Raw genomic sequence first — 144,179 nt, 5'->3', positions numbered from 1 at the left:
CCCAACTTTATGAGGATGTATATTTGCTAGGAGATATAAAATAAAACTGTGTCCTATATGCCATTGCGAGAACTAGTATCCCAAAAACTAGGACCTCAAGGATCTTTATGTCACAATCACAAAAAACAGTCAGATGGACTTGATGGCTCATTTGACTATTCAGGCTTTTTAATCCCATTCTGCTATTCACGAAATAGAACAGTTTCCTGTACACATAGCTGGTACTTAATAAAATTTATTTAATTGAATTTAAGTAGGCAAAATGAGAAGTTGTTAAAACAATTGTACCAAATTTGAGTAATTGGATATGATTAAAATGTGATAAAAGATATCTTAAAACACTTTGATTTCTACGTTTTAAATTAAAATAGTGGATTTTAAAGTTTTATTGTGAAAAGATTAAACCTATTTTTCTATGAACCCCCAAAAGATGTTCAGTCTTGGTTTACACAGGCAGAGTTTGTAGAGTGGAAACAACAGTGACTGGGGATTTAAAAATAAAAGTTCTATGTCCAGCTTGGACTCTAGTTGGCTGCATGACTTTGGGCAAATCCTTGATACTCATTTTTCTCATCTGTAAATATTCTCCCTGATGAGGTCCAAAGGACTTTATATGTATGAAGGCAAGTCAAAAACTATCAGCTATAAATCATGTAAGCCCAACCTCCTTCACGTCTTCTCCTTTGTGTCTTTACACAAATTCCTCATCTGCCTAAAATACAGCCCTTTGCCAACCCCCTTCCTGCTTTGTCTCCTTAGCACTTCTCAACTTGGTGCAGGATACATATCCTACTTATGTTTTGTGTATGGACTTGGCTGCTTGCTAGAATTTTAGCTAGAATGAAAGTAGTCTATTGACTGTTTTTCCCCCAGCTGTATTCACAGACCAAAGTAGTAGGTATTTATAAATATTTTAAGTGAATGAATGTAAAAATGAATAAATAATTCATTATCAATTTTTTTCTACATGGCTTTTCAAAATGATGGAAACAAAAACAGAGTCATTACATCAAGGCCTCCGATGAAATCTATTGAAGTCAACAGACTCCATTGAAAGAGTTGGGACACCCACAAAGTAGATGGTCCTAGGCACACCTCTCAACCATTTCTTCTCTGTTACATGTATAAGCCACCTGGTAACATCAGCTCCAGCCCTCTGTTAGGATTTTTATCAGCATAAAATATGATTATATGAGCAAAGTGCTTTAAAAGTTAGAAGTACCAATAAAGTATTACAATCTGTACTATTATTAAATAGTGGGGTTTGGGGTGCCTTAATATTTTGTCAGGGACACTGAGCACAGTGGAAAGAAAACTGACAGTTGCAATGTAAACATTTTCCTAGGAGTGAAGAGAGGGAAGTTGCAGTTGGTCTGGGCCTCTCTGCTATGAATGAGTTTGGACCATCCGTCCTGGGTTGCAGAGTGGAATAGAGAAGGCGGGACTACAAGGAGTAGGGCAGCCCACAGTGTTCTGAATAAAACTCGAAAGACCTGAGTTATGTTGTAGTAAGCCAAAGTGTGTAGATTAATGTCCATTGTTCCGTACAGCATACAAGGCACAATTAAAAACATTTTAAATTAATCATACATCTGAAAATAATAAATCACTGCTTCCCTCCAAATGCCATGACAGATTCCATTGTTCTTTGGTAACTATTTTCTTGAAATGAGACCTTTCAGTACCCCTGCATATGATTGACTTTCAAATAACACAAAGTTCTTAGGAATTAAAATTCAAACTACTTTTTCGTGCTTATTTCTCTCTCTCATACTTGGGATTCTTTTGGATCTCCGATGGAAAAAGGAGTTAGAGACAGAAGTTGAAGAAGCAATAACTGGTGGGGTTGGGGCAGGGGATAGTATAGAACAACGGTACAAGCAATGCAACTTCAGGTCCAGATGGAAAGGTGCGGCGCTGAAATGGAGATAAAGCCATCCTCTGCCCTGAATCCCTCTTATAGCACCCCACTCTGCCACTGACCTCAATTCAGACTCAATTCAGGCAGCTGGCAACCCAGAGGGGCTCTGCTTGGCAGAAAAGCTTGGAGAGAGCATTCCCAGGAGAGGCGATGCTGATCACATCAAAGTGGGAATCAGAGCAAAAGAACAAAAGTGGCTTCGCTCTGGAGCCCACATGGGATACTCCTGGGGAGAGACTGGAAGGGTGGCTATCACATGAGGAAAGCTAAGTGCCATTGCAATTTGAGTGTTAGCAGGACCTCATCTGTACCCTCAGACAGGTGAGACTTGGGTCAATTCTGCTTGCAAGAAGGGTAGTTACAAAGATCCATTGAAAGGATTAAGTTAGATAACAGTGAGGTGTATGGAGCAGTAGTTTGACACAGAGAAGGAACTAGGTAAATTTATCAGTCTTGGAGTATTTCCCAAGTACCTGAATGCAAAAGGGTAGAAGGACTACTCACATCCCCCAGTATCCTTCTCCATTCCCCACCCCTTACTTAAGCATCTTTACTAAAACTATAATGGCTCCAGGGTCTGGGTAGCAGTCCAAAATGGTGTGCAGTAGCTTCCTCTACCTGCACAAATAACAGTCTGGGCTTCTATTGCCCATTCCATGTCAGAGGACACACAATCACATTACATTAAAATATTTTGTATGCTTTTGTCCTCAACCTCACTGGCATCTCTTAAGCGTCTTCTAAGTTAACAATATTCTTTGAAAGAGAGAAGACTTAAAATAGTGACAATATGTGAATATTCACAGTAGCAAATGTGAGTGAAGTTAGTCGTAAGCATACCCTGTTTACCGGAAAATAAGACCTAGCTGGACAATCAGTTCTAGTGCATGTTTTGGAGCAAAAATTAATATCATTAATTATATTATATAAGACCCGGTCTTATTTTACTATAAGTAATTTACTTATTTACTATAAGTAAAATAAGACCGGGTCTGATATTAATTTTTGCTGCAAAAGATGCATTAGAGCTGATTGTCTAGCTAGGTCTTATTTTCGGGGAAACATGGCATCATTTCGCTCAGAGAACACTTTTATAGCCAAACCACCATTCCAGAGTGGTGTCTTATCGGTTTCTATTGGTTCAACATGCTATTTTTAAAGCCCCTGTAATGTTGCCCTCGCAGAGGGAGTGTAGCAAAAGTAATCAAAAAGAAAAGCCTAACCTAATAAAAATCAAAATGAGGCTACATAGCAAATATGACACAATAAAACATTTATCTCTCCCAGGGGTCTGCCACAGCCGGTTCTTCCAACTTCTCTACTGCTGAGAAGTTTTATGTCATCTTGATTACATCCAAAGCAAAATTGCCCCGAATTATTTAGTCATTGTGTGTACCAGGAATGCACTACATCTGACAAAAATAAAGTGAAAGCAACTGCCTCCGTTTTTTCCCCAGATCTTAATATGCAATTACGTAGACATTTCAAGTAATGCAAATTTATAAAATGGCTATAAATCAAAATATGAAAAATTCAAGTTGTTTCAGTCAGATGAATGATTCAAAGAACAAGAATGTGAAATTTCATAGCTGTGTACTCGGTCATAGTAAATTCTCATCAGGCCTGAGGAAATGTGCTCTAATGTACATAGTAGTACCTATGTACTGGGTTATAAAACATCTTCAGGTTGAGAGCCACAATTTCTTTCCTAGGAGAACGTTCCACTCTCCCCAACCTTACTCCCTAACCCATTTATATTACAATGGAAAATTATAACTACTTGTATATTTATATTAAATATAGAATTATAGCTATATGGGAACTTACATGGTAACCAGTCCAATTACTCATTTTAAAGATGAGAAATAAACAAAATTCAGTAAAAATAGTCTTTTTGTTTTATAACTTTTTGAAAAAACAGTTTAAAATCCTAATCCAAGAGAATGTATGCAAAAGCTCTCTTTGCTAGGGCGTCTAAAGGAACGCCAACGAACAGGAAATGTGATGCAAAAAGATAGCATTTCTTTCTCCCCCAAGAGACTATGAATTCTTCAAACAAGAGTACCATTTCTATTATCTTTACATCTTTAACAGTACACATAACAGACATTAAATAAGCATGAAAATAATAAACAATCCCACATGTGAGATATATCAAATATTCCTCATCATCATATTTCAAGAAAAATTTATCTGATCTTTCATATAATTTCTCCATTATGGACTGTGTCAGCAACAGATACCAAATACTACATGTAAATTAAATGCTATAGAAGTATTTTTAGCAACACAAACCACTACACATAGTCAGTGGTCTTAACTAGCTACTGACTTAATTTCTGCCTGTGTGTGTGTAAAGAGAACATATGGAAGACAGCAAAGAGTTGAAAATATCCACAGCTGTGTACAAATGCCCAGCTTTGGGTAGTGCACATAAAATCATTCTCTTTAAAAAGTACATTCTGTAAATGTATGAAATTCTTGGAATATTGTTGTAGTTATATTGATAAAATCATTATATCATGATAATCATTCTATCATGATAAAATCATTATTTCAGTCCTTGCTGCACTAATTATGGAAAACCACCCAATGTTGTAGGCATTGTCTATAAATGCTTGCCTATAAATCACACTGTGTCTTGCTAAACTTATTTTGTTCGGCAAATTGTTGGCAGCTTATTGCCATTCAGACAAATAATGGCTTCTACCACCTCATTTCAAATGCCCATCCTGAAATGCGACTGCTTTTCTGCTAAAAGTTTTTAAAAAAGTTACCCAACTGAGTGACAGATATATATACCATGTTTCCCCTAAAATAAGACCTAGCTGGACAATCAACTTTAATGTGTTTTTTGGAGCAAAAATTCATATAAGAACTGGTCTTATTTTACAATAATATAAGACCAGGTATAATATAATATAATACAATATAACAATATAATAATACTGGGTCTTATTTTACTATAATATAAGACAGGGTCTTATATAATATAATAATATAATATAATATAATATTAATACTGGGTCTTATATTAATTTTTGCCCCAAAAGAAGCATTAGAGCTGATTGTCTGGCTAGGTCTTATTTTCAGGAAAACACGGTATGTACATATATATCATATGATTTATAGAAGTTAGAAATATGCTTATGTCAACAACTAGTTTTCAACTGCTTTCTGAAACTGCCAAAGAATTATTATAAAGGTCATTATTTTAATTTAGTTCTTAATAGGTCAAGAATTCTCTGTAAAAATATCCAAATAGCTTTACAGAGAATAATTTCACTAATCTCTGCAGTATGCCTCTCTGAAAGTTTCTTAAAGGAGTGATATGCTAGCAGATGGCACTGAGGCCGGTGACAACTCTGAGAGATAAAGACATGACTCTGCCCATTCTGTGCACACTGTGGACCTCTTATAGTGTCTTTACAGCTGTCCCAATATGTGAAGGCATACTTCATGTGCAGACAGTATCAGCAAAAAGTAGCCACTGAGGAGACTTTGAAGTGTCAATCTTAATTTAGTTCAAGTTCCACCAAGTGAAAATCTAAATATTTTAAAACTTATACAGATACCATTGCCCCACTCTCTCCCATATCTCTTCAGACCCCACCCCTGAATTCCAGTGGTTCTCAAGGACAATTTCCGGACACAATGACAACTTCCCACCTCAAACGCCCTTGCCTATCTGTTTCTCCACCAGCAGGCGCTCTCTGCCCTATGAGAGACTGCTTAGGTCACTTTATTGCACAGATGTCCACACAAAAATCTTAACATTATTCTGCTTCGAATATGCTTTGTATTTCCACACTTTGCTATTATGGTGCAAGGCTCTTTTTATCCAGACTTGTGGGCATTCTGGAAGTGCTAGGGATTCAACACAAGGAGCAAACCTCAACAATGAGAAAAGGAAACGTATACTCCAATTTCCTTGTCCTCAGGGAGTAACTAAGTTCCTGAGAGTATCTCCACCCAGCCGACTGAACCCCACTGCCTACAGAGGCAACTCACCTCATGTAATGCACCCTCAAGTGGCCTCTCTTTCTTCCCTCTCTAACCTTCTCAACTCCTTCATTCGTGCCTCCTGGGATCCACCCGATAAACTACCTACACCCAAGTCTTTTCCTATAGAGTCAGCTTTTAAGGGATCACAGCAAAGACAAAGTCTTCTTTCAAACAGAGTTAGTGGTAATGAACAAATCTGGGGTTAGTTGGTGGGCAGGAAAGGAAGGAGGGAAGAAATATCACCTTTTACTTAATAGCTGGAAATGTGTTTCAGTCATAACATTCACTGATGTACCATTATGCTAAGAAAATCTCATAAGGGGCATAGTCTTTATTTTTAAACAATGGATGGTTTCAGGCACAGTTTCTGGAGCTGTATCTCCACCAACATTATTTTCCACATGATACTTGGTTTTCAGTCACTAGGTTAGCCTATGGACTTTACCTTTTGTAGTATCTGGTGAAGCTTACAGATTTGCTAGTTATATTTCCATACTATCAGTCTAGCTTATAGTAACTGTTAAATAGATGAGTGAATAATGAAGGAAAGGAAGGAGGGAGGAACGGAGAGAGGACGCGTGGGAAGGAGGAAGGGGAAAAGGGAGGGAGGGAGGAGAGAGATGGAGGATACAACAGTCTGAACACAGTTGGTGTTAAGTCATGCAATTCATAAGGTCAGGAAGCTTAATCTGGCAGCTGGGGAACAGGGACAGCAGTACTTCTACGTTCCTCAAAATGAAATCAAAAAGGAAAACAACCTTGAAATGCTTGTGATTTTTTTATTTTCTCTATATCACTTTCACCAAATCATGTTTTTACAAAGGGCCTGGATATGCCAAAAATTTTTTATGAAAATATTCTCTGTAGATTCTATTCCAACCACCTTGCAATGTCTGTGATCATTTCCTTCCTTGCTCAGGAATTAATTTTTCTTGGTTTTCTTTCTAAGACAAGCCCGCTTTAGTTCAGAAGAGGAAATACAATAAGTAATTCAGGCTGTAATTTCAAACTGTTGAGCTTCTGGCAACTTGCCCCCACCCCCCAATCACTTCTTTAGATCTTCCTCCCCTCCTTCCTTTCTCCTCCTCACTCCCACACACCCACAGCCCCCCAGGGTACGCCATGGAAGCAACACGGTTGCAAATTGGGATTTGGGGAAGGCTTTGAAGTCACTCAGGCATAATAATTTGCTTTCTATTTTTAAAAACAAATCTACTGGTAAAATAAGTCAGTGTCAGGCAAAGTAGTATAATCAAATGTGTTTTGTGCCTCTTTCTGAGGAACTAATACATTTTTCCCTCCGTGGGGATGAGAAATGATTTAGAGATTTGGAATAAAGTTCACCTCTGTCACCAAATTTTTTATCTTGAAATATTGACGGTGTTGATGAGAAATGCAGACGGTCCCCAGCAGGCCAGACTCAGAGAAAGTGCCAGGAGTCTTGCTGTGGCTGCTCAGGGGACAGGGATGGCAGCACTTCTAGGTTCCCTTTCAACGTTCAGGTCAACAACTAGACCCCTCACTCTCTGCATTATATTCACAAGTCACAATATATTAGTCGCCCTTTGCTTCTTCTTTGCCTGATTGGAATGGAGGCATAGGAACTGAAGTGATAAATATCAAAGTACATATCTTTTAAAATCCAAGCTAGCTGCAGAAAACGAAATGCTGTTTTATTATATATATTTATAAATGTAGACTTAAAGCTTCTTATCCCCTATTCCTGTTTGTCTTAGAGATGAGGCCGCACTAATCCTCTTGTAGTCACTTTTCAGAAAGGTGAATGCTGAAGTCAAGCTCTATGCAGCATGACTTAGGGGCATTGAATGCCATTCGCAAAGTTATTTAAGCAAAATTCCATGATCTCAGGTATGTCAATGATGAAGACTCTCACCACTCCTAGTAACAGAGAGTAGAACGGTGGTTACCAGATGCTGGAGGGTGAGGGAAAAGGGAAGATACTGAACAAAGGGAACAAACTTTCAGACATAAGAACTTGCCCAAGTTCTGGAGACCTAATGTACAGCGTGGTAGCTATAGTTAATAATAATGTATTGTAAACTTGAAATATGCTGAGACAGTCGGTCTCAAGTATTCTCACCACACACACACACACACACACACACACACACACACACACACCAGTAACTATGGAGGAGATGGATGTGTTAATTAGCTTTATTGCAGTAACCATTTCACAATGTATACATATTCCAAAGCATCATGTTGTACACTTTAAATATATACAATTTTTACTTGTCAAAATAAATTAAATTTTTTTAAGTAGTAATTTTTACAATTAGAATGGTAATTTTATATATATATACATATATGTGTGTGTGTGTGTATATATATATATATGGCTTTCATTTGTAAACTTAATAAAGTATTTGAATTTATAAATTATCTCTACTTCTTCCTATAACAAATGTGGTTTTATTCAGTTCTTCCACATATTCTTCAGTTTTTAGCTCTATTTGTCACATCATAGTCATTCAAATATTTGTGGAACAAATGAATTAACAGTCAGACCTTCTCTACCTTTTATATATGGGCCTCTATTTCCTCCCAAGTACAGTAGCTAGTTTTGATTTCTATTGAGCTTACTTAGCACTCATTATTCATAAAATTTTTTAAGATTATTTTTTAAAATTACTTTCATCTTCCCAGGGATTTAGCTGCTTCTCAATTTCCCATCTCCAGTCCACCTTCCACCTCTCCTCTGCTCCTAAACTGGAAAGCAAACATTTGTTGGCATATTCTGTTTGTGTGCTTATTTTTAATCATTCATTTATAAATCATATTACAAGAAGTGGATACCGTCTTAAATTCAAGGGATAATTCTGTGAAACTATTTGAAGAATTATTTCGTCAACTTGAAGAATAAATTACTGTGCTCAATCATATCATAAGTTTTATTATTCTACATTTTTTTTAAAAAATCCCCAATTAACCAGAGGGGAGAAAAGATTGATTTAGTTGTGAAAATAAACAAATACATTCCCATAATAAAACACAAAATGTGTTAGATCAACTCAGATTTTCTACAGTGAGAGTCAAAATGTTCTTTGTTCACAGCCTATCGGTAGCCCTGCTTCTTAAATTCAGACTGATCTCTGGCTTCTAATGAGTCCCCAACCAAACTGATAATAAAACGTTGCTTATACTTCTCTCCAGAAGGTCTGGCTATCTTTCTTCAGGAAGGAAGATTTCATACATGGAGTTTTGTTGTCATTGTTTTTATTTATTCTTGCTAATTACTCTCCCTAAATTATCTAAGACTAGAAGGAAAAATAAGCTAACATTTATTAAGTACCTAGGATGTATGAGCTACTTGACATACAGTATCTCATTTAATTCTTAAAACCTATTATTAACCATTTTTAAAGTTGAGGATACTGAAACTTAGAAAATGTAATAACCAAGATCTCATAGATAGTAGGTGTTAAATCCGAACTCAGGTCTATCTAACTCCAAAGTTTATGCTTCTACACCAAAAGTCATCCTCATGAAGTTTTCAATGTTGCTCTCAATCAGAACATTATTACATGGATCTTCCCATAAGTGTTTCTTTTTGAATTTCATATTTCACATTGATCAAATTACACAATGATCATCTTAAATGCAATGAGATTCATCCTTACTTAAAATGTGAATTAGAACGCTAATTACTTCTTTTTTAAAGTGGACTTTGTTTTTGCCTATAGAAATTCTCTGCCCATTGGAAAAAGAGGCAGTAAGAAGTGACTGATGTTCTGTTTTAATTATGTTTATTTGTCTCTGAGATTTTTCTTAGCATTTTAAAATGAGCTACTAGTGCAAACCAATTAACCAAACAAATGAGATTACAGTCAATGAGTGCAAAGCCAAACACCATTCTTGGTAAATACAAATATTAATAATTAGGATTTTAATTTGAATAAACTTTAAACCAAGGAGGTATGAAGATAAACATACCAACCACAAGTCAACATCGCAACAAGCAACTATTTTAGCAGAAAATATGTAAGTGCACAAGTAAGCTCTGTAAAGTCTTATTACCCTCCCCTCAATCTTAGACCCTCCTTTTAAACACCTTTGTTTCCAGTTTTTGAAAACAAATATATCAAAGTTTTTGAACTGAGCCAGACCGGGTTCACACAGTACATTTGTAAGCAACCATCACAATCCCTCCAGGTCTTTGCCAACAACCATAATCAAGAGGAAAGAAAAAATAATAAAGGCAAGTGTCTGAAAGTGTTTTCTTCATGCAGAAACATCTTGAGTTTTGTCTGGCAAGACCTGGAGCTCCTTGCCCTATTTCAGGGAATAACAACTATAACCTTGGAACACTTGGAGGATGCATTCAGGCCCTGAAATATTCAAAAGGTAGAAAGATTGACTTATGAGCAATGTAAAACAAATCAGATATTCTCATAAATAGTGTTGATACTTAGAGAATCGTGGGCATAAACCAGTGATGGAGCCCTGTTGTATAAAGTGCAATCACTGAGAAATTAAGGGAGACAAAATATTCTACCGAAGAAGAAGCCTAATAATACTGCAGTAGGAAAGCCACGTTAGCTCTCTTGTCCTTGGTGCTATAATTGACAGGTTTTAAAAATGTATGGGATCAATAGGGCACTGGGGAAGGAAAGTCCATACACTGTAAAACTATGACGCTTTTGAAAACCAATGAGGGAGATTTTTATGGCAGATATAGAAAGATCTCAAAATAATATTAAAAGAAAACATTAGGATACAATACAATGTGTAAAATATGTAATCATTTTTGTTAAGAGAGAGAGAGAGAGAGAGAGAGAAAAGGGAAATACCAAGAATATATTTGGATTGTATTTACATAAAATATCTCTGAAAAGATAACATTGGATACCTGAGAGGAGAACTGATTGGCTAGGGGGAGGGGTAGGACAGAGACTTTTTGGTGTATATTTGTTCACTTTAATAAGCATGTACTTTGACCCAGGAACTCCCTAGCTAGAAATTTTCCCAGACATTCCAAAATACAAATGCAGAACAATATTCACCATAGCGATGTTATTAATAGGAAAAAAAAACTTGAGAAACCCTAAAAGTGTATCAGTGATTGATTATTATGTAAATTGTGGTAGATTACCAATCTACTGAGTATATTAACAAGTGGATGAGAATCCATGTAAACTCTGAATAAACTGCCCCTCTGGCATCCCAGATGCTGAGTTCCCTGTTTGCTACATTCAGGTGAATCCTATGGAGCCTATTTGGTACATAACCAGATGGTCATTTGGGGTTGGAAAGAAAGAAATCCAAGAGAAATATGACATCAGTATGTCAAGAACTGCAAAGGGTCTGACATTTTACCCTACTTGCAAGCTGATAAGCTAGTCTGCCACAGTTTCAAGGATGCTTGCAGACACAGGACTCCAGAAGTACAGGACTTAATTATTCACAGTAAAACTAGCCAGAGTCTCAGCACTTTTTTATGCTGGTCCCTGTGCTTCAACTCCAATAGGATGACACAAGACAGCCAGGTGACTCCTGTACACATGGTGGATTGTATCACAGTAGAGGAACTTAGAGCTCAGGGAAACTGAATCTCTTAAAATGGACAGTTAGCTTGCCTGCCCTTTCCTCCAGAGGGAGGCTCTTTTCCAAGACTGTAAACAAGTCTGACCTTTGTTCTTGAAGGAGACATTATCTCTGTCTTACAAGACTATTCACCACACTAACATCCTTGAACAGGTAGTAAAGAGAAAAGGTAATCAGTGTCTCTGTTCACAAGTGCAGAAATACAAGAGACCCAAGGAGAGCTGTCTCCCAAAAATATCTACCTCTCATTGCCACACCATCTTGGCTTCTAGTGAAGTTTCCAATTTTACGCTGCCATGTCAGCCACTCTGATTAATCTAACAAACTGAGGCTAGGATCTAATTTACTCAATTTTTCTCATTCAGTAATAAATACTCTTAATTAAAGACTATCACCAAGACTCCAAGCACCAGAATAAGGCAACCTGAAGGACTGACCCTAACTACACCCTGCTGCATACAGGAAATAACCACCTAAACAAATCCCATAAACCATCACGGTCTACATTAGAAATCCAGGTGGCCTTCACCTTAAGCTTCTGTATTGACCTTTCCACTTGGCTGGAGACATTAATTCAGGTACAGCAAAATATATTAGTAGTTGCTCGTTCTGTGCCTCAGCGCCCCCCCAAAAGAAGTCTTCGGCAGTTCTCTTACTCATAACAATGTTTGTCAGAGAGTTGAGACTAATCTGAGTGCATTTTTACATGGAGCTGGTACAACTGATCACCTCAGTGAAAGTCCAAGAAATATTCCATATTTATCTAGTTGAATGACCACTTTATCTGATTGAAGGACCCTCCCATGGTGGGAATAGCTATGTACAAAGTGAACATAAATGACAAGTCAGTTATCCTTCAGGGAAGCTGCTCAAAGAAAGCAAGGGTACCTTCAATTTGGAGGGATTGCTATAGTCTTCTGAGGGCTATTGAATCAAATTCCCAGGTCAGTTCAAATAATTGAATCTGGTTTTTGGTTTTGGAAGGACTACCCAAGGGAAGTCAACCCAACCTGTCCTGTTTGTCTAGGCCACCAATCAGGAGGGCCCCTGTTCCTGAACCTCACGGAAATCACCTGTCAATCTCTGGATGTCTGCCCCACCCCCACTGCCATAGCTGTTACTCAGTCATTTCATGGAGTGGACAAATGCCATCTGGTTGGCATGTTAAAGAATTTGGACCTCTTTGGTTCTACAGAAAAGCATGGGGAGAAAGAATAATAAACTCTAAGAGCACAGAATATAGAGCTAGGATGTTTGGGTGTAGATCCTGACTCTGCCACACTTTTGTTAATATTACCATTGATCTGATCAGAAAATAAAATCTTTAAGTATTGGGAAGCTGTCAAGGTCACAGGACAATGTACAAATTTCTAAAAATTTGTAAAGTCTGAAAGTTCAAATTTTATCATTGACAACAAATACTGTCAGTTAAGTTCCTTGAAAAAACAGGCTCACTTTGTTTATTTTTGAGAAAATGTCTGTCAAATAACCAAACCCGAATAATCATATAGTTTGCCCATCATTTTCTCATGTAGAAGTGTTCCATGAAAAAGCAGTTAGTTCATCTCACAAATCAATCATACAAGGACTTGCTCTCAAGACAGCCATCATACTGCAGTCCACAACAGAAGGGCTATATGAAAACTTCCTATTTCATCGCACAGAATATCAAAAAGATGTGTACTCAAAGGTTGAGATTTAGTCATATTAATAATTTATAAACAAAACCCTAATACATGGAAATTAATTTTCTAATTATTCTTATCTTCCACAACATTGCCTTGATCCAAAAGTCTATTTTCACAATGACCTATTTTTCTCCAAAAAAATTGTATTTAATTATGAATCAGAAAGCAGAGAGATTCCCTTTTCAACAAAAAATAATTTGCTATGTTTTTATTTTATCTTCAAAGACTCCATCTGTGTCTGATCATTAGTGATAACCAAATATCACCAAATAGCCTGACATTTTTAATATCTTTTCCACTCCATGTAACATTAATCTTTGGAAGCTTGAAGTTGTTTCATCATACTTTATGATGGTTAACCTAGCCAAAGAATTCCTCTGTTTTACAAAAAATATATTGCATATCTACTGGAAAGATCATTAACCTAACCACAGCTGAAATACAGTATTTTATGTATAGTATTGTGTGTAGCTTTAAAGTGATGATTTGTTAAATACATGATTTACTGTAAGTTACAAAACTCAAGAAGGTAATTAAATAACTACAAACACAAAATATATACTCAGTACTTACAAAATTTTGGTTATGTCCCATTATTTAACAGAAATAGGCCATAAATAGAAATTGCCTGCCACTCTCCTCTTCCTCACTAATCTCTAACCGCAATGGCCATCCTTTTTGCCATCCTTCAAACATGCCAAGCTTGTTCCTGTCCAAAAGATTTTGTACTTATTTCCTTTTGTACTAGTTACATATTTCTGCATAACAAAATACCCCAAAACTTCAGTACTTAGAACAATAAGCATTTATTATCCTACGGTTTCTAGGGGTCAGAATTTCAAAAGAGGCTTAGCTAGGACCTCTCGCTCAAGGTCTCTCATGAGTTTGCAGTAAGATACCATCATCTGAAGCTTGAGTGGGGGCTGCAGTGTCCACTTCCAAGTGGACATGTGGCTGACAACATGGTAGTGGCTGTTGGCAGGAGAACTTAGTCCTTCATCGTGTGGCCCCTGTCCCTAGAGTTGCTTGAGCATTCATTCTCATGATATGGCAGCTGGCTTTCCCCAGAAAATGTTGCAGGAGATCAAGGTGGAGATGGCAATGTCTTTTATGTGCTAACCTCAGAATTTGCACACCATCATTTCCACTGTATTCTACTGGTCACATAGACCAATCCTGATACAGTGTGAGCGGGGACAACACAAGGGCATAAATACCAGGAAGCAAGGATCTTTGGGAGTCATCTTGGAAACTGGCTACCACATTCTTTCAGATCTTTTTACTTTTTCTTAGCTCATGTATCTCAGGTCTCTGCTGAATGTGATCGCAAAAAGATCTTTCTACCTGTCTAAAATAATTTCCCCTTTGTCCTATGGCCTTCTGTTTCCTTATTGTGACATTACGATGACCATACATTGCTTTTATGAGTGTAGCACTTACCAATGCCTGAAATTACATTATTTATTCACTTACATGTTTAATTTCTTTTATCATCTATCCCCCAAGCTTCATGATGGGAGAAACTTTATCTTGTTCACAATGTAGGCCAATCACCAGCATAGCGCCTGGCACACAGTAGCTATTCAGTAAATATTTTTTGAGTGAATGAATGGTTTTTGAAGCAGTGGTAATGAATTTACACTCAGCTCTTCATTCTCTTTCACACAGTTTTGCAACCCCACACAGTGAGAAATATTAACCCAGGGGATGACAAATCATGAGACTAGAGCTGCATAATATTACCTTTAAGTGAATTACAATGTTTGTTAGTAATTAGGTTTTTATTATTTAAAACGAATGGTTTTCACCTTTCTAAGGAAAATGTCCAGGATTTATGAAATATTTTATTGTATGTTTTCTAAGAAAAAGTAAATGGTTTTAAATACTCAAGTATCATAAGAAAGAAAGCTATCAGGAGACAGTACTTGGAAATAAATGTAGATGAATGAGGATGTTAATTTTGGATGGAGTTTAATCTCATTAAATACCATTACTTAAGTATTTAATACTTCTGGTTCTTGTAGCTTTTTATTATTCAGCACTTGATGTACATGTATATCATTTATCACTTTGTCACTGAACTGGGTGAAGAAAGAAGTATGCTTGTTTAAATAGACAAAAGATGGTTCTCTCTACTGACCTTGCTTTCCTACCCACAATTCTCTAGGATGTAAAACTGCAACTTGCCCCTCCCCTGGTAATAAGAATATAATCAAAGTTAAAACCTAATACTTAAATTTCATCTAAGATGCTATAGTCTATATTCTGCACACAAAAAAAAGAAGAAGAAAGGATGATCAGAAATGTTCTGTTAAATACTCATTTCTGCAAAGTCATTTGCACCTATGCAATTAGATTATGATGTAGATAATCTGCTCTGACTAATAGCTCTCATTGCAAATGTAATTAATTCAGCTTTAATCCATCTTAATTGAGTAGGAGAGCAGAAATAGGTAGGTCAGTCAGTAAATGAACCTCTAACTCTAAGATCAAAGTAAGCAAAGGATGTTCACTCTAAAGTGGATTGCTAAATAATTTTTTGGCACAGGGTAATAGAATTATTAAAATGGATAAAATATTGGAAATTATCTAATTGATCCTCCTAGCCAAAGTAAAGGTTCCTTCACGACACCCAACCTCTATTTGAACTATAACTGTGATGGAGGTCTCCTCCTCTCAAGATATTTTCAGAAAACAAGAGTTCAAGTGTGCTTTTTATGTTGAGCCAAAGTATGTCTCTGTGAAGCTTGCAATATTCAGAGCCTGGGTCTATTCTATGAAATATGACAAAATAAGGCTCTTTCTACTACTTGTCCTGTACATTTGTGGTTCTCACATTTGGGTGCTCATTGAGTTGTCTGGGGAGCTTGATTACTGACGGCTAAATCTCACGAAAAAAATTTTGATTCATCTTGTCTGGGTGTGACTTGGGCATCTGAAGTTTTAAAAGCCCCCATGTAATTCTAACATGCAGGCAGGGTTGAGAACCACTGTGTTTGAAAAGAGCTACCTTGTTCCCAAAACTAATTCTTGTTTTAATCTTCTATTCCCAAAACTAATTCTTCCTTTTTCCTTCTACTGTCCTTCAGATGACATCATTTCCAGATTCCCTCATCATCTTAGTCCCTTGCTAATGCTCTACTTAATTAAAGTCGATCTTTAAATGCACAATCTAGCAGTTCTCCAGTGGTCTGACCAGTGCAGAATACACTTGTCATTGTGATTTCTTATTTTTTGCAGATAGAATTGCATTGGTGCCTGAATAACTAACTGTATGACACTGATAGCACATGGTGATGAGCCAACAGTCAACCAAAGCTCTTTATTCCTTTTCACATAAACTGATGCTAAACCATGAATCCCCAATCCTGAATATAAAAAGTTGATTTTGTGAATTTCCTGATTAACTTTTATCCCAAATGGATTTCATCTTGCTAGTTTACTTTAATTTGTTCTGTTTTATTTATTTTTAAATGTAGCATTATTCAGTTATTTAACAGTTTATTTTTCAGATTCCACATATAAATGGTACGATGCAGTATTTGTCATAGATACACACACACTCTCACACACACACACACACACACTCACAGTGCCAAAAAACTGTGTACACATTTTAAGAAAGGAAAACTGTATTAAATTGTAATACTCAATATATACCAATGAATACAAGTCAGGTTTGACTTCTGCAATTACAAGAGGTGCTCAAAGTGGTTACCATCAGCGTCAGACATTTCTGATTATGGCAAACTGCTGCTGGAGCATAGATAACATCTTTTAAAATGTGTATACATTTTTTTTGGCATCGCCGTTATATACGCATATATGTGTGTGTGTGTGTGTGTATCTCACATTTTCTTTATCCATTCATCTATTAATGGACACTTAAATTATTTCCATACCTTGGCTACTATGAATAATACTGCAGTGAACATGGAAGTACAAATACCTCTTCAAAATAGCATAATATTTTATGCAATATTTTTAAAAACAAAAACCTATGCGGAAAAAAATCCATGATATACAAAATATCAAAATTTTAAGTAAAGATGGAATATTTTTGTTTTACCTTGCATTATTATGCAATGGAACAGTCACTTCCAAGCATCCTACAGTTCCCAAGCCGGGGTGGCCCATCCCACCACATCCCTCCTCTGGTGAGTTTATGAGGGCTGATGATGACATGTGAACAGACTAGCCAAGTTCAAGCTTTCTATATACAGTTGTGTTCTTGACTATAGAGTTATTATTACCTTTTCCATTTGGTTCACAATATGGGAGGATATGTTGACAAGTGTATAGGGCATACATGTTTCTTTTCATCTCAGGCTCCAACAAAGTGTTCCACCGCATGCCATAACCATTTGTCCCCATCCCCAGATTTATGTTATCTATAAATTTGATAAACCTGCTTTTTGAACCTGTGTCTAAGGCACTGATAACCATTTTGATCAGGGGAAATTCAAGTATAAATGTTAGTTCTCTAAGTGAGCTTGTTCCAACTTGAAAATTGTTCAAGCAACTAAAAATTCACTTACCTGTAGTCATTTGTTTCATATTTCTCCACTTTCGTATTTTTATACCTAAGAGACACTCATTATTTACTAAATTGAATTATACTCTTATTAACTTTAATATCTAATAAACTAGAATATCTCATTTCTCATAAAGGCAAAATATCAGAAAACTTACAGTATTTTATTGAAAACATGTCATTTTTATTGCCTTTATACTTTTCATCTACCCAGAAAAAAAATCACTAATTCTTTTATTTTATTTACTTGGAACAATTACCTCTACAAATGATTCTTTTCCTTCAGAGAGCCACAAAGAATAAAGAGATGGAAATTATAAAGCATCACATTTTAATGAAGTATAGGAAAGACTTTTCTAACAACTGGAGATATTCAAACTTAAATGTGAGCTAGTGATTTCCTTGTCATGAGAAGTGTTTAAGCAAAAGAGGTACACCACTTTCTGTGAATGTGATAGCAGGGATTCAAATGTGTAAGAGGAGCTTTTGTTTAATTATTCTGGAGATCTTTTTCAACACTAGAACACTATGATAAGATCCCCATAAGATTATCAAGTTGCATCTAAGTAAAATTAGTGGTTCTTTCAGCTTAGTATTACATGTGCCTATGAATCAGAAAGACATTTAGAAAAGAAAAATGTAATTATTTTCATGATTTCAAACCTCAGGGCTAAACAGGCATTCTGAATAGCCCCAATCTCCTTCTAAAGAATCTATCACACATCATTTTTTCTACACCCTGTGGAACCTATTCTATTTTCTGCCTGCATTGCCATTCTGAACAGCACATTTTGTGGATTTACTACTTACTTGTAAAGTAAAACATCATGTTATTCTATTTGTGCTAAAATTGCCCCGTTTTTACCTCTGAGGGAAAATTAAAAGTCATTTTTATTGTCTCCATACTTCTTTGAACAAACTGAATTTAAAGGTACTAATAAAATCTTGATGATATATCTTACAAAAGTATGTTTACAATGGCCCAAGGAAAGAATAAACTTCTTTTTCCATTAGAGATGAAATATATATATATATATATATTTGGCTTCTCTACAAGAGTGGTCCTCAACCTGGCTATTCATTAGAATCACCTAGAAAGTCTTTAACATGCTGATGGCCAGGCCCCACCTCAGGCCAATTAAATTAGAATCTCCTAAGGGAAAAGAAGCCAGGGTAAGAGTATTTGTTACAGTTTTCAATTGTTTCCGAAGTGCACCAAGATTTGAGAACTGCTATTTGTGTATTGTACTCTCTTTCTCTCGCACAGGTGGTACTTAAAAACAAAAACCGTCAGGGGTTCTCTGCATGTGACTGAGTCCACAGCAGTGACTGAGACACAGATACAGTCAGAACATTTTAAGTGTCCAAAGAGGACAGAGTGGTAATCGCTGACTTCCAAAAGGAGTTTTCTCCCTCCATATGGAAAAGTGGAAGATAACGAAATATAACTTCTTAAAAAAGTAGATGGAAACCATCCTAATTCACAATTTGGACTTTGTTTTGTTTTGTTTTGCTTTTACTATAAAACAGTTGAGCAATAAGTAAACTATAATTTGGGCCACTCCTAGTGCGTCACAGTGCACTGCCTGACTGATAGTAGGTCATATCATAGCACCAATACTGATTAGTAATAAAAAAAATATTAATAATAATACTTTTTACATCTCACATGATTTTAATTTTAAGAACTCAGTTATTGTTCAGTCATTCAGATCATTTATTTAAAAGTAAGCATTTGGTCTAATCTATAGAAGAAACAATCTAAATGCCTGACAGTAGGGGATTGGTTCAACACATCATGAATAAAAGAAATAGAGATATATTACAGTAGACCAATAATGTGTGTGGAAAAAAATCAGGTTTAAAAGTAGTATGAATACTATAATTCCATTTTTATCAGTACAGAAGGTGCCAAAAATATATATATATACACATTTTAAGAAAGGAAAAAACTATTAAAATTGTAATACTCAATACATACCAACAAAAGATGAATACAAGTCATGTGTATACATTTTTTGGCACCCCCAGTATACATACTTACAGACTAACTATATTATTTTTCATGTATATAGAATCCATATGTCAAAAATTACATGTATAATTTTTCCATTTGTGTGCTATTTATCTCTAGGCTTAGAATTACTAGTGATTTTTAAATTTCTGTTTCAATTTTTCTTTTATTTTCATTTTATACTTTTGCATAATCAACAGTGAATTAATTGTGTTATAAAGAAATAATAAAAGATTTTATGAATTCATATGACTTAAAATACCACCCATTTTTTTTTATGCTGTCGTTAAGATACATAAACCTATTATAATAGATTTCCTTTAAAGAGACAGAAAATCAAACCTGTCTTAAATCAAATGTCCAAGTTTCTCTCCTACCCTAACTATCTTTTCTGCCTTTTCCTCATTCTTTTTAGGAATGAGAGTATATGCCATTTTTTAAACAAAGCAAATATTTTGTTGGCTTATAAGACATGAGAGTGGCAATATGGAAATGTCTGGATTGTATTTAGGCATACTCTGTAATTCTATGCATCATATCTCAAGTCATCATGGAGATAATTGAGAAAATGGATGTTGGGGGAGAGGAGAGAAAAGTTCTCAGTTCGTAGTCCAACTCAACCTGTCAATATTTTAGTCTATCCTTCGAAACTAGCCCAAATCTCATATACTCTTGAAGCCATCCAAGTAGTCCATTCATCACTCCCTCCTCTGAATTTTTACAGACTTCTGTCTGTCTATACAACACATTGAGGTCAATTCAATATCAAGTTATATTGTTAGTTCACCTTTCATTTGTATAAGGCTGCCCTTTCCAATGAGAACATAAGCAAACTAAGGATAAGACTGTCCTACATGAGCCCAACACAATCATATGCACACAACTCTTCAGTACCTACTTTTCACATTCATGAGGGGATGGTGTTTCCACAATGGAGCTTGTACGGTTGCACTCAAATTGTGAGAAATCCAGGTTTCTGAGATCTCTTAGCACTTCCTGCTAAATCAGTAAATTCTTTCAATTATCTGTCATAAATTATTCCATAGCATGCTTGACAATTCCAATTTGTATATTCCACTGCTGTTTACAATACCTGTCTACATCTGATCATAAGCACATTTCCTAACTAAGCAGAAAACAAATGCTTTTTTATCTGTTGTAGTCTATAGGGTAGTCAAAACTTTTTACACAGGATGAATTTAGGGCAGATCTTCCCAATGGTTGCTTTGGGGAACATGAATGAGTTTATTAACATACTCTTTATTTTAAAAAAAAAGAATTTTATGGTGAAATAAGAATGAAAAATGCTGCATTTGGGTACTTTATCCAACTCTTGGTAATTCACCCTGTGCATTAATATACTGAGGGTCCTATGAATTCTTGCAGTGATTAAACCCCCTTAATTTGATTTAATCCAGCATTTCTCAGTGAAATCATTTGTTGCATAACATTCAGTAACATCCTGCAGAACATACTCTGGGAAATGCTGATTTTGAGATTCAGAATTCCATTTCCTCTTTCTTAAAGAGGAAATATCACACTTTATCATCGAGTTATCACCATAAAGATTGTTAGGATTAATTAAGAGGAATCTTAACATTGTGAACCTTTGTTGTGTCCAAACTTCTCCTTAAAAAAATTGTCATGCAGAAGATCATCTTTCAGTGTCTGGAGATCCAAATAAACAATCCATATATTTTAAGGTTCTTAGAAACAAGGACAATTATTTCATTTACCTGTTAATCTCCCCAGTGCACAGGAAGGCTATCAACTTTCTATTCACTCATATGTTTTCCCAGAGATTCATTCTTTTTCTCTGGTTCAACTGTTAGATCACAAAGATAACACTTCAAAATATTTTATCTAGTAATGAATCTATTAACACCAATGGAAGCTTTGGATTAGGCACAGTGAAACTGCTTGACAAAAATGAACAATGGAAGAGAACATCCACCCTAATAAAGAACAAAACCTCCTAGCTATGCTTAAAATATTAAAATCTGGATTGCAGCAGCTTCTGTTCCTCTGTGAAAACAGAAAGATGGTGAAAGCATAGAGCTGGAATAGGGTTCTGGATGCCATAGTAACGGCATCTTCAGTGATGACATTATGTACCACCCGGTGCTCTCCTGACTAAATTGCAATATTATGTCTCAGTATTCACCAAGGTGGGACAAAGTCCAGACATAAAACAGAACAATCACATTAAAGCAACAGTTTACCTACAGGTTGGAGTAGGAAGTATCAATCTTTTTTATTTTCCTAATAATGTCCTTTGTGCTACCAGTGTTAGCACCCTAGCAAGACTGATGAGCAGAGAAAAAATTCAAAGTACTCTAAAAGTAAGACAGAGAACTATAAATTTGTAAATCACAAACCTGCATAGAAGACCCTACTGAAATCGGATTATTTCAGTAAGGAACTCTTGGCAAACTTTTAGTCTATTTAATCCACAGAAGTGCTAAGGCAAAGACTGAATAACCACTTCAGGCAACATGGAAGAGGGCTGGATAAGACCCTGGACTAGATGATATACCATGTTTCCCTGAAAATAAGACCTAGATGGAAAATCAGCTCTACTGCATCTTTTGGAGCAGAACTTAACATAAGACCTGGTCTTATTTTACTATAACATAAGACCCAGTCTTATACAGTATAATATTAGACCATGACTTATATTAATTTTTGCTCCAAAAGATGCATTAGATCTTACGGTCTAGCTAGGTTTTATTTTCGGGGAAACAGTACTAGGACCTTCCCCACATTCAAATGCAATGCTTCTGTGATACAGGCACAATGTTTCACCACATTAGAATGGAACAACCGACTTGAGTTGAGAAAACTCCGAGTTTTCCACCTGAGTAGGGAAAAACCCAGTTCTCCTCCAATGTGTCTCCTCAACTCTCACACTACTACCAGACTCACAGCACCTCTGACACCCATGGGCGGGGAGCTCCTCCACCAAGCAATTCTCTGTGACACCATCTGAGTATCCTATAATTTAACTCAATTCTGATACCATCCACCTGGAGATAACATCAGATCCCACAGGTTAAGGGCTCAGTCCCACAAGACTGTCCCCATCCAACTTCACATGCCAATCACAATTCCAGGTTGTCACCTGTGCTTCTGACTGACTGGCTATACATCAGAGGTTCCCAATAGCCCCTTCTCAGGTTTGATTAATTTGCTAGAGCAGCTCACAGAACTCAGAAAAACATACTTATGTTCATCGTTTATTAAAGGATATGATAAAGGATACAAATGAACAGCCAGATGAAGAGATACACAGGGCAAAGTTTGGGAGAGTCCCAAGTCTAATTATGGCTTGTTCTTTCTGGTGACCAGCAGCCCTCGTCCAGGAGCTACCAGGATCCCACCCAGAGTCACCTCATTAGAACAAAAGACATTTCTATCACTCAGGAAATTACAAGGGTTACAGAATTCCTGTGTCAGAAACCAGGGTCAAAGACCAAAGAAAAGGAGTTCCAAATCCTCTCATCACTTAGGAAATTATAAGGATTTTAAGAACTCTGTGGCAGCAATCACAGGCAGAGACCAATATAGTTTTCTATTATCTCACACTACTAAATAAAGGTAATCAGAATTTGCCATCTTCCCATGAAAAAGACTTCCTTTATGGTTTTGCAAACCTATTCCAATAGGAAAGCTTTTATCTAACCATAAGCTCTAATTCATTCCTAGACATGTCAATATTCATTCAACAAGCATCTATTAATTGAGAATTTGTTCCATGAGTAGCATTACAAGGGCTGTGAAGGATATACTATCGTTATTCTTCATCAAATATTTCTGGCTTTCTGTTTTCAGAAATACATGGTGATTGTTCTTCCTGCCCTTCTATAAAGGTAAGAATGGACATGTAACTTGTTTTGGCCAATGGCATGCAAGTAGAAGGAAAGTTTTACTTCCAAGCAGAAGTTTTAAGAACCAACGCATTGGCCATGTTCTCCCCCCACTGCTTCCACACTCCTAGAAGCACGTTTCCAATGAGTCTCCATAACCCTGGGTTAAGTCACTCCCGTGGGCAGAGCCTTCCTGCTGACCCAGGTTGGATATGAAATCCAAGATGAAGATAAACATCTATGTTATGTGACTGAGATTCTTTGTTACCACAGTATAATCTAACCTTTCCTATCTAGGAAGAAAAAAGATATTCGCTTTTTAGAGCACTCATTATGTACACAGCACATTACATACATCACATTTAGTCCTCACCACAATTACATGATAAAAGAATCTTTACTTCCTTTTAACAGAGAAGAAAATTATGTATCAGAGGGATTAATTAATTGCCCAAGATCAAACCGCTGGAAAATGGTAGAGAGACACAAATTAAACCAGGTTCTGAATCCATCCTCTTTCTACCACCCATGCAGCCTGCTCTTGCGAAAGTTAAATTCCAATCAGATTAAAATTTTTAAAAGATGAAACACAATAATTCTGAGACGAAATAAGAATGTAGTGTACAAACAGATAATGTAAAAAAAAAAGTTTGCAGAAATCAAATTTAAAAAGATCTATTAAGACCATATTTTATTAGTAATAGTTAGATAGATGAGCCTTGAGCCAAATCTGTAAGATTTAGCAGAATTTTGATGAATAGAAAGAATGGGGATAGCAATAGAGGCTAAGGGCACTGTACAGGCAAACGTGGACAGGAAGGAAACATTAGAAGACATGTGTAGTAGAGGATTCTTACAGAAAAGAGTGAAAAAGAGGCAATAAGTGGACCAGGAATGGTCTTTTTATGTTTTTTTCCCCTATGGAACTAATTTTAAAATATAGTGGTAAACCATATAATTTCATCAGCTCTAGAGGAACACATTGAGAAATACATTTAAGATGATTGTAAACTTATTTGAAAATATTACAATGTATTCCAGAACCATCATGTTTTACCTTACAGTTGGAATTTACCGTTCTGTCACATCTTAAATTTGATTAACTTTATTCAGTAAACACCACATTATCAAGGGACGTGATCATAGACCAACAAGATAGGGAAAGGTTACTATTCAGACAGCAAGATCCAAGGAATAACCCCGTCCTCCAGTGGGAGCAGGCGGTCACGTTCAGAGCACCCTCTCAGTCAACACTAATGCCAAAGTTGAAATTTCACAATGTCTATTCAGGGTAAGTAGTATAACACTGAATTATTTGAAACGGAAGAAAAATGAGTTAGAACATTTGAAGGAAAGAATTAAGTTTATAAGTATGCCTTAATGGATGGTAGGTATTAAATAAATCGACTTTGAGTTATGAGAAACTCCAAAGGCAGGGAGGCAGCAATGTAGAGAGCATGTTTAATTTGCAACAAAGATTACGGGAGGTAGGGGTAGAAGAAAAAGTAGAAAAGTGCCTGGCAAATATGTGTTTGTGAAAAAAATCAGCCGAATACCCAATCAATAAATTGATGTTCAGAATTAGAATCTGATCACAAATGGTCTTAGAAGCGGAAGACGTCCCCCGGCTATATGGAGGCACCAGAGGAGTAATATAATTTAATTCATTCATTTTCATTTATTACATTTGCATAGTGATTTGTTTCTTTTTATATTCCCTAAAGTGCTAAAAATTGTTGAAAGTACTGAGAAACAATTGTTTGGGCATCTTTCATTTTTCAATTTAATGAATACTTTAGACAATGCCAAAATATTTTGAATGGAAATAGTTTATTATACATGTACTACAGCATTTCCTATTTTAAACTTAGAAAACATAATTTTTAAAAAGGTCCTATTCATAATAGTAAATAATAATAATAATAATAATAATCATGGCTACAAAATAATTCTGATTAAACCTAACAAAAGATATATAAAATTGAGACAGGTAGGTGAATTTTATCCCAAGGAAGCTTTCTAAAATTAAGTTTATTGGGGTAACATTGGTTAATAACGTTATATAAATTTCAGATGTACAACTTTATAGCACGACATTTGTGTACTCTGATGTGTGTTCACCACCTGAAGTCCAGTCTCCTTCTATCACCATGAGTGTAAACCACTTTACTCTCTTCATCTTCCCCCAGCCCCCTTCCCCTCTGATAACCACCATACTGTTGTCTGTTTTTTAATTTGTGTGTATGTTTATTTTTCTTGTTCATTTGTTGCTTTTTGTTTTATCTCACATATGAGTATAATCATATGGTTCCTGTCCTTTTCAGTCTGACTTATTTCACTTAGCATAATACTCTTAATATCCATCCATGTTGTCCCAATGGGCAATATTGTAACTTTATTATGGTTGTGTAGTATTCCATGTATATAGGTACCACATCTTCTTTACCTAATCATCTGTTGAAGGATGCTTGGGTGTTTCCATGTCTTGGCTATTGTAAATAAGGCTGCAATGAACATAGGGGTAACACATATCTTTACAAATAAGTATTTTCCAATTTTTCAGGTAAATACTCAGAAGAGGGATTGCTGGGTCATATGGTAACTCTATTAATTTTTTGAAGAACAGCCATACTGTTTTCCATAGTGGCTGCGCCAATTTATGTTTCCACCAGCAGCGTGAGACGGTTCCCTTTTCTCCACATCCTCTCCAACATTTATTTCTCATTTTATTGGTAATAGTCATTCTAACAGGTATAACAGGTAAGATGTGGTATTTTATTGTGGTTTTGATTTACATTTCCCTTATAGCTAGTGATATTAAGCATCTTTTCATATATCTGTTGGCTTTCTCTATGTCTTCCTTGGAAAATTGTCTATTCGGGTCCTCTCCCTATTTTTGAATCAGATTGTTTGGTTTTGTTGTTGTTGAGTTGAATGAGTTCTTCATATATTTCAGCTATTAGCCCCTTATTGGAGGTATCACTTGCAGATATCTCCTACCCCAAGATACAGAGATGTAGAAATAATTAATATAGCATTTTGATATGTGTCCTTAAAAATGCTTTTAAATAAAATGGAATTATGCATACTATTATGAAATATGCTTTTTTGGTTTGACAGGATTTTAAGACTATTTTTCCAGGTCAATGAGCATTTAAAAATCATATTAATGGTTAAATGGTATTTCTTTATATGGATATACCATAATTTATAGAACCTATTTCTTAGCTTAATTATAACATTTTCAAGTTTTTCTATGTCAAAAGCAATGATGTAAGAATATTGTCAGATTATTTCTATTGGATACAATACTAGAAGAAAAATTATGGATCAAAAAATATATGTACGTGTTTTAATGTATATGCTACTAAAAAAGCTATTTAAATTCTGATGATTTCCCATGTTACACACCTTTATCTAAATTGAAAATCATCATTTTATATTTTTGCCAAGTGAAAATTGGTATATCTTACGTGTCATGGTTATCTTAAATTGCATATCCTTAATTTCTAATGCATTTCAACAATTTTATACACGTACTCACAATATGAATGTTTTAAATTGCTTATTCACGCCCTTTACCCATTTTGCTATTGATATGTTTGAGTACTTTTGAAAAATAAATCTAGTTGGGATATGCTAAATAGATTGAGGCATGTGTGTTGCCTGAATGCAACTGAAGGGTGAGATTTCAAAACCATAAATCTTCATTTCATTTGTATTGCTATAAAGCTGTGACTTATTTTGTTTGAGCCCAGAGCAATATTGTGGTCAAAAGAACAAGGTAGCCAAAGTAATTTCAATTTTTAATCCAATGTAGTTGATAATTATGATCCAAGTAGCCAAAAGCAATTTCAATTTTTAACCAAAGTCCTTTATTTCTATTTCTTGAACACTGTGAAGGAATATGGATAATAGTGCTTAATATTTGTTGAAAATTTTCTTATTCCTCTCCCATCCACGCTCCCACTTTAGTGTTTTCTGAGCCTATTTCTCTCTTTGAAGCCATCTGAAAACTTGTCCTAGTCCAGGCAATTTTTGTTCCTGTTCCCTCCCTTTGTCTCACAGCTATTTATCATGTGTTGGGAAATAAAATTAAAAACAAAATTTCCTGTCAACTCAGATAACCTCTCCACAAAGGTAGAAGAGAAAGAAAACAGTTTTATCATCAAATAAGCATGAAACCAGAAAGTGACGGATATTACAGGCAATCCACTAAGAAATTGCAGACAGATATCTCAGCCTTTTATATAGCCAAGCAGATTCAACCCATTGCATAATGTCCTCAAAATAGATGGTATTGAGTCCTCAAGTAAGGGGATTTGAGAACATCATTTGTCACACCTAGTCCATCCTATATTCAATTGGTAATTGGGGCTGCCTTCTGTGTTCAATCATTAGCTTTCAGAGGAGAAACAAACTTTTCATATCTTTATGGCAGGATGTAATTTTGGAGTGCGGCACCCATGGAAGCTAAGCTCCTACTGTCCCACAGAAACTGAGAGATAGGGACACTATTTTCTTTAATGATTACATTTCAAAGAGATGGCTCCTAAGTTCTTAAGAAAGACATCTGTGTTGTAATGCTGGCAAAGAGGCTTATTTAGGTTTTTAAAAGGTTTATATACCTTCCAAGGGGACGATTTCAAGTTTGCTAAAGGAAATGCTCTTTAAGAAAAGACGTATGGGGGGGATAAGGAGGAGAGTTTTCTGTTTCTTTTTGGACCAGGGAAAATAAAATATGTAATGTGTTTTTTCTTTTTTGTTGTGTATCTACACTTACGTATGCAAATAGGCTTAACTTCACTCAGCCTGACAACACCAAACACTTATACTGAGGGCAGGAAAGACTAGGCCACAGTCCTCTCTAATGAGAGGGCAGAGCCTGGGGAATGAATGCTTCACTGTCCCTGAGGAAATGTCCCTGAGGTGACTGAAACGTGTAGTCAATACTCTCAAGTTCCAGTCCTACTTCTACACTTAATTTGCTGAGTGTTCTGGAAGCTAAGTAATTTAACTTTTGCAAATCTCAGTTTCCTCATCAAAAAACGGAGAGGATTGTTATTTACGTAGCTCCTTCCAACTATGAAATTTTGGTTTTCGCAAGCTGCCCGTATACAGAAAATAAATGGTAATGGACTACTCAAACAGATGCCCTAGTAAAAGCTGAACTCACAAATTTCCAGAAAATTGAAACATAATTTCAAATAATGCAGAAAAGCTGATGAGAAGGTAGAGAAGCAGAAGCACCAGGAGTCCTCATCAAGAACATTATGTAGTAATTCACACAGAACAGGCCTGAAGCAAAGGGCGCAGGCATTCCTGTGAAATTATTACCAAATCTCTGTACACTGAGTTGTGCTAAATTACATCCCTGACCTTCAGCCATATCCTGAAAAATCATCAATTCAATCACCTTGCATATGACAATAATGACATCTAAATTATAAAATTATTTTCAATGTCAAATTATACAGATTAAGGGCTCTTCTGCTCTTTATTTCCTAATTTGTCGATAAATCTAAACAATGTATATGTTGAATAAATGTAAGTAGGTGTCTCATTTATCTATTGCACAATAATGCTGCATAGCAAACAACCACAAAACCTCAGTTACAACAACAGATATTTATTTAGCTCTCAAGTCTGTGGATTTCAGCTGATCTGGCTGAGTTTATTCATGGGTACCTATGCCACTAAGGATCAGATGATATAGGACTCCTCCGCTGAGACAACTGGGAGGACACAGCTTTGCTCCAGGAGTCTCTCACCATCCAGAAGCTAAGCTGGGCATCTTCCTCAAGATGAGGCAAGAGCAACAAGTGAAGGTTCCTTTCCAGCCTCTGCTTGGTCACTTTGCCAAGTCTTTGGGTGACCAACTTGTCCTGGTTTGCCTGGTCTGTCCCACATCCAGGACACCACTCAGTTCCAGGCAAACCAGGGCAATTGGTCACCCTACAACATCCCGTTGAATAAAGCAAGTAACATGGCCCAGCCCAGAGTCAGAGTGGGATGGCCCTACAAAGTTACATGGCAAAGCAGGTGGATAAAGGAAGTCATTGATACAATCAGTCTAACACACAAGGTTTCAATGTCTTACGACCTCAGTTTCCTATTCTTGGGTTTCCAACAAAACAATCCACAGGGATGGTTTAATGTCCCAGGTCTGTGATTCCACTTCAGTTCCTAGAAAATGTCCTTGACAAACAGCAACTCAGTCTTGACCTCTTAAATGACTAACGTGTGGCCCTTGAATTGCAAAGTCAAGGAAGTACAAAACTCTTGACTTGATACTATAACTGTTTGACCCAGTAAAGTGGTTTCTAACCTACAGGCCTCAAACCTACAGAGATAGAACCTTTGACAGTTCCTCCTACACACACAGATCAAATGTGTCCTAGGTTAACCTATTAATAATTTTCTCATTAACAAGAGAAGTGTTAGAGCTCTGCAGTACACCTCCAAATTAAAGAACTTCACATTTCATTGGTACAGCCTTTATGAAAAACAGTATGGAGGTTCCTCAAAAAATTAAGAATAGAATTACCATATGATCCAGCAATCCCTCTCCTGGGTATCTACCCAAAAAAATCTGAAAACATCCATAAATATATGTGTACTCCGATGTTCATTGCAGCTCTATTTACGATGGCCAAGACCTGGAAACAACCAAAGCTTCCTTCAATAGATGACTGGATAAAGAACATGTGGTATATATGCACAATGGAATACTACTCTGCCATAAGAAAAGATGAAATATTGCCACTTGTGACAATGTAGATGGCTCTTGAGATTATTATGCTAAGTGAAATGACTCAGACAGAAAAAGTTGAGAACCATATGACTTCACTCACATGTGGGATATAAAACTTAAGGCAACAAAGGAACATGACAAATAAAGAAACAAAAACTCATAGACACAGACAACAGTTTAGTGGTTACCAGAGGGTAAGGGGGGGATGGGGACAGTAGAAGAAGGTAAAAGGGATCAAATATATGGTGATGGAAGAACTGACTGGGTGGTGAACGCATAATGCAATATATAGATGATATATTATATAATTGTACACTTGAAACCTATCTTGTTTTTTTGGCCATAGTCACCCCAATAAATTTTAATTTAAAAAAATTGAGAATTTACATTTGACCTAACCTACAGAACTAACAAAGGTGTATAAGACCCTCCCTCCTCCAAAAGATAAGGTCCTCTACCCTTACCATCAAAGCATATGAATTTTCATGCGCAGTGTGTAGCCTTAGGCAAATATTACTTGTTAGTATTGCAGAGAAAAAAGAACATTCTGTATTTCAAAAAATTTAATACTCATTTTTGATCCATCTAGTTGTTATTTCATCAAATGGAAAGAAGACTAATCAGCTCTGTATTTGAGCAATTTTTTTTATTTTTCATATTTTTTGCTAAAGCCTCTATTGCCCACAAGGATCTCATAGAACTTCTTTTAGAGAACATAATATCATTAGTCATCTAATTTGGGCTGGGTAACATTTTGTTATTTAATCTTCATAATAACCTCATATAATTTACTATTATCTATCTTTTATTTTTCTATTTCAGAAAGTTGGGAATGAGAAAATTGTGATCTTGCTCCTCAGGGTTATTCTGATCCTGCCTTCAAATGTCCTTAAGTATTTAGTGATTTCTCTAGGAAAGAAGATAATGTGTTCTATGGAATAATTCTCAATGACTGTGTTTCTCAAACATAAGCAAGATCTACCTGAGATATCTGTAAGAGTAGATGAGGAAAATGTGCAAACCTCTACTCAGCTCAGGGATTTTGTCACCTCATATGCCTTGGTTATCTCCCATAATCCTCAAGCTTTTATAGCAATAAAATCTAGCTCCTCTGAATATGAATACATCTGACAATTCATATATTATTGGGACTGAGTATATTGTTCACTTAGTTAACCATCTCCATATTCAATATTGACAATATTTATTAAATATGCTATTCATTTGTTCCAAAGAAAAAAGTAATATATTCTATCCTTTCCACAATAAAAAGTCAGAAATATGTACTTTACATATTTTTATTATGTAAAGTATATAAAAATTACATATTTTTACCATTATCTATATAATTATGCATTGTATTATTATTATTTTATTATACAAAGGGTGCCAAAAAATGTATACACATTTTAAGGAAAAAAAACTGTATTAAAATTGTAATACTTAATATATACCACTAACAAAAGATGAATATAAGTCATATTTGACTTCTGCAGTTACAAGAGGTGCTCCAAATGGTGACCATCAGCATAATTTTAATACAGTTTTTTCCTTTCTTAAAATGTGTATATATTTTTTGGCACCCTCTGTATATATAATTATATATAAAACTTATGACAAGTATGACACCTCAAATCAGTGGGGAAAGGATAGATAAGTCAGTAAGGGGTATTAGAAAACTAAACTTAGGCAAAAAAATTCTACAATGATTAAAGATTTAAATGTCAATATGAAAAATAAGCAGTATGAGGTAAAAAGAGAGGAAAATTTCTGCAAATATCAGTGTGGGGAAGGATTTAATCATATAAAATCATAACACAGAACCCATATGAGATAGGCAAAATAAAAGCAGCAATGTTGTTTCTAAAATGTTACTGTTAAAAATAGATGTTACCAAAAATGAAGGAGGACGCTGAAGTTTTTAATCACATTATCCCCCTTGCCTCCAGTACTGGCATAGCTGTCTGACTGCACTGGTGATGAAAGGATGTGTCAGCATAGAAGCATCCATACATAGGAAATGACTGATGATGTGCTAGGAACCATGCCAGGTCCTGGGGATGCTGAGATGTTTCCATTCTACAATGAAAGAACTTAAGAGTCTTGTGACTCAGATAGATTTCTGCTGATAATACGGGGAGCATGGTAGCAACGAGTTCTGGATGAGCAGGCAGACTCAGAAGGTTACCAGTCCTAAAATTGTGTTTACTTCAGGGAGAAAGACATATATCAGTGGTCCTGGAAATAACAAGAGGCAGAATAATGACCCAAAGATAGATCTGCTTAGATTTTACTCTGCTCTTGTGTGTGCTAGAGATATTCCTGTGATCCTGACAAATGACTTGTTTTTCCTTAACCTCAGCTGCCTCACTTATAAAAAAAAACAAGGTCTCAAATGAGATAATCCATAAGGTCACTTTTTGTTGCAACATTATACCAGCCTGGCAAGCAGCTTCCAAATCAGATGTCCAGGCTATAGATCACACTATGTATGAATCATATGGGCCAGAACTGCTTCAGTTCTGCTCTGAAAGTTTTTCCTGAGCTGAACTGTTTCTAGAATCAACTATATGTATGTCTCACCTTTTGGAGGTCTAGGAACTCATGAAAAATTCTCATAAGGTTTCATGGGTCTTTTGTGCTGTCAGTTTTGCATTCTCATAAAGAGATTTGCGTTCTTGTGTAAGTCCTTAGACATGTTTCTTTCACAAATTTGTAAGTATACAGCTTCTTGAAGAATCTTGATAAAGAAGATGAGGCAGTTGCTTTCTTAAGTTCACATGCTGTGTAAAATGGAAAGAGCAACGGCCTAAGAGTGAAAAGGGCTTCATCTTTGTTTCAGCAAAGTCACTAGACGGTATAGCTTTAGTATCTTACGCAAAGCAAACACTCAGTAAATGCCTATAGAATGGAATCAGAGCTGCTAGACCGTTATTGGAAGGATTTTGATGCTGTAATACTACCATCTAGTGGGAAGTCTGATCAGAAAAAAAATTCAAAGTATTCCTAAAAGCATTCTTTTGAACACCTCTGAATGAAATATGAGGGTCCATTTTCAAACAGCAGCCAAATGCTAAGGCAAAATTCCTTGTCGTACAATCATTGGAGTCACAATATATGCTATGAGTAGGTGATACATAAAAAAAGACATTTGTGGTCAAATAATTTTGGATAACCCAGAGAAAAACAAAAATAAAAAGCTTTTTTTAATATGCGGCTTCTCAAGGCATTTATTAATAATATGCTAATTTGTATTTTGACTCTCCAAGAAAAAGAATTTTCAATATATTCTCAATTCTATGGTGCACTTTTATTCACCTTGTAATGTTTTTGGAGTTGAGGATTTGACTTATAATTGATGTGTCTATTTAATGTAGCTATAGACTTTTCTCCAAAAGTTATTAAATCAATGGCAAGACTTACAATTACACCTATACTTTTATTGAGGATGTATATAGTAATATGCAGATTTCACATTGGAATGGTTATCATGAGAAATTGGTCTTACCTTAGCACACTTACTATGCAATCACCTTCACCTTTGTGATCTTTTTAGTGGCTTGAAGCTTAGCAATTAGAGCAGCTAGAAAAAGTAAATCTGGCTAAAAATACTAAATTTAGTAGGACCATAGAAATGTGTCCTATAGAAGAATGATGAAGCTACAGGGACTCAATATATTTTTTTTTAATCTCAGATAGTGCACCAAGGCACCCCAGGGCACTGCAGGAAACTTACAGGGCTACTGCAAGATATTTTAAATTATCAAGCGAAGTGTATCTTGACACCTGTCCGTTACTGCATTAACTGGTAGCCCAAAGTAGTTCAGTTTCACCATTAGTTCACACTGTATTCCTTTCATTAATGACATCTTTGTGAAGCTGAGTTTTCTATGGTAACTGCCAAAAAAACAAGTACTGTTTGTAAATTAATGGAACAAGTTTTGTGTGTGTGTGTGTGTGTTGTTGTTTTTTGCCTGTTGTGCTATGAAAAATTTTTGAGACAAAGAGGAATGACCTGAGAAAGTTTATGAATCTCTGAAGTAATCCGTTTACCAGTTAACAAATATTTGAGAATTTACTAGATACAAGACATTGTTCTGTGTACTGGCCATAACAGCAATAAAACAAAATAAAGTCCCTACTCTTCTGGAACTTACATTTAAGAGAAGAAAGACATACAAAAACAAACAAATATGCATATCAATATGATATGAAGAGCAATTTAATGCAGTCCAATTCTGCTTTGATTTCGTTAATCCCATCTAAAAACCTTTGATGGATTCCCACCACCTAGCAATTTAAAATTCTTAGTCTGGACTTCAAGTCCCTCCACTCTGTATCATCTTCCTATTAGTATATAAACTACTTAAAGGAAGGAACTGAATCTCATTCAATTTTATATTCCTTTCAGGACCAACATAGTTCCTTGTCTATGGAAACCACTCAGTAAATAATTGTTGAATAAATGAAAGTCACTAGATAATAGCATTGTACAACAAACAAGACCTCGATTCCCAACCTCACTTCAGGCAGCAGAAATGAACCCATGGTTTTCCGCAGTCTTGTGTGAAAACAATGTGTAGGTCAGGTCCTCAACTCTCCTCTCTTGCCCTTGTGGCCATGTCCTGTGTCACACTGCTCAATACTGACTCACCTTGCGTGGCTCATCTCCACATCCCCATACCCAGAGAAGTGCCTTTGAAATATCTGTTCCTGCTTAAACATTTTATACCAAAGTTAGCATTAGTTATAAATAGTCACTGTAAATAAATTAGAAAATAGACGAAGTGTGAGGCTAGACATAATAGTGAAATAACTATCAGAACTGGAAAAAAAAAAAACCTTCAGAGTACTTTAAAATAATACCTTAGTAGAGGTATCTCTATCTACTTCAGAGAGGAAGTAGAGCTTGGATTAGGGACATCTCCCCTGAAAGATGAACAAGCAACGGTTTGTAAGGACAAGTTAAAAGAAACAACTTTCTGTGAAATAGTCTAATCGACGCAGAATTTAAATAATTACTGGAAACATTCAAGTGACCAACTGTTTGGTTTGCCTGAGATTAAGGCTTTTCCCAAGATGTGGGACTTGCAGTACTAACACCAGAACTGTCCGGGGAAAACAGGATGGTTGGTCACCTACAAACAATCCGTAAAGCAGCTTGAGGAGGTAACGTGAGAAATGTCGTTAAGTAAATATTCTACATGAGAAAGATATTTACCCTCTCTGGACCTCACTTCACTTGTCTGTAAAATAGGCTTCATAATAGTTCCTACCTCCTATGGTGGTTGCGAAGATTCAACAAATTGATACACACAAGTGCTTAGCACCTGGCAAATCACTCAATAAATTCCAGTTCTTGTCATTATTATTTTTGCTGTGATTTTATGAGGCACTCATGAATGTATGCCTCAGAAAATGTAATGAGACAACTGTAACAAACTCTATGATTTTTGTCCATATATATACATACAACATAATTTTAACTATTCAACACTTAGCTTTCCATCACTTTCCACTGGACGTGGACATTCTTTTAAGAAAATCTCCCAATTGTGATTATTAAAGATAAAATAAAAATCTAACAATTGAAATCTTAATTGAAAGATTAAGTACCCTGGTGTCTGTCTACTCTCATTTAATATAGGCCCTTACTGGTCTCCGCTGCCAGGCTAAAAAATTAAAGAATTAAAAGCCCCAATGATAGTTCATCTTAAGATTAAAATGAATGGAAAATTAATTGTTCCCAGAAAGAGATTTTGAGCTAGAGAAAAATCACTTGCCTAATAACACATTGGAAACCATCATAAATAAGTCCAGCATTCTGCCTTTGTCTAAAAAAATGGCATTCCTTTTGGTGATTCCTACACAAGGATTCTGTGCATAGAAATCATGACAGATCATGTTTATGTACTGATTGATTATCAGTACACTACCACTAGTACATTATCAACACTACCACTAGTATATAAGATGTAAGTTAGGGGCCTTGTCTGACTTACTCTCTATCGTATTGTAGTGCCTATAATGACGCCTAACCCATAATCACTACTCAGGTAAAGAAGATACCAATGTAAACTTGGATTAACACCAGATTTGTTTTTTTCCAATGCTGAAATACACATCAGAAAGAACATAGCCAGAAGTAAGACATTAAACAAACTTTTATAACATTTCTACCACAGGAAGCGTCTGCCAGTTCTTGCCATGAATTTGTCCTTTTAATAAGCCATTTTAAAAATTAGTGCTTAAATTCTCTAAAGACAATTTAAAAATAAGTAATTTTAAATAATTTTAAAAATTACTTTTCAAAGTAATTTTAAGTTCAGAAGTACATGTTTGACTTTATTCAACAGATAAGATCTTCTTCCGTAATATTTATTACCCCTCCACGCTTATTTATTACCCCTCCATGCTTTTCCAGTGTTTAGATATAAGCACTAGCAGGAATCTGGATTTGCATATTATTGGAATTATCCAATACTATTGCTGTGTAATTTTTTCTTTACTCTTATAATGACATGTATTATGAACACCCTTCGGTGCATGTTGCTCTGTCTTATTTATGACCAAGCATCTTCTGAATAAGGGGAATGACAGATCATAGACAGATCATGACATCGTTGACTAAAATTTGAGAACTCTGTTCTCAACTACCCTCTTTCTCATGCCCAACGCCCCCCCCCAAAAGGAAAAGGTATTAACTCTCCAGAAATGATAAAGATCAGTTTTCCTAGACTCTCCCATTCTTTCTCAAAGCAGCCACTTAAGACCTTGTATTAGTTCGGTAGGGCTACCGTAGTAAGTACCACAAATCGTCTGGCATAAACAATAGAAATTTATTTCCACACAGTTCTGAATGCTGGAAGTTCAGGATCAAGGTGTGGACAGGGTTATTTCTTCTGTCATCTCTCTCCTTGGCTTGCAGGTGTCCGTCTTCTCCCCGTGTCTTCACATCATCTTCCCTCTGTGTATGTCTATATCCTTATCTCATCTTCTTATGAAGAAACCAGTCATATTGGATTAGGGTCCACCCTAATGACCTCATTTTACTGCTTTAAAAGTCATATCTTCAAATACAGTCACATTCTGACAAAACTGGGGGGAGGATTTCAACATATGAATTTTGGGTGCGTTCAGCTCATAGTAGACCTATATTTAAGAGTATATTCATGTTTCCATACGATACACATTTATACATTAATTTTAGGATAGGAACTATAGTACTTTATCCAATTTCTTCAGTAAGTAGTACATGCAAGGTAACTACAACTTTGACTAGAGGTTCCAATTATTAGCAGGGATAGAGATGGTTTTGCTAATTAATTGATTGCTTTTTCCATTTGGATTTGCTGCTTATCATGCTTTTATTTATCAGAATGGATACTTACTTGGAAATACACTAATCTTCCCTGTGAAATCATTATCGGAAAATAATGGCCACCAATAGCAATTGAGGAGACAGGAACATCTGGCTTACTGCACTTGGTAAAAATGAAGTATTTAAAAGGCTTAATATAGTCACTTATCATTTTGTCATCTAGGCATTTCCATTTCCCAGTGAGATCCGACCCTCAATTGCATCTTAAATTTATGCAGTATCTATTACCTATGCCATTTGATGTGGCGCAACCTTTTCACAAAGTACCTGCTGGGGATTAATTTCTTCTTGCATAATTTCCACATTGATTTCCAAGACACCAATGGCCTGAATAAAAAATCAGAGTGCATATTAATCTCCTGCTCCCTTGAATTCTCTTCTTCAGGAATTATTTCCATGTGTTAACCTTGGTGTGAACAATGTTCAACACCTAACCTACCAAAGGCAATCATGGAGACAGAGCTCACAGGCAGATGTAAGCTGGCAGGAACCTCACTCACTTAATTGTCCCAATGGAGTCAATGAGCCACTTGTTTCAGCCTTTTATTGGGAAGTTTATCAGTGAGATTCAACAATCTAGTGTATGGTTGTGGTTTTTAATTTCCAATCTAGTCTATGGTTGTGGTGTGAATGTGTGATAAACATACCTTAGGCTTAGAGTATGGAATCTAGTCGGAGAAAAAAATCCAAGAAAATTTCTTTTCAATATCAGAAGCTGTCGACTGCACAAAGAACGTAACTAAAACCCTTATGTTGGTGTTTTGTACTCTAACTTCTGTGATAATCAGTGGTCCCAGGATCACAAAAATTGGAGGCCCAGTTAACATGAAGGAGACAATTATAAACTGTCAGGTGACTTCAGTACTTCAGGTATATTAGCAGGAAGAAAAAGGTTATTTTTAATGTCTCCATTCTGTTTAAATAACCAGAAAGTAACTACTGGGGAATAAAAGGTCATGAGCTAAAGACCATGATCTGAACTTTGCCACTATAAATAGCTGGTGCATATAAAAAGTTCTCCAGAACACACTCCACTCTGCAGCTATAGATGTTTTCCAAGTACAAAGAGCACAATGGAATGCAACATCATATATATTTCAAGGATTAGTTTATTCATAAGCAAAGCATTTACATGCAGAAAAATACAATCTGTCGTTGTGGGTAGGAAGAGGAGGGAAGAGATAGAATTGTATTTATTTTTTCAAAATTGTATAAACCCCAAAACTTGTATCAAAACCTGAAAAAATGTAAACTTAGATTACTGAGAAATGGCCTCTATTCAACACACACACACACACACACACACACACACACACACACACACACACAGTTTTTGTGTTTACAGATCTTTGCCTTGACATTCCTGAAGCTTGTAGGGAGAGTCGAATCTCAGGCTCTATTTATTACATGATGACAGACTACCACCAACACTCCTCTCTTCCACACCTAGACAGACAAAGAAGCAGCTGTTAGGTGTGAAGTCCTCCTACTTCTCTCTCCCTCTAAACTAGGAGGGCCAGGCTTATGTCTTTTAGCCCAGCCATGGATCACAGCAGATCATGTTTTACCTTTCTCTCTCTCTCCCTCTCTCTCTCTCTCTCTCTCTCTCTCTCTCTCTCTCTCTCTCTCTCTCTCTCTCTCTCTCTCTCCTCTTTCTCTCTCTTTGCCTTTGTAAGTGAGCACCCTCAACACTTTGCCTGGAAATCCCCTGAACTGTATCTTGTGTTTCTTACATTACCTCAGATGACAGTGTTGCTAAACATTCTGCCATTACACAAGGATCTCCTACATCCAGTTTCCAAAAACATTTTTATCAATTCCCTTGAAGCCCTCACTTCTGAAAGGTCGTCAGGCTTCTACTAATAGTCTCTTCAGGACACATTAGACTCTCACTTACACTCTCCTCAATCTTTCCAGCTGCTGCCCACTGCCACGTCCCAAAACCTCTCCCACATTTTTAAGTTTTGCTATGACAGCACTCTACTCCTAGGTACCAAAATATTTAATAGTTACCTAATGCTGCATAAGAAATGATTCCAAAACTTAAAACAACAATCAACATTTATTATCTTACACAATTTCCATGGGTCAGAACACTGGACTTGGATCAGCTAGGTGGTCCTGGCTCAGAGTCCAGATAGCAAACGGAGCTACAATCATCTGAAAGCTTGATGGGACTGGAGGATCTACTTCAAAGTGGACTCAATTACATTGCTGACAATTTGGGGATAGTTGTTGGCAAGTGGCCTCAGCCCTGCATCATGTTGGCCTTTTGATACATCTACTTGAGTGTCCTCATCTAGTCCAGAGACTAGATTTACTCTCCTGTCTGAAACAACTGCAAAACAAGATAAAATATATGAAACAACAGTTTTTAGACACTGGGCATCAAACAATGCAACACAGTTATCCCTGAGAGGAGGAAAGCAAACAAAGTAAACACTATAATTGCCCAGCTTCCTCTCTGAAGAGTTTCCAGGGATAACTCAGGGAAAAGGAATCCAGGAGAAGTCTGGGGATCTCCTAGAGTTGAAGAAACAGAGCTGGGAGCCCAGGGAGGCCAAAGCTCCTAGAATTAATGGAGAGAGGGCCAGAAAAGAGGGGCCAAGCAAACAAAGTAAACACTATAATTGCCCAGCTTCCTCTCTGAAGAGTTTCCAGGGATAACTCAGGGAAAAGGAATCCAGGAGAAGTCTGGGGATCTCCTAGAGTTGAAGAAACAGAGCTGGGAGCCCAGGGAGGCCAAAGCTCCTAGAATTAATGGAGAGAGGGCCAGAAAAGAGGGGCCAGTGGGGTTCAAAATATGCTACCCCAAAATATAACACCTCGGCATATTGGATATTTTAAGCTGAAAGAGTTGGAGAAAACAGCAAAACCAAAAGGTCACTCTGACCTTTCCCCTCTCGTTCTCTCCTGAAATAAGCCATAAAACCCTTATGTGGGAGGTGCCTTTCTAGACAGGGAGGAAAGAAGCATCTTTATCTCTGAAGACAAAGGGACATAGAAAAGAATCCTAACGAACAAGCCTTGCTAAGTTTCCCCCAGTTTACTACAATTACCTCATACTCCTTAACCTATCTTATTCCTCTACGACTGTTCACTCTTCATCAAACCTAGCAAAAAAGTACATAGTTGTGTTGCTTTGGGTCTTCATTTCCTGATGAAGTCTCCTATGTCATGTAAAACTTATATTAAATAAATGTGTGTACTTTTCACCTGTTAATCTGTTTTTGTCAGTTTAGTTTCAGACCCAGCCAGCTACCCTAAGAGAGTCAAGGAAACTTTTTCCTCCCCTACTACAGCCACATAGAGATAGAACTCCAGAGATCTTAAGAAGGACTTCCTCAAGTCTTCAGCTGAGTTCTGTTCAGCACATGCATATGAGAAAACTACTTGAGGTCAGAAAGATCAGAGGGAATAATCTTCAGAGCTCACACAGGACTGGAAAATGCTTATGTTTCCACCCAGCAGAGTGCTCAAAAGGCCTCAGTGTGAGGCAAATGAGCTCTAGACTAAGGGGTACTCTCATCCTGCCCAACAAAGGCTGAAAATGAGCCTCAAAATTAAACTGTTCCAAGTAACTATATCCAAGAATAATGTTCAGGAATATTAATAGAAAATACAAAGTACCCAGTACTCAACAGTAAAATTCACAGTCTCTGGCATCCAATAAAAATTGCAAAGAAGAAGGAAAATAGCACCAATAATACCAATAATAAGGAAATCAATCGGTAGACTCAGAAAGATACAGGTGATAAAATTAGTAGACAAGGACATCAAAATATATATTTTCTATAATATATTCCTTATGTTAAAGGACATAGAGAAAATATTGAGCACATTAAGTAGAGAAATAAAAGATATAAAAAAATTTTTTAAGAGATGAAATATAATGTCTTAAGTAAAAACTATATTGGTTAGGATTTATAGCTGATTAGACACTGTCAAAGAAATCATTAGTAAACTTGAGGCATATCAATAGAAACTATCCAAAATGAATCACTGAGAAAAAAAGACTGAAAAACAAAACTGGAACAGCATATCAATGAGCTGCAGGACAACTTCAAACAACCTAATTTACATGTAATTAAAGTTTCTAAAGAAGGGGGGGGAGACAAAAAAAATATTTAAATAATGGTAAGAGTTTTCCAAATATGGTGAAATCTTAAGCTTATACATCCAAGAAGCTCAACAAATCCCAAGAACAAGAAACATGAAGAAAATTATACCAAGGCACTACATAATGCTTAAAATAAATAAAAAAGCAATCCTAGGACACAGCTCTTATCACTACTTAACACCACATTTCACTTATTTATACAATTAATGGTTTACTATCTCTTTCACCCCCTTGAAGATGAGCTTTATGACAAAAAGAAATGTATCTTGTTTTTATGTATATATTTCAATATATGCAACATCTAGAACCATGCCTAACATAGAGTAGACACTCAATAAATATGTTTATGTACATGTGAGTTTAATTTTTCTTTTATCATGCCTAAGGAAACAAAGTTTAGACTGCTTCATCAGCTGTACTATTATGCTGTTACTCAGGAGTATATGCATGATACTGGCCACTGGGCTAGCTTTACAGGTATTCTACACCAATTCTGTGAAGCCCAGCTACATGACTCAACAGAATTTAAGCATTAACACTAAGCATTTTTAAAAGGACAAGAGACAACAACAACAACAAAATTAAAAATGGGCAAAGGACTTGAATAGACACTTCTCTAAAGCAGATGTACAAATGGTCAACAAACACATGAAAAGATGTTCAACATCACTAATCATTAGAGAAATGCTTTCAAAACCACAATGAAAGTCCACCTCACACCAATTAGGATGACTACAGTAAAAAAATAAAGCAGAAAATGAAAAGTGTTGACAAGAATGTAAAAAAATTGGAACTCTTGTGCATTGTTTGTGGGAATATAAAATGGCGCAGCCACTATATAAAACAGCATGTCTGTTCTTCAAAAAATTAAAAATAGAATAACTATTTTCCAGCAATTTTACTTCTGGGTATAAATACAAAAGAATTGAAAGCAGGGTCTTAAAGAGATATTTGTACATCCATGTTCGTAGCAGCATTATTCACAATCGCCAAAAGGTGAAAGCAAGCCTAGTGTCCATCATTAGGTGAATGGATAAGCAAAATTTGGAATATATACACAACGGAATGTTATTCAGTCTTAAAAAGGAAGGAAATTCTGACACATGCTACAACATGGATGAACCTTGAGGACATTATGCTAAGGGAACTAAGCCAATCACAAAAAAGACAAATATTTTTGTAAGATTCCACTTATATGAAGTACCTAGAGTAGTCAAAGACAGAAAGTAAAATGGTGACTGCCAAGGGCTGAGGGCGTGGGGGGTAATGGGAAGTTGTCATTTAATGGGTATAGAGTTTTGGTTTTGCAAGATGAAAAGTGTTCTGGAGATTGGTTATACAATAATGTGAATAGACTTAATGCCATTGAACAGTTCACTTAAAAAAGGTTAAGATGGTAAATTTTATGTTTTTTGTATTTTACCACAATTAAAAAATAAAAAATGAAATTAAAATAACCTAAACATTTGAAAAAATAAAATTAGATTATTCTGAGTGAATGCACAAAAAGGAAAGGAGAGAAATGGCACCCTATCACCAATCTGCCATATTCTTCACCCCTGGCTCCATGGCTTTGCTCCTCTTGTCACTTTGCCTGACCCTACCGCTACCTTTGCATGTCAAATCCTGTCTTTCAAAATCTATCTCAAATATCATTACCTCGTGATTTACTGATTTGCCCAAATAAAAATCCTTCCCACTTCTGAATTTCTACAGTCATTTATCTGTACTTTATTGATCTTCTACAGTGCATTATCCTTATACTCATGTTTTATCTACCCCCAAAATTTAGAAATTCTTTAAGTGTATAGGGATTCTGTTTTCCCCCATTTTTAATTACATTTATTAGGGTAACATTGCTTAATAACAGTATATAAGTTTCAGGTGTACAACTTTATAATACAACATTTGTATATTCTATTGTGTGCTCACCACCCAAAGTCTAGTCTTCTTCTGTCACTTATATTTGACCTTCTTTACCCTTTTTATCCTCCCTTTACCTCCCTCCACCTCTAATGACCACCATTATGGTGTCTGTATCTATGAATTTGTTAGTTTTATTGTTCATGTGTTGCTTGTTGTTTTATATCCTATATATGAAAGGAATCGTATGGTTCTTGTCCTTTTCCATCTGACTTATTTCACTTAGCATGAAACTCTCAAGATCTATCCATGTTGCCACAAATGGCAATATTTCATCCTTTTTATGTATGAGTAATATTCCATTGTATATATGTACAACATCTGTATCCAATCATCTGTCAAAGGACATTTGGGTTGTTTCCACACCTTGGCTATTGTGAATAATGCTGCAATGAACACAGGGGTACATATATCTTCACAAATAAGTGTTTTCAAATTTTTCAGATGGATACCCAGAAGAGGGATTTCTGGATCATATGGTAGGTCTAGTCTTAATTTTTTAAGGAATCTCCACATTGTTTCCCACAGAGGCCGTACCAACTTACATTCCCACCAGCAGTGTAAAAGGGTTCTCTTTTTCCCACATCCTCTCCAACACTTGTTATTTCTTGTCTTATTGACAATAGTAATTCTAACCAGTGTGAGGTTTGATTTGCTATTTCCTTCTTTGCAACTACTTTGAAATTTTACTTATCTTAGGAAGTTTTTCCTAAAATAATTGTCATATCATATGCTACTGTATATTCCATGCATGACTTCTAATTCATTATGATTTTGATTTGCATCTCCATTACAGCTAGGGAAGTTGAGCATCGTTTCACATATCTGTTAGCCATTTGTATGTCTTTTTGGGAGAAGTGTCCGCTCAGGTCCTCCACCCATTTTTCTAATTGTATTGTTTGTTTTTTATTGTTGATTTGTATGAGTTCTTTACATATTTTGTATATCAGTCCCTTATGAGAGGTATCATTTGCAACTATCTTCTCCCATTCCTGACCTATTTCTTAAAACGCATTTTATCTTACTCTTTATCCTCCTGGCCTCTGACTTCCCTTATTCTTATCACATATGCTAAATTTGACAGTCAGAATTGTCCTTTATCCAACATTTAATAAGTGTTTATTGTAATCTTGGATGGCAGACATTTGCTAGACTTTGGGGACCTTCTCCATGTCTCTTTACTCTTAGCCCCCAATAATTATTCTTCCTCCAGCTGCACTATTTCAAATATTCCTTAATAAACAACTCCCCTGAATTAACTCTGCTTTGGATCTCACCTTTCTCCTACCTAGCAACCCTGCCCTCATAGACAGGCCTTCTATCAGGGATTCTGTTAGGATGCTTTCAGAGGCAAGTAATCAAAAAAGGAAGGAAAAACTGACTAATGGAGACTTAAACCACAAAGATATGACTTATAGTTGACAAAAATCTAGAGGCAAGTAGTTCCGGGCAGTTTAGAAGCTCAAAGTGCCAGGGTTCCAGGTTAGAGTATCTAGGATACTCTCGGCCTTTACAGCAAGGACACAAGATGGCTCTCGTAGTTCCAGACAGTACTTCCTCCCAACGGTGTACTTAGCAAAGAAGTCAAAGGACTTTCAGAAAGTAGCTTCCCACCAAGTGTTCTCTCTATGATCAATGTTTGTCACATAGTCTCCGGCAATGTCCCTTATATTCCATTGCCACAATAAGTACCAAGATAACCCTCTCCCCACTGGCAAAGAAGAATGAGATTAATGTGACCGGCTCAGTTAGTTATGGTTTTCCTCTTGCACAAGGAGGGGGGTGGTTAACTGAGCCCATTGCTGCTGCCTGTCCAAAATCTCAACAAAGGAAGTTTCAGTTAGCATGGAGGAAGACAGGCTATGACTGTTGGGTAAATAAATAGCTGTAAGGGCTACAAAGCCACCCAGTCCTCCAGGAGCAGAAAACAGCAGCATGGCAACCAGAGTTATATCTGCCTCACTTTTTATCCATAACTTCATCACACAGGGTGCTCAGGAATATTTCAAGATAGAATAAAAGGCTTAAAGATGACTTGAAGAGGATGGCAAAAATAAGAACAATATTTTAGTGTGTGTGTGTGTGTGTGTGTGTGTGTATGTGTTTGTGTGTGTGTGTGTGTGTGTGTGTGTAGAAATATTAGGGTTGGATATAGGAAATCTGATCCCTGAAATACTGAATTTTAAAAAACTAACAAAAGCACATAACACATAAAAGGTATATAATAATTACTACATATAACTCTAAAAGTCGTGCACAGAGTATACAGTAGCATATGATGTGATAATTATTTTGGGAAAGACTTCCTAAGGAAAGTTAATTTTCAAAGTACTCTGAAAGAAGGAACTAACAAATAAGGAAGTGGGTTAGAAGAGCACCCAGGGATGGGACTGAATCAGAATTGGAAATATCCAATGAAGACTGTATTTTTACCTCTTCCTATTTCTTTTCCTTAATGTCATTATCTTCCTCTCCTAGCCACTTCTCATCATTCTCTGCCAAACTTATCTCATAAACAGTCACCTCACACTTCCTCCATCTCATTGCTTAGTAATTGCTCAACCATGGGCAATTTAGCTTTTCCCCTCATCATTCTGCTAGACAAGTGTAGAAAAGGAAATGCTTTTGGATGTTACCTAGTCTAAAACCCATCTCTTCTTCTCCTCATCTACCCCAAAACATGGAGCCTTATTCCAGCCATGAGATGCACAGAAAAGCCTTCCTCTGGAAGAAAGAAGATACTGGAAGAAATTCTGAGTTATTCCTCTAAAAAATATAGATGGCCCTTGGTACATCCCATGCTGTCAGTAATGTTCTTCTCCTTCATTCTCCAGTATTAATTTTGCTTATCAGGTTTTACCCCATTAGGCTTTCACATTCCCTAAGTTAAAGTGATTAGTAAAGTATATTAGCTCAGAAGATCTTTATGGAAAACAATAATAAAGATAGAAGAATATGAGACACAAGCCCGAGACCAAAAGAAATGTAGATCGTGCTCCTAGAGACTGGGCAAATCCCTTAAATTCTTGTGTCTCACTTTTTCCACATTTAAAAATGGAAGGAAAAGGGGGAAGTTAAAAGATATCTCAAGAATTTTTGAGCCAAAAGATTTATAATTTTATGAAATTTTTTTCTCAAAAATATCTCCAATGACCCTTTTAATTGTTACACATAGTATTTGTTTGTCTTTTCTCATTTTCCTTTGCCTCTGCAGCATTTGGCACTCTTGACCACGTATTCTTCTTTCCCTTGATTTATATGAAAGGTTGTGATTTCCTTGAAAGCAACACTTAAAACAACTGCATATGGTTGTGTAGGATGAGCATTGCCCAAACCACCACATCCAAAGGGCACTATTTCAATCAAACAAATCATAACTATGTACTTATTATAAAACTTTTCTACTGATGACAGTAAACTATCTTGTCCAAAAAATATCACTATGAGTTTTTTTTTGTTTTGTTTTGTTTTATTTTTTAAGATAACCGTTTGTGATTCACAGAAAGGATCTCCAAGGCTGGCAGTAGCACTGTAGTCAATGCCAGTGTAGATAGGAACAGAACGGGTTCAGTCTTAACCCAGCTACTAGGACTTGAAATTTTACTGTCATCTTTGACTATTTCCTTTCCTCAACAAATGACTAGATGTATTCAACTGGCTTTATTTTTTGAGCATTCAATCTTTTTAAATTAAGAGACAGAGAGAGAGAGAAAGAGAGAGAGTAAGAGGGAGAGAAGGAGCCACAGTAGTTCACACAAGCCAACCCCATTAATTCTACCCTCCTTTTCTCCAGCCACAGTAGCCAGTCTCCCTACCTCCACCAATGTGTCTTACAGACCACTACCAATTACATGATATGATCATCTCTTTTGTTTTCTTGACAGCATTTTCTTTATTGCTGAAGAAAATGTAAGAGTCATCATGTTCTGGCCCCAGTCTACTCTTCTGGCTTCATCACCTACTTTCTCAGTGTTACATACCCCTGTATTGGAGGGAAATATAGAAAGATTTGCCTGCAATATAAATGTTTATGCTATTTATGTGTCCAATTTTGTTCAATCCATTTTTAACATCTGATTGGGTAAAATAAAAGTGAAAACTCTATCTTCTTATTTGGGGCCTTTAGATAATTTCATAGGGATTTATAAAGTTCCCAATATTTCAATCCAGGCACACTCTGAGTTTAAGGCAAAGCAAAGTATTCTTTCTCATCTTAGAATGATTTATTACTCAGAAGCTAAAGAAAAATACTAATTAATCCCTCCCTATTATTCGCATAAGAATGTGACATGCAGAGGGATGCCTCATCACTTAGTCATTCACAAATTTTAGGACATTTAGCTCAAAAATAGATGATAACTCAGACAAGTCCTCTCCCTCTTTTAGTGTTTCTGGTCATTAAATTGTCTACAGCAGCAAGTCCGTGACCCACCATATCAGCTTCCTGCTGTTTTTAGTTTTTACATAAATTATCCTTCTGCCTAATTTCTAAATGTATCAGCCTTCTACTTGTGACTTAAAATGAGTGAGCTTCAAGGAGTTGAAACTAAGGACCCATTCTTTTCCCCACTTTGAAGACGGCTAAATCTAGAATTTTTAAATGAAACATATTTCCATTTATTTTCCGATGTTAGAAGCGTAGGATAGACATAATGAATAAAAGAAAAAATCAGAAAGATGACATTTAAAAAAGACAAGAAGGAAAATAAAGAGCTCTTCCTGTGAACTGGTGACTTCATTTTCCAGTTCTCGCATTAGCATAGGTAGGCTGGGATTAGTGGCTAATCTAGCTTCATTGGCATGGCTTTAACCAACTCTTTGGTTCCACATACAAACTCATGATCCCTGGCACCAAGAGTAATCCCGTTTCGTCTGTGTGTTTTTCTTTATATTGAGTGTTCTTCCACTGCCAGTGTTTTGAAGCACCACAGTCCAGAACAACTAAATGTCTGCATGCCAATTAATTGCCTAACTTCCTCTTCTTTCTTTTGTTTGTTATTTGGGTGTGTCTCTGTTTAGCAATTGTATTTTTAAACGGTGTATATCAAATTTTTATAAACTTAGTCATAATATAAATACTGTGAGGTGACTGTTTAAAGGAAATCTATGGTGAATGCTATTAGAAGGTAAAAATCCTGACAGCCACCTGTCAATTTCTAACCTATAAAATTCTAGTTTCCACTTACTAAGTTGCATAAAGTGGGATGCATCAATAATCATTTTTGGTCTTTGAAGTAAAAAGTGCTCCAAATCTACTTCTACTTTGTTGTTGTTGTTGTGTTGTTTAATCAAGACATTTTGAGTGTTGTTATTCTTTGGATACCTAAGTCTTAGTTCACTATGGATGGTTATGAAAGGAGCTTTGACCTTCATCATAGACTCATTGAGTTTTCTTGGTGTCAGCCTGAAGGATTCTCACTTCAGTCTAGTTCTCAGTGCTCTCTCATTTATGAGTCAATTGTTTTAAAACCGCTGACAGTTTCATCAATTGTATCATTGTTTTTGCATGTAGAGTTTAGTTTAGGCTTTCTTTCACTTCACTAAAACCACCTGGCTCTATAAACTAAACAAAGATGTTTATATTGGATAGCACTCAACGGATGGATCACATGTCAGGGTCAAATTTTGTTGTTTTGTCATTCTCTTAGCATTTCTGGTGAGTGAGGTATGCAGGAACTAAAGAATACATTCTCAAACTGAGGTGTGGGCAGGGAGGTGGGGAACAACACCCTGTTTAAGTTAATTCATTTAAATATCGAAGTCAAAGTCCCAAATGAAAAAGAAAATACCCTATAACAACCACTTGATGTCACTGCAGTAGCTCATCCCCAGCTTTGGAGAAGAATAGAAATTGGCTCCTTAAGTCACCAGAAAAGAAAAATAAGACAAATATAGTTTTAATATTTCTTCATGGACATTTTTCAAAAGGTAATGATTGTTCCTGTTTTAAATTGAGTTATTCCACAATGTTGTTTGTTTTTTTTTTCTTGCTCTTACAAAGAGAAGGGAATTACAGGAAGGGGCTAGGCAAATACTACTGTACTGGACAAAGGTAAATATTCCATTCCCATGTCTGCAGTTCTCAAATGTAGCTGTGTATCAAAATTTATCTGGGGATCTTTTTAAAACACAGATCACTGGATTCTACCCAAGAACTACAGAATCAGAACCCTGGGGTGGGGCATAGACATTTATGTTTTTATAAGTTTCTCAAAGTGATTCTGAATATCAGTAAGGTTTGGAAATTTCTGTTCCACTTTGTCTTACCTCTTGTGATTTATAATATTAGAGAATGTAAGCTGACCTGATATTCTATGTAACTGAATAATTTTACATTTTCACAACCTCAAATGCCACTCAAAATGAACTTTTTGGATGCACTTTATCTCTCGCTCAACCCTTCTTTCTTTCATCTCCTTTCCTTTGTAGCGCTTCTGTATTTTTCTCTTCTTTAAATATTATACAGTATACATTCCCTTAATAGCAATGATTATATACTTTGCTTTATTTATATATCTATTTTCAACTGAAGGAAAGCTGAGCTTATTCCATCTCCTTTCGCTTAGTCTTCCCTTTTATGAAAAGCACTATCTTAGTTTCAGAATTATGCCTAATAATAAAAACAAACTGCCTTACTAAATTTACACATTATATGTAAAACATATATATTTTTTAAATAACTCCCTTTACTGGCCAATTACTCTCCTAATCTGATATAAGATAGTTCATATACATATGTACATTCTCTCCCCAAATCCTATGTAAATAGTACCATTAATGTGTCTTTACAATGAAAAAAGTGAAGCCAAAATATTGCCTCCTCCACCCCCACACCCTCATCTTCAAGTCAGAAATCCTAACACAGATACCTTTTCAGGTGTTTGCTCTTTCCTTTAGATGCTGACTTATCAGAAATATGATCACCTTGCTACTGACCAATTTATTAAGTGTCCAGTGTGTGGACTTCAAGGAAAATTAGACTAGAAGTTAAATATAAAAAGCCCCACATAATGATATAATATGCAGTCTTCTTGATGAGTCATTATCATTTCTGGTTACCAGGGAAGAGAGAACAATGGTAAACCCTGGAACTGAGAGCCAACTGCTCTGTCACAATCCTACACACTTAGAATATTTCCCAAAATTCTGCTGAATGAGGCACAGAAGAATCTATACCCTGGAAAAAGAACCCAATGAGTGGAGCCACCTTTGGCTGATACATTCAAAATGATAATGTTTTCTTGTGTTCTTTCAATAACACTCAGTGCATTTCAGCTCTTCTGTAGGAAATGTCAATAATCTCAAGTTTCTTGCTTGCTTTTAGACTTCAAAGGAAATTTGTGATCAAACCCAGTCTCATCCAACCAATCATTTATGTAAGACATACTGATTTAATTTTAGTATACTGCCTAATTCTGCCTTCTTCCTGACACAACAACTGGGAAGAATATCAAAGCAAAAATTGCATAGCTAAGTCTGATAACAGCCAAAATAATGATTATACTAGCACCAGATACTTAAAACACTGCCAACAGAAAGAAAACAGATACCACTCATTTTGCTTTCTTGGGTAAAATTGAAAAAGAAATTCTGAATCCACGTTGAGTGCCAGGTCCTGTGTCTAGTGATCATCCAGCTCTGATTTTTTTAATTAAGGTGAAGTTCACATAACATAAAAGTAATCAATTTAAAGTGGACAATTCAGTGATATATATCATATATTATGTCAGTGTTATATAACCACCACCTCTATCTGCTTTCAAAACATTTCTATCACCCCAAAAGGAAACCCGGTACCCACAAAGCAGTTGCTCCCCATTCCCCTTTCCCCCAACCCCTGGTAACCACCAATCTGCTTTCTGTTTCTGTGAATTTATTTATTCCAGATATTTCATATAAAAGTAATCATACAATATGTGACCTTTTGTGTCTGGCTTATTTCTCTTAAAGTAATGTTTTCAAGGTTCATCCATGTTGTAGTATGTATCAGTACTTCATTCCTCTTTATGACTAATATTTCTTCACTTCATATCATGATTTGTTTAATCTCTTCATTTGTTGGTGGACATTTGGTTTATTTTTCTCATTTGAATAGTGTTGCTATGAGCATGTGTATATATATATATATATATATATATATATATATATATATATATATGTATCCGTTTGAGTACCAGTTTTTAATTCTTTCTGGTATATACCTAGGAGTGGAATAGCTAAGTAATACAGTAATTTTATGTTGAACTTTTTGAGAAACAGCTGTGATACTTTATGTAGCACATCTCTTGTCATCAGCCTCCAATGAGATTAGAAAAAAAAATTATAGGAGTCGGTAGAACAACTTCAATTAAACCAGCAGTTCTCAAACTTTTTGGTCTCTGTAATTCTTTACACTCTCAAACATTTTTAAAGAATCCAAAGAGTTTGGATTGTGTAGGCCATGTCTATCAATATTTATTGAACTAGAAATTAAAATCGAATTTTTAAAAACAATGGAGCCATTATATATTAATGTAAATATTTCTTGGAAAGGTAACTGTATTTTCCAAAATTAAAATATTGAATAACAATTAGGGTGGAATTTTTATATATTTGCAACTAACATAAGACAGCTGGATTCTCATTCCTACTTCTGCATTCAAACTGTTGTGATAAGTTGTTTTACTGAAGTACAGGAAGAAACGCCAGCCTCACACAAATATGTAGTTGGGAAAGGGTGGAGTGATTCAATAGCCTTTTCAGATATTTATGTGCGTTTTCTTTGATGCTACACGAAAACTTAAGGAACGGTAGAATCTTAAAGGTTAGTCGTGATGTGGAATCTGAATTTATATTAATGAATTTGTCTTCCTTGGTTACATTAAAAACCATCTGTTTATTAAGCACTTTGAATAGCTCTTTCATCCAGGCATGGTTGTAGCATTATAAATGTTGGCTCACCGAGTTCCGTAGCTCCTCCAAATGTTGATACACATCTCATTGTACAATAGCAAAAATGATCATGTTTATTAATATCACCATCAAGCTCATCAGAAAAGCATGAGAAGCTTTCAAGTGCAGGATGGTGACAGACACATGTCTTCCAAAATTCTAATTTTTATTTAGCTTTTTGAATCTTGTCATTTGCAACAAATACCATGTTTCCCAAAAAAAAAGACCGTGTCTTATATTAATTTTTGCTCCAAAAGACGCATTAGGGCTTATGTTCAGGGGATGTCATCCTGAAAAATCATGCTAGGGCTTCTTTTCCGGTTAGGTCTTATTTGGAGGGAAACACAGTACTTGTAGTTTGTGTCCTTGAACTGACAGGCTTAGTTCGCTCATTTTAAAAACAAACAAACAAACAAAAACTTGCCAATTACCCAAGTCTGAATAATAATATTTTGTCAGTCCTTACAAGTGAAAAATATCTCATGAAAAAAGGGACTAGTTTCACTCACAATTCAAACAGCTGCGCAAATTCTTTCCCTCAAAACAACTCTGATTCTTCCGTATGCAGCAGAAGTTCTTTATGTGTGTTTCCAAATGAGTCATACAGAAATTTTGAAAGACACATACTCAAAGATCAAGCTTTAATAAAATTAATAATTGTAACTGCTCCATCAAGGACATTCCTAAGTGAAAGTGGATTTTCTTTGTTATGCAAGTGTGTGGCAGTAAAGATACAAAGACTGCTAGTGCAATGCAGGACCACGGCCTGGCCAACAGTTTCACCTACCACTGGTTTCCACCATCAGTGTAAATGTCAACACAGTGGAAAAGGCAGGGAAAGTTTCAATAGTATTATTATGAAAACAGTTTCACTTTGCAGAACTCTCCGAAAGGGTCTCCGGGAACCCTACGGGCCTGCAGTGTATGCTTTAAAAAACACTGCTGTAAATTAAGAAGCTGACCAGAGAAAATTTATACAGGAATAGCTTTTTAATTAAGGACAGGAATATAAATTTGGGCTTCCCAAACAAATCAGTTAAAAAGTGTCCCAAGGGTTGCTTGTGTTAAGAGCCAAAGGCGACAGAGAAAAGAAAAGCAGCAGTCTTAACCTCCTAAGCAACCAGACTCCTTAGGGGTCTTTTTTAACCTCCTAGATAGCAAATGCTTCTGCTACCACTTCTTCCCCTGCCTGAGAAAACACTTGCTCTAGAGCCCCGAATTTGGCTATGATCCCTAGTACTCCTGAACCACCAATGTGGGATCTTAGTTTATCACCTCATCTCCCTTTTCCCTTCCATTCCAGAGACTGTAAGTAAGTAGATCAGTATCTGAGATGCATACCTCAGGGCACTGTCACTCCCCCAAAACCTTCTGTGACTCTCCACTGACTAACTGCAGTTTTCTCATAGGGTCCCCAGAGACATTTTTGCCTTTAAAAATTATCCATATGTGACTAAAATTTGATACGTGCTGTTGTATAAAGTACAAAATCGACCGTTAACATTCAAAGCCTTAGAATTTGGCTGGTCCTCAACTGAATGTCTTGCACTATGGCCCATTGATCCTTTTCCCTATGGTTCTCAAACCTGGCTGTTCATCAGAATCACAGTGAAAGCATTTTTCAAGCTACAGATTCCAGACAGGATCCATGAGATCCTGATTTAATTGCTCTGCAATGGAGCCCAAGAATCTGTACAATTTTTAAAGTTTCCTCTTTCATTCTGATATTCAACTGGGTCTGTAGACAGGAGCCAGAATTATTCTAATCTGATTAGTTTCTTATTAGCCTTCCAAATATCACACTTTTCTTCTACCTCCACATTTCTGCTGCCTACTTCCTTATACCCTCTACCCACTTTCCATCTAATCAAATCCTACCCATCCTAAAGATTGAACTCCATTAATACCCAACTGCCGTCTCTACAAATACCCTCCCTGACTGCACCACTAGGAAAGTGATCTCTTATTCCTGGGACTTCGGGAATACTGTTCATCTTTCCAATTAATTTGGCACATCATCCCATACCACCTACATTACTCTTGCTTTGAATAATTTTTGACATGCTATTGTCATTTAACTTTGACATATTTTTGTTCTATCCCCCTGTCTACATTCTGCAATGGAAAGGCCTTCGGAGCAAAAATGTGCCTTAATCTTTTGGATACCAAACTCCTAGCTACTGTCTTGCATATTGCTGGCTTTAAAACAATATGATACTTTGATGATACATATCTAAAACATGAAAGATAGTATTTAACAGTCACATAGCACTTCATGATTTATGTATGAAGAATTTTCATATCTGTTATTTTACTTGTCGTATGAATCCTATTAAATGTGGTATTATTTGTTATGCCCATCTTAAGGCAGAACTAAGGCTTAGGGAAGTCTGACAACCTGACCGAGGTCAAGGTTGAATAACTATTCAGTGACAGAATCGGGAAAATCATTCAGGTTCATCTAATTCTAGAGGCTGACCTCTTAATCATTATGCTATATTTCTTTACATATCATGCATTTAGTATTCATTTTTTTATATCCTAATTTTTAAGTACCTTATATATGCAAGCAAACAAAAAACAGGCATCTACATTCAGGATACTCGGCTAAGCTCCTAAAAAATGTCATCTCATTTAATTATCACAAGCCAAAGCAAATGATTCTAAGGAGTCTGAGGGGTGGGACAAGGAGAAAACCATGAGGACAGATGAAGTCAACCTTGCAAAGGAGAGGAAGTATGAATTGGACCTTAAAAGATGGGTAGAAATAAAGTAGGCAGCCACTGAAAATAAAAGGAAGTAAGCACCAACAATTTAGGGGCTGATAAAAATTTTAGCCTGGCTACTTCTAAATGTTTGTGCTGGAGAGTTCCATACGGTGAGAAAAGTCAGCTTGGTAGGGTAAGGCTGATGGGGAAGATGTTAGAAGCCAGGATAATTAATGCTGTCTTGATCCCTTAGATACTGATTGTTACCAAGGTCATTTCCTCACTTAAGTACTTTCCTGAATAGCATATTTGAAATCTAATTTATTGAGTCAGTAATTGCCTTGTTATTCATGGCCTGAAAGCTAAATATTTCTGCTCAAATCTAGAACATCTAAATATTGGCAGGGTCAATGAAAATACCCCGCAAATTATTCTGAACCATTTCCTTAGAAGCTGTTGCCACAGTCACAACTTCAGAGGGACTTCTTTCTTACCTCCTCTACTTTATCAAAGAGCCATCCCTAGGATTCCTATTTGACTTTGGTTCTATGGCCAGAATAGTTCTTCAAAAGGTTTCCTGCTATTTGAGTTATAAGACTTTAAGCTCAAAAAGGGCAAACCTGAACATGTTCTAAATTTGAAATTGTTTAGTGCAATGCAATAGTGATATTCAGGAATTTCAGTTACTGCAAGAAAACTCGGGCTGTAAAGATAAGACAGGTGGGCTCAGGGATGCAGACGTATGTGTCCTGTCTAGACCTGTCCCTGAAACTATGAAAATCTAGGGTTTACCAAATGGCCTTTGCTGATTGGAGGATTTAGAGGGTGGCTCTGGGATATTTGCCAGAACTCAGCAGTAAGCTCTGGGTTTGAGGTTCCAGGATCTACAACAAATTTTGAAAACAGGCAATTGTTTAACCTTATCTTCAATTAGCATATTGTTACTCAGAGCATTAAGTTTAAAAATAATAATAATGAAACAAAATAAGTAAATCAGCCTCAGAATCCCATCTTTTATTATAAACCACGTACTCGTAAATAAACACTAAAGATTTGTCCCCACATTTAAACTCTATTAAAAAAGAGAGAACTAAAATTAAAATATATTTTTATCACACATTTATTTAACAAGCTCTGTGAGCTTACTATATGTATAGATTCTAAAAACTACAGATGAATTGGTGAACAAGTTTCTGCTTGCATGTATCTTGTATTCTAGCAGAGAAGTAACACATATGAACATATATACCTCTATAAATAAGAAAACTATCAGGTCACAGTAAGTACTTTGCAGAAAGTGACAGGTTTGCTACTTCAGACTGGTAAGCCAGGGACATTCTTTCTGATGAAGAGATATTTAAACAAGTCTCAGGGGCAGCCGGTTAGCTCAGTTGTTTAGAGTGCGGTGCTCTTAACAACATTTCTGGTTCGATCCCCACACGGGCCGGTGTGAGCTGCGCCCTCCACACCTAGATTGAAACAACTACTTGACTTGGAGCTGGTGGGTCCTGGAAAAACACACTTAAACAAATCTGAATGACAGGAAAATGCCAGTCTCATGAAGGTGTGGGGAAACCATCCTCCAGAAGAGAAAAGAATGAATGCACAGGTATATTTCATTAAAAAAAAAAAAAAAAAAGACACCACCCAACCTCACCTGGACAATTTTTAAATTGGGGTCCATGCTGCAAACCTAATACAAGAGAACAGAACGTAATTGCTATGGTCTGAATGTTTGTATCCCCTCCAAATTCACATGTTGAAACCTGATGTCCACTGTGATGGTATTAGGAGGTGGGGGCCTTTGGGAGGTGCTTAGGTCATGAAGGGGAGCACTCATACATGGGTACAGTAATGGTTTATGAAAGAGTTTCCAGAAAGATCCCTCCCCATCTGCCTTGTGGGGACACAGCAGAAAGATGCCTTCTGTGACCCAGGAAGTAGGTCCTCACCAGACACTGAATCTGCTGTTTCGGTCTCCAGAACTTATCAAAATAAATGTTTGTTGTTCTTAAGCCACCCAGTTGGTGGTATTTTGTATAGCAGCCTGAACAGACTAAAACAAAAACGGAATAACAATGTAAAATAATGCGGTTGGACTAACAATTGTCTACCCTTCCTGATTCACATGCTTTCTTGGCAATTGATTTTCTTTTGGACTATAGCAACTATATTCCAAGTGAATGGCAGACTTTCATTCTTACTATTGTACAGGTATCATGTGTTTTTCCCTTATAATAAGTAGGAAAGCCACAATAAACTTAAATTATACTTTTAATCACTTTTAAGGTTTAATTATGCATTTTTATTAATTTTTTAAATTATTAATGAGTACACTTTGAATAAAATCCAAGATGATAATTGTTTAAGCACCAGTGACCTCACCGAGCTGAACAAACTGGAACTCCAGGAAAGGACCGACAGGGAATCCTTCACATCCAGTGAAACAGGTCTGAGTTAACTGCACTTAATTTCTAAAGGTATCCAAGGTTCCTCTGAATCGAGTTTAAACTTCACTGATGTAACAGGCAAAGAGCTACAAGTATCCACTAATTCTGGGTAAATCAAGATTGCTTTCCTTTGGCTTAGTTCCTCTAGCCATCAAAAGGTAGAAACAATCCTGCCAACATCCGAGAGATATGTAAATTCTAGATAATAATAATAATAATGATGATGATGATGATGATAATGATAATAGCAGCTACCATTGATTGAGCATTAGGATGTCAGAGAGTGTGCAAAGATGGTCACAGTACCTCCTCCCATTCCTGCATGCGTACCCCTTGTCATAAAACTTTAGGGTCTCTCCTTCAAGAAGGTGCATCTCTTGCCCACACTTTGAATCTGGGCTGGTTTTGTGACTGGCTTTAACCAATAGAATGTGATCAAAGTGACATTGAGCAAATCAGACCTTAGGCCCATTGCTTCTGCTCTTGCTCTCTTAGAACACTGCGCCAGATCACCCTGTAAAGAAGCCCCAACTAGATGAGGGCACAGGAAAGAGAGGCTTCTCCATCCTAGCTGTTCCAGCCAGCCATACCAGTGAATGCCTCCGACAGATGAGACGGCTGTCTATCTCAGACCATCCAGTCCCAGGCAAGCCACCAGTTGACCTCAGTCATATAAGTGAACCCAAGCCAGACCCATAGAAGAACTGTGGACTCAACCATAACATCGCGAGAAAGAAATCATTGCTGTTTTAAGCCCTTCAATGTTGGGATGGGGTTTTTCTGCAATTACAGAGAATTGATACACTAAGTGCTTTATATTTAGGATCTAAATGAATCTTCTTAACAATCCTGTGAGGGCAATGCTATTGATGACACCACATTACATTACAAATAAAGAACTTGAAGCTCAGGGAATGTAAGTAACTTGCCCAAGGTCACATAGTAAAGCAATAAATCAAACCCAGCTCTGGCATCAAGCACACATTTATATCACTCTACCATTGTATGATGATGTTTATGAAGGAAATAAAGGGGTGGATGGGGCTTTTAAAATCCGAGTCAGATTATTATTATTTTTCTATATGGAATGTAATAGTTCCATTTTGAGAATTTCAAGGAAATGATAGCATGTATAAAAAAAGGAGATAAATTTAAAATTTAGATAATTTATTTGTGAAGGAATATACACATGTATCAATCAATATCTTGTATTCAAATAATGTTCAAACAATTTAAAAAGTATATAGTGCAATAAGTTAAATAATTTAAACAATACATGACATTGAGGTGCGAGATCCTCTACAAAGTTATATAAAAAAAATCTACTGAATTTCTCTACTACCTTCATAACATTAAAAATCTCTAAACATTATGCTCCCCTAGACACTCAAGTCACTTCAGAGATTTTGTTTCAGGCCAGGCCACCTCCTTCCAGATCCTTTTGTTCAACTGCACCTGGGCCCACTCAGAGGCAAACAAATTATTCAAAACGCAGATAGGTGAGAGGTTATACTCAATGAATTATTTATTGAGCATCTGCTAGTTATCTCATTGCTAGGTTCTTGGCAGAGACAAAGAAGAGAGGACCATGGTCTCTAATGAAGATAGGAATGCATGGTGGAAATTGACCAAGTTGTCCCCTCCCTTCAGAAGCCTCTCTGGGCATCAGATGAAAGATCTGACAACCATTAATGTAGCAGCTCTGATCATCCATCCAGAAGGTAACGATTTGAACTGATGTACCGAGCTCACACATGCCCATGAACTATGCTTATTGCCTTGAAAGCCTCAGCAACCATGAACAAATTGCTCATTGCCAGCCTTCATGGTCGCTCACCTGGTTTCCACTTCCTACACCATATTTGGGATCTTTTAAAAAGAATAATTTTCAGACCTACAGACTCACAATATATCCAAAATGGCAGACAAAATGAATGTCTGCCTTCAAGGTAAACACATTAACCAGCACTGCTGTTGAAAGTCACCGTTGGAGAGTGGTGTGCAGCGCCTCCGTATTCAGAGCTTCCTTTGCAGTCCTGATCCACTTTCGTTATATGTGGCTAATGATAAAACTGCTAACCCATTGCCTTGGCAACACATCCATTTGCTAAAAAAGGAAATAAAACCTGAGGTTTATTTTAAAGTTTCTATCTGCCAGGTCTCTTACACTAATTTAGGAAATACTTTATTTTTTTTAACAGCAATAGATAATAGCGTACAAATAGTAACAGGAAATATTTGATGAGAGAAGACACTCACGAAAATGGTAGAGTTTATTTTTTAAATATAAATCAAAGAGTTTTGGTGCCATTAATGTTCTTTACTGTTCTCCATTAAAATATTATATCTGCCCTAAAATTTATACTATATTTAATCTTCTAGTACCTTCCTCAATTGTTTGCATGTTGAAATTTCCCATATTGGAATTTATATATGGTCAGAGGAAATAAAATTAGTCTCAGGAAGCCCTAACTATAGATTTGAAAACTATAAAAGATTAGTGCTTTAGAGCTATAGTGTGTAAATCAGATAAAAATGCAAGCATAACAATCAAGAATTTCTGAATCCTTATTGTGAGTTCCCAGCAGAAGGAACTGTAGCCTCATAATTTGGTTATCTGTTATTTACATTCTACTTCTACATTCCTGTGGTTCTACTATTTTTTTCTTTTATCAGATTCTGTTGGTAAATTAAAACAAAAGGAAGAGATTTTCAAAACTGGGCCTAACCATTTAAAAGTAGCAGATTGTAGTACAGCCAAACACCACAAAAGTATTCACAGCATTTTATTTCTTCAATTTGTTGGCTAGAAGCTACCTTTATCAGTTCTCTCAGGGCTTGCTCACCATTTAGGAAGTCGACTAGGCAGCTTTCCCAGGAAACATGGCAGGGCCTGCACTCTGTTGGAATAGAAGCACATCTAGACTATGTTTTGGGGCACAATGCCAAAGTCTGCATACTTCTTCACCCTGTAATTAACTAATGCTATTACAATAGGATTCTCACCTCCAAGGGTACCCTTTTAATGAGTTTATGTTTATCTTCCTTTCAAAGGAATTGTTCTCCTGAATCATTGAATTCTGCAAGTACTCAAAAATTATCTCAGTTTAGTTTGTTTTTGTATTTACAGGGAAAACTACATAGCTGAGTTGTAGAATATCTAGAATATATAATGATATCTACCTGACTTTTTAAAAGATGATAAGTTACCAAAAGTGTGAAGACTTAAATAATTATTATTCACAGTGGTTGAGCACTCATTATATACTGTGCAATATATTAAGTGCTTTTATGCATCATTCATTCATTCAACATATACCTATTTTCTACTATGTGTACTATTTTAGAACCAGGAGAACAGCAATAAATAAAACAGAATCCCTCCTTTTATGGAGCTTATGCTCCAGTAGGGAAACAATCAACAATTAAATAAGTAAAGCATAAAGCATGTGTAATGAAAATAAGTGCTATGGAGAAAAATTAAGCAGAGACAGGAGATAGTGACTGTGTGTGTGTGTGTGTGTGTGTGTGTCCATAAGTATCTATTGAAATACGTTGAGATGAGCAGAGACCTGCGGGAGGTAAGAAAATCCAAAATTGGATCTCAGGGGAAAGTTTGTTAAAGAGCATTGAACAATTATTTTGTTGAGTATTTCTTATAACCACTTACCATTTAATCCTCACAGAAGCACCTCATGGTAGGTACTTTTGTTGCTCCCATTTTACAGGTTGTTGCTCCCATTTTACAAGAGAATTGAGGCTTAAAAATATAAACAAACTTGCTTAAAGCCACACTACTTATAAAGGGCAAGCTAAGATTTAACCCTGATCTGCCTCACTCACAAACTATGCTTTTACCATCTACCTCCTGTCAAATCACCCAACTACCCAATAACAAGATTTCTACATGCTCAATATTGGTACCTACCTAATAGGATAATCAATTAAAACATCACAATTAAAAAGAAAAAAAAATCAATTTCAGAGTAAAAAAGTAAATGAAGTTTGACTCAATCCAATAAACAAATGAGAAAAATGCCTCTCCACTCTCCTAAAGAGGAATTTAGATGAGGCAGAGCAGACCTTGTAAATCATGGCTCTCCAGGCACAAAAAACAAAGGGTGCCCTAGCTGACCCAGTGGGGGCTGGTATGGAAATCATCTTTCAAAGCAGCACTCTCAGGGCTGACAAAGAGGAGAGGGAGAGATGAAGAAGGAGGAAACAGGAACAGAGTTTGTTGTTGGACATCTCTATCAGTACTTCCCCTTCTGTTCACCCCTCTCTTTTCAATTGAATCTGAGCATCAGGGTTGGATGTTTTCACCTGGCTACCTAATCGAGCTCTTCACAAAGTATGATCTACCTCAAGACTGGTCCTGCTGGAATGGGACGAATTGCTTCCAAGACTGACAATCCACTATATTAATCCACTTAATCCAATATATTAAGTACTATATTCCATAAGGACTTGGCCATGTGGCTGGCCAAGAGAGAAAGGATAGCAGAACTATCACCTCTTCCTTGTCCAGGGATGGGGCCCCTTGATTTCCTCTTTGTTCCCTGGAAGCTCATTGACCTGTGCATTAAGTGTGTGCATAAAGAAAGAAGGGTTTGCCTAGGAAAATGGGGTAGCAGAAAGCTGTGTTCTCCACCACTCCAGACCTGAATAAGTGGAGTTTTGCAGTAATTGAGTGATTAAAGGAAAGTGAACATACAAACCAGAGTAATCAAAAGGAAGATTATCTTCCTTAATACCAGGGACAGATGTTTTTCTTTCTGCCTCTCAAGTCGAGGAAAATCAGGACAAGTGGCTTATGTTGTAAATTTTAAGGTCAAGGGTCCTTTCTATTGAGCGTAGCTCTTAAGTTCTCAGTAGTCAATTACAAGTGAAACATAATTGACAGCGCGATAAATATAAGTTGTGGAAGATGCGATTGAAAGTCAGAAGCCCCTTCCCTAGGTCCCCTACAGCTATCATAACCAGGACTTAGTCAAACCCGTTAGCAGGACTATTAAAAAGTATCACCTATTCACAGTGCTCTTCCCTAGCACCTCTTACTGGAGTTTCTCTACGTGGGTGTGTTTGTAAGAGAGGAGTCGGTGAGCATAGAGAGTACTGGGTACAAAGTGTATTTGTAAGAGGAAACAAACTCTCAATGAGGAAGAACATATGTTTCTGAGACTACATCTGTGCAAAATACATAGTCCCTGAAGTTGTACCAAGAAGAAAAAAAAAAAAACTACCGTATTTTAAAAAGTCTTATTTCACATATGTCATCTTCTTGGCATATTTCCCTTTACTGCTTTTTCCGCCTGACCAAATAGTCCCTTCTCACCCTCAGGTCCAGGAGAATCACGAAATGTTTCGAACAGTCTGACAGAGCCTGACTAACCAGATATATTACTCACTCGGGGATCCCAGAGGCAAACCTCAGCCTAGGAAGATTAAGTTGACTCTTCAGGGCGCACCTGCCCAGAGGGCGGCCCCTCCGCAATCAAACGGAAATCACACAATCTCCGAGGGCTGGGCAGAGGCCGAGCAAGGCAACTAAAGTTGGGCGCCGCCCTGGCAGGCAGTATCCTGGGTGACTCCAGAGGGTGCTCGACCCGGGCTGACCGCGCCTTCCCCACTTACCCGGGGGCGGGTCCAACTGGCCAGGTATCTGCGCTGGCGGCGGCCGGCTCCGCCCCCGCTCCCAGGCATAGTGCGCCTGCTTGGCTGCAGCCGCGCCTCCTTCCCCGGGGAGGCTGGACTCCGGGGCTCGGTTGGCCGCGCTCCCCTGGGCTCAAGCCTCTCACCCGCGCGGGGGGCGGGGCCGCAGGCGGGGCCGGGACGGTGGGGCGGGGCGGGGATCGCACCAGTGCCCCCGGCTCCGCCGCAGCTTTTCCTGCAGGTCTCGCGGCTGGCAAGCGGCTCGGTCGCCTTCTCCGGTCCCATGGCAGCCCCCGGTTCCCCCGCTGAGTGCGGCTACATCCGGACGGTCCTGGGCCAGCAGATTCTGGGGCAGCTGGACAGCTCCAGCCTGGCTCTGCCCTCCGAGGCCAAGCTGAAGCTGGCGGGGAGCAGCGGCCGCAGCGGCCAGGCGGCCAAGAGCCTGCGGATCCAAGAGCAGGTGCAACAGACCCTGGCCCGGAAGGGCCGCAGTTTCTTGGCCAACGGTGAGTGGAGCCCCGCCTCCCCCCTGCACCACCTCGATCCTACCCCTTACTCCTTCGCTACCCCTCCCTCACCCGCAGAGCCCCGTGGCTTCGGTTCGCTGCTTCCTGTGGGTGCCGGACCTGGTGTTCAGCCCACCTGTTGCTCGTCGTCCCTTTGTATGAGCCGCCGCGCCTCCGGACTCAGACCCGCTTACTTGGGGAAAGCACTTTTCTAAAATAACCTCTTACTCAGCTCTGTCATATATGTATCCGTGTATGTTAAATGTACGTATATATCTAAGTGAAAGAATTCAGTCCAAGATTTTCACCCCTTCCTAAACTTGCTCTCTTCGGCCCCCTTGTCGCGTCCCCCACTGGCCCCTCTTACAGGGGTCTTAATCTGGAGACTCCGGGAATGTGTCAACACTTTGAAATTTTATGCAGAAATTCGGTATGAACATTTTTCTAGATGAAAACTCCCCTACCTTTTATTAGATTTTTTTAAGAGTCTGTGACCCCAATAAATATTTTGGAAAAAAAAAAACAACCTGAAAGTACTGGCCCTCCTACGAACTGTATATTGGGATTGCGATGCCTCGCCCAGGTACTTCGCGGCGTTCCACACCGTGTACCGAGCGAGCGGTTGATCTAGGAAGTGAAAAAATTGGGTAGGAGGCTTTGGGCCTGGGAACAGTCACACCACCCCGCCGAGGAAGAGGGAAAGGAGGAAGGGTATTTTGGCCCCGCCGGCTGCAATATCCCCTCCGCGAAGCTGCGCCCGCGGTCGCACTCGTGGGCACAGCGCTGGTCTCTCCAAAAAATTAAACTTGGAGTGAAAGAGGTTTTAAGAAAAAGGGGGTCTAAAAACACACTATATCAGTAATGGATAGCCAGGGGAGGTGGAAGGGGAAGATGGAAAATCAGTGCTGAAAATTAGAAAACATGATATGTCATTTTCTCCCCTGCTGAGTCAGATGATCAGAGCCACACCGTGCCTTTTATTAATTTATTTTTTCATTACAAAAGTATGATAGGCTTTTTATAGAAAAGAGAAGAGGAAAGAAATTGAACAATTAATTTAGTTGGGATATCAGTTTGTTGAACTGTTTGTCTAGGAAGTTGAACTGTAGGAAGTAATTGGACAACAGCATATGGAGAACCCATGAGGAAAAAGAAAAAAAGACCAGATTAGAGTTTGAAAACAGCAGACCTGGGAGGGAGGCTTTATTGTTTTCAACTTGTGTAAAAGAATCCTAAAGGATCAGGCAGTCAATGTTTATATACTTGAAAAGTAAAGAGATGTTTAATGATTATAGTTAATTAATGTAATTGAGTGCCTACTGTGTGCCAAGAATTGTGGTTTGCGTTCATTGTTATTTATGTTTCCAAAAACACTTGTGAGGTAAGTCTTTTTATCCCCATTTTACAGATGAGGAAGCAGTTATGTAACATTCAAGTTCCCACATATAGTAAGGAGCAGAATTGATATTTAAAGTCCCAAGCCTGAATTTTTAAACCACCCATCAGTTATTGTATATTGTTAAGCTTCTTCGTTATTAGTACAAAGTAGGATTTTTATTGGACCCTACGCCTCTTTATGGCCCCATCCTGTTTTCCTCTAAATAAAATTGAGGTGGTTCTGAGCGAGTGGGAGGTCTAGATAACACAGAACTACCACAATGCATGGAAAAAAAGGAATCCATATTTACTGTTTAGGAGTCTGATGACTCCAGAACAAGTGTGGCTACTTTTTCACCAGTGGAGTCATTCCACCTCTTTACTCTGTGCAGGCCGGTGCTAAACTGAAACCAAACTAGATTCTGCTGGGGGATGCAAGGAATGCACATTAGATATTCTTTCTTAACCCCTGAGAATGGCTAGCTAGAAACAGCAACCAGCCATTCATTCAACAGCAACTTGAATGAACCAGTTCTTTCAACAGCAACTTGAATGAACAGAAGGAAAGGGAGTATTGCTGAGCATCTATTATGCACCTAACACTGTTCAAGAATATGTTTGCATTTCGTTATGTCCTTAAAACAATTACATGAGATAGATACAAAGATCCATTTCACACATGAAGAATGTGTTGGTCTCTCAACATTTATTGGACACTTAGTCCCAAACCTTCACGGGATTTATCCTCTCTATAATATGGTGAATTCATGTTGCTTGGTGAGTTCAAGGACTATCAAATGAGTCGGTGTGTGCAGGGCACTGCAGGTGCTGAATTAAACATAGACTGCTTGCTTTAAAGCAAGAAGTTTAATGTCTGAAGAAGGAAGCCTCCCTCTAAAAGACCCATTATCAAACACAAACTGACAAGCGACCCAAAAGAACAGCTAACACATTGTGGCGTTTAAGTGGATGAGTTAGACCACTAGCTGAAGAGAATTTTGAAAAGCTTCTTGGAGAAATTGGGATTTTAGATCCCCCAAATCTAATAGGATGGGACATAGGGAAGTGGTTGGAGGAAGACCGTTCTAGGAGGGAATAACAGGAATATTTCATGGTTCACAGAATTGATATGGCAGAGTACAGGGCATTGTCATGGTGCTTCTGCTCAAATGTTTAGGGCAACTGGTTGAGTGGCTCTTCCAACTAAAGAACAAAGTGCTTGAAATATTTTGATTACAACAGTAGCTTCCCAGCAAGCTGAAATGCGTTCAGCAGCCTACACAGAAGTGCAAGTCAGGCAGAGAGATAAGGCAGCAAACAACACCTCCTTACTTTAAAGCCTCAGATTTCTGAGACTCAAAAAACTAATCTGCTTCAAAGGAATTTAACATTAACACTCCATGGAACAATTACCAGGGGCAGTTGGTTTATGCTGTTTAATTAAAGTTCTTTGAAAAGGTCTGGGGGCTCTTGATGGTTGTGAGCATTGTTTTTATTATTTCTGTATTACTATCATGTCTCTAAAGTTGAAACAGACAAACAGTTGTTGAAACAGTGCTGGCCTGGAAAGAATCCTGTATCAACCCAAGAAATTGTGGGAAGAAATGACCCTGGTGTTAACTGCTGTTAGCTCCAGGGCCCTGGAGAATTCTGAATTGTTGACATACCTGTAAGATTAAGACAGCAGATAGTCTGCTGAAAACAGAGATGAGATAAATGGCATTGATTTGTTGAGAAATACTCTGCAAGGGTCTTTAACCTGTCAATTTCTTTCTAATGCCTTAATATAGGTCGGTGGTTTTTATTGTAAATTACTCTTTTATTTTAAACTGCTGAACGTTTTAAAGTTGGCTGTAACTCTTGGGTGTGGGGGCAGGGGATCAGAAGTGTATAGCAGCATCCTGAAGTGAGTCTGTATTGTAGGGAATTTTAAAAATTCTTTCATAAAAGTCACAGAGAAGACATCGAAAAATTAGCAAGTATTAGCAAAGGGAAAAATTTTGAGTGTCCACATCCTCGTTATTACGCTTCCTTTGAAAGTACTACTACTTTAGTTACTACACTGTTCTCCAACCCCAGGTGCCTGCGTAGGAAGAAAGTCATGTTGTAAATTGTTGTATGTAATACTTGTAAAACACAATGAACAATATCCTAATAAAATTTGCCAACTTCCTTGGAAAGCCACCATAAAAACTTGAGGCATGCCATTTACTTAGATGATTTCCCTGGCCAAGATATTTTGAATTCTGTGATCAGAGGGGAATCTAGAGAAAAGACTGAAAAGGTAGCAAAAAAGGGCAATTAATAGGTGTTACGGGGGGATGGGAGGGGAGTTAGATGTTCAAATCCTGTACGAAATCTGTTTGCCAAAGAGGAATTCTGGGAATGAAGCAATTCTAGAAGCTAGGTGACTAGTCATTCAGAAAGTAGAGAAACTAGTAGGGATCAAGAGACAAGGGAGAAAAGAGTTCCCTGGTGGGGTGGCAGGGACATGGTCATGTTGGTCTGAATGTAATGTGTCAGTAGTGCCACCTAATTTAATGTACCTCCATGTACGCCTAATATAGTCCATAGACCATTTTTTGTCCAGTGTCTAGCAGATTGATTGCAGTGAGTACAAAAAAAAGTGTCTTTTTTTAGAAATTCTTCTGATTATAATTAGTCAAAGGAAATAGAATTTTAACACGATAGTGATTACAAAAAATAAACTCCCAAGCCTTAGAAATGGTGAGAATACATAATTTATGGATAAGGTCTTGAGGGAGGGCATGGTAGGTATGCATCAGAATCAGTGAACTGTAACAGTGTGTGATTATGAAAGTTCTTTGCTGTATGTGTCACAGATAAGATACAGGAAATTACCTTAAAGAGAAGAAGTCTGTTCACTTAGGCTTTTTAGAGGGCTCCATTAATGTTATCTGTGCCCTGTGCTGGTGGTTCCAATCACTGGAACAGGATAGCTCAGTTGAATTAGATATTCTAGGTATTTGTCGTTCACATTGGCTCATTCTCCTACAGTGTTGTTTTGGATATCAGCTTTAAATTGTGTCCCATGTATTAAAATAAGACGATAGATATTTACATTATTTTATCTTCAAGTACTTAACATTGATTTTATATTCAAATTAAATTTCTGGTCTGATCAATAAAAATTATTAAAAGCTTTGTTTTTTTTTATTTTATGAGAAAAACATATTATTGGCAATCTATCTATGATAGTAATGAAATATAATAACAAATATGTTGCTGAAACCTCTGGAATTTAAAAATCAGACTTGATTAATGTGGATTATAAGAAGACCATTTGGTTCCATCTCGAATGACAGTCAAGAATTTTAAATTATAGAATTCTGAGATAAATGTTTTTTCCAGCTATTTTATACACGTCCACAAATGTATGAGGACCCAACACTATACTTCTCCTGGGGAAGTAAATGGCAAAAGGCGGTGTTGCAAGTAGGAATAGACAAAATTAGGAGAAAATGTAATCTTTGTGTTAGAGGGAGCCATCTTACTCGCCTGCCTTATTAGGGTAAGAATCATAACAGAATTTCAGGTCCTCTTACAATAGAACTATTAAGGAATCTATTGTGTATCTTTGTAATACTGTTAATGATGATTGGATATTGGACATAAAAACAGTTGTTATGTTCTTAAGTTCTTAAAGATGAACTAGGGAACCCAATATGTAGACTTAGATGAAAATGTGTATTTCGAAAAAAGAAAATACAATTGTCATTACCATTGAAAGAATCCACATATTTATATTCTTGGAATAATGAGCTTTAGGTTTAACAATATTAATTGGCCAAATCGTCATAACCAAATTTCTGCAATTCCTTGATTTCTAAAAAAGAACGTTGCTCATTAGAAACTTAATAAATTATTCCCACTAAATCTTAAATCTCACAATACAAGGATCACATCAGAATTATTGTATCTTGATTGCCTTTTTTTCTTTGAAAGAGGAAAATGGGAACTTTTCTTCACAGATAATCAGAACTTAGGCCACCAAACTATTACAGACAAATACACAAGCCATACAGATAAGAGAATGACAGTAAATATATATTATCCAGATGTAGAATCAACCTTGCAAAACGAACATAGTCAGCTTTTCTAATCACTCAGAAAGAAAGCCTACCTACGTTTGGGGGAGGGACATTTTCTTCCTCTCTTTACTCCCGGAATGACAGAGAAGCAGTAGAGAAAAGATTTGAGTATCTTCCATTCCAAGACAACTGCCGCCAGTTCCACACATGCAACTGCCGCCCTCACATTTTGGCTCCACTGTGGCGACTACAGGATAGATGTCGGCCGGAAGGATTAAGTGCAAACTGAATTTGTGTAACTAGGATATTTTGAATATACAAGGAAATATGACTAATCAACAATTAACTTGTCAAGGGCGGATGCATGACTGTGCTAGACACGGTAGTAAAGGATGTGATTCTTTATGTCAAAGAGGTAAAATTTTACCTGGAAGATAAGACAGCCTCTTCCTGCTTTAATCTGGCCTCGCTCCAATCCATTCTCCACATAACTACGAGAGTTAACTTTCTGAAATCTCATCAAATCATTTTCCAATTTATATTCCTTTGGCTTCTTGCTGTTAGCTACGGGAATAAAATCCTCATTCAACATGGCATTCCAAGTTCTTTGTGATCTAATGCCTGCAACTTCTCAGACTTCATCCTGTCACCACTGCTCCCACGTCCCACCAAACATGTGTGATTTATCTTGTTTGGTATTCTTACTGCTACCCCTACCGCCTGCATGTCTCCCTCCCTTCTGTTGACCTGGTTAACTCTTACAAGTCCCTTAAAACTCAATTCAGTTGTGCCCTCAAATAGGCAGCCTTTCCTCACCCCTCCTCCACCTTATATTGTAGAGGGAGATCTTAAGTGCAAGTTAAAGATTTGATAATTGTGAGTCACAGAATATGTTTCAGCAGGGAGAAACATGAAAAATGCAGGGGTTTTCTGAAACTACATTTAGCAGACGTGGTGGATTTAAAGGAGAAGGGACAGCAGTTATGAATCAGTTGGGAGGGAAGAGGTTAGCCCTGGCAAGTGAGGCTGTGAAAATACAAAAGACCCATTACAAAAACCTGTAGTGAGTTTTTTAAGGAAAAAAAATGAAATGAAATTTCTGAGCTCCATTTGATTTCTTTGACTGTTAGTTGCATCATTGTGGGTATAATGTGATATTAGTCATTGCAGTTCTAAAGTAATCATTATGGAATATGTGAGCAAATGAATTGGGAAGACTGCCAAAGGACACAAATTACAGGAATTAAGAGATTTAGAAACTTCCAGAATGTATCAATTTAGTACTTCGCCAGTGTGCAAAGTTACCAGTTATAATCACAAATTCTGTAATCACATATTCTGCCAACTCAAAATATCTGATATAGACACCAGCAATATGAAAGGGCCTTTAAAATATGTATTTTTGTGGTTATCTAGAGCAGTAATTCGAAGATTGCCCCCAAAATGCCATAAACTGATATATCAGAGCATAACACCAGACTGCTTAGGGAGCTCCTGAAAAATACGGACTTATGGTTGCTGGTTGGTATATTCATTGACTAGTCACACAGTGGCACCTGGAGCATGTGGCCCATTCTCAGAGGAGAGCTGGTCTGTCCCTGGAATATTCAACTTTATTGGACAGCAGTTATACTCACCACTGTACCACCAACACCTTCCCCCGGCATGTTCAACTTTGTAGGAACTCGTAGCCGGTACTGCCCAGCCGTACACTAGATCCACTGAGTTGTTTCTTAGGGTTGATTATGTGAGCTGTGTTAACTGGTCACAACAAACATTACTGCATTTGTTCACCATAGTTCTTTTAAACCAACACATTCTCCTCATTTTCCAGCCTTAGCAAGTGCTTATGGTATGCAAGGTGTGAAATTGTGGTTTCCATAAATATCTGGTCATTTTTCTTAGAAAGTACAAATAGAAGAAGATGTTGTTGTTTTTTAATGGAAGTCCAGGCAAATGAATCAATCCTGTGTTGTATGCCTGTACAGACAATCAAAAACGCTTCACCAACTCAGAGTCCTGATGTGTGGTTCTGGATGTGTCCTGACGTATTTTGTGTTTTCCTTTAAGTTCCTATTTTTGTTAAATGACTTTAAAGATCCATTTAAATATGAATTGCTATACAGATTCCTTCTAATAACTTTTAAGATGCCACGTCTCACCTGTAATAGCATGCCCCCAATATTACTCTAATAGAAAAAGAAGTTGTTAAATCTTTTTAAGGTAGGTGGAGAAAAAGGTGGTGTTATCTAGAGGTTGCTGTAGAAGGGCCAAATACCAGAAAGTAATAGCTTTTAGACTTTCAAGCTTTCTTTCTACCAAAAAGACCATTGTGAATCCACACTGTGAAGACAACTGCTTCTGAGCACAATTAAATTAAGTGGAGCATTTAGAGCAATACCAGCAGTGAATGCCTACTAATTTCTGTGCATACATTTAACTATACCTGTTTTCATGGGAATTTCTTATACCTCTGTCTCTACAAATTTTCCTTTTGGAGCTCAATGTGAACCCAAATCAGTTTTTAACCATGCTCAGAGAGTGCTAGAAGCTTGAAAGAAAAGATTCTTTGCTGAATGAGAACACCACTCTTCTCTCCAATAGAGGCAGGTTATGTAAAAGTTTTGTTTCTTTGTTTAACAATTCTCTCTCATACTTACATAAGGGAAGTTGTAGTTGATTTTTCAGATATGCCCAGATATAAGTAATCATGTCAAAATAGAGGCATGTAGATTCGATTTCATAAATATATTAAATTTAACAAATTAGGTAATAAAGCTGCCCACAAAAACCTACAAAGAAAACCCTGATTATGGAAATCAACTTATTGTTTTTAACCCTAATATCCATTATGTTTGGATAATATTTGCATAGATGACCAGAAACCATGATATTTCCTCCCTAACTGCTGCTTAGGGATCCTATAGTTCAGATTAACTAATTCAGACCAGGAAAGAGAGAAAATTACATTATCCTGTGAGGTCTACACCTTTGCCATCTGCTGAGCAATTTGGAATCCTTTCATCAAAACCAGCCCCCCTTGCCTTCACCCCACCAGCCCCATCCCACCCCGATAATTGCTTTGACCCGAATTGCTTCTTATTTGAGGAGGGTGGGGTTTAAAGTTTTTCTGTAACTACTTCCTTCATTTCCCTTAAAGTGGGCTCCATAAAATGTCCGTGGTGTTCTTAGAAGAAAAGGTTTGGATAATGTTGCCTGAGTTAACATTCATTTGAAATATTCCCTATAAATCATCACCTTCTTTAGGAAACACCAAAAGCACGTAATCTACAGTGCAAGTGAAATGAATGGCCAAAAAAAAAAGAAAATCACAATAATGTCATTATGATTCCCAGTGGCTGGGTCAGTCAAAAATAACCAGAAAAAGTCAAATTCAATACCACTGGTAAATTTACCAGAATAAAAACTCTGAGATACAACACAGTGTAAACTAAAGCTTGCACACTAGTTTATCTTTCCTTCTAGAATAGATTAATTGAAGAAAAAGTGCAAAAACAAATTTTTGTGATCCAAATTCTGTTTTAAAAACTATATCTCATTTTCACATGTTACTTTACAAATTTAAAAGCATTTGAACATATGCTTTCTCAGGTAAACCTCTCTCTCAGCAACTCTGTTAGTAGCTGGAATTAAGGGAAACTGAGGCATCTAAGTGATTTATCCAGACACCCAGAAAACAGTAAAATGGAGGCTCCAGACCAACTCCACAAATTTCTTCAGTTTAAGGAAGGTACCTACCTCCTTTTGTGAAGTAAACAAATTCTTTGAAATAAACCCCACCCTCATTTTCCATGTTAGAAAATGTGGATTTTCATGTTCCATTTATTTAAAGCAGGATGTATGTATAAGTTTTTCTTTCCTTTTTTCTGTTTTTGGAGAAGAATGATTCATGGCTGAACTATTTTATATGTTCAATAGTCATTATTATGTATACATATAATATTTTATTCTCTGAACAGAAGATAATGACTTGCCTTAAAGAGATGTTTCCATTCTGATTAATATTTACCTTTTAAGAAAAAACTCCCCCTAGTTTGAATACAGCTGCTAATTCACTTTTAATCCACTATACTTATCTTAAACATGATGTCCCAGACAAATTAATCTGCATTATTTATTGTTTATTTGCATTTATTTGGCCTTTGAACCAGAGAAACTATCTATCGTGCCAGCCTGCCGTTGAATATCAAGAGTGACAACCTTTCTTGCAAAGGAAGAGAGTCCATGGTTTAAAGATCTAATCTTATTTTATTCTCTGTTAATAACCACATTGTAGCTATTTTGGGAACCAGTAAACTGGTCTCAGTTCATTCATCGAAAAACTGAAGGAGAAGCTTCCTTTTAAGGACTTAATGTCAGCAGGTAAAGAACTAGTATTTATAGAGTATTTGGAGTTGCCCAGGCAAAGGTTCTAGAGGAAAGAGAATGATTGTTTTGGGTCCTCGTATCAAAAACTGTGATGACAATTGCTCTAGGGCATTGATAAATGGCAATTTCAGAAAAGCCACCATTGCAGTCAACAGCAGAGACCAGTGAAAGGAGGAACCCAGATTTCAAATCTGATATTAAATCTCTTTGCAATTTAAAGCAAGTAATTTAACTTTACCTATTTATAAAGAAAGATGATAATAGCTGGCTCTGCATTACAGAATATTGAAAAGAAACATAAAATAACCTGAGCTCCTGAAAGAAAATACTGAAATGTAAGCAGTTCATGTAAGATGCTTTAAAAAGCTTTACAACCCCCAGCAACAATGTGAGGTGAACATTTTATTTCATTCAACAGGCCTGATTACAAAACTCAACGATTAGCGATTTTGATAGGATACACTTTTTTGGGGTCCTGTCCAAAGATTCTTACACATTTTTAAAATCCTTGCAGCAATCTCAGCTCAAGATGGCTGTATTAACTGTTCTTCATTGTCTACCTATTCCTGGAAGTAGGGTAAGGGTAGTAGTGCAGGTGATGATGGACTGGAGGGGCCCATTGAAACAAGTTTCTTGGATTCCTAAAATTGCACCCTTTCATCACCTGCCATTTTATTATAGAGTAACAGGAATTAATACATATGCCATATATGTATTTTTTTTTCCTGTTCTAGATTGTCCCTGACTTTCATATATTCGGTTACAATCCAAACTTTCGAACATGGATATCCTTAAACTACTTTTTTTAAAGATAATAAATTTTGTTTCTTACATATGAACTAACCAATAATTTTCTGCCTGGCCACTACCTTTGTAGAAAAGTCTTCTGTTGATTGGAGAAGGGCACAGTTTAAGCATTCCCTTGCCTCTCCCCCTACGTCCCCAGTGCTGAGGGCATCCTGGTCCCTAGACCCTTCCTAATTAGAGCCAGAGTGTTCCCTGGACTTGCCCAGCTAGCCTACTTTCCCACACCAGCAGGACCCTTGCATCCCTGCCTCTCTGAGAGCCTGAGCTGGGTGGGGGATGGGGACAAGAGAAGGAACAGTGAGGGTGGAGTTTGGGGCTATGTACTACGCAGGGGCAGGATCCTCCTAGGGGCGTTCAGAATTGAGTTCTTAAGGCCACTCACAGCCTTCACTCTAGGGTCCTACAGAAGATTCCTTTCCCTCATTCGGTGTTCAGGTTCCAGGAATTCTCTGTCACTGAAGTTAAAAATTAAGGGGCTGCCTGACCTGTGCCATCCCTTGTAGAGAAATCAGGCCCCTAGAAACAGGAGAGGCCTGGCCTCCCTCAACTTCCCTGGTCTTTAGAGTGACACAAACCTGCAGCTGCCTCCCCCACAACCCCTTGAAGTCTGAAATTTGTTTATCAGCCAGATTGTTTGGCTCCAGGAAATAAGACACATGTACAAACATATTTGGGGATGGATTCATACTTTTTAGTTCTCTGGCAACAGCAATCTCCATTCCCTCTCCATCTCAAAATAACTTGTGAATCTATTGATAGTGTTTGAAATTTTGACTTTATAGCAATTTAATGGAAAAGTGTGTTCCAATTATATTGGAAAGAGACTGCCTGTATTGTTTTATTCTCGGTATCTTTCACAAGTCTCTGAAGCCTAGAAGAGTTAATTGAATATTTTTTTCCTCTGATTTCTGAAGTAATGCTACATGACAGCAAAAAGTTGGCTAAAATTAGGGAACTAGAAATTACCTAGGTTTTAGAGATCTTTGATTATTCTGGTAAGGTTTTTTTTTTTTTTTTTTTTGGTTTTTTTTGGTAAGGCAGTGGGAGATTATACAAAAAGAACAAATGAAAAGCGGGGAGAATGACAAAGTAGTGTCTTCTACCACCCCCTCTTTAGAGGAGTGTTTTAAGAGACATGTGCATCAGTTAAGAGTCCCTGTAGGCCCCACAGAGTGAAGCAGGAAGGCCTGTGTCCTCCTCAGTGTGTGCAGGAGAGTGGGCTGGCTGTTAGACGACCAAACTAAGAACGAGCCAACCTGGATGACTGCACAGATACACTCATTTGTAGCGCAGAGGTTGATTTCTCTCCTGCCTCATTCTCACGAGGCCAAAAAACCTCAATCCGAGGCTTGGTCTTTTTAAGCTGGTCCGTTTTCTTTGACCACACTGAGCCACCTTGTTTATCCAGGCTATCTAATCTAGTAGTGTTGAGTCACTCTTATATTCATTACCTACACCTACAGACCTCTCAGGAAGCTTCCAAGTTCCTGCACTAGGAATAAAGTTCTCCTCTGACTTAACAAACGGAACTTTTATAGTATGGACCACCTAAGCCAATAAGTGATTTCCAAATTCCTCAGCATCATAACAAACATTTTTGGATTTTTGTGAAAACAATCTCTTCTCCCCTTTATTTCCTTTACTAAAAAAAATTACTGAAATATATATACATATTTTATTTTTAACCCAACTTTTATTTTGAAAAGCTTGTAGAGGATATTGTGATCACCTTTAGTCATTTGCCACATCCAAGGGTGATGTTAAACCAGCACTTAAAAACACCAATATAAATCTAATACTTGATGAAGACCTTAATTGCTTAAGTTTACAATATACTGTTGTTATACAATCTTCAACTACTGACTGGGCCACTTATATTATTTCAATATATGCTTGATTGCAGGAACTCTTCACCGAACTAGCAGCGTTCCTGAGTATGTCTACAACCTACACTTGGTTGAAAATGATTTTGCTGGCGGGCGTTCCCCTGTTACTAAAACCTATGACATGCCAAAGGTAGGATACCAAAGAATATAACCCAGTTATTGGATACCATGGAAACATTTTTAAACGTCCATAGATTATTTTTTAAGGTTACCTTTCCCAAATACTATTATTTCCTAAATGAATTATGAGAAGAGTGATTTTGTATGGACACCATAGCAAACTGGGGACTTTAAACAGTATCAACTCCTAGTGCAAATAACTAGTCAACCAAGTTAACCCAGTTAATCTGTTTAAAAACAGATTTTACCCAGAAAGGGGCCAAATTCTCCATGTGGTTCAGAGAAATGGACACCTTTTGTAAGAGTGCTGGAATAGTCTTCACCAAAGATGAAAACTGATTTGTGCCTCATTTAACTTGATTTCTTTCTCATGCAGTCCGGCATAACCACGACTTATGAAGGTCGTTGGGGAAGAGGAACTGCGCAGTACAGCTCACAGAAGTCCGTGGAGGAAAGATCCTTGAGGCAGCCTCTGAGGAGACTTGAGATTTCTCCAGACAGCAGCCCTGAGAGGGTTCATTACTCACACAGCGATCACCAGTACAGCCAGAGAAGTCAAGCCAGGCACGCTTTGCGACACCAAGAGAGCAAGAGATCCACCCTCCTTATGCCCCCAAGATATGCTCGCTCAGAAATTGTTGGCTTCACCTCCGGGCCCGTGAGCAGACAGCGCTACTATAACACTTACCACAGACAGTTCCAGTACGGGTCTGTTAACGACAGTGTTTTTGACGGTGCCCCTGTCAACCCCGTGGTGCTCACGTACCCCAGGCCTGGGACCAGTCACAGCATGGGCAACCTCTTGGAGAAAGAGAACTACCTGACTTCAGGGCCTGCCCCAGGGCAGGGCAGGCCGCTGGTGCCCCTGCAGACTGTTACTCAGAACCGGGCCGCTCGGTCCTCCTGGCATCAGAGCTCCTTCCACAGCACCCGCACCATGAGGGAAGCCGGGCCCAGTGTCACTGTGGATTCAGGCGGGAGGAGGACGCACATGACCATTGGCCAAGTGGCAGCAGGAGGAAGTGGGAACATGCTCACGGAGAGAACCACTTTCACCGACTCCCAGCTTGGGTGAGTCCCCTTCTCAATCTGCAGGGCTGTCAGTGCCAGCACATTCTGTTCCCACAGCCCTTACAGCGTGAGCTGGCACTTCTTGGGCTGCAGAGAAAGGTTTCCAGAGATAAGTGATTAAAATAATGACTTTTCAGGCAGCTGCCTAATTGACAGATTAACCTATTTACCTCAGGGACCGAGGCCAGGTTACCTGCTCATATGGCAGCTTTGCAAGGAAATCTAACGATTAGTCCATCTGTTATTCCAAATTAGATGCTGACTGAAGGGATGGTTACCTCTTGGCTGTGTGAAAATCTGCTCTGATGGAGAGTTAATTCCAAAGCAGACCAAAAAATGGATAATTGCGTGCATATTCTTGAAATAAAGGAAGGAAAAAGACAAAAATGCTTATTTCTGGCTTATTCCAAGTGGACCTCAAAGGCTATATTGATAGTCACTACCATAAAAAGACAGAACTAAGCAAAGGCAGTTAATTTTTAGATGTCTCTTTCCTTCCTTTTATACCTGATACTTTTACTTTTTGATTCTAGTATCAGTGATTTGCGGGTACTTTTTGGCAATACTGAATAATTTAAAAAATTAAATTTTTAAAGTCATTCCTTTGCCTCCTATTTACTTCATGGCTTGTCTAATCTGGTCTTTGGAATATAACCCTTATTCAAGTTTAATGCGAGAACACAAATTTCATAAACTGGGGAGAAAGTTAGAAAGAGAAAGGTTGAGAAATGGATGGATGATTAAATCGCTAACTCCTGAAATAATGATGTAGTATCATTATGGTAAAAGATTAAATACGTGATTTTTGTTTGATTTCTAATGTTGCTTAATGGAAGTTGTTACTTTTAATCATCACTTTAAGTGAAATTTTGCAGTATACTCATTGACTATGCGGGTACTGCTGATAAAACATGTTAGGGCTAATCTAAACTTGAAGCAGGAAATATATTTTATAAAGCAAAATTGTGCATGAGACTTCAAACATTTCTGTAGAAATCAGATCTTTGTCAATATGAACACACTAATAAAGAAGGTAAAAGCATGAGGTAATTATTTGTGGAGGAAAAATCTGATCTTGGCTTTTAAATGGATAATTCAAAATGTATTGAATGCCTGCTGTATTCTAGGATTTGTGCTAGGCACAATTTTAACAGAATGATTTTAACAATAACAAAACTACCATGCCAACAACTGGCATTCTTCTCTTCCTTCATCTCTGCCCCCATGCTTCTTAAAACACCCTGTCACTTTCCAGTCTCTCATCAGCCCACTGCAATATGGTGTTAGTCCCCACCATTTGATTGAAACAATCTCCCCGTAATGTACCAGTGACTATCGTGTTGCTGCATCTGAAGCAGACACATATTCAGTCCTTATAATCCTCAACCTATGGGCAGTATTTGACACCGCTGTCTGTGAAACTCTCTCTTCCTTCATTTTTCAGGGCACCAATCTCTCCTGGTTTTCCAGTTGTCTATCCAGACATTTCTTCTTAGTCTTCTCTGAAAAAACTTTTCTGCGCACCCAAAGAAGTCATCTTTGCTAATCCTTCTCCTTCAAGTACTGGTGCTCTTCCAGAGTGTCCCTATGTACTACGCTTGTATCGTGTGATTCCCAGAGTTTTATCTTCAGCTCTGTCCTCTATCCTGAACTCTAGATGTGTATGTATTTCTAACAACCTCCTGGGCATTCCATACTCAGTATATCCAAAACTAAATTTATCAGCTCCTCCCTGCCTTCTACTCCTAACCATCTCCTCATACTAAATTCCTATCATTTACAAACATGGAAGTCATTCTTTTCTTCTCCCTCCACAATGACATATCACCAAGCCATATTTGTATCTCTTTAATGGTTCTTACATTTTTACTCTTCTTTCCAACTCCATTGCATGAGTCTCTCTGTCTCTGGTCCCGTTCACTCAGAACCCTTCTCTAGGACTCTTAGTGACCTTCCCAGATCTGGTGATTTCTCTCCCCAGTTTATAACCTTTCTGTAATTGCACCAAGTTTTCCTGCTTTTTAGCATGGCACACCAGACCCATGTTTATCACCCCTGTTTATCACTCTAGTCACATCACTTTCTAATCTCCACCCTTCATCACCACCATCCCCAAACACACCCCTGCATAAACACTCAAACCACTTGGGACCTCTTTTATGTCCCTTAATGGAAGACACTCATATATTTCCTTCCTTCTTCCCATCCATCCATCTCTTTTCCCCTACAAGCTCTGGTTTTGCCTGGTTTAGCTCAGATACTACCATTTCCTTGACCACTCCCCTCTCAATCTAGTTTGGGTGCCCCAGTTAGCTGTACTGTTTGGGTGTACCAGAATAATATGCTGTAGTTATTCATTTACTTATCTGCTCTCCCTTTAGACTTTGTGCTTCTTTTAAGTGTGTCTTATTATCTTTATAGTCTCGGCAACCTAAACAGAGGTAGGTCCATAAAAGTCACTATATAAATGTGTGGTAAAAGCGTGAAGGAATTCAAGAAGGAAGAAATGAAATATAAACTCTTTATGTTTTACCGTCTAGGTTCTTGTGTTGCTCAAATTCTAGAAGTATTAACCATACTATTTCAGGTTATTGTATTAATGGATAGGGTAAATTGTATTAGAATAATTATATTCTAATTATATTCTATAGAAAGGACACTCAGGGTCAAGAAATTTAAAATAAATGGCAAGAAATCTATTCTTGATAACTCCTAAAGTTGCCATCCTAGAGATCAAAAATCATAGAAACGAACTCTTCCTGAAAATTTTGCTATGAAAAGGAAAGGCAGAGGTGTTTCCTGCCATGAGGAAAATAAATGATCAAGGTGGCATCTGTGCCTGACTTCCTTCCTTTGCTGTGCCCCGTGGCTCATTTCATTCCCTCAGGGTGTCCCCTGGGAGCCCTGCACCTGAGACTGCTCTCTTTTCCCTCGTGTTGTCTCACATTTCAGATCTATCCAGCCCCTGTTTTGGGAATGTATTTTTTTATGCCTAGTGAAAGTCCCACCTGTAAAGGGTTCTGTCACATTTGTGGAACATTCCTAGAGAGTAGCTAGAGAAAACTGTAAACCTATGTAATGACATAAGGTTTTAAACAATGGATCTTTCTTTCCAAAAGAAGAATGGCTGATCAGTTAGTAATGCAGCAGAAAACCAAGACATGGGAGGAAAAGAGATACAGTTAGCACCTGTTCTCCATCAGACTGATGAAAAAGGGGATGTCTTGAAATCACTAAATAAAAAAAATTCTAGATCAGTTTTTCTGAAAATAAGATTTCCGTGCCTATGGGGGGAATGGGAACTGGTGGTTAGATTCCTCCAGAGTACCCAGCACTGCAGTGAGCAACATAAGAGAGAAAAATTGAGTGGCATATATGAAGGTCTAGAGAGGATCAGTGAAAAAAAGAAAGTAAGACACATCATCAAGTGCTAGGTTGTGCAGTACATACTCTAGTGTATATAGGAATTCAGAGAACAAGAAGTCAGTGTGCTGAGATTAAGGAGAGAGACTGGATTTCTGAGGGATCACCAGTTAAGTTTGTGACATAGAGCGGCACGGAGTAGACAAAATGTCATAGTAACTTCCCTACACATCCTCTTAATTACCAACTTCTTTAGTTCCTTGATTCTTTAAGTCTCTTTCAACTATATCTTTCCATTTTCATTTTTAGCAGCCCAGCTCACGGCTTTATTGCTTCTAAGACTCTTATAGTGCCCTCAAAACTGTCTCTAGAAACACATATCCACTCCAAAGTCAGCTTTCCAAAGCAGTGTTCTCATCATACTTAAAATCTTTGTGAGGCAGAGGAATTTACATTTCCTACGCATCTGTGACAACATGCAGGAGCTTTCCATTCATCATCTCGCCTTCCCTTGGCCTTGGAAGGTGTGGCTCTGTACTAATAATCCGGGAACCAGCCTGCCTGCGGCAGGGCTGTGTTGTCAGCTGGCAGCAGTGCTCGTTGAGGGATCGCACACATAAAGCACCGTTTGTTATTTATTGCTATAATATCTCATTCTGACCAAGGCTGTTTTATCCTGCTTCCTCTTATACTTTTTCATTTATATGAGCATCATTTTAACATATTAAGTAAAGTTGTTGAAAAGACTCACTTCTGGAGAGTATGTTCAGGGGATGATGGGGCCCAGGGACAACTGCTCTTCCTGATGTCCCCCCTCCCCCCAACCCTCTTCCCAAGCCACATTTTGGCAGGCTTTAAGAAGCATTTTATGAGTGAGTGGGAAGGAGGGAAAAAGAGAGAGAGACGGATGGAGAGGAGGAGTGTTGTAGGAGAATAGAGAAGGAAAGGAATAGCTCTAGCTGGGGGTGGGGCCCAGGAAAGATGTTACAGAAGTGAAGATATTTGAATTGAGTCTTGACAAACACATAAGAATTAGGTAGAAGGATGGGCTTTCTAGAAAACTCCAAGAGAGTGGCTTGCAAAGAGGCACACAGTGTTTAGAGAAGAATTAAAAGCCCAGGTGACTAGAGGATGGGGTAGTCATCAGAGGTGGGGCAAGGGGATTGATGATGGCAGGAGATGGTGCCAGACGAGGATGAGAATATACATTGTGTTGGAGAGTTGGATCTCACAGACAGAAGCAAAACAGAAAAATCGGCGCCCTGAATAGCTGTAGCAAACTTTCTGTTGAGGAAGTCTTCGTTCAGCTTGGGAATTGTTTTTAATGATAAAGTAAAATGGCACTGGATTGGCTAGGAGTGAATGCAGGGCTCCTTTGTGAATCATGTTCAGGAAAATAAAGGATTCAACTAATGGAATTATTTGGGGGTGTTAGAGACTTGGAAAATTCAGACTTCCCTAAGTCATTTATGACTTACAAAGTGGATATGACTGAATATTAAAAAATAATTATAAAAAGCTGCATTAAACAGAAGGCTCTTCTTATGAGTGATCTTCCATCAGTGAAAAACCTGCAGTGATGGGTGGTAAAGACTTAAAATTGCCATTGAAATCGAGACTGTTAAGAGTTTTGATTTCTCTGTAAAGACATTGGAGTCCCTTCATGTAAACTATTTCCATCTCTTCTAAAAGGTGTGTTTGTATTAAAAATTACTCAGATTCTGGTTTTAATAGAAATAGCCTGCTTTTTTCACCAATTAAATTGACTCCTGAGGCACAACATTTTAAAATATAAGGTCATTATATATTTCTTGGTATCAATGCCAGATTGTTTTCTGCTTCATTTGTAATAAATACCTTTCTACTCATGAGGTAACACTTCTGTGTTTGAACATGTGTTTCAGATGCAGTGGATATTAGCTTTTAGTCATGAGGCTCATTTATCCCCTCGCCTGTGCCACACTCACCCATATACAAACACAATTCACACTACTAGGTACACATCTGTACACATGTGCATGTATTGTGGGTTAGCCTGATATGAGAGCATGTACTCACTGTGCTTGCCAGCAGAATACTGGAAGACACACTCCTAGGATGTCTTTGGAGTCTCTGTTACCTGGAATGAATCAATCATAACCCTCTCTGAAGCCAGAAAAGGCTCCTAGGTTACCTTCCAGGCATGTCTTTAGCCACAATTCTGAGATGTTAGCATCCTGAGTATAGTTTCTCTGAGGCCATGCTTAAGGAAGCACAAACCACACCGATAATAGACTTCCTAACTTGGTCACCCTCCGGACAGAGATGAAAGGGGAGAAAACAGTATAGTTCTTTGAGGCATTTGGGAGTTACCTTTTTTTTTACAAGTGGCAATTTTAGTTGACCTCTGGAAGTTATCCTCTCTGCATCAAACTGCGTAAGACTTCATCACCACTATAAATGCCTGCAATTAGTAAAAGACAAAAGTATGCTATGAGCTAGACATGAACTCAATGTCATTACATTGGCAAAGTAAATAATAATAGAATGCGTATATTTTTTTTAAAGAAAAAGCATATTTATAATTGCATGTAATCATTATATCTTTCCTGATGGATTTTGTCACACCAGTATGACTTACTGTAACAAAACAAACTCATTTTTCCTGGCTTTTACTGTATGCGTACTGTTATAGTCATTAAATAAGAACATTTTTAGAATGCTTTTTTTTTAACTAAGTTTTAGGAGAAATAACAGATTCTGAGTAGCTTTGAGAAAAATCTGATGATTTTTGAGGGAGGGTATTTTTTCTACAGGTGTGATAGCAATAATTTTTTTTCAATTTCTGTGGCCAAATTTCTTTAAAATTCCACGTAAAGTCTTACCATGCCTTTAAAGTCACTTTTTAAGATGTAATTATCTTAAACAGAGTTCTCTTTCTTTCTTTGGTACGTGTTCTGATTCTGCTCAGTTCAGTGACATCTGATGCTGACCTGACCAGAGCTGGAGTATCTCTGCCACTAGCTTCCTATACCTTCTGATCTTGGTGCTGATTTTTCTCTTGGCTGAAGAAGAGCCAAGGCTCAGATGGTCTAGGTGCCTCCTGACTTTAGCTGAGTCATCTCTGGAGGATCAGGTTGGTAGGCAGGAGGGAGCAGGTTTGGAATTTTGCTGAATCCGTGACTGTTTGTCTAGGAATGCCGACATGGAGATGACTCTGGAGCGGGCAGTGAGTATGCTTGATGCAGACCACACGCCGCCAGCCAGGATTTCTGCTGCAGCTACTTTCATACAGCACGAGTGCTTCCAGAAATCTGAAGCGCGGAAAAGGGTGAGTAGCATCTTAAGTCTGGTGCAAACCAGTACACTCTCACATCTAGTATGGTGGTGGCCCTGCAAACCAAAACCAATAACTTACTTAAATTTTTAAACATCTTCCTTGAGTTACATGTCATTATACCTCAATAAAATAAAAATACATATCTTTATTGAGACTTTTTAATTGAAAAGGAAATACACACGCATTGCCAAAAAAAATTTCTTGCAATTCAGAAACTTAGAAAGTAAGTCAGTGTACACACCTCGCCCTTCTTTATCTCCCTAACCTCCCCCTTTACAACTATCTCAAGACAATTGTTGTCAACAGTATGTGTACTTTCAGATTTTTCTGAGAGAGGGCATATGTGGGGGTGGGGGAGGGAGAGGGGAAGTGGTGGGAAGAAAGGGAGGGAGGGAAGGGAGGGAAAATGAGAATCAATGTGCATTTTAGGCTATTGTTTTCTACATTAAAAAATATGTTAAATATAGGCAATGTTTTCCAACTTTTGTTTGCATTAAACGATTTCATTAACATACCAATGGTTCAATGGACACCTTTGTACATAGATCTTTTGGCATTTCCACAAGTGTTCCTATAGGACTGATCCCCCCAAATGGAGTCAATTTTATGATTGTTTTTAAAAGTGGTACATTTGTGGGGGAAAAAATCATATTTCGAAAAGGTATGCAGTGAAAAGTGAGTTTCTCTCCCACTCCAAACCCCAGCCAACCCCCATCTCTTTTTCTCTCACTCTTGCATTTTCTCTCTTCCTCCCTCCCTCGTTTCTTCTCTCTGTCTCTGCCTCTGTCTCTCTCTCATCAATTTTTGGGTATCTTTGCAGATACTCTCTGCATGTAGAAACAATTATTGGATGGGTTGGCTCAGTATTCTTTTTTGTTTAAAACAAAATCACAAATGGTAGCAGATTACTTTCAGTATTCTGTATTTTGTTTTCATTTACTATAATATCTTGGAAATCTTCAATTAGCCCTACTTCATTCTCTAAACTGCTGCATAGATTTCTGTTGTATAAATGTACCAGTTTTGTTTGTTCATTTTGTTAACAGCTTTATTAAGTAAGGTACAATTTGATAAAGTTTTGACATATGTTTTGACACCGTGAAACCATCGGCACAATCAAGATAATGAGCATTTCAATTAACCTCCAAAGTTGCCTTGTGCCCCTTTGTAATCCGTACTTCCCACCCCTCCCAACCCAGTTCCAGACCCAAGGCAATCAATGATCTGTTTTCTGTTACTATAGATTATTTTGGATTATCAAGAATTTTATATAAATGGAATCATAGAGCACATAATACTTTTTTTGTCTGGATTCTTTTACTCGCCTTAAATCTTCTTAAATTTATCCATGTTGTATGTATCAAAAGCGTGTGTGCATGTGTGTGTGTGTAACTGAGTATTATTTCATTATATGGATACACCATAATTTGTTTATCCATCTACCTGTTGATGCACATTTGAGTTTTGGCTAATACTCGTACAAATAAAGCTGCTATGAACATGTGCAAAACACATGTTTTGATTTTTCTTGGGTAAATACCTAGGAATGGGATGCGTGGATGATATGGTAGATGTATGTTTGACCTTTTAAGAAATTGTCAAACTGTTTTACAAAGTAGCTGTGCCATTTTACATTTCCCTGAGCAATGTTTGAGAGTTCTAGTTCCTCCACATCCTAACAGTTGATAACGATCAGACTTAATTTTACCCTGTAAGTTTGTAGTGGTAACTCATTTTGGTTTTAATTTGCATTTCCCTAATGACTAATGATGTTGAACATCATTTTAACGTGCTTATTTGCCATTGTATATCTTCTTTGGTGAAATGTATGTTCCAATCTTTCCCCATTTTTAATTTGAGTTTTTGTTTTCTTACTGAATTTTGATAGTTTTTTATATATTCTGGATATGCCATTTTTAAGATATGTGATATGGAAATATTTTCTCCAGTTGTGTTTTGTCTTGTCATTCTCTTAACAGTTTGTAATTTTGATTGAGTTCATTTTACCACTTTTTTCCATTATGGATCATGCTTTTCATGGTGTATCCAAGAAATCTTTCTGTAGTCCAAGGTCACAAAGATAATCTATATTTTCTTCTATAAGTTTTATAAATGTTAGATTTTATAGTTGGTCTATGGTATATTTAGGGTTAATTTTTGTATATATTGCGGGATGTGGATTGAAGTTCCTTTTAAAACAATGTATATACATGCAATTGTTCAGGCACCATTTGCTGAAAAGACTATCCTTTCAGTATGAATTGTTCTTGCACCTTTGTTGAAAAGAAATTGATCACATATGTGTGAGTCTATTTCTGGAATATATATTCTATCCCATTGATCGTTTTGTCTGTCTTTATGCAAATACCACACTGTCTTGATTACTATAGTTTTATATTGTCTACAGTCATTAAATTCACTGTTTTTATTTGCAGATGGCATGATCTTCAATGTAGAAAATCTGATGAATCTACAAATAAAGATAGTCTTGTTTCTTCCTTTCTAATCTGGATGGCTTACATTTCATTATTCCTTTTTTTCTTTTTGTACTGGGTAGACCCTCCAGTACAATGTTAAAAAGAAGTGAGAGTGGACATGTCCTCTTCCTGATCTTAAGGGAAAAGCATTCAGTCTTTCTTTCACTATTAAGTATGATGCTACCTCTAGGTTTGTTTATATATTTGTTTATTTTTGAGGGATTTAACCTAAAATAATTTTGTGGGGAGCTTTTTTTTGAAGAAAGGAAATTTTTTATATTTTAGTATCTTTTAACACCATTTTTTCCTTCTTTGTTGTTTTTTGTTTCTTTAATTGAGATATAATGAAATATAACATTAGTTTCGAGTATAAAGCATAATAATATTGTATATGTATATATCATATATACATATGATGTGATATCATTGCACTGGGTTTACTTACCACCCGTCACCATGCATAGTTACAAATTTTTTTCACTGTGATGAGCACTTTTAAAATCTACTGTTAGCAACTTTCAAATACACAATGCAGTATTATTAACTATAGTCACCATAATGTACATTACATCCCCATGGCTTACTATTTTATAACTGGAAGTGACTAACCTTCACCCATTTCACTCAACTCTCAAACCCCAACTCTGGCAATCACCAATCCCTTCTCTGTATCTAGGATTTTGGGTTTGTTTGTTTGGTTTGGTTTGTTTTTTAGGTTCCACATAAGTGAGATCATACAATATTTGTCTTTCTCTAGTAGACTTATTTCACTTAGCATAATGCCCCTAGGGTCCATCCATTTTGTCACAAATGGCAGGATTTTCTTCTTTTTCAATTGCTGAATAATATTCCATTGTGCATATATACAACATTTTCTTTCTTTCTTTATTCATCAGTGAACATTTAGGTTGTTTCTATGTCTTGACTATTGTAAATAATGCTGCAATGAAATAGGGGTGCAGCTATCTTCTCAAGTTAATGTTTTTGTTTTCTTCAGGTAAATACCCAGAAGTAGAATTGGTGGATCATATGCTAGTACTATCTTTTATTTTTAAAGAACCTCCATACTGTTTTCCATAGTGGCTGCACCAATTTACATTCCCACCAACAGTGCACAAGGGTTTTTTGGTGGTGTTTTGTTTGTTTTTTTGTCACATTCTCAACAACACTGGTAATTGCTTGTCTTTTTGGAAATAGCCATCTTAGCAGGTATGAGGTGATATCTCATTGTGGTTTTGATTTGCATTTCCCTGATGATTAGTCATGTTGAACATCTTTTCATATACCTGTTGTCCATTTACATACATATTTTCTTTGGAATAATGTTTATTCATATCTTCTGTCCATTTTTTATCATTTGTTTGATTTTTTGCTAGTTATATGAGTTTTTTAAATATATTTTGTATATTAATCCATTATCAGAAATATAATTTGTATATATTTTTCCCGTTCCGTAGGTTGCCTTTTCCTCTTGTGATCGTTTCCTTTGCTGCACAGAGGCTTTTCATTTGGTGTCTTCCCACCTGTTTAAAATTTTTGCTTCTATTGCCCTTTCTCTTGGTGTCAAATCCAACACAATCATCGTCAAGACCAGTACCCCAGAGCGTACCTCCCATATTTTCTTCTAGGAGTTTGATAATTTCAGGTCTTACGTTCAAGTCTTTGATCCAATTTTCAATTGATTTTCTTGAATGGTGTAAAATAATGGTCTACTTTCACTATTTTGCATGTGGCTGTCCAATTTTCCCAGCATCATTTATTGAAGAGACTTTCCTATCAGCATTGAATATTCTTCTGTTGTAAATTAATTGACCATATATGTGTAGGTTTATTTCTTGGTTCCCTATTCCATTCCATTGATTTATGTGTCTGTTTTCATGCCAATACGATACTGTTGGTTACTATAGCTTTTTAATATAGTTTGAAATCAGGAAGCATGACGCTATAGCTTTGGCCTTCTTTCTCAAGATTTTTCTGGCTATACAGGGTCTTTGTGGTTCCATACAAATTTTAGGTTTGTTCTATTTCTGTGAAAAATGCATTGGAATTTTAGTAGGGGTTACATTGAATCTATAGATTGCTTTCGGTAGTATGGACATTTTAACAATAATAATTCTTACTATCCATGAGCATGGAATATCTTTCCATTTATTTTCATCTTCCTCAACTTCTTTTGTCAATGTCTTCTTATTTTCAGTGTACAGGTTTTTCATCTCCTTGGCAAATTTATTCTTATGTACTTTATGCTTTTTGATGCAATTGCAAATGGGATTGTTTTCTTAATTTCTGATCATTCATTCATTTTAGTGTATAGAAACAATAGATCTTTGTATATTGATTTTTTTAATCCTGTAACTTTACTGAATTCATTAATTAATTCTAACAGTTTTTTGGAGGAATCTCTAGGGTTTTCATGTTATCTGCAAACGATGATAGTTTTACTTATTCCTTTCCAATTTGGATTCCTCTTTTTTTTTTTTCTCTAGACTTGTTGCCTGGCTTAGGTAACTTGTTTCCAGTATTCTATTGAATAAAAGTGGCAAGATTAGGCATCCTTGTCCTGTTTCTAATCTTAGAGGAAAAGCTAATAACTTTTCACCATTGAGTGTGATGTTTTCTGTGGGCATAAGTTTTTCATAAATCCCCATTTCGAGTTAAAGAACTTCCCTTTTATCCCTAATTTTTCCCTTTTATCCCTAATTTTTTCCCTTTTATCCCTAGAGTTTTTTTGTTTGTTTTTTGTTTTGTTTTGTTTTTACTCAGGAATGGCTATTGGATTTTTATCAGATCCTTTTTATGCATCTGTTGAAATATTTCCATGGTTCTTATTTTAATTTTGCTAATATGGTAAATTACTTTCTTCGATTTTTAAATGTTATCCCATTTCTGGGATTAACCCCACTTAGTTTTGATGTTCTGTCACTTTTTATTTTTTTAATTAGATTTGCTAAACTTTTGTTAAGAAATTATACAGCAATATTTATAGAGAATATTGATCAGTAATTTTCTTGTCTTGTAATGTCTTTGTCCGGTTTTAGATTGAGGATAATACCAGCCTCATAGGATAAATTAAGAGGTGGTCTCTTCAATTTTCTGAAAGACTTTGATTGGAGCTGGTATTGTTTCTTCCCTAAATGTTTGGTAGAATTCACCAGTGAAGCTATTTGGTCCTGAAATTTTCTTTGTGAGAAGTTTTTTAACTACCAATTTTGTTTCTTGAATTGATGGGACTCTTTGGGCTGTTTCTTCCTAGTGAGCTTGGGTAGTTTGTATCTTTCAAAGACTTTATTTCATCTAAGTTGTTCTAGTGCTCTTCATTTCTTTGTGTAGATGTCATCTGTTATCATTTCCCCTTTGCCGGAAGAATTTTCTTTAACATTTATTTTAGTGCAGGTCTCCTGGTGATTAATTATTTCAGCATTTGAATTTCAGAAAGAGTTTCATCTTTGCTTTTGAGAAGTAGTTTCACTACCAATAGATTCATTGGTATTCACAGTATTTTAATTACAGTGCTTGAAAGTTGTTGTTCCACTGCCTTCTTACTTACAGTGTTTCAGATAAGAAATCTCCTGTAGTCCTTATTGCTCTTCTGTACATACTGTGTCTACCCCCCACTCACCCAAGCTGCTCTTAAGGTTTTCTGTTTACATCACTGGTGTTGAGCAATTTGGTCACAATATGCCTTGGTGTAGTTCCCTTAGGTTTCTTGTGCTTGGGAGTTTTTGAGCTTTTAAATATGTGGATTTCGACTTTTCATCAAATTTTGGTGTTTTGTTTGGAAATTTTCAACCATTAGTTCTTTATATATATTTTCTTTTCCTCCTTTGGGAACTCTAGTTATATGCATATCAGGCTGCTTGAAGTTGCCACACATCTCATCCATATGCTATTCTTTTTCTTCCGTCTTTTTCCCGCATGTGTTTCCTTTTGAATAAGTTCAGTTGTATTTTAAATTCACAAGTCTTTTCTCCTGCAGTGTTTAATATGCTGTTAATCTCATTCAGTATGATTTTTTTATTTTATAAATTGTAGTTTTTATCTCAAGAGGTAAAAAGTGAGTCTTTTTTATACCTTCTGTGTCCCTATCTAACATGTCCCTTTGCTCAAGATTTCTGATCATATGGAAGACAGTTAAAACAACTGCTTGAGTGACTTTGTCTGCTAATTCTAACATCTGTGCCCATTTTTGGTGGGTTTCAGTTGATTGGTTTTTCTCCTCAATATGGGTCATATTTTTCTTCTTTGAATGCCTGGTATTAAGAATTTTATCTTGTTGGATGCTGGATATTTTTATTTTTCTGTAAATATTCTTGAGCTTTATTCTAGAATGCCGTTAATTTACTTGGAAACAATTTGATCCTTTCAAACCCTGCTTTTAAGATTTGTTAGGTGGGACCAGAGCAGCATGTTTTCCTAGAACTAATTAGTCCCCATTTCTTAAGGCAAGATACTTCTGAGAACTCAACCTAATGCACCATGAATCATGAAGTTTTCTGGTTGGCTAGTGAAAATAGGCAGGGTTCATGGGCCTGTGTGAGCATGAGGAGCTATTCCTTTAAATCCTTTCAGGTGGTTATTTCCCTGGCTTCGGGCGATTTCCTCACACACAGGCACTAATTAATACTCTACTGAATATTAGAGGGGGACCCTCTGCAGATTTCAAGAGTTCTCATTTTGTGCAGCCCTTTTCTCGCTGCTGCTCTTCCCTGGAGACACTAGCCTGCTTGTTCTTCTCCGATTCTGCACTCAGTCTCCTTAGCTCTGCTTATTGAATTCCACTAAGGTTTCCCCTCATTGAACCCACAGCCTGGGAATGCTTGCTTGTTTTCCACCTCTTAGGGATCACTATCCATTATTGCTTCATGTCCAGTCATTGCAATCATTGTGTGTTTTGCCTGCTGTTTAAAATTGTTTCAGGAAGTAGGTAAATTCAGTCCTTTTTATTATGGAGTCATTTTAAATGTTGGTAAATAACTCCCTAAAAATCCTTCCCCAAATTGTACAAATTTACACTCCCACCAATATTGTATCAAAGTACCCATTTACATGCACCATTACTTCCACAGATATTATTCTTCTTTGTTGGCTTTTGTTAATCTAATAAACACAAAAAATCACTGTATAGTAGAAAATTTTCTCTCTTGTGAAATCTAGACTAATAGTTGGTCAGTTAATCAAAGAGTTACAGAGAAATCTTTTTAAAAATTACACACACACACACACACACACACATACTTATAAAGTGTCATCATCATTCATACATAATCTATACCCATTATGTATCATATGCCATTTTTAGTTTCTTTAAAGTGAAATGAAAACTTAATGGTACTAATTCATCTAAGTTCAAATCCTTTCAGATTTTTACATTTTCTCTAGTCTTTTACATTAATTTTGTCCACAAATAGAGTTTTTTTAAGCTCTTCACCTTTATCTAGTCTTTCCAAAGCATTTAGATTAATTCTCAGGGAGACAGAACTCTTTTCATATTTATATTTCATTCATTTTTAGAATAGGCAAATAATACATAATATAAGAACAAGTACTGTTGACAATACATTGGGAAACAAACCTAAGTTATTTTTGGTAAACATGTAACTCAACTGGTAGAAACAGGAATGTAAAGCCCAACACAGAGTACCAGCTTTCGATAGTACTTGGGGATTCAGCAGATTTCACAGAGGGGAAAAAAAGAATGAGTTAATCCTACAGATCAGGTAAGCAGAGTCAGACGAAAGAGCTTCTAATTTTTTCACTTGCATTTCTTTCATCATAAAGTTGAGCACTTTTTTTATTTTTTATTTTTAATGGGGAATATTGGGGAACACTGTGTTTTTCCAGGACCCATCAGCTCCAAGTCAACTCGGTTTGTTTTTTTCAATCTAGTTGTGGAGGGCGCAGCTCAGCTTCAAGTCAAGCTGCTGTTTTCACTCTAGTTGTGGAGGGTGCAGCTCACTGGCCCATGTGGGAATCGAACCGGCTACGTTGGTGTTATGAGCATTGTGCTCTAACCATTGAGTCATCCAGCCGCCCCACGTTGAGCACCTTTTGATGTATTTTTTTGACCTTGTATTTCTTCAGTTGATTGTCAGTTTTTTATCAATTTTTCTACTAAGATATGTATCTCCTTAATGATTTGTAGGTGTTCTTTACCTATGATACATAATCCAGTGTTACGTGTCTTATGGTATATTTCATCATGCAGGATTTAAAAATTCTTATGACGTCAAATTTGTCGATATTTATTCATGGCATCTGCAGTTTAGGTATTGCTTTAAAAAACCTATCTGCACATCTAGATTATTTTTAGTTTTAAAAATTATTTAATTATTGGGTATTTCTCACTGACCGTTGCCTATGTGTTTGTTCCATAGAAAGAATAAGGAAGGATTTTTCAAAATAACGCATTTAGCTAGTAATGAACCTGCTGTGTAAGTGAAGAGAATTGGGCTAAAATTAGACCTTTTACAGCTAAGTCAGATAAATGTTTAAATCTTTTATTCCCGATCTTTAAAAACTGGGCATTATTATGCATGCTTTCATTTTATATTACAGAATTACTTGAATTTTTCTTTTGTTACCCAGGTTGGGCTAGATTTCCATTACCTTTTAAATTACTAATTTTATTACAATTATCATTTTGCTTACATATAAAATTTAGGCTGTACTTGCCTTCTTAATTCTTATTCAGTGATAAATCTAGAACAAAGACTGGTTTTGAGAATACTGAAACATGAAAACTATATTGAAAACTAAAAACATATATGCATTGTAGAAAAATCTAAGTATTGTGATGTTATATAACCCAAGAACATTAACAAAATCCTTCTAATATTAAGCATGACACTATAGTTTTTAATTTATGTATAAAAAACAATTACAGTTTGGACATAAAGATCAAAATTTTAAGTCATATCTTTTAAAACCAATGGCAACTTTTTGATTCTTATTTTACATGATTGGGACTCTCAGCATTTAACACCGTCCATCCCTCTGTCCTTTCTCAAACTTTCTTCTTTTGGTCCAGAGTCTCCTGGTTCTCTTTCCATCTCTCTGGCTCCTCCAGGTGTCCTCTGTGAAAAATTTATCCTTGACCTATCCTTTAAATATTCCTTAGATGCTTTCCTGGGGCTTGTCTTATTCAACACCATCTCCTGACCTGCCTCGTCGACTTTTATGGTTTCCAATAATGTGTGACCTAGATGCGACGACCCATAGCATCTCCACCCCATACCTCTTTCCTGGTTTCCAAACCACATGTCCATCTATTTCCTAGACTTCCCACTAAACTCAGCATCAACTTACCAAGAAATGAACACATTATCTTCTTTTGCTATTCTTCTCCACTAGCCCACCCTCCTTCTAAACTTGGTCTTCCTGCTGGGTTGAGAGGTGTAAGCATTGCCTCTCAGGAGTCACTCAGAGATGGGTTTGAGTCCCAGCACCCTAATTACCTGAGTGATCTCGAGCAAGATATTTTGCCTCTCTAAGCCTCAGCTTTCCTACCTATAAAGTGGAAATAATAGTCCTACTACACAGAGAGATTGTGAGAATGCAATCCGACAATGGTACAAGACCTGCCCCAAAATAATAACTCAGAGAATATTATTTCCTCTGTAAGTGAGTAGTACCTCCCCCAGTTAGTATGACAGTTGATCCCTGTCACCATCATCGCTGTTAATCCAGCTGCCTCCTAATTAGTCTCCCTTCCGCCATTCTTATCCATTCCTAAGCCAGTCTCCTCACAGCACCCAGGGAGACCTTCCAACAGCTGCCCCAATTGCCTGCAGGATAAAGGACAGATTCTTCATTTGCAAGACCCTTCTTAAACGGGTTTTATTTTTATGCCTGCTTCAGATCTCATCACCAAAGCAGTGACTGCCATAACTGTCTTGTAAAATCTTATTATATTATACATAATAAAACTCATACAAATTCCTTATAAGAAATTTGAGAACTTAAGAAAAAAATATATATACCCACAGTCCCTCTATCGTTATCATTTTGGTTTTCTCTGATTTTTTTAACACATATATATACATAGCTGGAATCAAATATGTAGCTTGGTTGGTAGGGATCGTTTTGTTTTGATTTTTAAAAGCAAGCACAAATATGTTTGTTTGTTTGTGTGTTTGTTTAAATACAAAGCAGCAAGCCTCATTCACAACTTAACATCCCCACCATTTCTCCCAAACCCCCGAATCTCATTCCCTTCTTTATGTTTATGTTTATGAGTGGAAATGCGTATTTTACTCAGCTTTTCTCAATAACATTGTATCATAAGCATTTTCTCATAACATTAATAGTTTGTAAACATTTTATGGTGGCGTAGTAGTAGCTATCATGTGCTGAGTAATTACTACGTGTCTAGCACACGATTGCCAATCTTGCACAATCCCCATTTGACTGATGAGGGAACTGTATGACTAATAAAATACCTGTCAGTTCAAACATTGCTCTATCTGTCCTCGGGATATCTCAGCACGTGGGTACATGACAATTAATCATTAGCCAGTCTTCCCCCATTGTTGGACATGTATGGTTTCTTATTTTTCACGATTATAAAAAAATGTAGTTACCATTATCCTGTGTTAGAGTGTCTGCATTTCAAATTATGTCCTAATGAAGGTTTCTGGAAGTGAGTATTTTTAGTTTTTGACACAAATTGCCAATTGCCTTCCTGAAAGTTTATACCAATTTACAGGGAGTGATTAATTCAATGGGAGGCAAAGGAGAGAAAGGGAGTGACATTTCAAGGAGAAGGTGACATTTGAGCTGGTTCATGGAGGGTGAGTAGGGCTTTGCCGGAAGAGAGACAGAGTGGGGAGAACATCCCCAACAGGAAAGGAAGTGAGCACAAAGGAACTGCACGGGCATGAGAGAGCCCTTAACCTCAACAGTCAGTCTGTTCCCTCTGCTTATTTGCCAGCAGAAATCCTCATCATTTAATAATTTCAGAGTTGGAAGGGAAGAGAGTCAAAGAGAAAATTAAAATTCTAATATGCGACCCTGCCTTTTCATATATTTAGAAATCATCTCAAATGAAAGCTCTTTTGAAGTTCTGAGACATTCATATTAGTCTGTTTCTTTTTTCCTTTTTCCAAAGAGAGAACAAATCCCCTGGTGATTTAGTATAAGTGGGAAACACATGTAACCAATGGTGTAACACATGTGGTACCAGCTGCTGCCCCGAATTTAAAAAGGCAAGAACAGCACATATGACATTGGTCCTAATGTATACAGGATTTATCACCAGTGCCCTTCTAGTTATATGCAATGCGGAGAATCTCATCAGCTTCCTGCATTTGATATGATTTGTATCCATTTGCTTGACATAATGGGTAAAAGTAACTCAAATCTATTTTTAAATGTGGGGTAAGTGCCACACACCAGAGAGTCAAATTTTGTAGTAAGTAGAGCTTTCGTCGGATTGCAGCGTTTATCTGAGCACGGTGTGTCTGCAGTTCCTTCTTTCCTGGCTGCAGCAAGTGCTGAAAGCCAAGGGGATAAAGGTGGCCCGGGGAGAGAACGGGTCAGAGGGCCGGTAAACAAAACTGTCATCCACACTCCCTGCTCAGGACAAAGGAGGCGTCCACATGTCTCTTCCCACTAATGCTGTCATCATACCTGGAAATGCATGTGGCCAGTAAGTTTCTTCACATTAGATTTTGAAGAAGGCAAACTAATAAATTATAAATTGAGTAATACAATATTTCTGAAGCTACCAGAGTACCTTCAGGCCAAACAGGATTTTCTTTGTACAACTGATGTTTATGCTGCTACTGTGAAGATTTAATCGAGCTGGCATTTGAAGTTTATAGAGTGGATTTAACCACCTTAAAACCCAGCTATGAAATAGAAATTGACGGAATTAGGGAAACATGTGAGTTATAGGCTGTTTTAAAATACATTGTGTGTTTCTGCTTTTAAGGAAATGTAATGGAATAGATGAAATGATCAAATCGATGTTCTGTTGGACCGGATTGAATTGATAGCTAAGAAATCTTTATCATTAGCAGTGTCCTACAGATATATTAGAATGGCTCTAGACATAGCCCATGAAAATTGCTGTGGCCTGTCTCCCAATTGTCTCCTGTTCTGCAAATGTCTCCTCTCAAGGGAGCCACTAAGTGGAATTATTATGCCTCATTACCAGCAGTGAACCCTTAAAGGAACCAAAAGAGTGCTTTCTTCTCAAGGTTCTTGGTAAGCTATTAATTAGATAATATATATATATATATATATATATATATAAAACTCTTAACACTATGCCAACACTTCCGAATGATAGAAGTGGGAGGAGGGCTTGTTATTTTTATTTTATTGTTATTATTGTGGTTATTATTTTTATTGTTTCGATTATTTTCCAACCTTGACTTTCATTCCTGCTTTGCTGGTCTTCTCCCCTGTCCTAACAAAGGGAGATGTAAGATTGGAAGACTGGGTCTTAAGTACTATTTATTTGTCTATGGAAGCGAAGCTAAAAATATGAAAATGTGCCGCTGGTGCAACTCTTCCCTGCGCATAAACTGTGTAATTAGAGCATCATTCTTAAGTGGTGAACTTCATGTAAAAGGGGGACTCACATCCATTTACAACAAGTTAATTTCCTAAAAATGTCTGCATTAAGATGGTGACAATGACTGAGATCTTTACCAAAGTTCTTAGCAACTTGAAACTATTTTAATGGCATGTGAATGGAAACCTATGAGAAAGAAAGCCTTCGGTCTCCAACTTCACGTTTCTCTCCAGCCACCTTGTGTCCAGCTTTCGATTTCTTTAGATAATATTTGCGGCCTAAAACACAAAATCACCTTGCTCAGACTGCCATTAGTTGGCCTCTCCTCAAACCGGCCTAGGTTTCAGTATCTAAACCTTCTACTGTTGTTCTTTTTATTCCTAGTTCTGGTCCTTTTTCTTACAGACAGCATGCTCTTTCTTGCATATTTGGATAGAAGAAATATTTTTTTAATTGCACATTAAAAAGTGTGAAGTTGTGTTATTTACTTAAAGTGCTTGACTAATGTAATAAATCTTTTAAATACTCAAAGCAATTGATCGTAAAAATAGCTCACATTTAAGGTTAGTTTGCACTGTTACTATGGTTGTCATGGTAAACGAATTTTTAATTCTACCATTGATGAAGATAATTTCTGTTCAATTTATATGGACTGTAAAGTTCTGTCCTAGAAAAAAAAAATGCTCTTGTAATGTGGTATTCTTCCATAAAACATTCCTTATTCCTCTAATTCTCAGTTCTTCTTGATTGTGCTTAGGACTTTTATCACTTAAGTGTTTCTGTCCACTTCACTATCATTTATCCACCCTTTATCACTTAGCTTTCCTTCAGTTTTTTCATAGGGTTTTGGTTTAACGTCCCAAACTTACTGTAAGCTCCTCGGTGAAAGATACCTTGTAGCAGGAGTATACTGTACACCATGAGTCTCAGGTTATGCCACACGTACTTGCTGATTGCTGGGAGTTATAATCAACATCAGTAACCTTCATCTGCTCATTCATGTCACACGGAATGTCTTCAATGCCACATCGGAATTAATAGTCACCTGAAATAATGTGTCCGCTTCTTCTGCAGGTTCATCAGCTTCATGGCATCCCCAAGCTTCTGCAGCTCCTCAAAGTTCAGAATGAAGATGTTCAGCGAGCCGTGTGCGGGGCTTTGAGAAACTTGGTGTTTGAAGACAATGACAACAAGTTGGAGGTGGCTGAACTCAACGGGGTCCCTCGGCTGCTCCAGGTGCTGAAGCAAACCAGAGACTTGGAGACTAAAAAGCAAATAACAGGTAGGGCTTGCTGAATATTTAAGGGTATATGCAGTGCGCCCCAGCCAGCTGGCTTATGTCATCTGTTTTTCTCCTTCCCTGGAACAAATGATTGATGGGGTCATTATTTGAGAGATGCTTTCAAGGAACATTGCCACCTGCTGGTGTAGACCCCAGATTCAAAGCAAATTTTAATTCCTTTTTTTCTGAAGGGTAAATTGTTCTGAGGCTTTGGCTTAATATTTTTAATTAGAAGCTCTATGTACCTTTGACTACAACTTTAAAACAACTTCTTGACAAGACTCACTGCATGAAAAATTTTGCATACATTCACTGAGAGCCAACTGTGTAGTTTGAGAATGTGTGGGTTTCCGTATTGTCCGAGGTGTCCAAAACATTCTGAAGAGACCCAACCACAACTCCCACTTCTTTTTATTATTCACTCAACAATCTACTTCCTAAATCGACACAAAGAAAGTGAATTGGGGAGGCAAATAACATCCTAATAAAGAGGATCAATTTAATCAAACTATTCAAAAATACCAGAAACTATATTTTCCAATCCTTCCATCACCTGAACCCCTCAAAATACCAGTTCCCTAGACCACCAACCCCCACGCCAAAAAAGAAAAAGAAAAGATGTCTGGATGTGTGTTTCAGTTCTCTACTTCGTATTTCTGTTCAAATACTGATTTGAACATATAAATATCTCCTTTCTGCCCAATGGATTAGACAGATGAACTCATCAGATAGAATTAAAGCAACCGTTTTAGTAATCCTTGAAGCATGGAGAAGCATAGATTCATTTAAATGCAAAGTGCATATGGTGGAGGAGGAAGTGGTTCATTGGCGTTCCAGCCCTCCCTCTGCCATCACCATCACCATCAGCTCTCTGCTGGTGTTCCCTATACACCTTGCAAAGAGTGCAAGAAGCGTTACTGAGTGCAGTCAGTCATCAGTAGTACGTATGGCCTTGGGGACACTTTAATTATCTTCAATGTCTCAGGTGATACACATACATTTTAAAATGTAATTATAACAAAACCTTAGGTTTTTGAGGTATTTTTAGGTATTATTGGATATTAAATCTCAATTTAACAGATGAGGAAACTAAGGCCCAAAGAAGTTAACACATTTTAGTATATCATATAAAAGTTTTTTTAATGGTAACAGTTGACAATGTTTACATATTTAAAAAGGAGGTACTTCACAAATATTGTTTTGAATTGAATATATTTTGTGGTTCTGCCATCTTTTATTATACAACCGTTTTCTTTTATCTATAAAAATATTATTATATCTCTGTACCTGTTTGTATCTTAAAATATCACGTTTTTTTCTGTCTTGATACATTTTAATTTTATACAACTATATGAAGGATTGTACCATGCTACTTTTCTGCTTGCATGCTATCATATCCCATGGGAGAGTTCCTTTCTTATTTGAGTTATATTAAAATACCTATAGAAATCAAATGATCTCATTCATTCAGTCATTCATTCATGTAGCCAAAATTTACAAGGTAGCCTTCAAGTGACAGGCAGTGAAAAATCACAGTTTAGAGAGGTTGCAGATTTTATTTTCCAGCCACTAAAACATGAACAAGTATGTAATGGTTGGCATTAAAAAAAAAAAAAAAAAAAAACAACCCTCACATTTAGAACCTAACATTTGCTTCATTAAAATATCGTAATGAACCACAGCAAGAATCAGTCTATCCTGCTGTACAGTCAAAACAAGACTTCATGAAGAAGTATATTTCACTGTGGATTTTAAAAGAAGGATAGGCTTTGGACTGGTTTTTTGAGGGAGAATGCAAGTCATTCCCAGCAAAGTGAACATCACTAGCAAAGCAAAAATACAGGAAGAAGCTGCTAGTCATTTAGAGGAAGCTTGGGTAATAGAGTAATTGAGGTTAGGGTGCATGGTAGCTAGAAAGCTTGGGAGGATGTGGGTATATGTCAAGGAAGTAATCCATTGAACCATGCTTCCTCGTCTTTTGTATAGGCAATAGGAAACTCAGGTCAGAGAACATTCTGTGATATTGATGCCAAAGAAACCATTCAGTCCTCTTTAGATAATCTGCAGAGCTGATAAATGGAGGTTGATTATACAAGTCCCAGGATTTCTAGTACAAGCCAAACGTCCGTACCAGAGTGTTCATTACCTGTTAATTGAATTGAGTGGAAACTTGAATGTTTGATACAAATCCTTCTAAATAACTTCCATTGCTCTATTAATGGAAGAACTAAATAAGTGCTTTCTGGGCCTCAGAAATAAATTGTTGACTTAAGTAGACATGTTTATATCTTTTTTAAAAAACACAAAGCAGGTAACCATATATGTGGATTTCTTCTTGTCTATTCCGTAGACATCTTCCTGAGTCCCCATTATGAGCTAGTCACTCAGCTCGGGCTTTTCATTTTTCATCTCTGTTCCTCCTGAGACCTCCGTAAAGGCTTTATTGACAATTTACATGTGATCAGTATAAGGTTCAGGGTGGTTAGTTGCCTAACATTATACAGCTAGTAGAGAAAAAAGCCCGGATTTGAACCCAGTTTCATTTGGGTGTTTTCCTATCTCAGGATGGCTCCCACCTACTGCTTAGGGGGACAGATGGTGACTCGTTTTTACACATTTTTGAGAAGGCGCTGGTCTTTGAGAATCTCAGATCAGAGAACTCTTCCCTCACTCCTCTTTGACCCTTCCTCTCTCCTCTTGCTCTTGTTATTGCCTGGGTACAAGCCCTCTTCCTCTTTCTGGGGTGCTCTTTTAGTAGCCTTGTACCTGGCCCTCCGATTCAATATTGCACATTCCCAATCTATCTACTACAATGCTAGTGATTTCTTTCTAAAACGAAAATATTATCCCATTATGCTCCCCGTTACCTATGAGATAAAGTCTGTACTCTGTCCACGGCACACAAAGATTTTATGATGTGAACCTGGTGACCCTTGACAGCAGTGTTTCCTCATACCCTTCCATCCCAAGTTCTGAAATCCTAAAGTTATCTGTCTGCTGGTCGGTTCCATGTCTCCGTTCTGTCTCAATGTCTTTGCCACTGTTGTCTTGGACTGGAGTCCTTTTTCACACCTAGAGAGCCCTCTTATCCTTCAGGAGCTGTCTCAAATATCACTTCTCCTCTGAAACAAATGCCATCCTTCTGTTCTTTAGTTTCAGCATCCCCTCTCTGAGTTTTGAAGTAAGGGGCTTCTCTGAACTACCTTTGCCTCCTGTAATACTAGGTTGCCTTTTATTTCATGTCTGTGTATTTATTGCAATAACCACTGTGGTGCTTGTGTAAGTTTCTCAGCAACTGTGGATGTCTGACCAAATATTAAAAAAAGAGACTTGTGACCTGGAAATGTCTAGATTACACAGATATGAGAGAATCAAGTGTGTTTTCAGGTAAGACCTTGATTTTTCTGACCAAGATAATAAAAAATGAACCATCTGGTTCTATACATGCCTAACTAAGTTCAGCATCAGAGCTTTGTTCCCTGGGAGAGAATGGCAACTCACTGACCTTTCTGGCATTTTCTGTACCAGCCTAGGAGAGAAACTCTTCCCTCTTTGATCTTTGCAGGATCAAAGATTTCCCCCCTATGAGATTGTCCCCCCTCCCTTACCAAGTGAGTGTGGTAGCATTCTTTGATTGAAATGAGAACAGTACCTACTAGTCTCAGAGGTTCATTTTCAAGGTCACTGAGTAATAATCACTGACTACAGTATATAGGGCTCTGCCTTGGGTTAAACAGACAGGTGATGATAAGAATGAAGCATGGGATTCTTGATCCTCTTCTGCATATCGCGTAAGGAAGAGTCGGGATGACTGTCAGTGAAATTTGTTGAAAATTCATATTTGACCGCTGCATCTTTTATGGAAATATTTAATTGGATTGCTTTATTTTCATAGAATATAAAAAACACTGCTATAAAATACTCAATATGCACTTTCTTTAAATAATTGTATATTTTTTTGTTCTTCATTTGTAATGTTCAACAACACAAGGCACCTTGGGTTTATTTATAACTTGGAATAAACGCCCTTTGTGATAATGTGATATTCTGGATAAATTTTACAAAATTTAGGTGAAAAGAGTATATCCATGCAAAGGAAATTGTAAAAAAAAATAAATAAATAAAAATCCTCCTTCTCTGTGATCACTTTGAAAAGCAAAGTTAAAAAAAACAGTGCTCCTCCTTCTCTTCTGTACTGAAGACAAGGATTCATTTAATCATAAAATTTGCACGTTTTATTAACCTAAGGGTCATGCAGACTTAGTTAAATAACTATACTTCCAGTCGTAGAGGGCAATATTAATAAAACATGGATTTTAATATCTTATTTAATTAGCTATTTTTTGCAAATATCACAGTTGGCATTATATTTTTGGATAATGCAGTTACATTATTGTTAATTATTCAAAGTATATCCCTTACTAGAATCCAGTTCCCTTTCTTTTGGCTAGAATGGGAGCCTAGTGATAGAAAATTACAGGCAAATCAGCTGCAACAAGTAACTATAATGATTGAAATTTAAGCACTGTGAATAAATAGACCCAGAAGTTAAAGGTGAGACAAATGAAAACCTAAACCCTAAGTACTATATTAGGGAATCTAGAATCAGATCATTGAAAGAGACATCTAGTCAGGATCATCTAGTTCATTAGTTTCCCAATGCCAGAAATGGGAATCATTTTTAAAATATAAATTCCTGGAATTCATCTTGAGATTGTGGCTCAGTAGATTTGGGGTGTGGCCCAGGAATATGTGATTCTGATTTGCCACTAGGCTCATTTGAAAATGGCTAGTCTAGTCTAAAACTCTAGTTTTGGGAGAAAACCTTTTTGTCGATACTTAGGTAGAGGATGAGCTCATTTTTATCTGCACCTGGTGAAACAGCTGGATCTTACAAGCAGATCTGTTTTCTTCAAAGCTGTCTTAGAAGTTTATACTTTCAGTGAGCCAAAATCTCCTTCCACGAGAATTTCCACTCATTGGTTCTAGTTTCGCCTCCTATAGTCACAGAAAATGATATCTAGCTATTAAATTTGCATTTCTTTAGTTACCACCGTGTTTCCCCGAAAATAAGACCTTACTGGAAAATAAGCCCTAGCATGATTTTTCAGAATGACGTCCCCTGAACATAAACCCTAATGCGTCTTTTGGAGCAAAACTTAATATAAGACCTGGTCTTATTTTGGGGGAAACAGGACAGAGAGCATGCATTCCTATGTATATTAGACTCTAATATCTTTTAGCTTTGGGTTAATTTTTCTATTAGTCATTGAATTTTTAATGACTATAAAATTTAAAGAACTCTGTATATTAAGGGTATTAACTCGTTTGTCTCATATTGTCCTACCTATTTTCCCAATTTGTAATTGGTCATTTATTGATTTTATGTCTGTATGTGTGAGGATGTGTGTGTGTAAGTATGTATAATTTCAAATTTCTAGTGAACATTTAAGTTCCTTCCTAGCTTCGTGCCATAGAGAAACTGGGAAGGCACGCCATTTCTATACAGTATCCTATAGTAAAAATTGAAAAATACTCAAACGCCCAAACCATATATTTGTGTAGAAATAATATTGCCTACCAAGCTATAAAAGACACGTACTGTTGAAGGAAAATTCCACTCTTTTTGTTCAAATTAATCCTGTCTGGTTTTTATTGTCAGGTGTGCTTTTCCTTTGAGTGCCCTGTGTGGTCCTTTTTAAAAAGAGGAAATTGTCCTTAGGCCTCACACTTTTAAGTCTCTGGCAGGCAGAGACTCTTAATTTGTTTGCTTATTTAGAACAGGAAGCATTTTTTCCCCCTTTTCTCTCTTTTCTTTTTAACTTTCTTTTGTAGCTTAGTAACCAACACAGCCTCAGACCTGCCATTAATTGTCTTCCACCACCTTCGGAGTTTTATTCTGTCTCTCCCCCAGTCCAGGGCCTCTGAAGATGAAGTGGGAGGAATGAAGTCATTGTGTTGCAAAATCTGTGGCTGAGGGACACTGCTGATGACTAACCCCAAATGCCGGTTTGATCAGGAAAAGACCTCGTCTGCCAAAATTCTAGTTCTTACAAGACATAAAACCCAGTGTCCCTGTACCTACGGGAAGCTGAGTGTAGGCTGCAGTGGATATTTGGTTATTGTTTTAGGAGTCTGTTACTTGTACACAGCCAAAATAAACTGTTTAAACACAAAAGACTGCATTGGCCTAGAGTGTTCTAATTGATGGGCCAAATACAAGTATGGTTGAATAATTACCAAGCTTTAATTGTACAGGCTATTATTTCAGTCATTAAAATTCGGGGAGATGATATCACCACGTAAGCCAGCCAAGGTTGCCATGTTTGCTTTTCTCATAAAGTAGATGGCCCTGTGTACCTGTGCTTCCTCTTTCCTTTGTACGGACAAAGCAGTAAATTTAACAAGTAGGAGTTATACACTGAGCAGTAGGGGCGTGGGTAGGGAAGCAAATGAAAATCCCTTCTCTTTCTGTCCCCTCTCTCTTTGTCCTTTGACACTAGTGAGTTAGAGTAACTTAACTGAGGTGTGAAAGATTGTAAGGCAACTTTATATGTGCTGAGAGCCATGGGAATAGAGAACAATAGGTGTATAGTTCTTCCACGGAATCAGAAGTATTTGAGCACCGAATTTGTAAGAAAAACAAGTCCTAAATGTATATGCCATTTTGTATTCTTTCTCAGCACCCAGCTTCAGTCTCTGTCTCACAAATGCCCTGGGAAGCACAGTATCCTATTATCTTAATTTTCCCTGAGTTGGCCTTTCTCTTGGATGGGAGTAGGGTGTAGGGGGAAGGCAAGAGGAAAGAGAAAGTTAAGTGAGTAAATGTGGTACCAGTCTTAGACGGATGCTTAGGCCATACAAGTTGGCAAATAGATAAAATACTCTGGTCTCGCCTTTACTGCCAAACTTTAATATAAGAAATATGTCAGGTAGCCAGCTTAAATTCCAGGAGGACATAAAATCTATTATTGAGTAGGAGTCAAAAAATACTAATTGGTGATGTTGATCAGCCTACTGTTGACAGCCATGAGCAGCTAGTCAAAGGCTTTCTGCAGGCCCTTCCTGCTATTGGGAGGCAAATGTCAGGTGGAAGTTGCAGGTAGTGGGGAGCAGGAGGCAGAGGGAGGCACCGTATTTTGCTGTGTGCAATGCGCTCCCGTGTATAATGCACACCAACGTTTCTTGGCCCAAACTTTCAGGGGAAAAAAAAATCTTTGGTTTTAATTTTTTAATTCAAATTTTTATTTGTTTACATTTAGATACTTGTTTTTTTGTGTATTATAAAGGAATTTTAGCATTTGTTATCTAACATACTATGGTACAAGAAATTTTGTGTAACAAATAATTACAAAACACAAGAATAGATACAAGGTACGAGAAATTTTATATACTGGTAACAAATTTCTGATATTTACACATCATAGAAGGCCGAGAACTCTTCGTCATCATTGCAAGTTCATCAGAAATTCAACAAAACCAATGATCATATTCTAGGGTGTTATTTTGCATACGGATATCGTTATTGATAGCTAGAGTTACACTTTTAAGTCATAAGCATAAATAAAAGAATTAAAAACATCTGTATAGATACGGAATTAATACTACCCATGTATAATGTGCATCCTTATTTTTTCTTCACAAATTTGGGCAAAACTGTGAATTATGCTAACAAAATACGGTATTCTCTTTATGCATCTAAGAGAAAAAATATGACCCTTTAAAATGTTGAAGTCTTAGTTCCAATAGGATCATTTCAAGCCTCCCTTTTGTTGAGCCCTGAATTTGTCATCTCAGTGAACTCAACTTTATGGTAGAGTCTTTTAAGAGAAACAGCAGTAAATATTTAAAGATTTCTGGCTTTCATTCACATTCCTGAGGAAATCTGCATATATTTTTAATTGTTCTTATGGATCACCTTCCATTGTCATCTAATGAGCTCTAAACAGATTCTTTCAATGGGCAAGGGGGTCTGTCCCCCACTTCTTCTTCTTTATAACTAACCGTAGCCCTAGGGGTAGTGGCCTTAACAGACCTTTTCGGCAGTCATTTTGACCCAGTCCTGTACTGTTTTGATTCTAGGTTTGCTGTGGAATTTGTCCTCTAATGACAAACTCAAGAATCTCATGATAACAGAAGCCTTGCTTATCCTGACTGAGACTATCATCATCCCATTTTCGGGGTGGCCAGAGGGAGACTACCCGAAAGCGAATGGTTTGCTCGATTTTGATATATTCTACAACGTCACAGGATGCCTAAGGTAATGCCACTTTGCATCCCCGCCCCCCACTTTGATCTCTATGCACCTTAAATACTGCATTCAAGTCTGTCTAAAACTCTCCCTCATTACCTAGAGATGCTGTAAGAATTGTAAAGATCACTCTTATTCCTAGAACTACAATGTAGAGACAATGAGAAAGGTTCAAGTATCAACAGGATATTGTTTCCAGACATGTTTGATTCCATAAACTACCCACAGTTGCTCATAAGAGAGAGAATGTCAGTTCCACTAGAGAAACTAGTGATCTGATCTGAATACGTGGAAGTCCATGCAGACTGGCCTTCCCTGTCTCACAGGGTTTAAGTCAGGCTTCATGCTATTTTTAATTCATGAAAATCTACTTTAATGGTGTGATTAAAAAAATAATTTGGAATCTGGTGTTTTTATTTTATTTTTTATTGAGATATAGTTGACGTACAACATTAGTTTCAGGTATATAACATAATGATTCGTTATGGTCTAGATTGTGAAATGATCACCACAGTAAGTGTAGTTAACATTATCACCGCACATAATGACAGAATATTTTTTCTTGTGATGAGAACTTTTAAGATTCACTCTCTTAACAACTTTCAAATATGCAATGCAGTGCTATTAACTATAGTCACTATTCTGTACATTACATCCTCAGGACTTCTTTTATAACTGAAAGTTTGTATTTGTACCTTTTGATTCCCTTCAATTATTTTGCCAACCCTGGTCCCCCATCCCCCTACCCCTGCTCTGCCACTGGCAACCACCAATCTGTTCTCTGTCTTTGATTTTGGTTTTGTTCGTTTTTTTTTTTTTAGATTCCACATATAAGAGAGATCCTACAGTATTTGTCTTTCTCTGCTTATTTCACTTAGCATAGTGCCCTCAAGGTCCATCCATGTTGTTACAAAAAAGCAGAATTTCCTTCTTTCTTATGGCTGAATAATAAATTGTGTGTGTGTGTGTGTGTGACTTTTTTTATCCATTTATCACTTAGGCTGTTTCCATATCTTGGCTATTGTGAATAATGTTACAGTAAACATTGGATTCATATATCTTTTTGAATAAGTGTTTTCGTTTTCTTCAGATAAATACCCAGAAGTGGAATTCTGGATCATATGGGAGTTCTGTTTATAATTTTCTTTGGAACCTCCATACTGTTTTCCATAGTGGCTGCGCCACTTTGCATTCCCACTAACAGGGCACAAGGATTCCCTTTTCTCCACATCCTTGCAACATTTGTTATCTCTTGTCTTTTTAATAATAGCCATTCTAACAGGTGTGAGGTGGTATCTGGTGGTTTTGATTTGCATTTCCCTGATGATTAGTGATATTGAGCATCTTTTCCTGTACCTGTTGGCCATCTATATGTCTTCTTTAGAAAAATGTTTATTCAGATCTTCTGCCCATTTTTTAAGTGGATTGTTTGTTTTTTTGCTATTAAGTTGTATGAGTTGTTTCCCATTCAGTACGTTGCCTTTTCATTTTGTTGATGGTTTGCTGTGCAGAAGCTTTTTAGTTGGATGTAGCCCCATCTTTTAAATTTTTCTTTTGTTGCCCTTTCTTTTGGTGTCAAATCCAAACAAATCACCATTAAGACCAATGTCAGAGCCTATCACCTATGTTTTCCCTTAGGAGTGTTATGGTCTCAAGTCTTTAATTCATTTTGAGTTAATTGTTGTGTATGGTGTAAAATAGTGGTCAATTTTCATTCTTTTGCATGTGGCTGTTCAGTTTTCCCAGCACTACCTATTAAAGAGACTTTCTTTTCCCTATTGTATATTTTTGACTCCTTGTTGTAAATTAATTGACCATATATGCGTGAGTTTATTTCTGGGCTCTCTATTCTGTTCCATTGATCTATGTGTCTGTTTTTATGCCAGTAATCCTAATGTTGTTTTTTGCCAATACCATGCTGTTGATTAATATAGCTTTATTATTACATATCATTTGAAATCAGGAAGCGTCATGTCTCCAGCTTTGTTCTTATTTTTTAAGTTTGCTTTTCCTCTTGGGGGTCTTTTGTGATTCCATACAAATTGTAAAATTGTTTCTTTTATTTCTGTGAAACATGCTATTGGTATTTTGATAGGGATTGCACTGAACCTGTATAGATTGCTTTGGGTAATATGGACATTTTAACAATATTAATTGTCACAATCCACAAGCACGGAATATCTGTCCATTTATTTGTGCCTTCCATGTCTTATAGTTTTCAGAGCACAGATCTTTCACCTCCTTGTTTAAATCTGTTCTTATATGTTTTTTAATAGCTATAAGGCAACAAAGTCTAAAAGGACAGAACATATTGCCATAAGAATAGCTACAAAGAAGTTAAATATTAGGATGAAAAATGTTGCAAATGTTTTCTCTCTTGGGCTGTCAGATGCCAACTAAATCAAGAGGAAATAGAAACACATGCAGGAGGAAGAAAAATGCTAGCCTTAACGTCTCTAGGGTCATGCGCATCAAGCTTTCTTATATTTGAAAATAATCATTGTCCTGTATGCCCAAGGATTAAAAGAAATCCGTTAGAAGATATAATCAAAATTAGATAGCCCCAAAGTAGCCAGGATATATTATGCCTTTCGATCTTTTCTCTAGTTGCATAGTTCATTTCTTGAGGGAATTTATTATGGGAAAATGTTTATCTTCTCTCCACAGTTACTTGATAGTACATATCAAATACCAATTTTGTATAAAGCATTATGTTAGTTTCTGAGAGTTTTACAAAGATGAATAAGAAAATCCTTCAGGAATTTTTAATCTGGCAGGGGATGCTGATGAGCAAACAATCTAGACTATGGCTGCCACAAAATGTGTTGGAGCAGTGGTTCTCAAAATGTGGCTCCTGGAGCAGGACATTTGCATCACCTGGGACTTTCTGAATTCTTGGGTCCCACCCCAGAACTACCGAATCAGAAACTCCCAGGGTGGAACCCAGCCATCTAGTTTTAACAAGCCCTCCAGGTGATTCTGATGCACTGCTCGAGTTAGAGGTACAGGGGACTGCTGCAGGAATGCAGAACAAAGGACCATTCGTGCCGCTGTGTGAGATCACAAAGACACTAAATGAGCTCGGCTTTTGGTGGGCTGTTTCCATAGTCAGAAATTCTGTAAGGATGAAAGACTAAATTCTTGAATAGCATAAGAAGTGCCTAAATGGTCTCCCTTGAATCCGTCTGTCATAGAGTCCACTGGAACTGCTTTTTCAATGGACTTTCGATCCATTAAAACATTTTGATCCATTTAAAAACACTTTGCATCTTAAAACTTCTCTGGTGCTCCTATAGTTTTACCATGTGCATCAGAGTTCTTAATGTGGTAGATGTATCAGTCAGGACTCTTTCAATTGAAAATGGCAGATGCCCAACTCAAACCTGCCAATGCCAAGTAGGGATTCATTGGTCAGGTGCCTGAGGTGTTGACAGTCACTTGAGGTGAAGGAAGTGCACTGGGAACCATGGCCTCGAGGACTGGCATAGAAATTCATCATCCCTGGGACTCACTCTTTTTTAAATTTGTATCTCATCTCTGCTTGCTCTTTTGCATGTTGGGCTCATTCTCTGCACATGCAAACAAGCCTGTGCATTTTTTAAAATCTTTAATCCCTAACACTTAGCAATGTTTCTGGCACATAGTAAGCAAGTATAAAGTATATGAATGCAAAGAATAAATGAATGAGTGAACATATGCAAATGCATGATGAATTAGGTAAATAATCAAGTCTGACAAAATCATGTTAAGGAGTTCATTATTTTCTTGCATAAGCAACATTAGCTAGTGTGGGGAGGATAGGAATATGATAAGTTCTGTGTGAAGAAAAATAGTTATATCAACAGGAAAAGTGTTTTGAGAAGGTAAAAATCTAAAAAGAAAGATATTAATTCAAAATATCTTCCTATGAATGAGGAATTAAAAGAGTTGCATGGTTTGGGTGAAGCAGTGCCCTGGTCAGCATGCATTTTCCAGATGTAATAGCTGAATACACTTACATCAGAATGACACCATTTTAAACAGTGTTTGCAAAATTAATCCAAACTACTGAGTTGCACTACTTTCAGAAGCAGAATATAGCAAAACAAATCTGGGCAATCAAGCATCATAATAAGCTTACCAAAATATCTGTTCTTATTTCATCTGTATATCTACTTCATAATAATAATAGCTTATATTTATTGTGATTATGTCCTAGAAATTGTTCCAAATGCTTGATGAGGATTTTCTCAGTGTATTCTCACAGCAGCCCTTGTAAAGTAGTTTTTCCCCATTTTATAGATGAGGAAACGGGGGCTCAGAGAATTTAAGTGATTTTTCCCAATGCCATACAGCTAGTAAGAGACAAAGCTGGAATTTAAAACCAAAGCTTGTGGTTAGTGTGCTGGATACGTTAATGTTAGTCACATGTCTACAGACTGATGGTGTGGATAAAACCCTCTGCCCTTCACAGTCTTGCGACCTCACAGGGTCAGGTAGGCCAATCACGGTCATATTCAGATCTCATGATGGACATGTATCTGTGTTTCAGTGTTTTCGTTGTAGAAGTTCCATGCAGGTGAAACTCGGTACTATTTGCCTTTCTTATAAACAGAGAAGAAACAAAGCATGAAGCATATGAAGGAGATCTTTCCAAGAGAAGAGATGATGGCCCTGGAGAAAACTTCAGAGTAGAAGTTGCCACAATGAGTGTAAAAGCCACTAGGAGATAGGAGTAAGAAAAGACTTATAGGGGATCCGCAAATATTCTGCTCCCATGACAATAGAGGCGTCTACTGAATAGTTGTTTATTTATGGCCTCAGCTTACTTTAAAAAGATTTTAAAACAGGTCTTGACTGGTTTTAGGAAGAATGAATCTTAGCTGCATAAAAAGGTCATAAATGTTAGTTAGCAAATCTCTGAATTGCTACAAGTTCACTCGAGGTATTCTCCCCCGCAATGGGGATACAGCCAACAATGAATTGGCAACATGAAAAGTGTTTTTGGCATTATGGTTGGCTTAGGTTAGTGTCGCTAAATCCCTTCAATCTACTTTAGAGAAAAACTGCTGCGTACATCAGTGACTTTCTTTAGTGACTGAGATCATTCTGAGAGGGACTTCCCAGATCTGCCTATAACAGTGGTACAGAGGGAATATGCTCTGCAGGTACAATGTGTGCTTTGTTAATGAACTTGTGGCAGTGACTCTGGTTCTGCCCGCTTGGAGTTGCTGCAGTGAGATTGCATCCAGATAGGAGAACATGCACAATTTTTCCTTCGAAAAAGCTACACTACCTTTGTCAGGTATCAAATCATTTGTTGACAGGATTAGCATCTGCCTGCTGCAGCATTTACCATGGGCCTTGGTGCCTTCTTTCAGTCCGTTTGGAATTACATACTTTTCCTGGCTGGAGTTACTCCCTGAAAGATGACGCAGGCTTTGCAATAGGGAAAAAAATAACGTTCATTCAAGTTTCTGTTTTCCTTCTTAAACAATGTTACACTAGCATGAGTAGTAAAATCTAAGTTAGAGGAAAAATAAATCGGTACACTCCCATTTGTGCTTGTGCCAGCAAGAGTGATTGTCAGCATCTCGTCATAACCACACGCGTGACATCAGGTCAGGAGCTTGAAATCAGCCATGGTGGGAGTATTTATACCACAGAAATTAGCAAACGCTACACATCAGAGATTTCCCTGCTCCCAGAAAGGAGTTTGGTAAATATTTACCAACACACTACTGGCATGGAATTTCCTTAGTTGATTATTTTAACATCAAAATATGGATAATTAGCGTATAGGCATATTTCTCTTTGTTTTCTTGGAAAGTATTACAATAAAGTTTCAAGATTTTTTTTTTTTTGAGGGGAGAAAAAAATGCCTCTTTTTCAAAATTATTTTCATGTACTTAGGGCAAGAAGTGTAACAGTTAAAATATTTAATAATTTATTGCAATTAGTAGGGTACTTTTCCAGACATTTCAAATTCCAAAAGACTAAGTGACAATCATAGTTTATAAATTACCAAAAAGCATTAACCGCCTTCTTTGATTGTACATCCCTCTTGTACACACACTAATTATGAGCCCCTACTTCTCTATTTCTTATGGGTAATCCCATGGGAATTGGTGTGACATGGCTGTCAAATCTTGGTGTTCCACTTCACTGATTGTCACACTTGGAAAACCTTTGGATGTGACAATAACCAATGGTTATTATCAGGGTTAAGTTCAGAATGTCTTTTAAACATTTATTATTTCTGCATTCCTCCATATCATTCTTGTGGCTTCTTTCCTCCCATCTTTTCTTCCTTCTTTCCTTTCTTCCCTAAGTCTTTGTTCTCTTAAAAGAGAAGAGGTGGAAACAATTTAGAGGGCAAAAAATAATATGCCTCCAGGGGCCAGGCAGACACTTAAGTAGAGAGTTGTAAGACCATGGAAAATGGTGGGCACCTTCAAACTAAAGAATGGGAAAAAATGCTTACCCCAAAGAGCAGAGAGATGGAACAGTCTGAAAAACACTTCAGGCCAAACACAAACATCTAAGCAGCCTGTGATTGTTAGACTCCTTCTTCAGTTGAAGAAATTGAGTTACAAAATAGTCATGGGGATGTAAAGTACAGCATAGAGAATACAGGCAACAATGTTTTATATGTATATATGTATAGTGCCACAGGGATACTAGAGGAATGTGGGGGATCACTATATAAATTATATAAGTGTCTAACCACCGTGCTGTACACTTGAAACTAATAATATTGAATGGCAAATGTAACTGAAAAAAAATATTTTTTCAAAAGAAAGAGTGAGGTTGACTAGATCATTATATTATAGAAATAAATCATATTTTCTATTTAAAAAAAATAAATTAAGTGCCACTGTCTCTTCCACAATTACAAAAGTTTAAGAAAGGCAACTAGTCCCACCTTCCTGGGATGTTTCCCACGTGGTCTGTCTTTCCTCTTGCTCTTATCCAACCCTGTCATTATTCCTTGAGTGCCTGCTGTGTCCAAATTGTGTCCTGCTTTGTAAATTTCTGAAATCTGAAAGGGGAATGGAACCTACCTTTGCTTTGGAGATACTCCAGGGTTAGTGGAAGAGATAGACACCTGAAGACATAATCATAATACATTTGAAAAGATGTGTAAAAGAGGTATGAAAAGATTGTTGCAGAGGCTTTGAGTTGCTTAACTGAAGTTGCCTGGGGGCTGGGAAAAACTGTTGACTAGAGAGTCATATTTAAGGAGCGATTAAAGAGTGAGTATGTGTTTGAAAGTCCTCAATCTTTAGCTCATCCTTCTATCACTAGTTCATCTCTGTCGTTTTTCACATTGAGAAAGGATTATAAAATTGTTGCCTTAGTCTTATCGCCATAATCTAACAACTGTTTCTGCATTGTAATAGCCACCCCAGAATTTACCATTTTCTTTAGGATGCTAGTACAAAATGACAAAATTTTACTGTAGCACATTATAAATTGCTTTTTCTTAATTATATTTTGTGCCTCGATATACGAGTTAAAGAGGAAAAACAGTTGGTAATGCATTTCTCCTACAAGTGACGTAAACTTCACGTTCCCCACATGTCATGGGTTAGTAAAGGTGTTTTGATGAATGTATAATATGTACGTACTACAATTTTTAACTGTCTTAAACTTCCATTGTCACTTATCACTGTAAATCTAGCTGACGTGGGGAGTGGTCAGAGGAAGCAAACCGCCTTTAGAAAGAAAAGCTGTAACTATCAGTCTAGTCACTAACTAGCCACAAGGTTAAGGGGAAGATTTTTTTGAAATCAATACTAGCCGCTCTGGAAGTGTTGCGGAAAAGCGGCGAGGACCGAGAGACTCAAGCGGCACTCAGAGATCAGGGAGAACACAGCTTTATTACGCCGGCGGGCTCAGTGGGATTTTTCCCAAAGACTGAGCACTTCCTGGGGTCGGGCGCTCTGTTTTATAGGGTTAGGCCTCTGGGTTTGGGGGCATTCATGCCATTGCTATTGCAGCACTAGGGATTGGTTAAATCTGGCCGGGGTGCCAGGGAGGTCCGTCCCTAACAGCTGTGATCGCGCAACACTGTTTTGACGGGAAAGCCTCTAACTACTGTGTTTGCAGGAAAACTGCTCCCATAAGATATCAGAGGAGGTGGGGGACGGAAAGCTCCTAGCGGCTGTGCCCGCAGGAAAAAGCTGTTCCATCAGAAGAAGAATGTCTCTGTAAAATTTGAATATATTCAATTATATCTATCTTCTCCAGGCTAAAAAATCATATCATTGTGTTACTGAATTTCGTTTTTTACACTTATCTGGATATCAAACTTCAGAACTTTACTGAATCTGCATTTCCTTAATTATCTATTTTCATTCTGTTTACCTTATTCGGCTTATTCATCCCTTATTCTGAATACTCATGACAGAAAAAGATTTATTTGGTCAAGCCCTGTACATAAACCCAAATAATTATTTAGATAATTAAGAGGATACTTAAATGAGGGTCTAATTTCCTTGATTTTCAAATAATTATTTTTTTTGTGTGTAAGAATATAGCTCTAAAAGCAGGCCAGAATTTACTTTGTAAAGCAATCTAGTTGTGGTTATTTACTTCCAGAAAATAATATTAAACTAGAAGAATGTTAGCTGAGGCAGTGTACACCTAATAGAAGTAGCCAGATAGTTCAACCTGAAGAGTGACTTTTCCAGAAATAGGAAGACAGTTGAATCATCCCCTTCATTCCCAGTTATGGTTAATTATTTAAACTCTTCACATTTGATGTATAAACATAAGCAATATGAAGTCCGTGAATAATGGAATTGGCAGTAATGTTCTATTGTCCATCATAATCACATTTTGTAAGTATTTTAGATATAGACACAAACGTGGTTTAGTGAATTAAATTATTTTATAAATTCTCTAAGTAAATTTAAGAGGTGGAAGTGGTATTGACGTGGGAAAATAAAATCTTGGTTTTAAAAAAATAATTGTTTTTTAAGCTAAATCTCAGGGGTTTTAGGTCATCATTTTGAACTCTCTTAACAAAAATAAAGTTAGTAAAGCAAACAAAACAAATGTGGCCATGCTTGCCTGGTCACCCCCTCTGGTCTTCCTGAACCCATTGTTGCTAAGAGTATGTGTTGGATTTATCATGCAGCATAGCTACAACCAACCCTCTTGAAAAGTCCCCACTCGTCAGACTAAATTTTCTTGTTCATGTCCGTAGCAGATGGGCTCAAATTTAAAGGTGTACTTCACAGAAAATATGTGACATTTCTGTTTGCCAAAGAAACTCTTTATTCTTACCTATTAGTCTGTAAATATCAACTGCCTAGTTTGGACCCAGCCCTAGGATAATTATTAAAGAAAATACATGAATAGGGATAATATGGAGGAAGAAGAACCAGCAAAGGAAACAGAAGAACAATTTTTATTATATCAAGAGGACTATCTTGGCTTGTTTTCCTTCATCAGTTAGTTGGAGTTGAATGTTGAACAGAAAAAGAAATTCCCAAGAATGTCTTTGTTAGAGACTTTTAAAAGCGTCCTCATGTTTCTTTCTTTTAAGTCTGTGTATAGCTTAAATTAGAGGCAGTATTTTATTTACTATATCTTATAACACTGAAAGTCTTTTAAAAAAAAAACCTGAAGCTATCATCATAGTCAAAACTACTGGTAATTTTTTTTTTTTGGAAGATTTTATTGGGGAAGGGGAACAGGACTTTATTGGGGAACAGTGTTTACTTCCAGGTCTTCTTCCAAGTCAAGTTGTTGTCCTTTCAATCTTAGTTGTGGAGGGCGCAGCTCAGCTCCAGGTCCAGTTGCCGTTGTTAGTTGCAGGGGGCACAGCCCACCATCCCTTGCTGGGGTCGAACCGGCAACCTTGTGCTTGAGAGCCCACTGGCCCATGTGGGAAATCGAACCAGCAGCCTTCGTCATTAGCAGCACAGAGCTCCATCCACCTGAGCCACCGGGCTGGCCCTAAATTTGTTTTTTAATTCATTATTATTTAAAAAAATGAGTGAGTTGATATATTTGGATAAAAACTTTCTTTTTCTCCTGTGGTTAAAATCTGTCCCCATCTTGGAGGTGCAAGCTATCTGAGCATTATGTTATTCTACTCTAGGTCTTGAGCAGCTTTATCAGTTCTCGTCTGGCATCCTAGACTTCTCCTTTGGATGTCAAGTATGTGTACTCAAGTTCCAGTGGCTCTTGGTCATATTTTAGAAATTCGTTTGCTGTTTATAATTGATTTTGCATGGAATTTGGCAGTCTACCTTGAACAGCCTGGTAAATCAAGAGGAAATGACTGTTGCCTACCAACCAGATGATTCCTGGCTGCATCAACTATTCAGAATATTTTTGGAAGACCCAAAAAATGCAGCAAAGCAGAATTAAAGGATTTTAAGGGTAGATTTTCTCCTCCTCCACCTTCTGGATTCTTGATGTGTAATAGATGCTGACATATCTTTGTTCACTTAACGTTCCTTGTCCTGGAAGGAACAGGACATGTAGGTTGTAGAGCTTTGTTCTATCTCCCAATGTTGCTTCTGTTTGCAGATAAAACAATTGACTTTGGCTGATGTTTGCGGATACCTTCGGGATCTGAGGCTGACTGCAGCATAACAGACAAACTCTTCTTTAGGGAGAGACTCTTTATAACCCTGCCAGTTCATGTGAGGCTTCCCTTTTGTTCTGTGCACCTACAAACTGCCTCTGCTGCTTTCTCTGGGTTAATCACAGACAAGGCCCAACTGTTTGATATGTATCAACTGAGGGTTAAACAAAAGCCCAGACCTAAATCTCAAATAACAAGAGGAAGAAGGATGCTTCCTAATCGGCCAGTGTCTTACCAACCAATTGGGTCTTAGAATGGACTCTGACCAAGCACTTGATTGACTGGTACCACTTAGGGCCTTACTGCGCAATTTACGACACACGGTGTAAGGAAGCCTGTAATTGTTGGTGGACACAATTATTTAAAAACCATTGAGGCGATCACTGTCTCAGAGTGCTGGCTGGAACTTTAGTCTTAAGACTGGTCCCAGAGGCAGCAGGTCTTGCATAGGACGCACGCGTAAACTGGGTGGTTGTAGGCAACCGTGCCTATTATCTGTGGAAATAGCCCCACTTAAAAAAAAAAAAAAACCTGCCTCTTAGAATTACTTATTTTGCTGGCAAAGTTATCTTGAAAAGATTCATTCCAATTCTATTATTGTCTGTCCTAGAAATAATTATACTCTTTTACTTTAAACTTGTCTTATTAGTACATCTTTTCCCCAAGTCAGTTGACCATTCACCGAGCTTGGACATTCTGTGTTGTAACAAACTTCCTTTCAGTGCTGGCACACAAGCTATTTGACAGCACACCTGCACATAGACACACACACACACACACACACACACACACACACACACACACACACACACATACAGACCTTTTATGGAAGGGCCAGTAGAAATCCTGTCAGGAGAATTTTAAACTCTGATTTTAAAGAAAGAGCCACAGGTCACAATTCTGAATGAGATTTTAGCGAAACTTAATTTCAGGAATTTTGTGAAAATTACAGATCATGATATTTGTAAAGTACCTGCTATAATGTCTAGCACACACTAAATTGCAGCTGCTTTTATCATTTAACATTGTCCATTCCTTGGTTTGCTATATGAATTTGAAGTTTAGTCACACTGTCGTTAATCTTAACAAAGACATACCATTCTTCCTTTTAATTCTAGCAAGGCCCAGGGTGTTCGATTTTCTTTTCTCTTTTTCATTGTGACACTCAGGAATGTGTCAGACTAGTGGTTCTGGAGAGAGTCATGAATCACTGATTTGCTTTCAGATAAAACACCTGAATCCTCCTAAATATGTGAAGTTTACAGACATACGGAGTTCAGATTCTTTTTTTCCCCACCCCTTACAAATCATTACCAGAAAAATTCTTCTTAATATGAAACACAAGCTCCAGTTCAGGCTGGTGTCCTCCCATTCAGGCCCAGGGGAGGTGAAGAGCTCCGAAACAATCCTGCCTGTCTCCTCCCTGAAGCCCCTCTCTTGAGGCCCTGGCCTCCAGCCCCCAGTCTAAGGACCTGGTTTTTAAGTTTCCGTATACGGTAGTATACAGTTTTAGTTTCCTAAAATGTAGTCACGCAGGTATTTACTCAGACTTCTGTTAGATTATACCAGGTGTTGGGCGGAGGAGAAGCCTCACTGTTTAATCAAATTCTAACAATAGACACTAAACTATACATTTCCAATATATTCATCGATAACTCTGATAATCGGTTTTTATTAACTACTGTGTTTGTATGCATACTCTCTTTTACTTTTCAACAAGATAATTGTTTTGATACATTTTATTTATAGATTCAAGATGTTTTTCCATCTTAAACTTCTGTTGGGCTACATATAGGAAACAGTTACAGGTAAATAGTTCTCAGGATTCAGGAGCTACATCGTAAAAGGATCGATTCTGCCTAAGCTTAGTCATGTTAATTCTCTGATTCCCACAAACTGAAGTATTAGCTGTTGAAAAAGTACTTTAAGGTAGATTTATTATTTTTTAATAATTATTGGGTATTACAATAACAAATCCCTTTCTGACTAGAGACTTCTATTCCTGGATGTAGTGCTGTAAAATCATGCACCCTTATCATTTATATTTCTGGGTAGTTGAGTAAGGTAAGAACTATTTTTGATATGCAGGAGCAAATCCTGAAGCAGTGGGGTTCCATGCGCTTTCTGTCAGCAAAGGGATCAACTGCCAGAAGCCCCTGATAAGCCCCATTTCAAGCAAGCAAGAGTCTGGATAATACCAAACTACAGGACAACCGTTAGCACATGTGAACTGGCAGTACTGCCAAACTGGATTACCATTCTTACCCAAAATAAACACCCCCAAAGTTAAACAAAGTCATCCATCTGCAAGGTATGTAGTAGGTGTAGCTAGTGAAAAAGATAGACCTTTTGATTTGCCAAAGCAATTTTAAACTACTGCCATTTTCCTAAGCCAGAGGTTGAAAAGGTCAAAGGGAAGCTTTAAAACATGATAACATTGTCTTGGAGTTGGGGACATATGGTATTTTCTAAACAAATGGCAGACCGCAGGAGTGTTAGATGAGCTTTGCTCCCACTCTGGAACCGCCCTGAGCATAAGGTAAGCATGCCTCTCCTATCCTGACTTTACCACTCATTTGCTGTCACCAGGAAAAGTAGCTTAAACTCTGAACATCAGTTTCTCCATGTGTAAAATAATGAGACTGGCTCAGAGAGCAGATAGAGGATCTTGGTTCAAATGATCATTTCTCGAGGGGGGAAAACAACTATAGTAAAAATTTTATTAACAGTTTATGAGCCCATTCATTATCTTTTCTTACTGGACAAAGTGTCAGATTTTTCAGGTACAGTCAAAATTAAGTAAGGAAGTGAATCTTTAATAAGAAGTGTCAAATGAGAACCAAAGTCACAGAAGGGATTTTGTTAAAATCAAAAGGTCGTTGTATCAATTCAGCAGCCATTAAATCGTTAGTATATCCTTAGAGTTTTAGGTGTGTTGGTCGTATCTCCTCAACTCTTAGGTTGAATCATGAAATTGCATTTTTGTGGGTTCGAAACAGTCAAGTATCGTCAGTTTCAGCCTGTTGATATGCTCTCCATGGGAGCAGCGTACAGTGCTCTGTGCCCCTCCCTCGTTCCCTGTAGCACTTGGTGTAATTCTGGGCACATTTGTTCTCTGATAATGTGTATTGAAAGTCTTTTTTTTTGAAATCACTGAGTGCAATGTATTATTTAAAAATGGAGAAACTAAGACTTAAAGTTCTCAGAATTGTTATTTTGATGTTAAGAATGACGCTAGTGAGACATTATAAACAGCACGTCTTTAATATGCTTTCAATATTCTGCCTACTGGTAAAAGGAACTGGAGTAGTTCTTAACAATTGAAGTTAGCAAAAGGAAATAAGGGTGGTTCTCAAAATTCGTAAAACCTAAAGGCATTGTTCTTTTGCCATTCTTGTTGACAAAGATGTTAACGTTTTGGGGGGGGGAATCTTTTTAAAGGATTAATGCTAACAAGAAAAACTTAATCCAAAGGGACCTGGCAACAATAATACCGGAATATAAACATGATCTGTGTCTGAAATATGATCCCCAAATGTATTACTTTGCTGTATTTGATAAGCTTCAGTCCTCTAAAAGGAAGCAACCTCCACTTGTAGATTTAGTTACTGTTTATAGAAAGGTGTCGTGGCTTAGCAAAATTAGAAATAGACTAAGTGCAAAGATATTTATAGGTCATGCTTTTGACTTAGGTCTTAAACACTGTGAAACCCTCCATTTTTCATGACATCTCTGCCATTTTAATGACAGAATCATCACATTTTTGACCATCTGGTTTAACATTTGTCAATAACAGCTTATATTGAAACCTCCAAAACCCCCAGTAATACAGTACAGCACCCTGTAGTTATAAATGATGAAACTGAGGCCCAATGAATTTAACTTATATGTCATGGAACAAGTTGGGACTTGGCTGTCTAGTACACTACTATGCCTATTTTTATCATTTGTTCTCCTTTTAATTGCAAAATCTTTGCCTCGTGTGTATACCTTTTCAAAAATGGGGTGAAGATTAAGTAAAGAATGCTATGACCTTGGTGCTTGGAATGAAGGAGAAGATTTTTATTGACATGATGACATGTTATGTGACTATATTTAGAAGTTGTGTCCAGATTTGATGACCGTTGAGCAATTGATGCAGATCCCAGGACAAGTCTGTCACACTTTTACAAATTTGCCAGCTTTCCAATTGGAAAGAATATCAAGAAAGCTTCAAAACAAAGCCCTGTTGGATAAATGGCCTGAGTCTTATGGTTTGTTTGTTTGTTTTTCCTGATAGAAACATGAGTTCAGCTGGCCCTGATGGGAGGAAATTGATGAGAAGGTGTGATGGACTGATTGACTCCCTGGTCCATTACGTCAGAGGGACCATTGCAGATTACCAGCCAGATGACAAGGTGATTCAAGAGTTAAATATCTTACATATTGAATTACTTATTTTGTCTAAGATTCTTCAGAGTATTCTTTCTTAATTTATTTAAGTATAATTGGTAATACAACAGAGTATTCTTGAAGTAACGGCTTGAGTTTAGCTTTATTCAACTCATTTGCTAAGCTTAAGATTCCCACACATGCTTAGATATATTGAAATCTGTCTAGCCCCATTTTTCTTTCTACTTTCCAGACCCAAATTTCCAGCTGTTCATTTAACAACTTTGTGGATATTTGAAAGGAGCTCAAATGCTACATGTTCAGCAATGAGTTTAAATTCATCTCTTTCCTCATTCGTAAACTTGCTCCTTCTCTGTATAATCCTTCTTAATAATTATCACCTCCACCAAATAAAAATAGAAACCTGAGTAATCTCAAACTGCCTCCTTTCCTTCACATCCCACATCCAGTGAGCAACTAATCATGTCCATTCTACCCCTGAAATGCCCTTTGGTTTATCCACTCCTCTCGAGTGCTACTTCTGCTGTCCTAGTTTGTGCAACTTTCATACTGACTGGTCCCTACAAACGTCTCCTGCTGTTTTCCAACTCCACATGGCTACAAAGTTATGTATCTAAAATACAGAATCTATCTGAACATAGTCTTTAAAAAGTAAACGAGAAAGGCTCTCCAGTGTTTTAAAAAATTCAGCCTTTCCTTCTTAGCATTGTGCTCATAACCATTCATGATCTAGCCTTAGCCTTTCTAGCCAGACTCATTCCACTCCCCCAGGCTCCCCGATGTCCAAACATCCAGTAAACCTTGTAAGATCTAGAGCCAAATGAGTCCTGTGATATCACACCTGCAAAACGCATGCCTATATGTATATGATCAATATTTATGTTTTGTTGTCTCAGGCCACAGAGAATTGTGTGTGCGTTCTTCATAACCTCTCCTACCAGCTGGAGGCAGAGCTCCCAGAGAAATATTCCCAGAGTATCTATATTCAAAACCGGAATATCCAGACGGACAACAACAAAAGTATTGGGTGTTTTGGCAGTCGAAGCAGGAAAGTAAAAGAGGTATATCGGGAGCACTTTGAAAAATAAGTGTGTATGTGTGTATATTTCCGAATACTTAGTATATGTCAGGCACCATTTTATGTTCTTTTTAATCCTTACACCACACCTGCAAGGGTGTGTATTATTTACTCTCATTTACTGATGAGGAAACAGGTACAGGAAGGTGAATCAGTTTTTCCAGACCAATTCAGCAGATTAGTGGAGGGGATGGAATTCAATTCCAGGCAATCTGGCCCCAGCTTTACATGGTCAGCCTTTAAATCATACTGTTTTGTGCCCTGTACGTTAGGAAATAGGCACCATGCAATATGGCCAATGGTATGTAAATGTTTAACTTAAAAGCAGCCCTGATGTTTGGATTTGGACATTCTAAAAACAAACTTTGAACATCCTAAAGGCAAACCCATAAGAAGGAGTACTGTCCATGCTGGCATTTCATGAAAACTGAAAGAATGTGACCTCTCCTACTCCTCAGAGTACAATGGTGTTTGTGAACTTGGAGAACAACTGGTAAATTTAGAATCCTGATGTGATCCCAGACCACTTCACTAGACTCTGAGAGAAGAGGCTTGTTTTGCTTATCTTCAGAGTGGTTGTGACTAATTTAGCTTTTAGTTTAATAGCAGCCTGAAAACTATTCTAGAACAGCTTATGCTTAATTCTCTGAGTTCTTTCTCACTGTGAAATGTAAAGTTGGGGCGTACAGGATGTTACTAGGGAGAAATCATCATGGGCTAAAAGTTAAGTGATTAGAAATCATACATATTTGCTTTTCCAGTTCCATTTCAAGGGCTTCTTCTTATGCAAATTATTACTCTCTCTAGACTAGATAGTATTTCTGGTCTCTTGGTTTGGGTGTGGAATTGTAGAAAACACTTACAGGCGTTAATTCTGGATTTCATCATACGTATGGTTAGCAATACCAGGACATGCCTATGCCAGAGGAAAAAAGCAACCCCAAAGGCGTGGAGTGGCTGTGGCATTCCATCGTGATACGGATGTATCTGTCCTTGATCGCCAAGAGTGTCCGAAACTACACCCAGGAAGCATCTTTAGGAGCGCTCCAGAATCTCACGGCAGGAAGTGGACCAGTGAGTATCATGCCTGTTTTTCTACTTTTTAAAATAGTGACATTGTAGACACACCTACATTAGGTTCAGAGATGACACAGTGAGCTAAGAGCAAGTTTTCAGTCAAGAGAGTGTATAGGAATTGCCAGAGAGTTGGAGCTTTCCAGGACTTTCAGCCTCAACGACTGTCAAGCCAAGTCACTGCAAGTAAAATACTCATAAGAACTGATACCAGTGAGAGCTCTTTCAGTTGCAAGTCTCAGAATACTACCTAAACGGGCTTAGGCAAAAATAGAGGAATTTCTTGGCTCATATAACTGAAAAGCCCAGCATGGGTCTTCTTTCTGTCATGGCGCAACGTAAGTGCCCCAGAAATTGTAATTGTGTCTCTCTATCTCGGGGCTCTGTTTTCCTCTGTTCGTTTCATTCTCAAAGGCTCTCCTCACATTGTAGCAAAGATAGCCGTGAGTGATTTCAGGCTTACATTTATCCAGCCCAATGTCCCCCAAGAGAAGAAGCGACTCTTTTCCCAATAGCTCCATTAAGCGCTCAGAGAATGAGTCTCACGTACCCATTTCTGAACCAGTACCTGTGCTTGGAGCCTGTGAGGTTCTGATTGGCTGGGTCGGGGTAACATGCCCACATGTGACTTTCAGGGGCTGGGTTTGAGTGGGCCAGGGTCACTTCCACTTGTACCACTGAAATGGTAAAGGAGTAGCTCCCTAATGGAAAATCAAAATGTTATTACCAAAAGGAAGAATGGATGCTGGGCCGGCGCACACAACAGATGTTCACTGCAGTGTGGAGTTGGAAAGGACATCTGTGCTTTTGGGTCCCAGAAATTCAACTACAAAATACAGAGCTGATTCTCTTTACAGATGTACTTACTTTAAACTAGCAAAGTTAAAATATATCAGACAGTAAAAGCTTATTCCCTTCCTCATGTATTTTGCACCTTGCTGCATAGTTAGCGATTCTATAAATACTTAATTATTTGAACTAAGCTTATAGTCCTTGCCTTGATCGTAAAATGATTAGAATAAACTCCCCCCAAATAGTTCATTATATGGCCAGTCTCCAAGTATCCATCCTCATAGGGAAAAGCACTCCTGTACATAACAAAAATATTATTTATTCTTTACTTGAGAAACCATATTCATTCTTTCACGTGTTTACACAGAGGCTTGCTCTGTTTTGCATAAAATTGTGAAATGCTAAAACCAACATTTCTCTTATCTTAGCACTGTGATTAAGAATACGACCAAACTTTTAATCTCTTTGATTTTCTGCAAAATGTACCTGTGCACAAAGAGAAAGAAACGAGGAACTACCAGGGAGCTCTGAATGACACAGGGACATTATCATTTTACCTTCCATTTCTTTGCTAGGTTTCCCAAAACCATTTCTTTCACTTTCTCAGACTACAGAAGCCCTCTTATTAGCTACCAGCCAACTTACAAGAAAATGCCAGAAATTAAATTGCTGTGTGTTTTTATTTAAGCTTGCTCTGCTCTGAGTATGGTTCAGTATGAGTGACCCCTTTAAGCTTGGATTTGAGTCTGTTCCATTCCAAGATCTCTCATGGAATCCAAACAGTCCAGAGATGTAATTTATTCGCTAGATCCAAAGTTTCTTCAATCATGTATTAAACATTTTTTAGCACCTACTACGTAACAAGAGCTAACCTACTGCTAAGTATACGGTGGTGAATAAGACAAAATCTCTGTGTTTCGTAATAACCTAGCTTGGACAAACAGATAAACAGAAATCTAAGGTACTGGGAAATTCACGTTTTAAAAGGGATCCAAGCAATGGAGATATCTTCATAACAGTTCTAGTTGTGTCAAGGCATTGAAAAGCATCACTAACCTTAAGGCAGTCCAGTCCCCTGAAGGGAGGCCTACACTAAACTGGTATTAATCTCAAGGTTGTTAGAGTTGAACTTTATAGGAGAAATCATCAGCAACATGGGACAAGGATATAAGGAACCTTTGTTCTTATAAGTCATGAGATGTTTATTATTAAAATTTTGACTTCTATGTATATCTTTTCTAATTATGACTTTTCCTAATTTTGTTGTGCTTAGGCGGTGTGATAAAAAAAAATACTTTGTTTTATAATTTCTAAAAGGAATCATTGAATAGAAAAACACGATAAGCAGGTCATTACACATAATTCCAGAAAATATCCAGTCCATAAACCTTCTGTTCATAACTGAGCAGTTGATGCTGAGCAGTTGATGGCCATGTGCCTTCAGTGACAAAGAACCTAAACTGAAGTGAATAGCTTCCTAAAAGATAATTTAATTTAAGTGTCAAATTATGACATAACTTCTAGTCAATAAAACTACATTAATATAAACTTTTAATAGTTCAGCTATAATGGTCATTTTAATAATAAGTAAGGAAAGTGGATGGATCAATAAAATTTACCCATTTAGCAAACTAAGTACAGTGTAGGGTATAAATTTACAAGTACAGTATAAATTAAAAGTGTAATATAAATTAAAAGATTAAGGTACAAGCTTTCAGTTGTAAGATAAATAAGTCCCGGCAATAAAATGTACAGCATGATGACTATAGTTAACAATACTGTATTCTATATTTGAAAGTTGTTAAGAGAGTAGATCTTAAAAGGTCTCATCATAAAAAGGAAAAAGAAAATATGTTAACTGTGTGTGGTGATAGATGTTCACTAGACTTGTGGTAATCATTTCATAATATATACATATATCAAATCATTATATTGTATACCTAAAACTAATACACTGTTATATGTCAGTTATATCTCAATAAAATAAATAAATACATAGATTAAACATCACATAGTAAAAGTTAAAAGTCATTGAAATAAGCAGTTTTCAAGTTTCTAAAACATTTTAAAAGCACTTAATTTGATACCCATTGGGAAAAAAAAAACCTATTCCCTACCTCACAACTTACTGAAAATCAGTTTCAACAGCAATGAGAATTCAATGTGAAAGGCAGAACAATAAAGCTTCTAAGTGGTAATATAGAATATCTTCATGATCTGGAATAGGGAAACATTTCCTAAAAGTGGACAGAAAAAGCACTAACCATAAAGTAAATATTTTATAAATTGACTACATTAAAATTAATAGTTTATGTTATTATGCTATCAAAAGACAATGTTAAGAAAGAAAAAAGGCAAATCACAGAGTAAGAAAAGATTTTTGCAACATACATAAGTAACAAATGTTGGTATCTAGAGAAAAGGAAAACTTCAAGTTAACAATGAAAAGATAGACGATCCAATAGAAAAAAGGACAAGAGACTTGAACAGGTATTTTAAAAAGGCCAATTCTCACTTGAAAAGGTGTTCAACCTCTTTAGTCATCAGGACAGTATGAACTGGAAGTGCTATTTGCGAATAGTTGACGAACTAATTAGCAGTCATTCTCACGTATTCTTTAAAGCTGGAATATAAAATCTCTATTTGGCAAGTCTGATTGTTTATTTTCCTTATTGAGCAAATTCTAAAGAATTTACTGCACTATTCTGCAGACTTACTTATTTCCCTCAATGAATCAGAATTAATAAGACTATGCTATACGTTTCCTTAGTTGGGCAAACATTTGAGGATCCAGACTTCATCTAGACTTGCATGTTTCCAGTAGTTATTTTTATGTACAGTCATCAAAGGTCTTTATTATATATAAGAATATAGCATTAAATGGTATAGTATGCTCGAGCTACATAGAACACAAGAGTTTAATTTTAAAAGGAAACATTTTAAGAAATAAGTGTCTTGTGACTTTTTAATCTGTCTTGATTCTCATCAAGCACCTTCTGAGTGCTTGATAAAAATTCAGAAAAACTTGATGGTATATTTATTCATAGAGTTCACATCAATAAATGTTTGTATAGTACCTATCATGTTCTAGGCACCATGGAAGGCACTGAGGGGGAAAAAGACAGATAAGATATATTTCCTCCTTTCAAGAAGCTTATGTTCTAATAGGAGAGATACACAGTTTTGTATAGTGGTAACCTAAAGAATTAGGGAGTAATGGTAAGGAAAGAAAGGAAAGAAGATGGCAGGCTATGAAGGACTGTATGTGCCATGCTAACATTTCAACATTATTCTGAAGGCAATTGGGAATCATTGCAGGGTTTAAACGTGAGGTGGAACATAATCAGATTACATTTTAGAAGGATCATTCTGGTGTAAAGCTTAGAAATCCCCCCGGTGTTGAAGAAACAGCAAGTTGACTAGCAACATTTGATTCCTAGTGGAGATTAATAAAGAGCACATATTTGCAGAAGTAGCAACCTGCAAATGCACTATTTAGCAATATTTGGTGACCAAGTATAAAATAAGTTTTACAGTTTTAGTGGGTGGGTGGACAATAAGCTATGATGATAAGGGTATTGAAAAGATAGTATTTGATGTGATGGTTCATGTACTCTAATCTAACTAAGAAAGAAAGAAAGTTAAGGCAAGAGAGAATTGATAACTTGAGGTGTGGGAAGTAAGGCTTGAGATAAAGGGACTGGAGTTCTTGATGAGACTAAAGAAGATATATGGTAGGAGTAAGGGGGAGAGAGCCAGGTAAACAGGAAGTTGTGTTCAGAGTCAACGCTGGAGTTTATGTTTTCAAAGTCAAGGTATTTTTGAGTGAACACAGGTTCTGTGTGATCACGGAAGTGAATGGCTGATGTACGAAAGAGATGGAGGCAGTGACTTTTAGGAAGTCGGAGAAATGTGAAGTAATTAATATGGTCATTCACACCGGAATCAAGGCAGAGAAGACTGAACCTCCAGTGGATGTTGGGAAAGGACCGATGATAGGCCTTGAAATGACAGAAAGTGGGATGGAAGTGATAGAGCTGGATGGCAGTGACTCAGAAGAGCAGAGTTTTGCATAGGAGGGCACACATAAATATCTAGACGGGCCCTTGGGAAGAGAGAGAAATGCTAAACTACATCGCTGCCCAAGACACAGGACTTGTGCAGAATAAATAGCTGCTTCTCTGGATGGCGTACAGGTTATCGATTCCTCTGAGAGCAAACAGTCGAGTGGTATGTTTTGCAAATTAGTGAAAGGCAAAGTGTAACTGTTTACAATAAAACAAACATTCTAAAATAGTGGTTATTCACTGAAAGTTGTGGGCCCTGTCTCTGAGAAAGTTTATTATAAACACACAAACGTAGTTTTACAGACCTCCTGTCCCCTCCATGAAACCTATCCTGGACCATATAATGAGAGCCCCTGCTCTGAAAGGTTCAGTGGAGAATGGAAGAAGGGGAACAACCTGCAGGAGGGAGGAGGAAACAAGCACTGTTTCAGTAAGATAAACACAGGAGATAAGCACCCTGAAGAATGGTCGTGAATTACAGCATTTTCTGGCATGGTGGCCTCAAATTAGCTTCAAATAGAAATCTGTGAAGTTACCAACACAAGCTAAGGCTCCCAGTATTGTTGGAGGTTTGTTGATGCTAGGAAGGGTCTAGTTGGAACAAAGACCCCCCGAAAGTAGGTGACCAGCCTAATTCCAATAAGCTTTGCGTCTAGCGAACCTGGGCCTGGACCTAAACCAGCAGCTTGTGCATGCAGCCTCTGATACAGAGCACAGAATTACAAATAACCTTACTAGCCTTACAGTCTTTTCTTTAAAAGCCCAGTATTTCTGTCAGAATAAACAGGCTTTTTGGAAATGAATAAATAAGTTTATGAAAACATGTAAAATGCCAAAATTTGAACAAGAAGAAACAGAAAAAAATGAATAAGCCATTGAAATAATAATCAAAGACATCTCACTTTAGAGTTTTTCTCAGCTCAGTTGGCTTTCCAGTGAAATTCTACCAGAAGCACAAAGTTGAGATTATTCTTGTATTATACAAATAGTTCAAGAAAATAGCAAAAGGGAAAACATTACCCAACTCATTTTATGACTTTAGTGTAACTGATTCTAAAACATTTTTCTTACATTCTTTACACAGTGATGAACTGAAAATGTGAATGAAGAGCAGACTGATCAATAGAAAGGAAAGGAAAAGACAAGCTCATTTTATTTATAAACAGATGCAAAAAATACAGTAGCTAACCAGATCCAGTGTTGTATTTTAAAATACTGCATGAACTGTTTGTATCCAGTAATTAAATCGAAAACCTAATAAGAACTTGAGAAAAACACCTTTAGACTGATTTCATCACAGCGTTCGTTTTTAAAACATCTTGCTCAATCTCTAGTAATCTTACAGAACCGATATAACCCTGAAGTCAATGCGAATGTATTTATAGGATGTGTCTCACAAAACAGATGCCCATGTCAGTAGCTCAGACAGTTGTCCAGAAGGAAAATGGCCTTCAGCACACCCGGAACATGCTGCATATTGGGGACCCAAGTGTGAAAAAGACGGCAGTCTCCCTGCTGAGGAATTTGTCTCGCAATCTTTCTCTGCGCAGTGACATTGGTGAGTCCATACAGGTGTCTAGCTGTCATGTGTACATATTGAAAATACAAATGCAACAAAACATTGTCCTTATCACATTCTTTTTACAATGATAAACTGGAAATGTGAATAAAGAGCAAAATGTGGTAATAAACCTGGCTTATGTGCACCCACCCAAACATCAAGGGTAGGCTTTCTCACTGTGTCTCAAACAGGATTTTTTTTAGTATCCAGCATATTGTTTTGTTTTCATTACTACAGAAGAGAAATTCTAGACCATCCTAATAATTAGCAAGCCCCCAGCTGTGCCTGCCATCCAGTGAAGTCTTGAATCCATGTAGCTGTCTCTCAGAAGATTCTCTGCCTGGCCTGCTTCAGCACCACTCTTAAAACATTAAATGCACACACACACACAGTACCTACCATGTTTCCCCGAAAATAAGACTGGGTCTTACATTAATTTTTGTTCCAAAAGATAGATTAGGGCTTATGTTTAGAGGATGTCATCCTGAAAAATCATGCTAGGGCTTATTTTCCGGTTAGGTCTTATTTTCGGGGAAACACGGTAGTTGTTCACTTTAGAAGTGTGGCCATTGTGGACTAGAAACATGTGGACAGACACATAATCATTTAAAAAAAAGAAAGAAGCAGTCAGTGAATATAGCGGACTCGGCATAGATCATTTTAGAATAAATGCGATGAAACACATTTACTCCTTTTTTGGAGAGTGTATTATTACTCTATCAAATAACAATTTTGATTTATTTACTTTATACCTAGAAATGTCTGATGTTTGTGGATCAAGTCAAAAACTATAAAATGAGACAATAGGAATATGATGCTAACCTTAATCACGCTTCCTCATGCTCCGTAGTCATTTCTGACAACTTGAAATTCAGTTTTTCACAAAATTTCACTGAAGTTATAACCAGATTTTTGTTTCTTTGTGTTTTTTAATGGATTGGATTATTCTGAAATTACACACACAGCAGCCGCAGCAGACATATTGAAGCCTGTGGTTATGTTTTAATAGTGTCATCTCTAAAGACAGCCAACCGCACAACACTGGACAGGTGGTTGGTTTCATGCCTATTATAAGCATAAAGACCTGGAAATTTTTCGGTGACTGAAAGCAACCTTGCCATAGGCGCTGTCATAATTATGAAAGTGTTTCTCCCCATTGTTTTCTGTGCACTTTTGTGCTGCGCTTCCATCAGGTGAATTATCCTTTGACTTTTTTTTTTTTTTATCTTTTCCCAAATGAAAATTGACTCCCATCTTTCAAAACAGTGACGATGAAAATAACTGCACTCTACACGTTCTGCATGTGCCTTCAGGGCAGAAATGCTTTCGGTCTCAGGGTCTACAGCCCTCTAACTGTTGGGAAGGTAAAGCTGGAGCCCACAGGTTATGTAGGATGATTTCACTGATAAACCTCCCCTCCTTTGAAGGACAATAGTGAGAAGAGGCTTCAGCAAAATAAATGCAGCTTTTATATTCCAAACTAGCTTTATGTCAAAAATAGAATTTGAGTATAAGGACCCATCTTGATTTAGCATATTAATAACCAGGAATAAGTGAAAATCACTGTGCAATATATGCCTTGTGTTTCTCTTGAGATTTCTAGGCCAAAACTTTCCACATGATGACCTGGAATGAAGTGAACATGTTTTACTTAGATTTATAGTAATGAATTTAAAACTTACATTTTCTTAAAAATTTGAAGATAGGCCACTGAATATGATGACAGAATAATGGATCTCATACAGCAGACATGGGTCTGCATCCTACAATGCTACTTGGCCACCCAGGTCACTTTGGTGAGCCATTTAACTGCTCTAAACAGAATGAGATTAATAATCACTACCTGACAGTGTTTGCCCCAGGATCAAATGACATAATGTACAGTATTTGCAGGGAGCAGGAAGTATTTGGATACATCTCTAGAATCTTAATTCACATTTATTCATTGTTACAGATGTTTTCAGACATCTACCTAATATCTTGGCATTTTAAGGCATTGAGTTTAGGCATTAAATAAAATCTCCCTCAACAATATGACATTGAGCTATAAAGCACCAATATCATGATAAGGCCTTTAATTTTATATTTCACTATAAAGATTCAATTTTAATTGTCCCAAAGTTAATGTATTTATGAAGGCCCACAGTGTATGTATGTGTCTGTGTGTGTGTGTGTGTGTGTGTGTGTGTGTGTGTATATACACACACACACACACACACACACACACAGTGCCAGAAAAATGTATACACATATTAAGAAAGGAGAAATCTATATTAAAATTGTAGTACTCAGTAATACCGAAAACAAAAGATGAATACAGGGCACATTTGACTTCTACAACTACAAGAGGTACTCAGATGGTTACCATCAGCGTAATTTTAATTTCCTTTCTTAAAATGTGTACACATTTTTTTTGTACCCTCTCTGTAAATGTGTGTGTGTGTGTGTGTGTGTGTGTGTGTGTGTATATATATATATATATATACACACACACCTATATATATGTATGTTACATATATATGTCTTAGATATATAACATATATACACAGACAGAGGAAAGAAAGAGAAGCTATATTCTAGTATTAAGCTTTGTCGATGTAAACAGTTATACTACTTTTCTAAGAAAAACAAGCATGATACAAAATGTTAAAGACTCTCTCTTCTCTAATTCTCACTCCTCCTTACACATGACCCTACATTTCCACCTTAATATTGACCTACAGAATGGACATTCCTCCTGGTTGTGAGGAGGAGAGGTGGGGCTCTTTCATCGGAAGTCATTCTCAGTGTGGGTGCCCTCGGTCTCCACCACCATTACCGCACGCTGCAGACAGAGATTGATTGGCCATTTTCTGTTGTGATTGTCCCAGACTTATTTCTGTGTCGTTGACCTAAATTCAGGGGAAGGGAAACTCATGTTCTCAAGGACTTTAATTCTGTGGTTTAACTTATTAAAAGGAGGAAGCAGCCTTCCAATAATAACTCATATCTATTGAGAGCTTATTAGTGCAGGGTCTATGATACCGTTAACAGGTATTAACCTATTTAACCCCTGAAAACAACCCTTTGAGGTAGATACTTTTATTACCCCATTTTACAAATTAGGAAATTGCAGCATAGAGAGGTTGTATAGGTTGGCCAGACCACACAGCCATTAAGTGGCAAAGACAGGACTGAAACTAAAGAAATGTGGTTTCAGAAGTTGGGATCTGAGCTCTTAACACTATGCTGTGAGGCTTAAACAACAGTGAAAAAGAAAGTGCTCTGGCCTCTGAGCAGAAGGTATGTCTTTCCTGTCAGGTGCAAGGATTATCACAGGATGGCATATTGTTGAGTGTCCTTTAAAAAGTACCTCTGTTTTAGGCATAGTGGTCAATGCTGGAAATCCAGAAATGCATTCACTAAGTGTCCACTGGAATACAGATAGGCACATAACTAATTACAATCAGTATTACAGAGAGAGAAGTGCAATTCCAGGTGCCACATAAACTCATATGAAGAAATTAAATTAAGCTGTAGTATTATACGACAATAAACACAACACTGTATTAAAGAGCAGTGAGGAGCAATAAAAGCAAGAAAAGGGGGCCAGCCCAGTGGCTCAGGCGGTTAGAGCTCCATGCTCCTAACTCCGAAAGCTGCCGGTTCGATTCCCACATGGGACAGTGGGCTCTCAACCACAAGGTTGCCAGTTCGATTCCTCAAGTCTGCAAGGGATGGTGGGCTCCGGCCCCTGCAACTAGCAACAGCAACTGGACCTGGAGCTGAGCTGCGCCCTCCACAACTAAGACTGAAAGGACAACAACTTGAAGCTGAACAGCACCCTCCACAACTAAGATTGAAAGGACAACAACTTGACTTGGAAATAAAAAGTCCTGGGAGTACACACTGTTCCCCAATAAAGTCCTGTTCCCCTTTCCCAGTAAAATCTTTAAAAAAAAAGAAAAAAAGAGAAGAGCGAAGCATGCTCTCTTTTAAGAAGAGTTCGAGGAAAAGTAGTTCGAGGAAAAGAAGAAAATATGTGTGAAAAGAATTATTGCAAAGAATCAAGTACAAATTCATATTGCCCAAAATATATACCATAGGACAAGTTATAATGAAATTGTCAGTTATTAATACTGCTCTTGTTACTACAAAAGAAGACCAAACTAAAACCGTATTACCAAGAACTTACATACATTGTGAAAAAAATAAATTTAAAGTAGTCTCTTTCTCTTTTTTGATAATGGAATTTGTGCATTAAAAAAATTTTGGACAGTACAGATAACTTTTTAGAAATATTTTTAGGTCACCATCAATACTGTTGTAGAAAAACTTCTATGAATATTTTAGTGTATTTCTTCTAATGTATCTTACGTATTTTCTTCCCTAATGTTACTTTATGTATTTTCTTCCCTAATTGTATATTCTTTATATAAATAAGTATACAGGTTTTTCATACAGAATACGAACAAATATTTTTTATTTATATGCTTCATAGATATGTTTTAGGATGCATAATATTCTTTGCAGATGTATTTTAGTTAATTATATTCTATTGTTGGGATACTTAGGCTTTTTATAAATATAATTTTTCATTTATATGGAATACTATAATAAAGATATCTGCATAAAGCTTTTTCCATTTTTAAAGTGATGTCTTTAGGATGAATTCCCACAAGTAGAATTACTGAATCAAATGTGAATGTTTTTAATATTCTTGACATTTCTGTCAAATTGCTTTCCAAAAAGACTTCCAATGTACTGAGCACAGGGTATCATCTTTTAAAAATTCCTTTTAAATTTTGAGTATTAGAGAGGTTACATCTTTCCGTATACTTGTTAACCAGTTGCATGTCCTTTCTAAGATGTTCTTTACCCAAAATGTATAGGGATCTTGAGATTAAGAAACAATCTTTTTAATGAAGTGTTCTTTTTTGTTTCGTTTTGTAGCCAAAGAAACTCTACCTGATTTGGTTTCCATAATTCCCAACACCGTTCCAAGTACTGACCTTCTCATTGAAACTACAGCCTCTGCCTGTTACACGTTGAACAATATAATCCAAAATAGTTACCAGAATGCCCGGGATCTTCTAAACACTGGGGGCCTGCAGAAAATTATGAGCATCAGCGCAGGCGAAGCGTAAGTCCTCTAGTATCTGCCCATCAGCTGCCTCCCGTTTCCTCACCACCACCTCCGTATGTAAATCTGGTTGTGACTATTCAGTCGTTGGGCAGCAGGGCCAAAAGCAAGATTGTAAAACTGGGCCAGATCATCTGCTCCAGTCCTTGGTGATCAAGCAAGTTTGAAAAACTGAATCCTCCAAGCGAAATAGTTGCCCATTCTCTTCTAAAATGTTCAGAGATAGTCGAACTCCATAGCTTCTCTCGGTAGTGCATTCCAGCAGTTTATTGACCTGATGAATTAATTTGTTTCCCAGAACTTTAGCTGTGATTTACGAACAGCAGAATGTAGAAAGAGTGGGAGTCCTACGGACAGGGAATGCCCTTTTCCTCACTCGGATCGGTGGAGCCAATGTCACCCAAGGTGGCTTAGAAGAAGCAGCGAATACACAGGAAGTGTTATCACTTGCTTTCTTAATTTCCTCTATCACATCTCTTGTTGTTCCCTTTTGAGAATAGAAGGTTTCGTGCGTGTGCGTCATCCTAAATCCCTGTATCTGTCTGTAAATGTTTCCCATTAAAAAAGAAAAATAGGTGAGGAAGAGAATGAAAAACTTTGTGTAATCAAATTACTATAAGTTAATTTATAGAGTGATGGGATCCAAAAGGGGCATAAAAATTATTATTTTTTTCTCTTTATACAATTGTGAATTGTTTAACTTGTTAAATATAAGTTACTTTTGTAAATAACCAAAAAAGAAAAATGTTATAGCCCAGTTCTAATGAGTTACAAAGCACATGGACTTCACCTGTAGTAGATAGCCACTTGTTTGGGCACACAGGTGAGATTAAGAGTCTGTAGTATCCTGGAATGAACACACATGCCCTCTACCACTGCCCCACCTGGTATAGACCCCTTGTGTTCTGCAGCCTTCCATCTGGCAAAGCCCACGGGAAGGGAAGATCACATTCAGAGTCACATGATTAAAAGGAGCACTGGTTAGAATGTCAGTTCTCCAAGAACAGGTAATATTCCCTATCCCAAAGCATGGCAGATAGCAGTTCCTCAGTCTTTGTGGAAAGAAAGAATTATTGCTTTAAAACAGAAATGACTATTCCAAGTATTTATCTAACCTTCTAAACAATTCTCCATAAGACCATAGGATTTTAATTATTAGAGTATTCAGGCGTAACAAGCACGTGGGAATACACCATCACTTTTGGAAACTTCTTATAGCTTAGCAACTTACAGGATGGGCTGCTCGGTTACTTTTCTGTTGCCCTGACTGTCCATTTGTGAGCCAGTCTTCACACGCCCTGTCTAAAAAAAAAAGGTAAAAAAAAAAAAAAGTTAACAAGGAGTTCCTACCAGTTCTGTGCGCTGCTCCTTCCTTTCTAGAATGTTGTATAGCTGACCTGTAATTTATGGTGTCAACCTAAAGAGAGAGAGAGAAACTGAGACAGGCTCAAATTATCAAAATTTGAGTTCATTCTGGAATAGCAGAGGAATTGCAATTTGGAAACACATGCTGTAACAAGTTACTGGGGAATCTGCTGAAGGTTTCGGGTGGGCTGTATTTATGGGCAAAGAGTGCAAAGAGGGAGAAGCCCGTCCAGAGTCCAAGCAATAACTTTATTGGCTTGGGGATATGGAGGGATTCTTGGAGGATGTTCATTCGTCAGGCGATAAGTCTAAGGTCTTCTGTAAATTGAGCATTTACAGGAAATCTGTCTCAGTTCTGAAGGTCCCTTCTTTTCAGGGGGCATGCATGGCATTCTCCATTTCATATCCTCCGGTTCCATTTTAGATTGAAATCCTTTCCTATGGGATGGCCTGGGAACCAATTATTATTTACAACATTTTTTCTGTGAATAAATGAGTTCCCAGTGTCCAAAAAACCTACTTATAAGTAAACTTTATGGAAATGACACTCTTGTGAGGGGGAGGAAAAATAATTTTCTACCCATCTAGGTTCGTGGCTGAGACGCCCTGTTATAAAAAAGACAGATTAACAGGAGAAACTCAAGTTTAAACTCCTGTATACATATGAGAGACCCAGGAAAACGGAGCTCCTCAAAATGACCCCCGCCTCCACCTTAAATAAGTCCATCTAAAGACCAAAGATGATGGGGTTGGGGAAGTAGCCAGTTATGGGAGGTTACCAGGAAAAACAGAGTGAACTAGGGAATGGTTGTTATGCACATTTAAGTCCTTACCTTCTCCCTTGATTAGAGTTTCTAAAAATTTGGAATCATCCTTCACTTCCTGCTACAGAGGGGGAGATACTTTTTACAAATGGAGATTTCCCTCATAAGTGAAAATGTTTCTTACCAAAGGGTAACTTTTTGGGTTTTCAGAGCTTTTCCTATGTCTGCTGCTTCTTTAAAATAATCAGCCTAAAATAATTTTTATGCCAAAGGCATATTTTGGGTTGGTACATTCTGCTGTCCTTCACTTGGGCCATTTAAGAACTTATTGCAATTTTAAATATTAGAGACCCATAGATTTATTAATACTTCAGTTATAAGCCAGCTACTCTGGCAAATCCTTGAGGTACTAAAAAAAAAATCTGGAAAGTCCTGATTTGACTTACCCTCCCTGCAAGGGTGGTATGGAAGAGAAAGAACCCAGCATGAGCTTCTCCATACAGCTTTTCATTCTCTGTTCTTGGTTACATGTTTAAAAACTCTTACGATAGGAAAAATAAAAGATTTGTTTCTTTATTAAAAGAAAAAATTCAGCCATGTGGTATTTCAGGTGATAGAAGAGAAAAAGATCAAAGAAAACATTTTCTCCTCAGCCAGAAACAGGAAATTTAGGACAAATTTAAAAGCAGAACATCAAAAACTAAATACAGTGTCAAATTCAGTGGTAACTTGGATTTAAAGCGGATATATTCTCCATTTGCTCTATACAAAAAAAAATTTTGAAACTATTTTAATAAATGCTCCAACAAGAATTTATTGAATTAACTTGAAAAAATTACTCCTACCTTCGTAGATTCACTAAGTCTAAGAGGTATATACATATTTTCAGTCATACTTTCCTGCATTTTCATTCTATATATATTATAAACATACAAATATATTTCTATTCTATAATAGACGATGTAAATATACAAATGTAAATTGTATTCTATAAATAAATTCAAGGATTAGTAACATGTCTAAGGATATATTCCTTGTAAATATCAGGAATTTTCTCTGTTAACTGTTAGTTAGCACTATGCTCGTGGTGTAAAAAGATTTTTTTTTAATTATTTTTTTAAAAAGTGGTCCCTGGCCTCTTTAAGGTCCCACTTTATTCTCTTGTCATTGTGAGTGGCCAGACTTAATGGATGGCTACTGAGCAACAACAATTAAAGAAGATTGAGGGGACATGCAAAGGCCACATCCAGAAGGCTCACACGTTCTCACTGATCTCGGAATGTCCTTTTCTTCGTTTCAGCTATGCCTCCAACAAAGCAAGTAAAGCTGCTTCTGTTCTGCTATATTCTCTGTGGATGCACACGGAACTCCATAATGCCTACAAGAAGGTAAGAGTGCTTAAAAGGCATGTGTCGTGGTTAGCAGAGCCAGGTCATAATGCCCCTCTGACCGACCCTGATGAGAAGTCACTAAGAACTGTATTTTTGTGTGTGAAAATGTTGATACCTTTCACATCTTTGTTTGCTTATTCCAAAGGCTCAGTTTAAGAAGACAGATTTTGTCAACAGCCGGACTGCCAAAGCCTACCACTCTCTTAAAGACTGAGGAAAGTGACAGAGTACTCTCAGAAATGCCAACCTCATCATTCTCAGCTACAAAAGAAGTCCCAAAGGAAAACGCCTATTTTTCTACTTCCCAGTCCAAGAAACTTTTAAAAAAGGGCATGCCTTGTTTTTATCCTTTTTTATTTCTGTGGCCCCAAGCATCCAGAACACAAATAATCAGAATATAATTTTATTAGTCTTCCAGAAGATTTTTACAAGTTTGCCACCTGTAGATACTATCAACAGGCTCGACTTTACCCTCTGCAAATAGTAGCAATCAGAGCTTATAATGTATGGCCTCCTGGAACCAAAATGTGAACTCATGTGGAGTGGACTCAACAGAATAAATGAGGAAATACTACTGTTGTAGTATTGCTAGGATTCTAAAAGTTTGATTTACATTTATATTTTCTGGTTTCCATGTTTTGTCACTCATATGCACATTGCTTCACCATTGAGCCATGAGTATATTGTTCTGCAGTGTTGAAACAGAATGGAAATGAGAAATATTTGTTTGTTTTTTACTTTATGCTTATTTTTAGCCTCTTGAATTTTTTTCTCTGATTTTAAATGAACTTAAGAAATTTAGATCACAGAGCATGCATGACTGTAAGAAGAAAAAAATGAAAGGTAGTGATCATAGCAGATTTAAAATCTTTTCCCCAGAGAAAAGCAACTGTGGTTATAAAGTTTAGGGTTTCCTCTAAACACTGCATAAATGAGATTTTTTTGCTCAAGGAAACACCTATAACAACAGCATTAAATGCAAATCTCTTCTGTGTAGTAGCATTCAATGTAATCTATTTCCCGGACTTTTTCAGCCAGTACAATGGGCTGGTGGAAGAATGGACTACACATTTAGCTACAAAAAGAACCAAGGCCTCACAAACCGTTGGGCCAGCCCCGGGCTCTGAAGACACAGATCATTCTAATGAATTATATTATCAACCATCCCAACTTTGCCCAACATTTAAAAACTAGCACAGAGCCACTAAATCTCATGTGATCTTTCTCAAGCCATTATGTTAAGTCAAGGAAACTCTAGAGAAGAAAAATGAAGAAGTAACATTATGTAGGCCACTCAGAAGTGCTATGAGAAATACTAATTTTTAAAAGTTGACATCATCAATTGAAGCAGATCTATATTAAGTGTTATTTTAACTGGATTGTGGTTATTACCATTCATATAGAATTAGTCTTCTCAACTGCACTTCTGTTATATTTTGCTCTAAAAAAAAAAAACAAAAAAACTGACATTTGTTATAAGAAGGAAAAAGATGTTCATCTCCTTGGCCAGAAAAGTGTAATAGAAAATAAATCCCCATTTTCAATTTGAATGTGTATGTAAGTCTTCATTATATTTAGAACTTGAAATTTTTTCAATTTTAGAAGCTCAATGAAGAAGACTTAAGTTACTAACATAGTTCAAACTGAAATTCTTTAGATACCAATTTTTAAAATACTGAAAAGAAAAACTTTTTCCAGAGTTTTGACAATAAACATTTGGAGTGTATTTATTTCTCCAGACAAATGATGTAAAAGAAGTTTCTGTGTTTTTCAAGGCTTTGGTAGAGCCTTCAATAATATTAAACACAAAATGAGGCAAAAATAGCGTTGCCTGCACTGGTATCTGTGTATATCTGATTTATTTTTGTATCTTGGTATATGTGGTATGATTGACCTGACATTTGAGGATTCGAACCATATAAACTTCATCTTTAATTACTGAGCTGGGCCTTTCCGTTTATTTGTGCTAAGAATTCCAAAGGTCTGCTGCTGCCATGTCAAGAATTCTTAAAAGTCTTCTGGAACATAGGATATTGCTGCCCTGAATTTCTATAACTGGAAACATTTATTTATATCTGATGGAAATAACTAAAGGATTATCTAACACAATAGAGAGGAGATTAACATATCAAATGGGAAAATAAGTAGCGCCAGTAGATAAACCCTTTTAAAACAATGTAATCACCCTCTAAAGAAGCAATCCCCTAGAAGAAAAGGGAAATGGGAAATATATATTTATAATTTATATATACTATAGTTATAAATGAAATTTGCTTTAAATAACATGTATAGTGAACTTCGTGTATTGGAATGAGAAGGACTTCAGTATGTATGTACTTTGAGCAAAATTGCAGAAGCCTCGAATCTCAGAATCTGAGGATTAGGAGGGAATTTAGAGGGCATGTGTTCAAGTTCTCCACAAAGGATCTTCTTGCATCAGACAAGACTCCATTCTTATTTAAGTGGCAGAGAAGAAAAATATACAATCATTCATTCAACTAATTCACAACGTGAATTAACGTGACCGTCTAACCGCTGGCCCACCTTAAGACTCAGTAGCTGTTGCATTAACGTATTTGTTGCGCAAAGGAAAATAGATTTTTTTAAAAAGGAAACAAACTTTTCAAAATAAAATTCTGCTTTAGGTTTAACATGTTAGTTTATAGTGGTACTGATTATATGTACATCTCTTATGAAATAAACTTCTACCTTTTAAGGACTATACGAAAAAGGAAAACTTGCTTTTTTATGACATAGTCATAGGAAAGAGAGATCAAAATGCCACACATTGGCATAAGAGCTGTTTAAATTATGAGCAGAAGGGATAGCATTCTGAAAGCCATCGTGTGGGAGACACCGTTAAAGAATCCGGCAGCATTTAGCCTGGAGAAGGGTGCTGTGTTACCTATGTGTGTGTGTATTTTTTACATTTTATACATGAAAATAACTGAAAGCAGAGAGAGGTTAAGTCACATTCCAGAATCAATAGATAGTGCAGAGGGGCCATATGACCCCAGGTTGGGTGGCGCCACACTGGGGGTTCTGTGGAAACTCAGAGTGACAGACTCATGTCTCCATGGTAGGAAAATGTGGGGATCTCTGGTTTGCCTCTCTTTGGAGAATTAAGAGGGCTGTCTAACAAGGGTGAAGAAGACTGGTTCTAGAACCAGCCAGCCTGATCTCAAATTGTGACTCCTCTACTTACAAGCTGGGGTAAGTTTCTTAACTCTCGCTGAACCTCAGCTTTCCTTATCTGTTGTTATATGTGAATGAGCGCAGTAGTTACCCTACTGGGTATTTTGAGAATGAAATGTTTTTATAATTATAAAGCACTTAAAATAGTGCCTGATAATGTGTAAATACTAACTAAATTTTTTGGAGTTCCCTGGCTTGGGGGATCTTTTCTTTTTAAATCCATCTCTTAAATTTCTGTTTTCAGTATGGTTGGTTAAGTTAAAAGCTCCATCCTTCTCACCCTCCCATTTTACATACACACACACACACACACACACACACACACACACCCCTTGGAAGGCCAGGCAGAAATGAGAAAAATAAATGTGGCCCAGACAAGTGATTCTGAACGTCTGTTCCTCAGAACACAACTCCTTTGGGGTATTTATAAGTGCTATATGAAAAGGAACATCTCATACTGAAGTAAATTTGAGGAGGGCTGAATTATACAAAGATCGAAAAGATCTTGACTGTTAGAGCATTTGACATCCTGCTCCCCAGCATATATTGTCAGTATCGCTCAATTAAATTCTTCTAAAAATTTAAAAAAAGGAAAGAGAAGAGAAGGTAAGGTCTTCACTGTTAAGACTTCTCCTGAAGTCTGTTTCATCTGACTGACATCAGTATGGCTACACCCTGTTTTCTCCAGATACCATTTGCTTGGAGTATCAATTTCCACCCTTTCACTTTCATTCTATGTTTGTCCTTTGTAGCTGAGATGCTTCTCTTGGAGGGAACATATGGTTGGGTTTTGTTTTTTGATCCAGTCTGCTACTCTGTGCCTTTTTATTGGTGAATCCAGTCCATTTACACTTAGGGTGATTATTGTTATATGAGGATTTCCTATATCCATTTTGTCTTTTGTTTTGTGGTATCTTGGTGTCTACATTGTTTCTTTTTGTTGCTGTTATTTTAGTGTGGTGGTATTCTATGATTTTCCCCTCTGTTTCTTCTTTTTTTATGTTATATATCTCAGTTCTGGAATTTTTTTGAGTGGTTACCATTAAGTTTATGTAAAAGAAAATTTCATATATCCAGTAGTCCTTTTTCTTCAGCATGCTTCTTATCTCCATTCCCCTTTACAGATTCAGACCTTTACTCTCTCCCCTTTTATGTTTTTGTTGTCACAAGTTATCCTTGCTTATGCTGTGAGTTGATTTCTGAGTTGCAGTAGCAAGTTCTTTTTCTTTTTCCTTTTTCTTAATGTTTTTATCTTCTTTACCCTTTACATTTTATTTAAGTGTGTAGTGCCCTATTTTGTGTAGAGGTTGCCATTTCCTGCTTCTGTCTATCTGGTCATAATATCGTTCATGGTTTTGTATTCTTTTGGGTTTTTGTTTCAGGTCGAATAGCCTCCTTCAGTATTTTCTATAATGCAGGTCATGTGTTAGAAAATTCCCTCAGCTTCTGTATGTCTGGAAAGCTTTTTATTCCTCCTTCATATCTAAAGGATATTTTTGCTGGATGTATTATTCTTGGCTCATAATTTCTCTCTTTCACTGTTAAGACTTCTCAGAGTCCCTAATATATGATGTGCTTTGTGAAATCTCCAAGAAGGGATAGAGTATGCTACCTGTCTCAATCCTTTTGTTTGAATCAATAAACCCTTTTTTTCTTAAATGACTCTTGAAGAAGCTAGGCTTCTGTGTTACACATCTTGACCCAATAGTGATCAGAGCCATGGACAAGAGGACAAAAGCTGTTTATCTGGTTCACAGTCTAGTCCAGTTCATCTTGCTAAATGCTGGGGGGGGGGGGGGTAGTCACAAACAGTCTTTTAGTAAAACCTAAAAATCAGTGATTTCAGTAGATTGAGGACT

General features: G+C 37.2%; 1 protein-coding gene across 1 annotated transcript; it reads left to right on the top strand.

Moving 5' to 3' along the window:
• Positions 1-63,630: 63,630 nt before the first annotated feature.
• Positions 63,631-141,633, top strand: PKP2 (plakophilin 2). The gene is made up of 13 exons (XM_033118490.1): positions 63,631-64,021; positions 76,550-76,662; positions 77,029-77,723; positions 84,261-84,396; positions 98,476-98,683; positions 106,766-106,943; positions 121,799-121,916; positions 122,808-122,972; positions 123,890-124,063; positions 130,327-130,480; positions 135,416-135,605; positions 139,035-139,122; positions 139,271-141,633. The coding sequence occupies exons 1-13, from the start codon at positions 63,799-63,801 to the stop codon at positions 139,337-139,339; spliced, it is 2,511 nt and encodes an 836-aa protein (XP_032974381.1). The 5' UTR covers positions 63,631-63,798; the 3' UTR covers positions 139,340-141,633.
• The last annotated feature ends 2,546 nt before the right edge of the window (positions 141,634-144,179 follow it).

The sequence above is a fragment of the Rhinolophus ferrumequinum genome, chromosome 10 (assembly GCF_004115265.2).
Source record: "Rhinolophus ferrumequinum isolate MPI-CBG mRhiFer1 chromosome 10, mRhiFer1_v1.p, whole genome shotgun sequence".
Lineage (NCBI taxonomy): Eukaryota > Metazoa > Chordata > Mammalia > Chiroptera > Rhinolophidae > Rhinolophus > Rhinolophus ferrumequinum.
The sequence above is the reverse complement of the archived record's forward strand: the minus strand, read 5'-3'. Positions and strand labels throughout refer to the sequence as shown.

Coding starts and splice junctions, on each gene's coding strand:
- PKP2 (XM_033118490.1), top strand. CDS start 63,799: ATGGCAGCCCCCGGTTCCCCCGCTGAGTGCGGCTACATCCGGACGGTC. Junction 77,724..84,260: donor TTCACCGACTCCCAGCTTGG/GTGAGTCCCCTT, acceptor CTGTTTGTCTAG/GAATGCCGACATGGAGATGA. Junction 124,064..130,326: donor TCACGGCAGGAAGTGGACCA/GTGAGTATCATG, acceptor CTCACAAAACAG/ATGCCCATGTCAGTAGCTCA.